The sequence below is a fragment of the Rousettus aegyptiacus genome, unplaced genomic scaffold, assembly GCF_014176215.1.
Source record: "Rousettus aegyptiacus isolate mRouAeg1 unplaced genomic scaffold, mRouAeg1.p scaffold_m13_p_11, whole genome shotgun sequence".
Taxonomy (NCBI): Eukaryota; Metazoa; Chordata; class Mammalia; order Chiroptera; family Pteropodidae; genus Rousettus; species Rousettus aegyptiacus.
Window position 1 is genome coordinate 952,397 of NW_023416286.1, and position 143,325 is coordinate 1,095,721.

A 143,325-nucleotide genomic window follows, 5' to 3' on the forward strand; every position below is an offset into this window, starting at 1 on the left:
CTGTGACCGTGTCCCCTAGGCTCAGGCCACTGCACCGCGGTCACTCCGCAGGGTCCAGCCCGGGCCCCGCCCTTCTGACCAGCGCTGGTCCTTCTAACAGCTGGAAAGAGGCTCAGAACCCCCTTCTGAGGGAGGGGTGCACTGGCCGCAGGAATGGGGCAAAGCTGGGGTCTCTGCTGATTTTCAGCCCCCCACCCCATCAGCTACCATGGGCCACCTGCCCTGGGCTGTCCTGATCAGCCCTCTGCCTGTCCTGGAGACCTCCCCTGTTCAGGTGACCCCAGGAGAAAGCAAGCTAAGCGTCCCCAGCCCCATCTGAGGTCCCCTCCCTGAGGGACTCCAGGCGAACGAGCAAAGCGGGTGGCAGTTTTGTGGACTCGGGTTTGTCAAGTGAGAAAGATGCTCGAGAAGGTCTTCGCACAGGTTTATTCTCCGAGAAGCAAGAGCGTGGTTTCCGTTTCTCTTTCCTTGATCAGCAAAGAGCTAAGGGTGCGCAAGGCTTGTAGTCTCCTCCCAGCGGTCACTGGGGTTCCAGGGGTAACAGTGTCGCAGTCATGTGCAACGATATGCCCTGAAAAGTAAATGCAGACGTGTAAAGCGAAGGGAGGGGTCCCCTCTGCCAGCCCTGCCCCCAGGGGACCCGGGTGCGGAGCCCCACCCCTCCGTACACCCCCAGCCCTCCTCCTCTGCGGGGGCAGGGCGGTGTCTCTCCTGGGTCCTGAACCATGGCAGGCGTCTGCCCGGAGCAGCCCGCAGACTCGTGCTTATTTGGCCTATCCCCCTTCTTGTGAGGACCCCACCTGCTAGTCGGTAATGTGACCGGGGGACAGGCTTCTCTGAGCCCGGGTCCAGCCCCGAACGTCGCGGGCCGTGGCTCGCTGCCGCCACCTGCTGTGCGCGGGGGTAACTGCAGGGCGCCGCGCCCTCCGGGTGCCCAGGGGGAGGGGGAGGGGAGGGGAGGGGGGGTGGCTCGGGGCGGGGACCCACCTGCGCAGGCTCCTTGGGACACTGCTGTCCCCGCACTGCCCCCGCCCCCTTAAGCCTCCCGCTCCCGAGCTCTGGAGTGTCTTTCCGGTCGGTGGCTCTCTGGCCACAGTGGCTTTGTTAGGGTCACGTGGCAATGAACACAAAAGCACAGGCGCGAGCGCTTTCCTCTCCTAGGTGGCTCGGGACGATGTCAGGGACCTGCCGAGGTCTCACGGTCACAGGCGGCGGCTCCCACGGGGTCTCCTGCCGCTTTTCCCTCGGCCTCTAAGTGTCATGTCCCTTGGGTTGGGTCTCACCGTGCAGCCTGCAGACGCCGGTCCCGGGACGTCCCAGTCCTCGCGCGTCCGCGGGGGGACCGCTTGTTCTAAGGGGCTTCGGCACTGGCACCGTCACCCAAGGTTAGCGCCGCAGCTCAGCGCCTTAGAGACGCGGTGTCGCCGATTCTGCTGCCCTCGTATCGTGGGGCGAATCACCTAGTACACCCCACTCGGACGCTTCAGGCCCCTTTTTCATCGTGAAGTCTACTTTTCCAGACCAGAAATACAGGTTTAGGGCAATTTCGAATCCCAATAACTCAGGAAAGCGTGGATTTCCCTCCTTGGTCCTGCTTTTCCCCAAAGAGAGAGATCTCGTTGGAACAGGAATTTGCGCGGCCGCGGTCACAGCGTCACTCACTGTCCGCACCGCGTGTGGTCTGGACCGTCACTCTGCCTCAAAAGGGAGGGTCATCCCGACACCTGCTCCGGCATGGGCCAACCCTGAGGACCCCGCGCTCAGTGATGTAAGCCGCCGAGAAAAGGACAAGTGCTGTGTGATTGCAGTTATATGGGGCCCCGGAGAGGCAGGATTCAGAGGGACGGGAAGTAGATGGTCAGGCTTGGGGGGGGGACACTAGGGTTCAGTGGGGAAGATGGAAAGTTCCGCAGATGGATAATTGCACAATAACATGAATGTACTTGAAAACGTACCCTTCAAATTAGTTAATATCCTATACACTTTACCATAATTTTTAAAGTGGAAAAAAACCCCCGAGAGATCTCTTTTCTCAACACGGGAGACAGCGGAAGGTCTCCACTGAAAGACGCTGACTGAGGACAACCTGATAAAAATGACTCTGGACTCGAGCAGCCACCAAACACCGCTAACGTCCCCTCCTGTCTTGTTAGGGCTGTGGTGCCCCCCCCCCAAGCCCATGTGCGCATTAACCACAAACATTAATAGGACAAGTCTGAGCACGTGGCTGAGTCCCTCCCTGCCCCGTGAAAAACAGCCATGTTCAAGTCTGGTCAAGCCTTTTAGGGAAGAACCACCAGAAAATCGCTCTGCCTCAAATGCTAGGGGCACGCTCTAAGTGACTGTCCCATCTCACACACATGTCGCGTGCTCTCTGTATCCCGTAATAGATCAAAGAAAAAAAGAAAAAGAAAAGAAAGGACAGCCCCTGCTCTGTGTGGCCCAAACCCCAATATTCTCCGTTGCATCTGAGCAGCCTCGGGCCACCCAGCCAGAGGCCCCAGCAGCAGACAGGGCCCCTGGGGCCAGGCCCGAGGCCGGGCCTTTCCCACGGCGCGCTCAAGGCCGGTCGGGGTCCCTCTTGAGGACGGGAAGCGGGGGGCGGCGGAGGCGCATGCGCATGGACGCCCCTCCCCGCGGGGCGAGGCCATGCTCCTGGCCGGGGCCGGCTTCTCCGCTCAGCAGCGCGGCCTCTCCCGGGCCCCTTCTCCCCGCCGGCCTCCGCCTCCCGTCAGCCTGTGAGGCTCCGTCCTGCGAGGCAGGACACCGCCCAGCGGCCAGCTCTGGGTCTGCTGAGACACTCGGGAGAGCCAGCCCCCGAGGACCGGAGAGTAAGCCAGGGGCCCTTCGGTCTCCTTCACGACATCGGGCCAATCAAGACACAAGCGCCCAAAGCTCGTCTTGTCTTAAAAGCGAGAGCGGACAGCCCGAGGAAGGGCGCAGGCCTGTCTCCGTGGAAGGGTCCCGCCCCTGGGGGTTGGGAGGCAGCCGGGGTCACTACGGGTCGCAGGCCGGCCTGGGTCTGCGCCCTCCAAAACGGCCGGCGGCGCGTCACCGGAGGGTGTGCGGGAGCCCGGTGGGGTGAAGGCACACGCGGCCTTCTGTCCGGACCGTGTCGTTCACGACCCCGCTGCCCGGACCGCCACCACGTGCGCTCTGGGGAGGCGTGGAGGTCACTCTCACGTGTGGGCAACACCAGCCGCTCTGGCCGAGCCGCGCTGGGCCGCGCACGCGCCCTCAGCTCCGAGAGCGCGGGGACCTCACACGACCTGGGGGGGCGGGGCGCGGAGCCGTCCAGGTTCACAGGCAGGGAACAGGCTCCCCGGCTTAACACCGCGGGGCGCGACAGCCAGCGTTTGTGCCACTTGTAGCTTCTCTGGCTGGTGCAGGAGACACGGGTTTGAGAAGGCGCTGGGCGAGGAGCTGGCGGAGCCGGCCTCAGCCCGCTCTGCTGTCCCTTCTCTGGGTGCGACCTGTCTTCTGTGCACGGCTAATAAAACAGGGGCGATGGTCCCACGTCACAGATGAGCAAACTGCGCTTCAGAGACCCAGACGGCTTCTGCCAAGTACCACAGCTGACGAGCGGCACCTCAGGACTGGAGACCCGCGGCCTTTCGTGACCTTGAAATGCATAAATCGCCGCGAACATGTGGCCAGGAGCCCCGCGGACCCGGCGAATTACCGCCAACTTCCCCGGGATTTCCACGCCGGCCACTCGTCGTGAGGACGTCCTCTGCCGTGACAAGGCTACAGGACCCGCGACTTCACCTAGCGCTCTTGTGAGAGGAGGTGCTGTCCAGAGCCCTCTGCGCTGCGGGCCAGGAGCGTGTGCGACCGGACGGACAAACGAGGGCGGTGTCCGCCTCCGGCCTCCGCGCGCACCGCCTGCTGCCCGAAGGGGCTCGCTGGGGACAGAGCAAGACGGCGGAGCGGCCCTGTGGTCCCAGCTCTGTGGAGAGGGCACGGGGCCAAGATCTCTGTAACGAGGGGACGGGACTGAGGTCCTGAGGTCCCCCGCCCCGCACCTGGCCACACCCTAATTTCCGATCTCACGCTGGTGATTCACCTCATGGGCAAGAGGCCTCAATTAATGGGGATGCTGGGGTGTCCTAGGAAGTGCCGGTGACTCAACAAGCGTCGTTCCTTTGTTCTGAGTCAGTCCAATCACCGCCACGACCGGGGTGAGGACAGGCGTGTCGGATGCACCAGCAACGGAGAAGCCGGAATCTTCGGGGAGGCAGGGGTGACCCCTCGAAGTGACTGGGGAAGCTGGGGGGCGGTGCTCGTGCCCGGATCACGCAGACCGGCCTCCAGGCCCCCAGCCTGCGGGCTCACCGGACAGCCAGGCTCCAGCCCAGGGGAGCTCGGTCAGGACAGCCTGGCCAGAGGCCACGAAGGAGTCTGGAAACCAGCCCCCCATGTCCACACGCGGCGGCCGCGTGAGGCCCCACCAGCAGGAGGACAAGTGAGAGCCAGGGGCTCCAGCCCCAAACTCGGGGAGGAGGCTCCGGCTGCCTCCCGTCTGCTTGGCACACCCCCAGGCAGCCAAGGCGCCAGTGTCCCCTAAGTGCGAGACCAAGGCGGGGTAGGCGGGGTGCTGCTAGGAGGGCCGGCGGCAGGCGGGAGGGGGGACAGGCTGTCCTGCAGTGACGACACTCCGGGCGGCTTCCCGGGGCACTCGCCTCCCAGAAGGGTGCCCCAGACCAAGCAGCGCCTCACCAGGCCTCCCCCACGCTCCTCATGCCCTCCCAGGAGTGAGGGACAGACCTCACTGTCCCTGAGTTGCGAGATGGAAGTGACGCATGAGGCTTAGCACCCACCCCCGACGCCCCCCCTCCCACCCCCAACCGAGCCCCAGGGACCAGGAGGAGGTGGCGCCCTGCAGTTACCCCTGCGCACAGCAGGTGGCGGCAGCGAGCAACGGCCCGCGCCGTTCGGTTCAGATCTGGCCCCGGGCTCAGAGAAACCTGTCGCCCGGTCACATTACCGACTGGCAGGTGGGGTCCTCGCAAGAAGGGGGAGAGGCCAAATAAGCACGAGTCTGCGGGCTGCTCCGGGCAGACGCCTGGCACGGTTCATGACCCAGCCGTGTGCTCTGAGGACCCCAGGAGAGACAACCCCCCCCCCCCCCCGCCCCCCGCAGAAGAGGAGGGCTGGGGGTACAGGGGTTGCTCCGCACCTGGGTCCCCTGGGGGCAGGGCTGGCAGAGGGGACCCCTCCCTTCGCTTTACACGTCTGCATTTACTTTTCAGGGCATATCGCTGCACATGACTGCGACAGTTACCCCTGGAACCCCAGTGACCGCTGGGAGGAGACTACAAGCCTTGCGCACCCTTAGTTCTTTGCTGATCAAGGAAAGAGAAACGGAAACCACGCTCTTGCTTCTCAGAGAATAAACCTGTGCGAAGACCTTCTCGAGCATCTTTCTCACTTGACAAACCCGAGTCCACAAAACTGCCACCCGCTTCGCTCGTTCGCCTGGAGTCCCTCAGGGAGGGGACTTCGGATGGGGCTGGGGACGCTTAGCTTGCTTTCTCCTGGGGTCACCTGAACAGGGGAGGTCTCCAGGACAGGCAGAGGGCTGATCAGGAGAGCCCAGGGCAGGTGGCCCATGGCAGCTGATGGGGTGGGGGAGCTAAAAATCAGCAGAGACCCCGGCTTTGCCCCATTCCTGTGGCCAGTGCACCCCTCCCTCAGAAGGGGGCTCAAAGTCCATTTCCGGCTTTTGTCAGAAGGGCCAGAGCAGGTCTGTCCCCTGACCCTGTGCAGGCCAGGCCCGGGCTGCGCCGTGGGGAGCAGGGGCAAAGCAGAGCTGCCCGAGCCCAGCAGGCAGCCACAGGCAGAACCGGTCCGTTTGTCTGTGTCACAGGTTCCTGTCAAGTGTGGTGATGTCAACCCTGAGGAGGAAAGACCTTAAATCGCCACCCGGAGGCCAGCGGGGAGGCGGCGCCCCGTCACGGTCACCAGAACGAGTGACCGCGGGGACCCGCGCTGTCTGCTCAGCTGGGCCAAGTCGCAAGCGCATCGGAACAAGTTCTTAATAAACACAAGAACCCCTCTGACTGCCGCCTCGCTGAGTGTACTTGACTGGAGCCAGGCTGGCGGCGCTATTTATAGTCCCCGGGCCGCGTCCCCAGCGCCCCGCCTGTGGCCGGGGGGCACTTGGTGCGCCCGCTGGCCCCGGGCCCCGGGGCGCAGGAAGGGGGCGCCCCGCAGGCGTCTGCACCCGCGTCCGGCCGGGAGCGCTGAGAGCCGCGGGCCGGGTGGTCAGGCGTCCCCCGAGGGGGCCGTCCCGCACCGCGCCTCTTCCCGGGTGTCAGGGGACAGCAGCCACCAGGGCAGGGCGTCCCGCCCCGCCCACGTGCCCCGAGTGGGGCTGGGGGTTGTCCCGAGGTGTGACGAGTGCAGGTGGCAGCGCAGGGCCGTGAGGATGGGGGCTGCGGCGGGGGCTCGTGCGGGGCGCGCGTGGGCGCGTGGCAGGCGGCGCCCGAGGCGGGGCGCGCGGCCGGGGTGTGGCCGGCAGTGGGACCGTCGGTGCCCTGGCGCCGCCCCGCGGGGCACCAGGGTGAATGCGTCGGGCGCTGGGGCGTGGCGCGGCGGGGCTGCGGCGGGGGCCCGCGCGGGGCGCTCGGGGGCCGCAGGGATGGCCGCCGGGGAGGGGAGGCCGGACCGGGGCGCGGGGCGCACGCGTGCAGCCGCAGGGCGCGGGTAGGAAGGGCTCGGGCCAGAGCGGCGGGCGCCGCACTCGCAGGCGCGCGGGCCGGCGGAGCGGGTAAGCTAGCGGAACGCGCGGGAGGGACGGCCACCCGGGACCCGAGCGCTCGCGGGGCCCCGGCGCCTGGGGACTCTGGGAATCCGTGGGAGCCGTGGGCGCAGCGGGGCTGGAGCGCTGCCCGGGGACGCTCGGGGACCCTTCGCGGGAACGGAGGCCCCCGGGCGCTGGAGGTCCCTGCGGAGCCGGGCTCTCAGCGGAGTGAAGGTTTTCCCGGGGGTGGCCAGAGGCTGGGGGATGCTTTCCTAGGGTGTCTCCGGGGGTCGGGGAGCAGGACCTGCGCTAGAACTTCAGGTCTGAGGGTCCCGGACTCCGCAGTCCCTGGAGCGCTCAGCGGACACGCGGCCGCGGGGAGGGGCGGGGGCGGGACCCCGCGCACAGCGGCGCCGGGCCCTCGGCACAGCTGGTGGGTGTCGCAGGAAGGCTGTCGCCTCCTTACATCCCGCAAAGAAAGCTTCCAGAGTTTATAAAGAAAGCCTCTAGCGGGAGCGCCAGGACCCGCCATACGGTGCGTTCAAGCGCAAGAGTGGAAAGCGCTTCTGTGACTCTAGAGCCACTGTCTTTAGGGGCTGTGGGGACAGCGGGTGACAAGGGCGGCGCGCACTTGCTTTGCCTTCTGCGCTGTAGTGGACACGCTCTTCCCAGGAGGCAGAGCTCTCTCGTGAACATTGTGACCCGGCCTTAGGGACAAGGGGAGTCCCCAGCTTTTATTTTATCACGATATCGCCAAAGTGTGCCATTTAAAAACGGTCACAGACAGACAGCGAGAGGTGAATGATGCGTTGGTGTCCGTGGCCCGAGAATTAAACGTGAGGGCGACTTCCGACCTGTGCGTCACTCCCCGGCAGTCCTCCCTGGGCGCTGAGCGGTACTGCAAAAGCTGACATTAAAAGATTAAAAGGGGGGATTCATCTCCCTAAGGTCAGCGTATTCAAAGCAAACAGCAGCTCGCCCGGCGCGCATTCCACTGGCGGGCGCTCGGCTCATGTTGAGATAAGCATCTAATGTCGCTGTGAGGCAGTTCACAGAAGTGTCACCGCTGGGGTGACAGTCGGAGGGTGCTGCCTGCTGTGGGTGACCCCGCGGAGGTTAACCGGCTCGCGCCGTCTTAACAGAATGGCGTAGGACAGAGCGTCACGCCCCGCCAGCGAGGGAGTTTTGGCGCAGCCTCCTTGAGTATTACTTAGTTTCAAGTGGTGTTCACTTGCTTAACTACAGTAACTTTACGCTATACTTTGAAACTTAAAATTAACTTGCTGTATTTATCACAGCCACGTCATCACGCCACATGCCTTTAAGGAGTTTGGACTGTCCTTAGTCCTTCACCTGTTACTATCACTTGAACGTGCACCTGATAGAATAAATAGGACATACTTATTTTTAGGATTTTACTTCCGTTTTGCACACAAACATATTAGTAAACGCGCAGCTTCCGTGATGCATCAAAATAGTATCAGAACATTCTAGACAGTGTAAAAGTCTTCGAGGGTTTCTGTTATCCTGCACAGAAGCCCCAATTCTGTCTTGATGAACACACAGTCCCCTCTCACACGCTGGGTCACGGCCCCCACCAGCTCTATGGAGCACTGGTCACGTATTTTGATCGGGCGTTTGTGAGTCTGCCTTTCCCGTAGATTGTGAATGAACCTCCTGAGGACAAGGACTGCATTCCCATTGCGTTGGTACCCTCCGTGCAAGGCACAGTGCCGTGCACACATGCGTGTTTGATAAATGTTTCCTAAATTGAAGAGGGAAAAAAAAATCCAATACATGTGACGGTACACAGCACACACGTGTCTCTAAATAGAGCACAGTTTTGCAATTTCAATATAATGCTTAATTGAGGCAATAAAATAGTGATAAAGTTTCATCTTGATTTTTCACTCGAACAGTGGTGGAAATTCTTCATCGTAATAACACGCTTGCTTTTTTAAATCTCTGCATCTTTAAAGGTATGGCTCATCATGGCGGATGTCAGCAGTTACGTCTCTCACATTTTCTTCAATTTGAAGAGTTAGTGGTTTGCTTTAAATTTACTGCTGAGAAACATGATGAGTTTTTTTGTTTTGTTTTGTTTTGTTTTGTTTTTTTAATAAAAGCCTTTTGAGCCACATCTCTTGCTCAGGCCCATGTCCATGTCTGGAAGTGTACTTTCCCTTCTAATAAAGCTTTTCTTTTCTGCTGTAAAAAAAAAAAAAGAAAGAAAAGAAAAGAAAAAGAAAAAAGAAACTGATGATGCAAAATATAAAACTCACTTCCTTTTTTTATTTTTTTTCCATTCCGTGTATTATTGTTCATTTATTCATGAGAACGTAGAAGCGGTTTCCGGTTCGATACTGATAGAAGTAACCTTGAATAAGAAAAATGAAACTATCTGTAGACTATAGAAATTATTATTGCTACGAAAATAAAAAACATTTTGACAGATGCGACTTGTGTCAGCGATATAAATGCAGCGATAAAATACCACGATCATACGGGTGTGAGGCTTTGTTCACTGAGCGAGAGGAAAGATAGCATCTGAATTGCCTCCACAATGGTAATTCCGATTTATACGATGAGGTTGCTAGAATGCTGTTAGCACAGCACTCACGTTTACAGCACTCACGTTTACCGAGTTCAAGCAGCCTGGACTGGAGGACTCTGAGCCGCTCCACGGCAGGGAAGGTGCGCTGGCCCATTGCGGTGCTGGCTTTGGCACTGCAGGCTGTGCAGCGTGAGCCAAGTCACCATCCCTCTCTGGGCATCACTGTCTGATGTGTAAAAACAAGGAGGGTAAACTGTCGCTGAGGTTCTTACATCTCTAAGCAGCCACGATTCCATGCTTCCTCCACGGACGATGAGTCAGATTCCAGAAGGACCAGAGTTGGATTTACAGAGGGAAACCCTCCCCCCCTTTGAAGGGACCCTGATGCGTTTGTGAGGTCGGGGACGGGGTACTCCCCCGACCGGCTGACCTTGTGTTGCCAGCATGACTGGTCCTGTTGTGAGCGGCACGCCAAAGCACCCCTGTAATTTTCTTTCTTGTGATTCACCCTTTAGAAAGCGGTGTGCAAGTAAATTTAGTTTCAGTTTAAGGGCAGTGACTTTTTAAAGTTATTACTAAACCTGTGAGGATTCATGGTAAAGCACGTTACGGTTAACCCACCGCAGAGATGTCTACATAGAACGTTCCGTAAGTGAAAAATTCCAATGGTATTTGGAGGTCTCTCAGAGAAGTTGTTTAAAAACCCGATTATTTTAACCACCATCAGGAGAAACTGGAAGAACCACAGGGTAGTGGAGCAGGGACCCCAGTGTGCAAGTTTCCAGCTGCACCCCACACTGTCAGCATCTTTCTGTCGCTTGAACTGAAGCTAGACGGGCTGTTAATTTTCTAGATCAATGTTAGAACACTAATTGTGGGAAGGATGCTTTGGGGCTGATTTCGGGAGGGAATGATTACTTCATTCAAGCGTTTGTGGATAAAAAATTACATGTATTTTTTAATTTTGCTGTTCTTGGAGGGCATTTGTTTTTAAACTAACACAGTTGTTTGAATTGCTTCCAACTTGAAATGAGCTCCTGCTAAGCTTTTAAGAAATGGAAGGTCCAAAAAGGCACAAAACAAAAAAAATTGGTGAGTTCTTTCCTTTGACTAAAGATGAAAAGTATTAGCCATGTTGGCCTTGGCCAAACTCTGACGTAAGAGCACACGATGACGTTTCAGGTACTCACAAATGATAATTCCCACACGAAAAAGAAAGCGTAAGATAATAGTAATAACACAGCAACGGCAGGCCCTGATATAACCGCTTTCTACACATTCCCATTTAATAAAATAAGTAGATTAAACAAACATAGACTTTAATAACAATTTTATGTTTTTGGACATTTGTTCTCCAACAATAGATCGATATATCCCCAGCGGCGCTTTAGAAGTTGGGAGATTAGAACATTGTAGTTTCACTGACTCAGTGGGTTCTGGATGAGAACGATGTTGTCTCCCAAATTATCAGATTATTCAAAAGTTAAGTAAATAAAACCCATGTATTTTTCCATTTAAAATTAGGGAAGGAAACCCTTGAAAGTATACAACTTTACACTAAGATAAAGAATACCCTTAAACTGTATATGTGTATTTTATTATAATAATAATACCAGCAATTACTAAAATCTGTATCTACATAAAAGATCCATAGAAATGTTTTTTGTAGAATTATTCTTTATACTATGACTATATCACAGGTGTAAAAAATAACAAAATAAACCCTCATTCTTTTCCAAGTATAGCAAAGTTGCTTCTTTAATAAAAGAAAAACTTCTAGAAAAACTAATATTTTAGAAGCCTAAAATAAATAATATTTGGAACCAAAGCAAGCTAACTACAAATACCATAGAGGTTCAAAATGACAACAAAAACCCATGAATAATTTTACCCTTATAAATTTAAACTTAGATGAAATTGAAAGTTTTCTAAAAGATATACGTGATGTCAAAATTCACTTAGGTCATAACAGTCATATGTGAATAACAGTTAATGAAATTGAATTTGCAATCAAGGTTTCCCCCCAAACCCCTTAGAAAAAAGATATTAGTCCCAAACTCTCTTATAGGAGATTCTTAAACAAGCTTATTTAGAGAATTTATCATTTTTCAGGCTAAAATACCGTGCACAGTAAAACTCAGTAATAGTACAAAATAATTGATCCAATTGTGCTGGAAGTCTTAACCAGTACAAGAAGACAAGATAAAGAAATAACGAGAGTTCGAATTAGAAGACACAATCCTGCCCTTAGTAGCCGGGGACGTGATCGTGTGCCTTCCACGGACGTCCAAAGGGCCGTCCTAACCGTGACGGCTGGCGAGAACTTCCCAGCTCATCGATGGGTCTCAGGCCACCATGAAAATACAACTTTCCTACATGCCAGGGATAACCAGTCGGAAATTACGATGAACAAAACCATTTCAAACAAAAAAATTAGAAGAACTCCAAAGCCTCTCGCAAATCTAACGGAAGGTGGGAGAGACCTTCGGGACAGCGCCCGAAGCCCCACCGACAGGCCGGGCAGACCCTGATCGGCGGGAAACCGGACCGAAGAAGGGAATTTGGTTCCTGCGGAAACCGAAGGCAATTCCAAGCAACGTCACGCCTCCGATGCCAGTGGAACTTGACGAGCTGTGTCTGCATTTCACATGGAAGAAACAGAAGGCCAGGACCTGTCACGGCAACTTCGAAGGCCGCAGTGGGGCCATGTGCCGTCCGGTGTCCTGCCGGCCGATGTAGTCATCGTGGGGATGGGAAAAAATGTCACCCGTGATTCAATCTGCCAGTTAAAGTTTCCGTGTTTTGCTTCGATGCTCATCTACGTGAGTGACGCTTTCCGCGTAGCTGTGACTCGGGGCCGGCTGCCGTCCCCCCGCCGCTCGCTGTCCCCCTCGCGCGCTAGACTCAGAAGCTGAGACCAAGCGGCGGCATAAGGGGCCGACTCCTCGCAGGAGGAGAAGAAGGGGGCCTTTGATAATCGCGACAGATTCGTTTCGAATTCTATTTGCTTCTTCAAGAGTCAGACCGGAATCATGGGAAAGGCGTGGTGAGTGCGCACCGCCACGCGCTCGGTCCCGCGGTGCCGGGAAATGACCGTCTCGGGGTCAGAGGAGAAGTAGGTAAGCTCCCCGTTTTTCTGTAGCATGTTTGTGACCACTTCGGCCTGCCACGTCCTAGTAGATTTGTGCCAAGTCAGGGATGGTGAGAAATGGCATTCGGCCACCACCGCGCCGTATCGAACCCCGGCGGGCGCCGGTAACGGACGCCGGTAACTCTTTCTGGCCGAGCCGCGGCGTGACCCTGGAACTCCCGCTCGAGGCGTTCCATGCCATCGCAAACGGCTGACACGAAATTTATCCGCCTGACTCAATAACGGTGTGTTGAGTGAACAAATGTGTCCGGGCATGAGCAAGCTGGTGTCCCCAAGGGGCGTGAGTAGTGGCACTTAGAAGCCAGCTGTCACAGACGAACCCTCCCGCTGCCGAGCTGGCCTGACGAAGCCAGCGCAGAGCAGGGCCCGGGCCGCCCCCCGACTCCCCGGCGAGCAGGTGCCCGCAGGGCTGTTTCAGCCTCTTCTCTAAGCAAGTGACCTGCGGTCCCAGACGGCAGCTCCGCCTCGGCCGCCCAGAACACACCCACGTTTCTGGTGTCTGAGGACTTCGCTCCGGCCACCCCACGGGCGGATGGACAGAAAGAGGGACAGAGTAATGGGGGGAAAAGGAAGAGGAGGGAAAAAAGTCAATTTTCCTGGCCCCACTCCACATTATGTGACCTCAAATGCATAAGCCAAGTCACGATGGTTTTGGTCCATGCATCGTTACGCAGGGAGCCCAGCGAGGCGCAAAGCTCACCTTGGCGCCGCCTTGGCCCGGAGCCTGAAGTCAAACCCGCGTTTCCCACTCGGCAGCTCTTCGTGCCCCTCCTCCCGGCCCCCGCCCGCAGACGCGGGGCCCCCCTCCAGCCCCCTCTCCCGCTCCCTGGCCCTTAGGGCATCGCGCTGCAGTCTCGGTGGCCACCATCCAGGCACCGGGCGCCGAGGCAGCCCCCTGCCCTCTTCCCTGCATTTCCCCGACAGCTGTCTGTAAAGTCTGTGCCCGGCACTGTCGTCCTCCCGGGGGGGACCAGCGGCCACCCTGCAGCCCTCCTTCCTACTGGACACACTCACTCCAGTCTCCCAGCACAGCCTCACCCCACAGCCACGAAAGCCAGGTCTCCACCTTCTCGTCCAGTCCCAAGGAGCCCCTCCCCCAATGTGCTGCCTTCACCTTGGCCATGACCTTCCCGCCACGGAGGAAGGTCGTTCATGCCTCCCTCCCTCTCTCTCCCTCCCTCTCTCTCTCTCTCCCTCTCCCCCCTCAACAGGCGGCTTTATTTCTGTCTCCCCGATGCGCCCCTCTGTGTCCCCCCTCTTCCATTTGCCCCCGTCACCCAGCAGCCATCCACACTCACTGCGAGGTCACCGCGCCCTCCCCGAGTCCGGCAGGGGTGGTGCCCTTCTGTTCACACAACACTTGGGCCTCTCCCTCCACCCCCGAGGGGGCCAGGGGCCCTCTGGTCCTTTCCTGTGCGCCACCAGTGCTTACTGAGTGCCTACTGTGCGCACACGGGCCACAGCCTCGCCCTGCGCACGAGCCGTCACCAAACTCTCTGCTTTCTCGCCCGGCACCTGGTTTCGGTCACCCCAGGGCATCGTATTCCCACCGCCATGGGACCGTCCTTGAAAGGCTCTTCCCTCCCTCTCCTCGAAGCCACCTCTCCCAGCCCAGCTCGAATTCACTGTCCCTGGCTGCACCTTTACATGTCACCCCCTTCCCCACAGTCCCTCCCGTTCACTGGTGACGTCCAAGAACAGACCTCGAGCTGGAGGCCGCGCCTCAGGGGGAGGAAGCGGCTCCTGCAGAGGCTTCAGCGAGTCTCAGGGACCACAGGAAGGTGGCCGCCCGGAGTGCTGGCCCAGGGCCTGCCGGGTGGGGCTCCCTGGGCAGGACCGAGGTCCTGGACCCAGACCCGGACCTCCCGCAGAGCGGAGGAGGGGCCGGGGCCAGGGGCAGAGTCGGGGGCCTCCCGACAGTCTAGGAGTGCTGGGGTCCGTCCCAGCCCCGCAGATGACTGTGGGGCCCGCGTGACAGTTAGACTCGACAGCTGGGGGGAGACGCAGGGTGGAGCCTAGACTGGTGCCCCGACATCCGACGCCGGTCCCAGGACGTGACCAGCACTCACGTTTCTGGCGAAAACACGTGACCTTCTAAGACGCCGGGAGGAGAGCAGATGCCAGTGACAGTGGGGGGCGCGGCGGTGGGCACGGGAGGACTCGGGGCCTTTCCAGGTCGCAAACGCCCGAGACGGAGAGCTGGACGCTTGTCGGAGGGAGGGTGAGCGCCGGCCCGTGTGCTTAGATCTCGGGGAGCAGTTTTGTTCTGGTTCTTTGCCATCAGACCGTGAACTTAGTGCTTCTCAGCCTCACGGTGAACACGATGAGAGCCCGTTAGCCCCCGGAGGGCCGTGCGTGCTCCGGCCGCTCCGCCGCCTCCCTCGCACACGGACTGGCCGTGCAGCAGCGGCTCGGTCTGGTCCCATCGGGAGCCCCTGGCCCGTCTGAGCAGAGGCGACACCGAGCGCACCCTGTAGTCCTGGTCCCCCACGTCAGGGGAGCACTGTCACCTTCACGAAGAGGCCCACGATCTCGCCACCCCCACCTGAGAGGCAGATCTCTGCGGATGACCGTTGTCCCCACCACGCAGAGGCAGACGTGGGATCCTGCCTGGGGACGTGCAGGCAGTGAACCGTTCATGTGACGGTTGCGAAGCTGCAGAGAGACTGTAGTAGACCAGGGAGCAGATAACACGGCGGAATGTCTGCCGGTGGCACAGGCGTGGTGGCAGCCGGGGCAGGAGCAGGAGGGGCAGGATGAGGACCTGGCCAGCTGCACACGGGGCCCCGGGGCTCCTGCAGAGACCAGGGTGAGGCTGGGGGGCCGGGAGAGGTCTGTGTCCCTTAGGCAGCCACGTTCCTTTCCTGGTCTCTGAAGTGAGTCGAGTGACCTGTGGTCGTCTCGTTTCTACCACACTGTGCAGGGTGACATCGCTCAGGGCCACGCTGGTGCTGTTGACCTTGGTTTACCCCTGGCTGGCATGGTAGTGGGCGCTATGTACGGACACACACAGATGGGAACTCACAACAGAAACGTGCACACATGCACATGTGCAACTCGTGTGTGTCTGTGCACGTGTGTACACACACACACACGCACATCTGCATAGATGCATACATGCACTTGCATGCACATCCATGTGTGCACGCACATTTGTACCCATGCACGTATGCACGTGTGTGCACAGAACATGCACGCACATACATGTGTGCATGCATGCACAAACGTGTGCAAGGAACCTGTGGGTGCATATGTCCACACATGCGATGCACATGTGTGCGTGCACAGTGAATATGTGCATGCACACGTGCATGAATTGCACACACAAATGGCTGTACACTCATACCCATGCATGCAAGTACATGTGGTACGTGTGTGTACACACAACATACATGCAATGTGCCCAATACATGTATGTATCTGTGCACACATGCACACATGTGTGTATACACATGCACGCACATCTGCAGAGAGCTCTGTAGCACAGCTCACAAGGGACACGGCAGGACAGCCACCGAGTGACACTATATTCCAAACCCCGTGCACAGTGACACCTGTGGGTGGGGGGCCTGCAGCTCACCTGTGCTACCTGCGAATTAACAGGCGCTGTTCCCTCACAGGCTGGCAGTCCGAAGCGATGGGCGACTGGAGCTTTCTGGGGAGACTATTGGAAAATGCGCAGGAGCACTCCACGGTCATTGGCAAGGTCTGGCTGACCGTGCTGTTCATCTTCCGAATCCTGGTGCTGGGAGCCGCGGCTGAGGAGGTGTGGGGCGACGAGCAGTCCGACTTCACCTGCAACACCCAGCAGCCCGGCTGTGAGAACGTGTGCTACGACAAGGCCTTCCCCATCTCCCACACCCGCTTCTGGGTGCTCCAGATCATCTTCGTGTCCACGCCCACCCTCATCTACCTGGGCCACGTGCTGCACATCGTGCGCATGGAACAGAAGAGGAAAGAGCGGGACGCGGAGCAGCCGAACGGGGACGGCGACCGCGGCCAGAGGGACAGGCCCCCGGTGCGGGACGACCGGGGCAAGGTCCGCATCGCCGGGGCGCTGCTCCGGACCTACGTCTTCAACATCATCTTTAAAACGCTGTTCGAGGTGGGCTTCATCGCCGGCCAGTACTTCCTGTACGGCTTCCAGCTGAACCCACTCTACCGCTGTGACCGGTGGCCCTGCCCCAACACCGTGGACTGCTTCATCTCCAGGCCCACGGAGAAGACCATCTTCATCATCTTCATGCTGGCCGTGGCCTGCCTGTCGCTCTTTCTCAACGTGCTGGAGATCTATCACCTGGGCTGGAAGAAGCTGAAACAGGGCATGAGCAACTACTATGGTGCAGAGACCCCTGACTCCAGGCTGGGGTCCGCGAAACCGGGGGGCGTGAGCCCACTGCCCGCCTCCCCCTCGGCGCCAGCCGCCAGCACGGGGGCGTGCCCGCCTTACTACGCCCACCCTGCCTCGTCCCTGGGACAGGCGCTGAGCGGGGCCTATCCTGGGGCTGCTTTACCAGCAGCAGACGTCACCATGGCAGGCCTGTCTGAGGCACCAGGGAAGGGCCACCCCGACAAATTCTACGACAGCAGCCAGCACCTGCTGACCTCGGAGCAGAACTGGGCCTCCCAGGAGGCCGAGCAGCAGCTCTCAGGGAGGAAGGCCACCCCGCCGGTGTCCCCGTCTTCCTCCTTGACCCCTCCGGGCAGCCCCCAGCCACCCCCCCAGGGGCCTGTTCCGGTGGAGTATGGGGAAGTGACTCCCGAGGAGGGGGTGCAGGCGGTGACCTCTCCAGTGGACATGCACGTGCCACCTTTGCTCCCCGCTGAGCCCAGACGGTCCAGCACGGCCAGCAAGGCCAGCGGCGGGCGGGCCAGACCCAGCGACTTGGCCATCTAGCAGCGCCGGCCCGGGCAGCTCCGAATGACCTCTTTTCCAGCGTCCCAAACCAAGTGCACTTGGGCGGAGCGGGCAGATAGGGCGAGTGACAGAGGCGGAGCGGGAGCGGGAGGAGGGGCTGGCGGAGGGGGGCGTCAGGCTCTGTGTCCTTGTGCCGTGCTTTGAGGTGCAGTGCAGTGGGGGGGGACCTGGCGCCTTCCGAGGCGGGCGGGGGCAGGCGGGCGCCGGGGCTGCTGGCCTCCGACGACCTTCGCAGCGACGCCGGCGCCCGGCCCGGCCCGTGGGCAGGAGCCGCCGTCCGTGCTGGGGACTGACTGGCCCGGTGTCCGCCATCACTGCAGCCCGGGACTGGAACTTTCCTGCCCCTGCGCCCTGCGCGTCCCGGGCGCGCAGAAGGCCCGCCCTGCCGCTGGCCCGCCCGCGTCCGGCCCTCTCCACGCAGAGCCGAGTGTGCGCGGGAGATGTGCCAACGGCACCAAAAAAAGATTGAGAGCAACCGAGCGCAAGGCTGTGCGGTGTCATTGAGATCCCGAAATTGCAGGTGAAGGCCCGGTCGCCAAGTGTCGCCGTGACAAGTGACAGTGAGCAGCGCCCCGAGAGGCCGAGATCCTGGGGCGAGGGCGCCAGGTGGCTGGGGACCGAGCAGGTGGGGACGCGGCCGCGCTGGGTCCCTTCCGACAGCGGCCCGCACCGGAGGGACAGCAAGGCGGGCGCGGCCCGCGCTGACGTCACAGCGGCGTCTGCGCTCTGCGCCGGGCCGGCGCGCAGGTGCGCAGGTGCGCAGGTGCGCAGGTGGGCAGGTGCGCAGGTGCGCAGGTGCGCCTCCTCCCCGCTCTCCGCCCTTCGCGAAAGGCGAGCGCAGCTGAGCCGCCCGGGGCGGACGGACAGAGACAGGGGTTCCTTGTCCCTGTCACTCCCAGGAAGGACCGAACCTCCCATTCAGGGGGAAGCGTCCCCGCCCCGCGCCGAAGCGAGGGTGCCTCCGGGACCCCTGCACGGAGGTGGGACGCCGCCTCCTGTCGCCCCAAACGCCAGCGGCACAGACGCGGCGGCGCCCGGGGCCCGGGGCGCGATGAATAAACCTCTGCGCGGCTCCCACGGCTGCCTCTCTCCACCGCGCGGGGCCTGGGTGCCTGGGGGTCCCCTTGGCGGTCCCCGGGGGGGGGGCTGCGTGCGCGTCCCGCTGTCTGCCCGCTGTCCCCGCGCCCACCGGCGTCAGTGGAGGAGGGGCGGCCGGAAGGCCGCAGAGCGTCCTGCGCCACCACACGCTGCCGCGTCTCGGTCACTGTCTGTGGACCCCAGATCCTGGTCCCCGTCTCGCTGTCCACCCCCAACAGCCCCCCCGGCGTGGTGCCCCTCGCTCCGCAGATCCCAGGCCCCTCAATCGCATCCGTCCCTTTTCATGACTCCCTTTACGTTCCGATGAGTCCTTTGTGCCCCAATGACAGGCTGGTGACAAGACGGTGACTTCCCGTTCTCAGATCGCTGAGAGCGCGCGGGGCCCCCTTGCGACCCGCGGGCGGTGGGACCGGCTGGGCCTGGACCCCAGCTGGACCGCGACCCCAGCCGGACCCGCTCCCGCCCGGGCACATCCACAGCCCTCCCGCAGGTGCTGTGAGCCCTTCTTGGGCATGGCGGAGTCTTGGGGAGGTGGGGGGTGGGGGTGGGAGGGGCTTCGTGCCCTTCAGTGGGGCGTCACCAGGAAGGGGTGCATCATCCCGTCTGCCACCAGAAAACACATTTCCATGTAAAATGAATTTTAAATACCGCGCATTTAACAAAATTCAGATTATTGATCCTATGATGAAGTGTTTCTCTTTGAATGGGTTCTGGGTTCCGGGAAGTGATTCTAACGTTACTGGGACAATTTTTCTTTTTTCAAATTAACTACAAAAGCAAGCTCGCTATAAAACGTTGGCCGCAAGACGAGGTTTTATCGCCACCTTTACAAAACAGGGGGCTGGTGTGGGCAAGGCACACACCAGCTGAGAGGAACGCTGACAATCTGGAAATCACCCGTTTGGCAAATCCAGCTAACGATGCGAATCGCTCTCACCCATCGGTTTGTACTGAAGGCCGCGTGAAATTTCAGTCTGTTGTTAAACGCTCTTTAGCATTCCCTGATGACACCTGCTTGGAGATTAATCTGCCCTTCTAGTTTTGCATGTGTGCAAACGGAGTTTGTGTTACATACGGAAACCAGACGTGCGGGCCGCTGTGTTTGAGTAAGTGTGACAGGGAGGGAGGAGACCCAGGCGCAAGCCCACGCTGTGTCCTGACCGCAGCCCAGCCTCTAGCCTGCCATGTCACCCACAGGGGGTGGGAGGGATTGGCCTTCCTGCCTTGCAGTGGACAGGGGACAGTGAGGACAGCCCCTCCGGGCCGGGGCCGAATCCGCCTGGACCGCGGCTCGGCCGTAGGAAGCACTTCCTTAATAGTGACCCAGTGAGTGAATGAATGACTGAATCGCTGAATGAATGAAACGTAGAGTTCTGCTTAGCCGCGTTAACTGCACTGGACGCAGATCGGAGCCTCAGAAAAAAATATAACAGAGAAGCCGATCCCCTTGCCAGGCCTGCCTACTTCTTTCTGTAAAATCAACTTTATAAAGATGTAATCTGTGTTTGCAACATGGACACGCCAAAAGTGTCTCGCCACAATCGAAAACATTCCCGTCCCTCCGAAAAGTTCCTTGCGCTCCTTCAAGTCCACTCTCCACCACCAGCTCCAGGCATCACCAATCTGCTACCTGACACTGTAGTCTTTTCTAGAGTTTCATACAAATGGAAACACACAGGACGAACTATCCCGCGTCTGTCTTTTTTCACTCGACACAATGTTTTCAAGCTTCGCCTCCATTGTGTTCTTTCATATGGCTGAAAATCCCACCATCTGTCCATCTGCCTGTTAATGAACTTTTGGGTGGTGTATTAGGGTTCTCTGGCGGGGAGGAGAGTTCATATATATCAATATACCTACACCCAGTTGACCCTGGAACAGCATGAGTTTGAACTGCACAGGTCCGCTGATTTTTGCAATAAATACTGTAAGTGTATCATCTCTGCCTTATGATTTTATTCATGACCTTTCCTTTCCTCTAGCTTACTTTATCGTAAGAATACGGTCTACAATACCTATAAACAGAGGAAATACGTCTGTTTCTCAGTAAGGCTTCTGGTCGACAGGAAGCTGTTGGTGGTTAACTTTGGGGGAGTCAGAAGTTAACATGGGGGTCTTCACCTGCTTACTGGGGGTCCTTGAGTGGCTCAAGGGTCAACTGCGTGTGTAGATAAAAAAGATAAGACATGTTCTCGTATGGTGACGTAGGCCAACAAGTCCCGAGGTCTGCATTTCACCACCGGGGTGGGAGGGCGGGACCCAGGAGAGTGAACTGTGTCAACTCGAGTCCGAAAGCAGGGAAAAGACTGTCCCATTTCAAAGGCCATCGGGCGGGAGAATTCTCTCTTAGTGAAAGGACGGTCAGCTTTTTTGTCCTCCTCAGGCCTTGGGCTGACTGGGTGGGGCCCAGGTTGGGGCAGGCCACCTGCTGGAAGCAGAATGCCAGTTCCAACGTTACTCTCATCCAGACACGCCCAGAATCTTATTGGAGGGGCGTCCAGGCTCCCCCGGGGCTGGGGAAGCTGACATGTAAATGTCACGGACCGTGCTGGTCAGGAGTGCGGTCACCCGCTCGCTGGCCCGTTGTCCGGGCAGGCTCTTTATCTTGGCCGAGTTCTCTGAGATGGTGGACAGTTGCTAGCCATTGGCTGACGTAGGACACATCCATCCTTGGGTGGCTCTGCTCTGTCCCCCAGGCCCCACCTCCAGCAGGCTGACCAAGCCGCGCTCTCAAGGCCGTGGGACGGGAGAGGGTGGTCCAGCCTCGGTATGTGACCTGTCTGCTCGCTTCCCACGGCCAAAGCACGGCCCGCTCAGGAGGGAGGCACAGGGACTCAGCTCCCTCTTTACCGAGCACAGGGGGCTCCCCCGGCAAAGGGCACAGCCACAGGCAGGGGCCCTCGACAAGGCCAACCTCGCCCGGCCAGCTCAGCGTCATCCACCGTGACCACGCTGAAAACATCGAAGTCCTTCCAGAAGCCAAAGTCGTCCAGAGGCTGAACATCATGAAAGCTTTCAAATTACGATTTTTAAGAAAATGTGTTAACATGGAGAAATGTTTATATGTTAAGTAAGAAGTGTTATAATAAACGTACGGTCTGATCTTAACTTTGTGTAAGTATACACTTAGAAAATGCCTCAGAATAGAAATTAAAATGTTAACAAAGGTTACCTCTGGGTGGTGAGATTTTAAACCTCCTTTATGTTTTTTTCATGCTTTGGTGTTTATACTCAGTATAATATGTCTGGGTGCAGAGCTTTTTTTTTTTTTTTTTTTTTTTTTCTGTCTTGAGATTTGTTGGGCTTTTGACTCTATGGGTAGGGTATTTCACGAATCCTGACAAGTCCCCAGCTGTAATATTTTGAAACAGTGTCTCTGTTTCTTCTCAGTTTCTTTTCCTTCTAGTACGTTATTAGATGCCCGAGAGTCAGCAAGAGTAAATTACAGTTGCAGGCTCCTGAGAACTGAGGATACTGGGCTCGCCACGTGGAAGCATCAAGCGAAGTCTTGAAGAAATAAAAGAGATTAACGTATGTCAATTGAACTGAACATTACAACGATCAGAGTTGCGAGCTCAGCGGGCAGATTAGACAGCAGGCCAGTCTCAGCTGGACGGGAACAGGGGGAGGGCGATGCAGAGACCCCGGACAGAGACCAAGAGATGCGATGAACACAAGGCGTTACGATGCAATGTAACTAGTAACCAGCTTTAGTTCCGGAACTAACTATATGTCCGATATATTTCCAGAGATGGCGAGGGACAGCTGTCTTCACATTCAGAAAGCAGAAATTCAAAGTCCATGTGTGGACTCCTTATAACAAAAATACTGAACACCAAAGGAAAGAGAATATAATTCTTAAAAGCAGTCATAAAGAAAAGAGATGTGAACTTCAAAGGAATAACAATTAGACTATGCTGAGCAAGTAACTTTATACCACCATAACCGATGAAGGCCAAAGACAAAGGACCATTAGCCTACACAGCTGCATGCATTGAAATTACCTTAAGATTATAACGACGAAATAAAGATGTTTCAGTTAAATAAAAACTGAGATTTAGTAGCATTAAGTCTCCACAAGAGAAATTTCTAATATATATTCTTTAGAAAGCAGGAAAAAGATCTGAGAGGCAAAGAAATGATAAATAAGATGAATCTAAAAAGATAAATCTGTATAGGATTAGAATGACCTGTTCCATGAACACTTGCTAGAATTCTCTTACGAAAGTGTCAGAGCATCATGTGTTCTTTGTGGCAAGATTTTTAACCACTGGTTCAAACCATTAATTGCTCCAGGAGCATTCAGCATTCAGGTTTTCTTTCTTCCTTTCTTTTTTTCCAGACTCAGTTTTAGTAACAATAGTTTTCTAGGATGTATTTATTTTACATAATTCGGCGTACAGCCATTCACAATATTCTGTTAGCTTTTTACCATTCATCACTCGCAGTGTGTGTTTGTGGCTTGTGATCGATCGTTCTGTAAACCAACTGGGCATCGCCTGGAGAAACTGCACCTGTCAGTGCCGAAGCTCAAGTGCCCTCGGGTGCGTGATCTCTATTCCGAGGCATTCTCTAAGTGTATACTTACACGAAGTTGGGATCAGACCGTATGTTTACTATAACGCTTCTTACTTAACATATGATAAACATTACTCCATGCGAACACATTTTTTTTCTTAAAAATCATAATTTGAAAGCTTTCGTGATGTTCCGCCTGATAACTGTAGAGCGATTTCTTTAAGAAGAACCCAATTGCTGGACATTTAAGTGTTTTTCCAATTTTCGGCTATTTTAAATAATGCTGTTGCACGTAGATCTTTTCCACACCCCCGACGACTTCTTTAGGACAAAGTCCTACAAGTGGGATTGCCGGGTTAAAGGATGTGAGCCCCCCATGCCCATGGTCAGCCGCTTTCCTGGTGGAGCCCCGCCCCTCGTGAGCAGCCCAAAGGCACCCGTCTCCCGCACCCCGCGGCACAGTGTGTCACCTCCCTCTGCGGAGTAAAGTCAGGACAGTTTGGTGGACAGCTCACTTTCATTTTTGTGCCTCTCCAAAAACAAGAGGCTCGAAAGGCAGCCAGCCCTTCGCCGCTCCCGTAAGAACTGAAGTCAGCAAAGCCCCTGTTCAGCGCTTTCAGGCGGGGCTCGCCCGCTCTCCCAGATGGCCCGGCTCCGTCTGCTTGGACCAACACTTTTAAATGCGTCGTCATCGGTTCCGTGCATCTCTTGGTCTCTGGGCAGCGCGCTTTAGAATACCGGGTGGTCCGAGGCCGGGGCATGTGACGGGCGGGCTCTCGGGCATGCCCGCGCCTCCGACGCGGCCCCTAAGCTCGTCTGCACATTCCCCGCCGCGTGCCCCGCTGGCCCTGCTGAGGGCAGCGCTTCCATTGTGCTGGTTCAAAGGGCGGGGGATTGAGCAGGGACAAAAGTCAGGGCTGAGAATTGTTTGCGCGCCATGCGCCCAGGCCGGCTCTGCCGCCGGATGAATAGGAACCGTCTGGAACGCCGCCAAAGCCACTTGATGGAAATCTCTGACTTCCAAAGAGTGTTCCTGGTGCTTTTTTAAAAGCTTCGCAGTTTGCCGATGAGAGAGAGACAGACAGACAAACACATTGAGAGAGAGAGAGAGGGAGAGGCACCTGTCTGCTCGCAACCAGAGCCCAGCTCGCTCGCTCGGGCCAGTCTGTAAAAAGCGTGACAGTCCGTAGTGAAGGAGCCACATGGTCTGGGCGGCAGCCACCCGATTCTGCCACCGTTTCGTGGACGCGGCCATGGGTAACACGTGAGCCAGTGAGTGTGGCTGTGTCCCAGGAACGTGCCACACCAAACACGCCGTGGCAGGGCCTCCCAGCGCGGCAGTGACCTAACGGTCACCTCCGAGGGCCCTTCCAGCTCTGCCCCTAGGCTTAGCCTCCGGGGCACGGGGCATCTTGGATTCAGGTCTTCCAACACTGGCTGAGGCTTGGGACCAGGGTGGACGGAAGGGGACCCCGGGAAGCCCCCGTGGCAGAGGCAGTGTGTGGGCCACCTCCGAAGGCCCGTCTCCCTCTCTCTTCCTGCTCAGCTGTTGACACCAAGTTTTGTTCAGTTTCTTCCACGGGGGTGTGGGGGGGGAACCTTCTGGGCTGCAGCCGTATGGACTCTGTCCCTGCACCATGTGGTGACCGGAGGGAGAGGCACAGAGGGGGCAGTGTGGGTGGAGGGACCAGCGGGTGGCAGCTGGCCCCTCTCTGTGGGTCCTTACGGGGAGCGAGTCACGGTGACAACTGAGACGTATGCCCCCAGCAGGGACGGGGCCTCGCCTCTCCCCCCTTCCCCAGCAACCTTCTCAGAAGGGGCGGCGCTACTTTCCCAAAGGAAACCGTTTGCCCCCTGCGCCTGCCACCCGGCAACGCCCCCGCCCCCCCAACCCCCCAGGGAGGGGGCTGCGGGCCGCCCGCCCCTGCCTCTGCCCTGTCTGCCCCTCCTTCCTCAGTGGGGTCCTCCGGATGTTTCTGTCCTTCGCCCTCCCCCGAGGTCCCGGCCACGTCCCGGCCACGTCCCGGTCCGCGCTCCTCTGACGACTCCGGTCTCCCCCTTATGGTCCCCCCCGGCTCCGCACTGCGCATGTCCACAGCTGGATTCGGGGTCTGCTAACGCGGGGTTCGCCCCCTGACCTCTTCCTTCAGTCTGCGGCACCTCTCATCTCCCCGACTCAAAAGCTTGCTGTGCCCAGCTCCTGGGCCCGGCGACTCTCACTTTCCCTGTCTGCCGGCCACTGCCCGGCGGCTGAACAGTGTCCCTACGTCCCCTGCCCGCGGACTGGGCCCCAGCCGGCTGGGCTTGAACAAAACCAGCCAGACGAAGGTTTCCGAGCTCCGCTGGGAAGTCGCGCACCTGCACCTGCGCGCGAACCACCTGTGCCATCCCGTGGAAACGGCTTCGCGGCCGCCGAGACCCGGCCGTGCGCGTCCCCCTGGGGACCCTGGGCCCCGGGGGCCTCGACACGCCGCCCGCGCGCCCCTCGACGTGCCCCGCGGCCCTTCCCCGGGGACTGAGCGTGTGCCGGCCCTGCGAGCGGAGTGCCGCCTGGCTTTCCCCGTCCACGCCTCGCCTGCAGCCCGACACCTCCCCCGCCACGCCACGTCCCCGCGCCGGGCGCCCAGAAAGGTCCCCGTGTCCCGGTGCGTCCCTCCCTCGGGCCGGCGCCCGCGGCTGGCGCGACGAGCTCGCGGGGGGCAGGAGGCGCCTGCTCCGCGGCCAGGCTCCCCCCTCGATGCCCGGCGAGAAGGCGCGCGTGAAAGGGGGGACCGGTTCGCGGTTCCTGGAGGAGGGTCCCGCGAGGCCTTTCTGTTGGGTTTTCTTATTGTTTTATTTATTTATTTATTTTTGACTCTCTTCATCCCTTTCCCACACTGGCCCAGACACGTGTGTGGCGGGCGGGCCTTCGCCACCCCGCCACGGCCAGTGGGACGGACCGCAGCCCGACTCCCCGACGCCCGGATGCCTCCGACGTTCTTAAGGTGTCGTAGTGAACTACAGAAATAGTTTATATAATCAAAGCTCCCCTGAGAAACGACATGAAAACACTTGGGACGTCTCCACGGGGGGCGGGGGGTACAGAGCGGACCGACGGCGCCCCGTGGCTGGGCACACGGCCGTCCTGGGACCCCCCCCCCCCCGCACCCCTCGGGTGGGGCCTCCGTCTCCCGGATCCGCACCTCGCTCCCTCTCTCCTCGTTTCTCGTCCCTTGTGGCGGCAGAGAGCGGCGTCTGGACCACGGGACCACCGAGGTCCGTGTCCCGGGAGTCCGCGTGTCCGGAACGCCCTCGGCCCGCCCGGCGGTCTGGGGGCACGCGGGGACCCACCTGGACAGCACCCCCCCACCTCCGCGGGGCCTGCGTCCTAACCTCGGTGCTGCCACTCGCAAGCCCGGGGACCAGCGACCCCCCCCCCCCCTGGGTGATCTGGTGTGGACGGGGTGGGGGGGCGGTTTCACCCTCTGGGAGACCCTTTAGGACCTTGTCTTCATGTCCTGCTCTTTGAAATGTCATGATGACCGTCTGGGTCGGAGCCTTTTTAAGCGACGGACTCTGAGCGCCTGCCCTTCAGGCTAGGGGCACCGTTCTGGGATTAGGGACTCCCCCCCCCAGGCTCTGCCTCCCCCTCCCCCGCACTCGCTTTCTCCACCCTCCCCGGAACTTCCAGCTGTTGGGGCCCCTCCGGGGGACCCCTGGTCTCTCTCCCGTGCGTACTTGGCCCTTGTCCACCCGCACGGACACTTTCCCGACCTCGCTCTCCAGGCCTCTCCGGACATCTCTCGTTCCCAGCGGCTCCCGCGTCTGACTCGCTCTGCGCGTCCTGCGCGGCTCCGTGTCGGGCTGTTTCCAGCGTCACGTGCAGCGTTTGTAAGTTTCTTCTCGCCGCCTGTATCAGCTTCGGCGTCCCCCCGAAAGGCTTCATCGTGCCTGAGCGAGGGCGGGGACGCCGGAGCGGCCGCCCGGAGCACGGGGCGGCCCCCTGACCGTCGGTCGGTGGGGCGCAGCTCAGCGCGCCATGCAGACGCCAATGCCGGCCACGGCGGGCATCTCCGCCGGGGCCTCCGTCCCCAGAGAGGGGGCGTGGGGCCTCCTCGGCCGGGCCGGGAGACGGGCCTGCAGCGCGCCCCCGGCTCTTATGCTCCATCCTGCCTCCCCGGGCCTGGTGTCCCTCTCAGGTCCCCTCGGCCTCCGGGCGGCTCCCGGCGCGGGCGAGGGCTCTGGACACGCGGAGAGGCTTCTTTTAGAGACTTGCAACAATCTGTTCACCCCACCTTCACAGCATCTGCTGCCTGCCTGTGACTTTGGGATGTTCTGGGCACAAATAGCCAGCTTTGTGTCAGCTTACCTTCCGGCAGACAGGTAGGTTTAAACTTCTAGACACTGCCGTGGAGGGACGAAGCCGCCTCTGGGGCCCTGGTCACGCGCCGGCTGTGCCGAGCCTCTCGGCCCCTCGGCTGCCCCATCTGTAAAATGCGGGTCGCGACACAACTCCCGACAGTGAGGGGCGTCACGCACGGCAGCCCACAGGCCAGACCCGCCCTGCCGCCTGTCGCCATCTGGCTCGTGGGCTGAGAGTGCTTTCTACGTTGTTCAAAGGTTTGCAAAAAAAACCCCAAAAAACCCAAACACACCCCAAAAAGAACACGCAGCGAAACCTCGAGCGGCCTGCGGGGCCCACGTGGCTCGGCTGCGGCCTGCCCTGCGCCCGGCTCAGGGGGCGTTGACTGAGTCGCCGGAGCCGACGCACGGGGACCACGGCCACCGTCCGCCTCTACGCGTATCTGTGTTTGGCAGCACTTGTGTTTGGAAAGATATTTCCAAAGACGAAATCCGTGAAATCCGATGGACGAACGTTTGCAATCAGTTCTGAGGGTGGCGAACTAACTCTGCACTCCAGGTTAGCACGGCACGCTCCCCCGAAGCCCCATCCTCTCGCTATGCTCAATTATTCTGTTTTGAATTCCGTCAATAAAAATTTGTGAAAATTTGCCATCTTGAAAGTATCTGCATAATATCCTCTGTGTCACCTAGAATCTTGACTGAGCTTCCGTAAGGAGTTTGCTGAGCCTTAGGGAGAAGGAGGCGTTCGAGGCCCACAGAGGTACGGTGTGGGGACCGGGGACCTGGGGCATGGGACAATGACCCAGAGAGCGCAGTGTGGGCCGGCCCGGCGTGTCTCGGGCGCCCAGGCGGGGGCCGGGCGGGGCGTGTGCCCCAGGCGGCTGCCATCGGCCCTGCCCGACCCATCTCCACGCAGGGGCTGCCGTCCCCTGCCAGGAGCTGGCTGCGTCCTCACGTTCTCTCTCGGCATGTGCTGCAGTGACTGAGAGCAGTTCACAACGCGGGGGTGGCCTCGAGGGAGTGGCCTCTTCACATGGGGACAGCGGATGGACAGCAAGGGGTTGGAGGCCCGGGAGACGCCCATCCCAAAGCCCGGACGAGGTCGGCGTTCCGCCACTGCCCCGCCGTGGGGCCCTCGGCCCTTGCCCACCGTGAGTCGGGGACAGTAGCACCACCACCTCGCGGCGGTCACACGGAACGCGCCGCTCTGTGGCTGGCCGGCCTGACCCCCAAGGAAAGTGGCGGAGAACTAGGTCTATCTCAAATCGCCCCTGTCGGCTCGGACCAGCCGCTCAGGCAAGTGCAAAGCCTGTGTCTCCACAGCACGCGACTCTCGGAGCGCGGTGTAGACGGGACCGAGAAAGGGGTGCAGAAGGCAGAACGGAGGCTCGGGTCCCGCAGTTTCTGTTTCCCAGAGGCTCTGGCGTCCTACCAAAAGGGTAAGAAACGCATTTTCTACCTGCCGCCCAACACACGAGCAGGAAACGCGATTCAGAGGCAAATAGCTTCATTGCGTTCCTAGTCCGTTCAACTCTGTCTCACTGAAAGAATGTCTGTGGCCCATTTTTTAACCCAGGAGTTAAAACGCAGCTCTCTGGGACCCCCCCCTCCCCACCCCCACCTACTAAAGCAGGAACAGAAGTCTGCGTCTGAACACTGCACGGGCGGCGAGCACCCCACGTCCGCACGCCGCACCCCTCAGGAACAGGAGGGCGCGGCGCCCGGCAGCGCGAGCGTGTGTTCAGGCAGGTCTGACACGCACAGGCAGAAACGCGGGGCGCGCGCTCAGGGGCACCCCAGAAACCAGGGGTACCATGGGTCGCAGGCCTCATTTCCCACGGTTGCTTTATTTTTAAAACCCTGGAGCTTGAAATTACTTGGAATCATTAATTTATTCAACAAGCATTTATTCCCACCTCATATGTGCCGGGACCTTTCCTAGGTGCCTGGCACACGACAGAACGAAGTGAGCCCCTCCCCCACTCCTGGCTCCCATTCCAGTGGCAATCGCTGTCCTTGCAGTGTGAGGCCTGGCTAATGGCCCAACAGCGACCACGCCTCGGAGGCGTCCGCACAGAGGTGTGCAGTGCTGTCGTCCATTTTGGCGCTCTGCATCCTCAGAGTGGCCGACACCGGTCCCTTTCCACGAGGGACTCCGATGGGCACAGCCGAGCGGTCACTCCCGTCCGCTGGGTCTCAGTGACTTACTTGACCCGAGTGCGGGTTCCTAATGCAAGCGACGTGCCTGGCAGGGCCTCCCCCCTTGCGGCTCGTGACTCCCCGGGGGGCCGTCTCTGTCCTGCGGCGCAGCCAGCGCCCGGCTTCCCCTGCCCCCCTGCCTCAGTCACCCACGTACTTGTTGAATGAATTAACGACTGGCCCATGGCATGCCTGCAGCTGCCCGTAAGGTGTATCCTACTTATGCGGAATATTAATCGCGCTGCAAACAGAAGCCAAATGGAAAGTAAAAGCAAGCAGTTATTTCTGGGCTTCAGAATTCAGCAATGGTTCTAGAACGGACCCTTCTGTCTATGCCTGTTCTAAGAATTCCTGTTTTAAACGAAATGTGCAGATTTCACAGAGAGCCCTCAGTTAACTCTACCAAAACTACGAGAGGAAAGCATGACATTTATTAGAAGGAAATTAGGAGACCTGACAGCAGCTTTCTTATGTCAGGTTCCTTATCAGCGATTCTGCGATCCAAAGAGTCTGGAAATCGAGTTTTTCCTCTTTGTAAGAGACCCGACCTGAACCACATGAATCTTGCCGTGGCCACTCGGACCCCTGACTCCGGCTGCACGGCGGTGGTGTGCGGGCCGCTGCCCCAGCCCGCAGAGGCCCGTGCGTGACTTACAGGCACGTGTGTCATGCTTTCAAGAAGAGGAAAACTGAATCCTAAAACGCCCAGCGGTCCGACGAGGGATTGTAGTAACTCACAGCAGAACAGAGCAGCGTAAGCCTTGTGCTGCACTCTGCTGCCATCTGCCGACACCGGCCAGAACTACAAACGTGCATCAAACCAGGACGTTTCAACCTTGTTTACAGGGTTAAGCGCAGCATGCCCGAAACTTAAAAAGGATTCGAGATTCTGCCTTTGAAAGCAACTGCAATGGAAAAGAAAACCGTTAGTGGATGAAGTTTTAAAAAAATGTAGCAACATATTGGACCTTGTATGTTTCATCTCCATAACCTAAAATTGCATTACTCACCTGAGTCAACGTAGTTTAATGCCTTTTAGAACCCTAATCCTTTCGGGTTTTAACTACTCTTGTAAAGTGACGGCCTGAAAGCCAGAGACGAGGACCGATGCCATCAAAACGGAACCCTTAAAATAATCAGGAATTGTCCCGACTGTTTCCAACAGAGCTGAATGCAGTAAGGTCACGGTCACAGGAATCTCCTGTTTTATGTAAATCACAGGTGGCGTTAATTCTATGCAACCTACTCCAGACCAGGAGGCCCTTCTGGGTGTGCCCGAGTGTCCAGTCACAGCCCCCCTGACGTGAATGATCATGAACTTTCTCTGCACGCCCCCTTGGGACTGAATGCACACGCGGCCACGGATCTCGTTTGCCGTGGAACACAATGTCGTCTCAACCTTTTACTCTCTCTTCCTCCCTGTCACGGTTGGCGGCTGGGGCACAGACGTGTGACACAGATTTGCTGTTCGACATTTCGTGATAATGAATTTCCACTTCTTGGGGGTCAGCTGAACTGCGCTTACAGAATTAGGTCTAATCTCTCCCTGTGTTAGGGCTGTTTTTGGGAGGCTCTCTCCTCTAAGAAAATGTGTTTCTAAGTAAATAATAATTCAAACATAAAGCTGTGAGATTTACTACCACGTCTCTTAAGTACGATACCGCCCGGGCTCACTTTGAAACTCCAGAACCAGAAGCCAGAGCGAGGCCTTCGCTTCCCAGACGGAGAAGAAATGAAGCCAGACAGCGAAGCTCCTGGTCCCCGGTCGCCATGAGCACCAAGGTCCCGCCCCCCACTCACTAGAGCAGGGGCTGCTGGGGCCCAGGCCACGTCACTCAGCGAGAGTGACACCCGAGTGCCATGGCGGCCTCCCAGGGCGGGGCCTCGTGCTTGCCCGCCTTCTCTTCCGTTCTATCCTTAGTCAAGATTAAATCTTTGTTTCTTTTTTTTTTTTTTTTCTGAAAAGGCCTAAATTTGTGAACTTGTTTAACCTGCCCAGCTTCAGTGACAACTTTCCAGTTCATTATAAGGCAGCAGCTGATTCAGGGTGCCCCTCTAATACCTGGTTTCTAAGTAAAGAAAAAAAGTATACAGCGAGGTTCCTCTTTAGGTGTTTCTACTCTTGGACCCAGACTAAGGCAGTTAACGGGTTCTGCACATTGGCGTCTGTAAGACTGTAGCAGTAGTATCGTTCTCGGGAATGATGTACTGAGGAACAACCAGAAAGCACTTAGCACTGGAAAACACATTAAAAATAGTCTGTTCCTAAGAACGCGGGAGAATGGAATAACTGAAATTCAAAGAACTTCTCTAAAAATGAGTAAGGGCTTATCAAGAGGGGGAAATCCAAAACTATGGTAATTTAGTGTAAGAAATTTATTCTTTAACAATATTTTCATGTACACTTACACGACTATTCCGTTGGAGGGAAACAAGATTATCCTAGTCAGTGACAACTTAGAGAACAAAATTACATGTATCAGAACACATTTTGGAAATAACTGGCAAAATAAATGTAAATTTTCATAGTGATTTTGAGACTATAAAATATTTAAGATCTCAGATTAAATGGACCCGCATCAGAGTAGTACAAACTAAAGATTTGCGACTTTGTGACCTCGCCGTCACGGTAACGCTTAACACTATGCGTAGTTACCCCCAAATCACAACTGGCCAGGACAAAGGCAAATCCCACGAGAAAAAGTGATGAAAATTCCAACGCAGGCACGATATGCACCTCCGCCTTCCTGACAGGTTTCGCAGCCTGTTAATCACTCTGCATTAAATAAACCACGAGCTGCTACTTAAACAGAAAGAATTCTCGTGGCCAAACAGAACAACTTCTCGTCTAAAAAGTCCCCTCACATCTTCTATTACCAGGTACAGCCGAAAGCCTAACAAGTGTGTGAATAGACTCGATTTGCCTGGGAAACGCATTTTTCTCAGGATGGGTAACAACTTTTGCACTGGTCCACTGTAAATGGCAAAATCTTCACAACAGGAACATACAGCACCTCCGGCAGCATCCAAAGACAGTAAGGCGTATTTACAGGATGCTGCCCCTGGGCATCGCTAAGACGTGAACGGAGGCCGCGGCCACTTCGCTGTCCTTGTTCTCAGCAGTCAGCTCTGACCACACAAACCAGGCAGGTCCGGACGCCGGTGAAACGGATCCCGGGTGAAACGGGCGTCACAGAACAAACAATCCTCACTACACAGTCTGGTTTTATTTTCTTTTCCCCTGAGTGTCAAGTAATCGATCCTTGGATTGCAATCAAGACAAAGACAAGAGCTCTAAATCCCCAGCCGTGTCAAGACCGAAACGGCAGGGGTGTTTCCGTGCAGAAGCGCTAACGTGTGCGGCGAAGGCGGTGCGGCGGGCGGCCCCGCGGCGGGCAGGTGCGGGGCCGGGTGGGACGCTCGCTCAGCGGCTGTGGGAGGCGTTCAGGGCTCCTGGGGGCCTGCGGCATCGCTTTCGCGAGTGAAAGACGGTCAGGATTCACCACCTTGTCACGAACAACATGCATTTATAGGGAAAGTGCTTAAATCAGTAGTTCTGGAAAAGGGTAAGTACGAGGAAATTTCTGTATACATTTTAAGTTACCCATTTTTCTTCATTAAACAGACAAGCGTTCTATTTTTAGTCAAGTGTTATCAGATTTGCTACTGTCAGTCTGATTATCAAATCAACAATATAAAATTAAGGGACAGAAACATTATTCAAACTTATAAAACAAGTTAGAAGTTTATAAAGTAATTTTTGTGCCAAAAATATTTCTGCTAATTATTGCTTAAATATACAGTGATTACACTTGTGAAATTTTCCATATCAAGACTGAGAACATTTCTCGCCTAAGGGGTGTGTGGATGGAGGCTAACCACTGTGGAAACCAGCCCGAGTTCCCCCGCCCCCCGACAATTTTAGAAAACTAATGTCGCCACGGTGACCGAGGAACTGGAAACAGGAAAACAAGGTGATCGCACACCCGCCAGCGGAAGCCAGCCACAGGGTTTCGTCACGACACCCCGCGGCAGGCACCCCACTACGGGGCAGGGGCTGGAGACATCCCCGTTCCGAAAGAAACAGTCTCAACGGCTCAACTGCTATGTAGAAGCACAAAGTTTTAATGCAATCTTCTATAAGAAGTAATTAAAATTTAAAAGCCAAACAATCTAACAGCAAATGTGACTTCCTGCGAGACGTACTGTCCGTCGGCTTCCTCCCGCCGGCCCGTCGCCGACACGGGCGCGCAGGGCGCTGGTGGCCTTCGTGGCGGCGTGCGGCACGGCCCCGTCGAAGCCGGCTGGACTTTCCGTAACAGCTATTTCAGGAGTGGCCTTCCTAAAAATAATTTTATCCAATGTATGCATCAGTCCTATTCGAGGGCAGGCACAGAATTCTAACAGAACTGGTGACGTTGCCGAGTACCGCAGAGGTATTCCCACGTGACCTGTGTCCGCTGGGGGGGATGGGACGTCCGTGAACGAAGGGGACTGTGGACACTGCGGGTGGCATAGAAAACAGAACTGTACACTTCCATCCGACGTCTTTACAAAGAAAATGTCCCAGTGACCGTGTTTCCGACGTCCTCCTCATATATATACATACATGTACACGCACATATATACATACATATATATATACTGTTTAAGTTACCGACGGGGCGATGCGGAAGGCGCGACGAGGCGGGGGCGCCGCGGCGCGGCCGGGGACGGGGCAGGGAGGCGTCCGCGGAGGCCACGGCGGCCGCCCCCCCTCCCCCGGTGGCGTCGCTCGGCTGTTTTTGGTACAGAAGGTGGGACCTCTCTACACAACCTCGTAAGGCTTCAGTCGCTAAAACGCAAAACAAAACAAACGCCCCCACCCCCCAAACAAAACAAAAGCCCCAGCCTAGTAGTTTACAGTTTATTTTAAACATCCTGAAAACACCGCAAGCCTGCCCTCCGCCCGGCCGGGACCCGCGCGGAGAGCCCCTCCGGGAAGCACGCTGACGGGGGGCTGGTTGTGCAATGTGGACGTTTCTTACTACAGGAAAAATTATGCATGGCACATTCTCATTCGTATTTTGTAATGTAAAAAGTTACAAACATACCTAATCAAATAAATAATAATAAAAAAAGAATTTGAATGTATTTTGTTAAGTATCCTAAAACCACTACATAGAATAATGGCAACTTTCACTCACAGATTATTTACATGGTAACACCCAGTGTGGGTTCACTGCTACAAAACTCAGAACAGAAGGAGTAAACTTGAAATGTTTGCCTTAACAAAGACCTAGCAGCTTGACTATCTAACGCTGTTCTGTCCCGACTGCTTCGGAAGGTTCCTTCTCAGTCTGTGTCTTCGTCCAGTTCGTAACAGTCCTTATCGTAAACGTCCTTCACTAACAGGACGCGCACGAGCATGTTTTCCAAGGTGCCGCGGTCCAGTGAGGCCGACGTGTACCAGACGGGGCTCTCGGCAGAGCTGGGGCACTCTGGTTGCAAATAAAAAACATCCATTCTCTGATTAAGATTCTGTGGACTTGGGGAGAAAGGAGAAAGTCAATTTTACGGTATATGTGCGAAATTCCCCACAACTTTCTCTTCTTTCAAGAATAATTCCACTACCACCGCCACGTTACGTGGTCAGACCACGCGCCCCGTTACCTACGCCCAGATATTCTGAAAGCTAATTTCAGCGATAAAAGACTACTTTCGCATCATAATCGAAACCCTGAATTTCACTGAATCCAAGACACCGTTAACAGAAACATTCTTTTACATCATTATTTTAATCTTGCCACTGAATGAGTAAAACACGGTCTGCTATAATTTTAAGATGCGTCAATTACAACGGGCGTCCCAGCTGCACCGAGGGTCAAATGTGCAGAAAGTGCCCCGGCGCTGACGGAGGGGGCAGCGCAGAGAATGAGGACGTTCCGCATCACAGGGCGGAGCCCTGAGTTTCAAACGCCAGCGAGGTGAGACAGGTCGGAGTGTGCGGCCAGCGGGCGCTCACCGCCCGGGAAGGCCCGGCGCCGCTGCGGGCAAACAGGGCCACCCCGACCCCACCGTCGGCAGCAGTGCTCTCGCCCCGCGAGTGACCCCGCTGTGTCTGTGAGTTCCTGAGAACGTGGGGAGCTAACTAGGATATATAAAACTATTTTCACTAAGAAAATATACTCTAAAAAAAAAAAAAGGAAATATATTCCAGGTTCACGTTAACTTTTGAATATCAGAGAGTGCATACTTAACGTACTCGGCATGCATAAAATAATTTATGGTCCCTAAACACTGTCGCCGGCTGAAACTCAGAAGTGTGAGCGGGCGCCAGGCTGTGGGGCGGGGGCGCCTCAGAATACGTTGCCGGCCCTGCCTGCAAGGCCGCCCCTCTCTCAAAGGCGAGCCCCCCGCCTCGTCTGCACCTCCCCAGCCCGCCTCTGACGCCGGGTCCCAGGAGGTGGCAAACCACGGCCGTGGGTGGTCTGGGCAGCTGTCCTCTGACTCGCGTGACCGTTTGCACATGTGTGAACGGCAGACTTGAGAAGCTGCACCAGACCCTACAGCCCACAAAGCCTAAAAGATTTACTATCTGACTCTTTACAGAAAAGGTGTGTGCCCCGGCTTCACGGTCATCAGGCGTGCCACTATTTAAAGCTGCGATTTCCTCAGCAGAGTGACTTTGTAACACAGGCTTGAGCCCTGGAGTCTGAAGTCTAAGCTGAGCGCTTTGTAACGACGGGACTGAAGTACAATGGGAAGGACTTGGGCACAAGCGGAGAGAGAGACCCGGCGAAGGGTCAGCGGGCACTGTCACCGCTCAGTGACGTTACACTCAGGGCAACTGCCTCTCGCCACCACTTTAATTAAACATCAAGTCGCATACACACTCACCTTCTAGACAGGTAGCATTCAAACATTTTCACAGGACATCTCGAAGGGTTGGCTGTATTTTCAATTTGTTCAAATACTGGCTCATCATCTTCATGTTTTCTCTTTCCAGTAGTAATTTTATCTTAAAAACAAAAATCACACGAACCTCCTAAGCCCAGCCTCGCAGACAGAGGCACGACCGGCTCCATCCGTCCCAGCCAGTGTCACGCCGAGCACAGGGCCGGGCGTCGTCCAGGGGCCCAGGCCGCGGCTCCTGGACCGCGACTTCTCCGACAGAAAGAACTGGGGCGTTTCAGGGACGCGAGGGCCCGCAGGGGCCGGGGGCGGGGCGGGGCTGCCACGCTACCTTCGCTATCCGCGCCGCACAAGGAGGACACCTGGTAGCGCAGGCACGCCCGGCTCTCCATCGTCAGGGGGTTCTTCTTCCAGTGCCTGCACACCGTGCCGAAGGACAGCCGCAGGTGCTGCTCCACGGTCTTCAGGCCGAAGTACTTGGTGTTGAAGTAGAACAGCGTGTTGAGGAGCGCCACGGGGGAGTGCGCGCCCAGCTGCCGGACACGCCACAGGTAGTCCTCCTCCACCCGCGAGAACACGGACCCTGCACGGAGCGCGGCGCTTGACGGCGGCTGGCGGCGGACAGCGGCCCCCGCCTGCCCCCAGCGCCGCCCGCGGGGCCGCCGCCGCTCCCCCGACGAGCGGGCGCCGGTCAGAGCGGAGCCCAGCCTGCTGAGCCCCGCCACGCTGGCGATGCCCACTCACAAACGCGTTCGCCTCCCGCATTTACACAGAGGGGGCGCAGGTGAACGTCCACCCGCATCTCCGCCGGACGCCACGCAGACAGACTCCCGGTTTCTGACTCCAGGGGGCGGAGCTGCCGTTTGCTACAGAGTCCCGCACAAACACCAGCCGCCACCCACACTCAGGCCTCGCTCGGCGAAAGAGCGGGTGAGCTCCTAACAGGTGCTCCGGAGAAAAGCTAATGTAAATCGTTTCCTCATTACTTTTAATATACTTTCTGTAAAACCAAAAATCCCAGGAGCCATTTAGCAATAGTTCTATTTAAAAGAGCATTACCGTCTGGAAGTATGCTTGGCTGCCAACTTCGGAGTATTTTATTTAATTCCTGCTCAAATGTCTGGTATCCTGGATCAATAAATATGTTGTCTTTTCGATTACTGCCACACAAGTACTACAAGACAAGAAAAATTACTTGAAGAAAAACCAGCTAATTGTAAATACTGAACACATTACTTATATTCTACATTGAGAAAAAAATAAACCTTATGTCTGAGGAAAAAAAGCATGGTAAGAAGGCACGAGAAATTACTGGCTTTATCTACATATCTAGAAATCATGAAGATTCAGACATTACCAATTACTCTGTTGCTTAAAAAACTCAAAGCTGAAATACACACCCAAGAATCCAGAATGTGAGAACAGGATGAGACTCTTCAGTGTGTCAAATAAAAAATAAAAAACAGATTAACTGGTCCCAGTGTTCATCACATAGTACGTGAAGAAAGCAAAATTGAATTCCAAAGTAAGAGTGATTAGATCAGCACTGGTCTAAGGAGCTCCGGGAGGTCGGGGAGGGGGGGTGGCGCCTGAAGTGGCCCCGACCACCTCCTCCCCACGCTTCTCTCCCCGGAGTCAGCGCAAACCCACAGATCTCACAAGGTGCCGTGACAGACCCCAGCGGCGAGGGCTGTTAAAGGCCGGTTCGCACACTAGCGTTCGCACAGTCCCTCTCCGACGGGGTTTAAACACGACCGCGTGGAAGGGACCTGCCGTGAGGCCTGACGCCCCGCACGGAGGGGCCGTGGCCGCCGAAGGCAGACAGCGCGTCACTGGGCACGCGCACTGTAAATCCTACGACCGCTGACGACAAATTTAAGAGGCATAAATGATCCCATATGGGAGATAAAATGGAATCAGAAAACAATAAATAATCCAAGTAGGTAAAAGAAAGCGGAAAAAGACAAAAAACAAAGGACCGACAGAACAAACACAGAGCCGCCAGGAGGACGGCAGATTCTACCGCAGCGACGGCGACTGCGGTGGGCCTAAGCCGGCACCCGTGGGGCGTCGGGAGCAGGGCGGGCAGCAGGGCAGGCGCAGAGGCACGGCCCGCTTCTGCGTCTGTTCACGAGGACACCGCGGCGCACTCAACGGGCCAACCGTGACGACCGCGGGGCAGACTGAGACAGGGTCCACAGCCCCCTGAGGGGACCCGTGGGGGAGACAGGTCACGACGACTGTGGGGTGACTGTGGGGTTGCGTGGCTCCCTTGTTCCCCAAACGTCTCCCTGCTGCAGGGACAGTCAACAACCACCATCATCCCTCACACAATCGGAGGGAAACCAGGCGTTTGTTCACCGGGGAGGACACGAGGCCGTGCCGCCCTTACCCACGCTGCCGGTTAAACGTCCGTGACGATGTTTAACTCCTCAGCGCACGAGACAGAACCGGTCCCCGCTGCTGGACACGTTCACGGGACTTGGCTTACAGTTGACGACACTATTCCTCTTACAGACACAGCTAAGAAAAACACTTCCTCGACGTTATCTTATTTTTGTCAGATGTGAACAATCAATAAATGTAACAGAAAAATACACAAGCTCTTCTAAAAACAGCTTCTGTTTCTGTACATGTCTCTGAAGTAATGTTAGCAATGATCTCTGGAAAGCTTATTTTAGATATCTGATCTTTATACTGAGTTTTAGGATTACTTTTAAAGCTGCTTATATGTACCATACAGTCTTTTGCTAAAATTAAATCCCACTGTATGTCCAAGGATGAGAACAAATCGCAAAATAATAGTTTTCGATGGTGGTAAACTTCCATAGAACATAAAACGCACCACCTCAACCATTTTTAAGTGTACCGTTTGGTAGTAAAAGTTTTTTGAGGAAACCTTTTTTGAAAGGGACCTGTTTTGAAAGGGAGCTCATTCTGACACAGACAGCAAGGATGAACCCTGGGAAGGCTGTGCCAAGTGCAGCAAAACTCCACAGAGAGAGAGGCCGCGTGACCCACTCCTGCCGGGTGACCCATTCCCGCGGGGCGCCCGGAGCGGCCAGGCTGAGGCAGACAGCAGGGGGCGCCGGCGAGAGCAGGAGTTACTGCCCTAGGGGCGCAGTCTCAGTTCATATGGCGGTGGTGATGTGGGCATAAGATACGAACCCACTTCATACCACTGAGCTGTACACTTAAAAACGGTTAGGATGGTAAATTTATATGCTACGTGGATTTTACCGCAATAAAAAAATTGAAAACAATGAAGCTACTTAAAGACATAACTTATAATCATTCACTATGCAATCCATTTAGCTCTCAAACCTTTAGTGATATTTAGAGATCTGATGTTTAAATAATCCATTAAATAAAAAGCACTCTGGAGAGAGACTCAACTTCCCATAAGAAGACCATGAGGTCATCCAACTGCCTTTACTGAAAGGAAAATGCAAATGCGACACGTAAAGATCTGTGGAATGCTGGTAAACCTGGAGCTAGGTCAGCGGTGACCACGGCCCCAGCCGCACTGGGCCCAACCCCCCAGACTGCAGACTAAACTGTTTCTTTACACTTAAAAATGGGTTACGTTTTAAGTTGCTATCTAAGTAACTACACGTTCTAGATTTTTGCCTCTTGGCCAGCAAAGTCTAACTTATTTATTATCCTTATCTTACTCTTTAAGAGAAAGTTTGCTGATTTCTGCGCCAGCCCGTTTGAGAAATAAAAAGAAGGCATAAAGGGCCAATACTAGAAGTAAGAGGAGGATGAGAACATCCACAGACGTTTACAGGATGAGTGAACATCATCGACTCACGCTAAAACCGCTGACAACTTTGATGAAATGCATATATTTCTTGAAAGAAAAAATTAGCAAAATGGACTCAAGAAAAACAGAAAACCTAAATAACCCTATGCCAACTAAAGGAATCGATTTAGTGATTTAAATCCATGTCCGACCCTGCCACACACGCGCACACGCGCACGCACACACACCATAGGGCTTCTCTGGAGAATTCTATCAAACATCTCAGGAAGAAATAACACCGAGTCTCACAAATTCTTTCAGAAAACAGAAGGAACATTCCCCGATTCATTTCATGAGGCCAACATCATTCCCTGACTGAGGCCAGCGTGACACCGCCAGCGAGCCGCGGACGGACGTCTGGACGGACGTCTGGCGTGAACACGCATCCGCAGACGCGCACAGACGTCTGCAGCGACCAGCAGCAGCGACTCGCCGCCTCCAGCCAGCAGCCCACAGGGAGGGCAGAGCGTCACGGAACGGATCCGTCCTGGGAGCTCGAGGCTGGTCCACCATCTGACAATCAACTGCTGTGCCAGTATTCACAGGACAAGGGAGGAAATCATACGACTGTCTCGACAGATGCAGAAAAGCAGTTAACAAAATTCAGGAGTCATTGACGATACCAACTCTCAATGACAAAATAAACAGCTAAGAACAATCCTCTACTGACTAGGAACAGAAGAGAAGCCTCCCTGACCTGGCACCAGGGAGCGAGAACAGCCCACGGCAACAGCTCGCCGCGGGCGAGGGCCTTCCCACAGCGCCCGCAGCGGGCCACGGTCTCGGCCCCACCCGTCCCACCCACCGTGTGTGACGGGACGGGCTCCCCCAACCAGCGCGGGAAGGCGAGGAAAAGAAATAAGACACGCAGACTGGAAAGAAAGGGGCAAACCGTCATAAGCATCGATGACGTGATTGCGTAGGTAGAAAATTCTAGGCAGATAAACCACCTACGAGAGCTAACAGTGAATTGGTCCGTACAGAACATAAGACGAATATACAAAAGTCAATTTGTTTCTACATGCAAATGACGGCGGAGCAAACAGCCAGCAGAGCAGCGAGCACTTGCCCCGTTCGGGGGGGGGGGGGGTCCGGCAGACGGGCGGGGCGTGGGGCGGGGACCCACTCTGATCTACACTCACGTTATCTAGAGACTGGTTAAGCTTCGCTGCCAGTAGGAGCCATTTTCAAATAAAACTTTATGCGGGATCCCGAAGCACATCAAGAAGCAGAACTGGCTTAAACGGTGCCTGCAACTCAGCCTCGCCCCTTCCCGCCTGGTTACCGTGGCAACCCTCTGGCTTTCTCTCTAGTACTTTTAAAAATGGTTGAGCTATTTCTAAGAAGACTACATAGACTACCTTTAATCAGTACACACAGGAAAAAGCAGAAGACAACTGGTCACGCGGGCCTGTCGTGTGACGGTCAGGCGCTCGTCGGCTGGGGCGGGGGGTGCCTGTTGGCTCCTGGGGTCCGTGTGTCACGAGTGACCTGCTCCAGAACCCGAGCACCAAGAGGCTTCCAGAGACTCCCGGGACCGTGTGTGTGGGCGCTGCCCTGCCTCGGGCCGCGGGCGCTGTCAGAGGGGAAGGCAGCGCTGCGGGCCGCACAGCTTGGCTGCAGCCATGAGGCCGGGGCGGGTCGGAGGGCCTCGTGTGGGGTTCTCTGGAGGCAGCGGGGCATGTGCGAGACCCTGCCATGCCCCTAGGGTGGGTGGGGGCTCCCCACTGTTCAGAGTCACCGCGGTGCACTCTGCAGGCACTGCCCTTGCGAGGCACACAAATGACAGGTGCACCTGCTCTTCGGCTCGGGTCTCGCTGCCGAGGGCTTTGCACGAAAGTCCCAGCTCTCACGCGTCTGGGGGCGTGGAGTGGTGCCCGGGCCTCACCACCTCCACACGCGGCTCAAAGGGAACAGACCGAAGCCCCGCCGCCTCCCGGGTCACTATGGCCGTCGGGGATGGCGCAGGGCACGACCGCGCCTCCTACCGCCTCTGCTTACGTGATCCCCGCAAATGTCTACCCCGAAGAGAACGGGCGTAAAGTACACACCAAGGCAATCCCAGGTTTTCCCCAGCCACTGATTTCAGGATCTATACTGCCTGTCAGCAGCATGACATGACACTAAATTTATGCCCACAGACATGAAAACGGGTATGAAAAGGTCTCCTTCCCGTTCTTCCCATGTTTAGAAACACAGGGCGAGGAGCTCGGATCCTTTCTAACCTCTGGGCTCAGAGCTACACAACTTGTTCAGAACCGGAAGCCATTACTGAAGCCGACCTTCACATTCCTTGTGGAAAATGGACTCGCTGAAGATTCAGATGCGTGGCGACCTTCGTCTAAAACCCCAAACAACGATCTCCTGTTACGAGCTGAGCCCAAAGAGCCACTGAGCAGTTACACTATCTGACACGTGAGAAATGTGAGAAGTGCATGATGAAACAGACCTACTGTGTGCAGAAGGAAGACACTTTCTGCTTGCACGTGTCAGCACGGATCTGCACGTGCACCTCACGCCTCACAACATTCACTCATTTCCTTGCAACTGTGAGGGGGCAAAGCCGTCGCCATGATGGTCATGCGTGTGGTAACGAACAGACGACTCTGTCAGGCGTGTTACAGAAGATGTGTGAGTTTCCAGTGGCCTGTCCCTAACCAGTTTTTACATAAACACTTTTTGGTTTTGGTACACAGTTTTGGAGAACTTAAAAATTTTTAGGAACATATCGCATTATAGCAGAAACCTCCATATACGAAATAACTAAGACAATTCTTATAATAGCCCAGTATTTTTAAATAGATTAAATCCTTTTTTGTCTTTCTTGTGAGGCAATAGATCGTGACGTCCCATAAAACTATCCTTAATGCTCTTGAAGCATAACATTCTTCCCTCCAAGAACTAACGACACCACAACTTGGTGGTGTCACGCTCGGGAGCGGCCGCGGGGTGACGCACCTCCTGAATGCCCAGGCAGAGATAGTAGATGCTGTCGGGGGCGTAGGTCTCCCCGTTGGGCCGGCGGACCTCGCTCACGAAGTGCGCTAACCCGTAGTTGAGCTCGGCCGTGGTGTGAGACAGCAGATCCTCTTTTAACTTCACTGATTTAGCTAAAAATAAATAAAACGTGAATCAGTAATTGTTACGATTAACTGCCTGAAGAGTAAGAAACTCCCTGAAAGTCATTTATTCTGCGAGAGCTGCAAAGTAACATAAAAGCCACACTTGTTTCCCAACGTCAACGCTGGTTAGAGACGCGGCCGGGGGGCGGGACGGGGCGCAGGGAGCGGAGAGGGGCCCTTACGAGATCGGCGCGCGTCCGGCGGCGGCGGCAGGTCCCCGTCCGGCCGCCTGGCGCGGACCCAGTGCTTCCAGGCGTTCACGCCGTACGCGTACTTGAAGGGGGAGCTGCACTCGGAGTTGTCGGAGCTGTCGTCGTGAGACTGGTACCCCGACACCGCCTTTCTCTTGGCTCCCTGCCAGGGAAACGCCATGTAACATCCTCTCGCTAAGGGGCCGTGCTGTTCCAAGCCCTGAGGCGAGCCCCCTAGGTAAGCCACCCTTAAAATGGTCTCAATTCTTGTCAAATAACTGACTCCCTTTTTAGCAACTATGTCCACCTTGTGTCAAGATAACATTGAAAAGAAACACTAAGTGGCCGTAACATTCACTCTTCCCCTGTGACGTCACAGGGAAATCGGACACATTTTTATGTCTCGGAAACAAAGCAGACACTTTACCTCTGTCTGTCCAAACCTCGACGGCGAGGCCCGCCCCACGCCCGCCAGCATGCGGACGCTCGCCCCCAGAGGCGGCACTCGGGTGACAGGCAAGCGTGAGGACACTGTTAACTGCTCACCTTTTTTTTAGATCGAGGTCTAGGCTGCTCCTCATATTCTTCTCCAAAAACAGGTGGTAACAAGAACTCATTTTCCATGTCAAGCTCCTCGGCAGCTGACGATTGAATCAGAAGGACTTGTAGTGCAGACGCACGGGCTCGGGTCTCACAAGCACGGAGTGCCGGCGGGCGCCCACACGGGGCCAGTGCGCGGCGTCACGCACCCAGCACGCCCGGGCGTCTGTCTGACAGCCCCGAGCCAACTCTCGAAAACATATGTGCCGAGTATTGGCACCAAACGTGCATGGAAATGACGGCCAAGAGAGGAGCACAGACCGAAATCCCGCGGTAAGATCTAAATGGTCTCGGTATGAATCTGTTTCGATCTATTAAATCGTTTCCAAAATAAAATGCTTCATACTCTATTCGGTGTACTCGTTATCAATAGAATGCATTTCTGTTACAACCAAAAAACCTGAAAGTATTTTTTTCCCTCTGATGGTCAACTTAATTTTCAAAATGGTCTTAAAAAAAATACTATCAACGTTTCACTAAGTTTTTTAAAAGACACAAATACAAAAATCTTCAAAGTTTTCTATAATGAACTGCTTTAGAAAGCAATTTTTTTCAGGCTCTAAGAAAGTCCTGGTAAGTCCCTACAATTCATCGCTGTGCCTCACTTCAGAAGTTAGCTGCTGAGGGTTCTACTTGGGTAAAGAAGACAACGGGGAAGGCCAGGGCGGTGACAAGGACATGAAGTGGCTGCGGCCCACGATCGGGAGTCACGGCCGCGAGAGAGATCGCCGCAGCCATGGGCATGGCGGGGGGCGGGGCGCGCGGGTACCTCTGGGGAAGTCGATCTCGATGTCCAGCTCCGGCTCGTAGGGCACGTCGGGCACGCTGGGCTGTGTCGCCGTGAGGTCGGCGCTCTTCTTCGGCCGCGCGGAGCCCGTCACGCCCGTGTCGATGACCACGCCTGTGACCAAACTGTCATTAGAAAGCGGATGGAAAACCTCGGCAGCACCCGAATAAATGTTTCTACTAACGTGTCACGAAAGGGACAGGGACGCGGCAGCCCCGAGGCGTGACCCACCGCAATGTTCGCCATTGCCAGGTACCCCTGAGAACGCAGACCCGCCACCCTGCGGCTTCTGCCTCTTCCGCAGCCACCAGGCGCGCGTGGATGGTGAGCAGCTCTGACACGCAGCGCCCGAGCGCCCCTGGCCGGGAGAGGCGACCCAGCGCAACTGCGGCTTCGACAGCTGTTTTACCACCACTGTCTAATGCTTTGGTCAGTCGCTCTCAAACATTTTTGCATCACAGCCCTCATGAGAAACGAACGTGTCCCAGCCAGGGTGGTGGGAGGGAGACAGACAGACACAGAGGCGCACACACTGGGGACGGAAGCTTCACAAAACGACACTCTCTGTGAGGGATTTCTGCTGACATTGTTTTCCGTTCTACTTCAAGAAAACAAAAACAAAAACACCAGTTTCAACCCACTAAATTAACTTCGCAGCTCCCTAAGCAAGTGCTTCGCCAACACGGTCACACTACGAGTCACATGGAATCTGCAGTATTTGTCCTGTGCTCTGGGGTGACGCGGCTTGAGCAGCTCGCGGCTGAAACAGAACTGGGGGTGCCACCTGAGTACTACGGGTAGGGACAAACACTCCGCGAGACGGGGCCACCCTGATGCCCTCGGCAAGCGCCGCCCCAACGGGAGTCAGGGGAAGCCCTGGTGCAGACCATGCGAATGACACTGTTAGCCTCATCGATGAAACAAAGTCACAAAACAAGAGTCTGGGGTATCACTAAAGCCTACAAGTTAGTTTTGTATCCGAGCTGGTCCATTAAGACCAGAACAGTTAGAGCTGACTTTACAAGTCGAATCCTGTAACCATTAAAATAGGGTCTATACCAATTTCTGCTTGAAGCCGAGGGCACCTGGCCAGGCACAGTGGGACCCACTTGTCCCATGTGGCCCCCACGCCCGTCGAACTGGGACACAGTCACGGGCCTGGAGCGTGCCCTGCCGCACACGCACGCTAAACCACACGCACACACACTCGCACGGGGCCCGTGGGGCGGCTCACTGTTGACGCTGGTGGCCTCCGTCTTGCCCTCATCCTCAGTCACCAGGTCGGTCATCGCAAGCAAGTCGGCATCAAGAGGGTCCGAGGGGCTCTTGCTCTTCTGCTCCGCGGCCGCGCTCGGCTGGCTGCTGTCCAGCGGGGCCGGCAGAAAGACGGGGACGGGCACCTGGGTAAGGGGAGCGTGCACGGTCAGCTCCGGCGACAACGGAAGGTTGTTTTCCCAAAGTAAAAAATTACGCTGACACACACAATTCGCGACTGGATGAAAGGTCAGAAAGGACACGTCATAATTATGACGTCGACAGCGGCCAAGAAAGCCCAGAATGCAAGTAGCTGCTTTCCGAAATAAAAGTTAAACTAATTTTTGAGGTATTTCTGGCCCCCAAGGGACTGCAATGCCCAAGCCCTGAGACAGAGTCCTAAGAAAGCGACTTGGCATGAAACAATTCTGTACGAACTTCCACTCCGCTTCAGTTCTAAGCCCTACGGCCTCATGAAGCTTCCCGGCTAATCTGAGCTCCGGCATGCAAGGGGAGTGTGTGAAAAGAGGCGATGTCTGCCCCCCCACCACGGGATCCCCCAGACTCCGCCCTCCGCCTCGCCCACCCGAGTCTCCGAGGCAACAGTGGCGGAGCGGCCCCAACCGCGTGCGTGACCCGGCCCCGCGGAGCCGACGCGACTTACAGGCACGGGAAGGGTGGCGGGGACGGGGACGCTCTGGCTGTACATGTGCATGGGCACTGGGACGTACACGGGCACGGGGATGGGCACCGGCACGCGCTCCGCCTTCCAGGGGTCGTCTGCAAACGCAAAGCGGGTCACTCGGCGCGTCCAGCGCTGGCGGCAGTGAGCTGAGCGCCGCGGGGCCCCGGGGCAGGCGTGGGAGCAGCCGGCGCGCTGAGCGCTTCTCCACGCGGCGCCCTCGGCGCCATGCAGGGCTGGACCCGCCCAGCCCCGCAAAGCTTCGCTCCACCCAGCAAGTCAAACGCAGCGGAAACTTCCATCAGTGGGAATGCGAATTTGAATGATCTCATCCCATTCTGAGGGGGAAGCAGGCCTGCCCGTGTCACAGATCAGAGGCACAGGTGACGTGCCCGGGGGACACAAGCGTCAGCAGGCCCCGGCCCCGCTCACTGTGGCCGCGACTCACTCCCACCCTAGGCCGGTATCAGAGACGACTTTCGTTCCCCACTCTGACTGCCGTTCTCAGTGCGACGTCTACAACCATCTGTGGCCTGCTGGCCACCCAGTGAGGGGTGCGGGCCGGGAAGCGCGAGGCCAGGCCCCCAGTTACCTGTCTGGCAGGATTTGGTCTGCATGTGAGGTTTACAGTAGGTGGCTTTCGTCATCGTCAGCGGTTTGCAGAGGACCGCTTTGTTCTTCATCTCTTTGTTCGGCGTTGGAGAAGGCGGTGGCGCTGAGCCCTACAGAGGCAGAGAGACACGGTTCACGCTCACGCCAGCTGGAACACGGGGCTCCCCGGGCCTGCACAGGGAACCCCGCAAGCAGAGGACTGTGTGTGTCTAGCGCAGTCTAAGCCTGGAGGGACCAGGACCAGGACGGGACGCCGCCTGGCTCAGCCGGTGAGCGGCAAAGCAGCAGCGACAGGCCGTCCGACAGAGAGGTCCCCGTCACGGCGTGCCGTCAGCGTCAAGAAACGCAGGAAGTCGATTCTCACTTTTAAGTACAGAAGCAAGGTTGTGAACCCGAAGTCTGAATGTAATTAGGCTCTTTTAAATTATCTGAGAAAAAAATAAAGCTCTTGCAGTTACTGTGGCTGACACTCCAGCTCCTTCTACTGGGCACACGGCTTCCCAACAGCACTAAATTTGACAAAAACGACGACAAGTCGCCAATGTGACCGAGCACACGAGGCTGTGCACATCCTGTGCCCCGGCCGCCACTGCTCCAGACGCATCACAGGGACGGCCTCAGACGTGCCCGCCACGCTCACTGTGCACCGTCTGCACGCGTGCACACGCACACACGCACGCACTGAGTCTGCGAGCTGGAGACCGTCCACGGGCGGCAGAGGAGGCTGCCCCGCCACCCACGAGAGACGAGAGGACCACGGGGCGTGGCCCGCTGGCCGCACCGGCGCCAGCGCACGGCCCTGTCTCTGCAGAAGCACACACACCTCGACCGACGTGCGTTTCCTCGAAACGACGGAGCCACCACAGTGCCTGCGGACGCACGCGACAGCACTCGCCGACTCCCGCACCGCACCGCTCCACACGCCAGGGCCGACTGCGCGGACACGCAGGCAGCCCCCCGAGGACACGCGCCTGGCCATTGGCCGCGCTGCAGGGCGGGCGGTGCCTGCTGCGTGGCTTAGAGCCCCCCGGGGCCAGGGAGAGGGCGGCGGCGCGGGGACGTCCGGCCGCCCTGCCTCAGGCATTGGGCCCCTGCCACCTGCCGACAGGGTCAGCGGGCGCCCCTTCCTCGCTGGCTGGCTTTTCACCTCGTCTTGGAGGCACCTTGGTGGACGGTGCCGACCGCGACGCCTTCGCGTGAGGCTCTGTCCAGACGCAGGGCCCCCTCCTTCTGGGTCACCCCCGGCCCTGCCCGAGGCGGCACTCCATCCCATGCTCAGGCTGCTGGCGGAGGGCTCATCCCGGGGACCTCGGGCCGCCCCTCGTCAGAGAACCATGCGCCCCGCCCTGTGTCCTGTCTGGGTCTTCGGGGTCCCCCTTGCCGTCCCGCTTCGTGCCCCCCGGGCCGTGCCAGGGCGTCACCGACATCAGGCCACCCGGCACGCTGTCCTCCTGGGTGGGTCCCGGACACTTTCGTCATGCCTGGACCAAGCGCTGGACGCAAGCTCCGGTGTTTGGGGACATTTCCAAGATCTTCACGGGGACAGAAATTCAGGTTTTGTCCTGGAGGCGTCTTGACGCCCAGACAGCTGACAGCGACTCAGACACGTCACGCTCCGTCCGACCTCCAGGAAGGCCACGGTCCCGCTGCCCCCCGCGGTGTCTGTAGTTCGTGGGCTCTGCCCGGCAGCGGTGGGACCGTGAACCACCCTCTCGGCACGGGTACACGGGGCACAGCTGCACGGTTGGAGGTCAAGGCCAGGGCTGTTGCAGCCACTCGCGTCCGGCATGCCTGGTGGCTAATCGCCCTGTAAGAACGGCCAGGGCGACTGGTGTCGCAGACCACGTGACCGCTTCCGGCTCGACGCTGCGGGCCTGGCCCCGCACCATGCAGGGCCCCACCTCACCCGCTTCCACACCGAAGGGCCCTCAGACGGCGAGCCGGACAGCACCAAGCGTGGCCACGTGACGCCTTCCTGCCCTGGGCGGCGAGCCGAGCCTCCAAAGTCGGGCGGGAGGGCACGAACGCACAGCCCCACCCCACGGTCCGCCGTGCTGCACGCGGAGCTGCCCCCTGACTGCTGGGCGCCTCGCTCCTCCTCCCGGACGTGCCCCGCCGCGGGGTCACGGGCGCCTCGCCCCGGCCGGCCAGGGCAGCTCGGCTCACCCCTCGCCCATCTCCCCCGCTGTGCACATCGCAGCCTCCCGTGCACGGGGTGGACACACGGCACTGCAGTGCCACGCTCGGGGGCCACTGGAAACAGCAGCATCACCAATGAGGCACGCAAAAACGCGAAAGCGTGGTGCTAGCTGGGCTGTGAAAAGGGCGGCGGCTCAGAGGCCGGCGCGCCTGACCCCGGCCTGGGAAGTGGGGGTGGGGGAAGGGGCGGACGCGCCCACCGCAGGACGCTCCCAGCTTCCCGCACTCTGCGGTCTGCAAGGACCTCCACAGCGCCACGCGCCTGGACGAAGGTCACGGAAGGTTCAGAGCAGATGCATTCACAAGTGCGAATGATAAGGATCAACCGCACTTAAAGCGCTGACCGCTTAGAGGTTCATTTGTGCGTGTCTGCGGGACTGGGAGGTCGTAAACGGAAGGCTGGTGGCGATCTCCCACGTCTCAATGACACATGGGGACGAGGGGCTGGCACTAGTGTGAGCCATTCTAGGCCCACGAGGACCCCAGACCCCAGCACCGATCAGCCGCAGACAGCTGGGAATGGGGGTTAAATCGGACCGATTATTTTTTATCCGCACATTATAAAATTCAGTACACAGCATTCACTTCAGCAATACTTACGGTCATTTTGGTTCGGGACGTCTGACAACCCTGATCTAGAAACACAAACAAATTTAAAATGAGACATATCACTTTGTTCAGCATTTTCTAAACCTATATTTCTTATTAACTTTATTAATTATTAAAAATAACTACTAAAGAAAATTTAAAAGCAATTTTCAGTAAAGATCATCACACCGGAGAGCTGAAATACAGAGCTAGACAAGTGGCACCCGCTCCATTCGTGCCGCGTCCCCCCGGGAGAGCACAGGCTGCTCGGGCGGCTCGGCCCTTAGACGGCGCCTGCGATGAAGCCCCGTCTCCCAAGGGCTCCGCGGTCCCTCCCCAGACGGCACACACCAGGCGGGTGGATTTCTCAGAAACTTTGTTATCATTTTGTTCAGCTTCTTGCCACCCCCTACTGGACTCTACTTCTTCAACCGGCGTTAGCTTTTTGAAGGAGAGCAGGGTGCGCAGCGGGACGCCCCTGGGGCCGCGCGCGGGGCGGGCGGCGGACGCACCGTACTGCAGGTTCTCGGGCCCCTTCTGCGTGGCCATGTTGGGCTCGTTCTGCTGGCAGTAGAAGCGCAGCAGGCAGTGCTGGTCGCAGAAGTGCTTCATCTCGCCGCGCCACTGCACGCGCTCCCGCAGCACGCCCTGGGACCGGCAGCAGTCGCAGCGAGCGGCCTGCGGGGAGGGGAACACACGTCAGACGCGGGGCTCCGCCCCGGCTCCGGGCTCCCCACGCGCCCATCAGCGGTCGCTGCCCGATGCGGCGGCTCGATGTTTGACACAGATAAACTTGTAACACAGGCCGTAAACACACAGTAAAACCCGCAGAAGTGGGGAAAAAGGCAGCCATTTCCTGCTTGTCAAGCTCCCTTTCTAGTGCTTACCGGAAGTCAGAGAGCAGCACCACGAAGAGCTCGTGAGCAGAAAGGGTGAACACCGGTCACCTAAACGATCTATTTCAACATTGAAAATTACGCCGAGAGCCGCGGGAGCGCCTGGGGCCGTCTCTGCAGCCGTGGGCGCTGAAAGCCCTGACTGGTGGCCAGATTTCCCAGGCTCAGCCGACGGCTCCTCACACATCATTTGAAAAATTTATACAAGGCCCGAATAATTGTGAAGGTCTTACATGAGAAAACCAGATGTTAACTCGAAGTACTTCTGTTTCTCAACATTTCATATAATAAATATGAAGAGCTTTAATAAGTACACTGATTTAATTTTAGTAAGAATTTTATGTTTTAGAATTGTTTCAATTAATTAAAAACCATTATATTTTAATACAAAACTTTGACCTACATCTAGGAAAACCATCGGCCCTAATTGGTCTATATATAATTTAATAGGCAAAGTAAAACTCACTAAAATTCATATGAAAAAGTTATACTTTATGATGGTGAATCAATAATCTAGCGACAGATATTTATTTTTTAGAGTCCCCATTTTCCCTAGATTTTGCCCTTCACTTTTTCTGAACATCTTGATCATTAAGTGGACCAAAAGACAAAAACAACTCATTCCAAACTGTTCTTTTCATAATTAAGGAATTTCATAATTTATGATCGAGTTAGACTAGAAATAAGTTACTAAAACTGCTGAAGTTACCCTTTGGTTTAACTCAGAAGTCCTGACGGGCAACAGTCAGTCAGTCTCTCACAGCTCATCTCGACCGCGACTGCAGCCCTCCTGCTCATTCTACCTTCCCCGGAGGTCCGCGCGGCGCACTGACTCCCACTGCACGTCTCAGCGGGTGTCCTGCGGATGACGACTACGTCAGGATCCCTAGTCGGGACCCCACACACGACTGTGTTGGTGAACGGGTCTCACATGACAGCGGAGCCCGAGGTGAGAACACGGGCTCTTTTTGTGGCTGGGTGTTTCTCCTGCTGGGTAGATGTTAAACCCACGAAGACCCGCAGTATGAGTGACTGTTAAGTGACACCAGCATCGTGTCTGTTGTCCGGACACTCGTGAGCTCGACTGCCATGCTGCTGGGGGCATCGCGTGGTGCGCGAGCGTGAGCACGTGCCATCGGCCAGGCCACGTTTACCCAGTGATGAAAGGTCCCCACGCAAAGCCCTCACCAGCCAAGGATCGCTCTTTCGAGTCACCGTTAAAGGCCCAGAGGAGACACAGGAAGGAACTGGAAGCTTAACATTCTGCTTGCTGAGCCCGAACAGTGCGAGAACAGGGCGAAGCGCGGCCACAGTCAACCGCCTCGCCTCCCGGCAGCCCGGTGACCTGAGACGTCAGAGTCGGCACCTCACTCCGACTCCCCACTGTCCTCACAAACTAGGGTCCGAATCGGAGCGCTGGCCTGTCCGGCGCCGACCGCCCGGCCGAAGCCTGGGCCTCGCACGCCGTGGAGAGCAGGGCGGAGGGGCCCTCGCCCGGGGAGGCGCCTGCGACGCGGCGTCGCGTCGTGCCCTTCGAATATGTCACTATTTTATTTGTCAACCGTACCTCAGCAGAGCTGGGGAAAGGTGCTCAGACACGCGTCCTCTGAGTTCGTGCATTTTACTACAAATTATAAAATACGACACTTGGGTCATAAAAAAAACACAGCAGTACGCTGAGCTATAAAGACGAGAGAAAGGCCAGACGAGTGACCACGGACAAACAGAACCCCAACGGAGGCAAACGCGCCCCACGCAGCTCCTGAACCGAGTCGAGCTGCGTGACACTTAGCGGAACCGCTCCGTGCGCGCCGGACCCTCAGCCCGCGGTGACGCTGCCGTCCTCACGATGACGGAGGAGGCCGGGGACACGGGACTCGGGCCGTTCCACCCGAGGAACCGAACAACGAAGCCACCTCAGCGCGTTGCTGGTTACGGGCGTTTGGGTCTCATAGCAACGACTGCTCCTTTCTTCCAGAAGGTTCAAAATGAATGGAGATGATGTCTCTCTATCAGGACGACAAGGCGCAAGACCGATGCCGATTTGCAGACGGCAACAAACGCGTGTATTGTCGGGGGATGAAAGAATCGTCTCCGAACTCGACACTGACGCCTCGTCTGACGCCGTAGGCAGCTCGTCCGACGCGCACCTGTCTCCCGGCCGGCCGCTGTCCTTTCGCGGCCACGCACCCAGCCGGGGGTGTTTGGAATCGAGCTACAAGCAGTACGGCCGACTCGGGGGCTTCGCCGTTGCCCGCCCGCCACGCCTCGCCAGCACCCCCTGACCGCAGAGGCCCCGGAAGCCTACGGCCACCCCGGCGCCAAACTGCTCAGCTCGAGAGCCACAGGCCTCTGGCCAAAAACACAATGCTGGTACCCACTGAGTGGTTTTCCTCTGACTGTGGAAAATCGGGGATTAGAAGATGTTTTTTGGGGGGAAAAAACAGTCACTGATTCAAACCATCCAAATTCAAACACCGTAATCCGACCTCTCCATTAACACAGGACTCTCTTCTCCAGTCACCGACCAGAGGTCATCCAGCCCATACTGACGCCCACGCCTCATGCTGCTTGGACGACTTCAGCTTCTCGTTTCGGGCAGATGCACACACGTCCTTGTCCCTCTCCCTTCCACCTGCTCCCATCACACCAAGCACACCGAACTCCGAACATAAACGAAACGGGATTTTACAGTCACTTTAAAAAGCAGTGCTTTATGACTCCCCAATGTAACGTTTCTGAGTACAAAAGAGTGACTCATTTTTTTCTTTAATGCAGTGATAAAAGAGTAGGTGACTGGGTACTATGCAAAGCGTTAAGTGACAGGAATTATTCATTTATGCAAAAGCACATTTTTAAAGCAAGAATATTAGATATTCCTTTTCTAAATTAATTTCAAAAACAAAGAATGTTTCTGAAAAAAATCAATTATTTCTAACAGTTAAGACAAAAAAATGTAAAAATCCACTAACATTTTTCATTCTGCCCACCATTATACAAAAGCTAAGACCGACTAAGACGTTAAGTGTTCACCTGATTAAGGCCCATCAGACCCCACAGGACCTCTAGGCTAAAGAGCTTAATCTTGTCACCCGCCCACTGCTAGTTTGTAAAACAAAGCAAAACCTATGTAAAAAAGCTATAATCTGAAGTAAAGTTTAAGAAAGGCTTACTGGTTCTCTTAAAAAGTACTGTGTAGTATTCTTGGCAGTGGGCCTTCTGTGTTATTGTCACTGTGTGTCAAACACCTCGCTATTACTTGATTATAATACTAAGTCCTTTTTTTCTCTAAAACTTTAAACCTACACAGGTCAAAAGAACTATCCTCCCACCTGGGTTCATATTATGCCTGGAAACATTTATTTTGAGGAAAAGTAAAATCTACTTTCTTCTAAAGAGTAATCTGGGTGAAGAAAACACATCGACTTTATTGCCAGCATATTTTGGTTGCATGATTCAACAGGTTTTGTATTCCGACTTAGAAGAGACAGTATTTAATAAATCACTATTTAAAAACCAAAAAAGCAAAACACATCATTTAAAATGTCACGCTAGTAAAAAAAAAAAAAAAAAAAAAAAAAAAAAAAAAGCGGAACTTTTAAAAGTGTAATAGTAAATGGTTAAAGTAAATGAAAACGTCCAGGGACGGGGGGAGGGGGGGATGCCCTGGGTGCCCCCAGGGGGAGGCCGCAGGCGCTCGAGAGGAAGGCGCGCTGACAGCTGGACTGGCCACTCACTTTCAGAGATTCCTTGAGGCACTTTCCTGGGGGGATCGTTTTTCTCATCAAAGTTGGATTGACTAGGAATGGTCATGTTTTTAATAGACTAAAATCTAAGTTTCTGAGTTCTTAAAAGTAAAAAAAGTGGAAGGGGGCAAAGGGTCAAAAACATCACAGCTCGGTAGGTGCTCGGGAGGGACTCCAGGTGGCGTGAGCAGGAGGCACAGGGGTCACAGGGGTCACAGGCATCCCCGTTCCCGTTCTCTGTTCCCGTTCTCCGGGGACCCGACAGCCGCAGGGGGAGTCGGACCTCCCGCTGGCTTCACAGACCGCCACCAGGTGACCACACGCTCTTCCCCCTCGCGCCTCAGATCAGGACGGCACGTGGTCAGCTGTCGTGCGTGTTACAGAAAAACATGCTGGGTATGTAACAGAATCAGGAAGAATAAGGGAAATGCATTTACTGTGCAGAACGGTGACGGGGAAGCATAACTGCTTATTTCAGTAACGTTCTTCCACATTCCAAAGTACACCACCTCACGAAGCTCCACCACTGAACACTGTACATAAAAAAAACACTAGATACAATTATCCTTTAAAATAAACAGCAAAATGGAACAAATCCAACATCTAAAATAGTGTGGTCTTTAGCTAAAGAATACTTCTTTGCTTCTTGGAAAAAAAAAAAGAAATCAAAAGATTTCTCTGTTTTAATATTAAAAAAAAAAAAAAAATAAAAACAAAAACAAAAAACAGGAGGAATTCATTCAAAGAAGCCAGAGGAATAAATTCAATGTGCGAGAACAAAAACAAAATCCTCCAAGAAAGATTTTAAAAAATTAAAAGTTTTGGACTCAGAATTACAAAATTAAACAGAATTTTACATAATAATATAATGATGAGAAAATCGTTATCACATGGCAACAATTCTGTCTCAATAAAATATGAAAAAGGTAATGGATAGTATGAATAAAATGGAATTTCCATATCTGTAACCACTAAATACTTTGACTATGTGACATTTTCAAAAATAAAACCTCCACAACAATGGAGAAAAAGATGTATTTGTGTGTGCCAAACTAAAATTGAGCATTTAAAGCCATTAAAGTAACACTCTCTGAGTGACTTCTCAAAGTTGCTACTGTCTATAATAAGACACTGATTTAGACGAAAAAGAATGCATGTCAGAGGACGGCAGTATGTTTGTCTCATGCATTTTTAAAATTTGAACCTGAATGCTAATTAAGTCAGCCACGAACAACAGTAAAATGATGATGTGACTTAAAAAGTGCACCCAAACTCAGCCTCAACAACCTCCGACAACTTGGAAAGTATCTTCCTCTCCTTATTTAAAAAAGTTAGTTCATTTTCAGCTATAGATACTCAAGAATTTCCCCAGGAATTCTTGCAAGTCTCTTCAGCAGTGTCATTTCAACACAAGTCACTCTCACTAAGTGAACACAATGCCGCCCTGCGCATCTCGACCACTTTGCTAGCGTGGCGTTAGCAGTGGTTCACAGTGCGAGGTCAGGCCGGCGTCCGCCCTCACGCCCTGCGGGATCGCCCGCACAGGCACCCCGCACGGACACCCTCGCACGGACGCCCCGCACGGGCACCCGCACACGCTCGGCTGCACGCCACGGACCAGGCTGGTGTCTTATCCTGGGTGACATCTATCTGCCTGACCGAAGCCCAAACTCCCACACATGCTCTTATCCAGAGAGAAACCAACCCAATGGACAAAACAGGCTTATCTTAACTTTCTTAGACGTAGATTTTAATCTCACACACATTCCAGTTATTTATAGTTTCAAATGAGGTGCTTTTGGTCTCAATCGATCTATATTGTGTCTTTTCAATTTGAAACTCTCCCAGGATCACAATTAAAAAGGCAAAAAAGAACAAAGTGTTTTATAACACATCCTAAGCATCCAAAACCATTACCTGCTGAAGTTCAGCTCTGATTGGTCATCAGAAACATTTCCATTTAGGGACATGAAGACACGGTAAGTTTCAGAGACAGCACCCACTCTGCTAAGCGGCACCGCTGAACGCACAGGTGCGGCCTCGCTCTGGGGAGCACCCGAGCCAGGAGCGCACTTGCCTTGTAGTACCAGTCCTGGAACTTGCGGCAGCAGTCCTCGCCGCAGAAGTCCCGCACCACGCCGTCCAGCTCCTTGGTCGCCCCCTTCTTGCACAGCTGCGAGCAGTAGTTGCAGGTGACGCACCTCAGCCCCAGACGCCTGGCGAAGTCCTGTTTGTACAAGAGTTTGCAGCCTGGAAAAGACGAGGTTTTAAGAGTGAAACAAACAACATGTCAAAAAACTCGCTGCTTCTGCCGGAAGAGCTGACGGCTGGCAGAGCGCTAGCTTCGGAACGTGCCCGTGACCGCACACACCACGCCCTCCGCGCTCCGATCAGACCTGCCCATCGAAGCCGACCCGTAAAACCAAACGGGACGTGCGGCGCTGCATTAGGTATCACGTGGGTTCCGACGCCTCCTGTCCCCAGACATCCACACCCAGTAGCGTCTCAGAGCTACCTTGCTTTACTTCAACAGAACCTTGCTCGAGTATCACAAACACACCCAGCAGGCGTTTTGCTACTGGCGCAGTGCTGAGGGGCACTACATTCAGCCACACGGGCACTCCGCTGGGCTCTCGCTTTGTCCCGGTCAGCCCCCACGGGCCTGCACAGAAGGGAAGCCGGTTTCACACCTTGTGCAGAGAACACACTCTGTTATCCTCCTCCTTCAGTGAACTGCTTCCTTCACCCACGGTGCACACGCACGACTGAGCTCACACGCTGCCCACACTCCACCCGTGCTGGCCGTGGCGGGACGAGCTTCCTGCCCGTCCGCTGACCCCGCCCGTCCGGGGACGCAGGGCTGGGCGCCATGCCATCCCCACACTCTGCCTCGTCAAGCCGGTTTCCAGCGGTCCCGCCCACTGGTGAACTTGAACTGCAATTGTGACCATATAATTCACTTGACAAATAGTTATGTTTATATAATTTATTTGGCAATTAATCCATGACTGTGAACCATATTTTAAAACATTTTTAATATTTTACCTTTATTAGCTTTCCTTTTCTAACTAGATTTTGATGGTAGTACCAGGTGTTATATGTTTTTTAGTTCTGACAGTTTCCAGCAGAGAACTAGGTGCATTTAGAGAAAGTACAAAATACACTATTAAACAGGAAAAAGACACACATCCTTTTTAACCTTCTACTGCTCATCTAAAGTTATAAATAAATACCTCTGACTTAAATTACGTTCTTAAACATTAATTACCTATTTGCTGCTACTTGTCTGTTCGTTTTAGTAAAATCCACGTGGTGCCAGGTCACGACATGGATGTTAGCTCAGCGGTCCCCAGCCTTGGTGGCCCCAGGGACCGGGGCTCCTACAAGACTCAAACACCTGAGGACCTGAGGCGGAGCTGAGGCAGTGATGCTGGCGCCGGGCGCGGCGGCAAACACAGACGGAGCTCCGCTCCCCCGCCCGCCACTCACGTCCTGTGCGGCCTGGTTCCGAACAGGCCATGGACCAGTACTGTCTACAGCCCGGGGATCGAGGACCCCTGTTTAGCCAGCAACACCCACACATTCAGACCTAGGAATCACTACAAACGTCACTGCACGAAACTGCAGGTGTAAGAAAAGATAAACTCAAACAATCTTTCCAATGAAACACGGGTCACTTTCCATTATGACTGACATCTTAACGGGAAACGTGGTTACCTTTCGCCCCAGGTAAAACATGCCGGCCACACCCACGAGGAGGAGGGCCCTGGTTTAGACGCGGCGCCCCCTGCACGAGGGCTCCGCGTGGAGTGTGCGGGGCACCCCCAGGCCCTGGGGCGCGGGCCTGTCACCCAGGGCCACTGCCACTCCCTCCTGCTGGCATCTAACGCCCTTTTACCTGCCAGTGACTAACAGCAGAAACCCACAGAGAAAGCGGATCCAGGACAAAAACACTGACTAGACGAGGCCGGCAGACTGGACGGCGGGAGTCCTGGGCGCGGGACGCGGAGAGTGCAGGCGGAGGGAGCCGGCTCGGGGCAAGCGCGGGGCTCTGGGGGCGGGGGGGACGCAGCCGCAGCCGCGCTCCGGGCCCCGCCGCCGGGTGAGGGCCGGGCCCGGAGCCCACTGCCAGTCTGCCGCCCGGCGCCAACACGAGGAAAACGGCGTGGACGGGAACGGAGTGCGCTCCCCGGAATCCCAGCTGGAAACCGGAGCGCGCTCTGCGCTACGCGACGCCGCGTGCGGCTGCTTTGGGCCCGCGGGACCCGCGGGGCAGCCAAGGGCGCCCGGGGAGCGCTTCGGCCCACACCCAGCGTCGGGGCCCGTGTGCTCGCTGACCCAATGACATGGGCCCACTTTGCGGGGTGGGGGGGTGAGGGGTTGGGGGGGCTCTGCCGGCTGAGCGAGCGGGTGGGCACGAAGGCGCCTTCACCTTCCCTGCCCGGCCACGCCTGGGCGGGGCGCGCGCACTTGCCTTCGCTGCAGAACGGCCTCTTGGCGCCGGACACGCTCACGGCCTCGTGCAGGGTCTTCTCCTCCTGGCAGTACTCGCAGTAGGCCACGATGCAGTGCAGCTTCTTGTAGTCGTCGGCGCACGCCCGGCTGCAGAACTGGTGCACCTTGCTCTGAAGGCAAAGGGAGCGCGTGAGCGGCGGGAGCCAGCCCCGACGGCACGCCGCCGCCTTCGCCTCCCCCACGTCACCATCCCTGCGGCTACGTGTCCCACAGACGAGACGCCGAGCCTGCGAACTCACGGCCCCACCGAGCTCCGGGGCACTCCGTCCACGGGGCCCCAGCGACAGGGGTGGCGGGCCAGGGAGGGAGCCGCGACGTTTGGGGATCGTGACAGTTTCCCTTCTTCGCAGGGTACGGTCAGGTAGGCGGGGACTCCACGCCCGCCACCCGCGCCCCGGGGAGCACCACCTGGAGCCGGCAGGGGCCCTGCACAGCTGTGGACGGCGGGGTCCCCTGAAGAGAGGCCAGGCAATCGCTCGGTCCTCCCGGCCCCAGAAGGAGCAGGGACACCCGTCACACATGCAGCCGGGCAGCACGGGTCTAAGCCAGCCTGACAGGAGCCCAGACAGCCAGGGACCACGGTAAGGAAGGTGGGGGGCCGCGAAGCAGCTCGCGGGGCGGCGCAGTCCCGGTGCAAAGGGGCCCCACGGACACACGGCCCTGGGCGGGAAAGCCACAGTGAAGCTGCCACCGTGACCCCGAGTGAGACACACGGGGCGCCCGCTCGGTCCCGGGGACAGGCTTGGCTCCCGCTCCGTCCCAGCACCCGCCCCCACGTGGCTGGCGTGCAGGTGGCGGAGGGCCCGCCCCGCCCACCATGTCGCCAGCGCGCAGTCCGTGCGGGCCTCCGTCTCTGAGGGGACGCCGCTCGGCATGCTGCTCGGGGTGTCTGCCCCCCACCCCGCTCCTCTACTGCTCACATCCGGGCCTGCAACCATTTTCCTACTATGACTCACCAGAGGGTCTCAGTCACCACTGGGCGCTGGTGACCAAGGACGACCAGCCCGAAGGTTCTCGAAACCGCACCAAAAGCAACTACAGAGCTTTCTAGGGACTCGAGTGCAAACACAATGAAATTCCCGACTTCTAACGTCCTTCAGAGACCGTACCGGCCACCTTCCGCCCAACACCTGCCGGACCCTCGGGTGCGGGCGGGCCACGGCCGCCTGGGCCCTCACGGCAGGTGCGAGGGCGGCCGCGGACGAACGCTGCTCAAGACGGCACCGCGCGGCTGCGGCCACCGTGGCACCTGCTCGCCCACCTCGCACTGCCCGGCAAAAAGCAAATTAGTGAACTGGTGAGGGCAGGAGTCGTGAGGAAGGGAGCCCAAATTCGTATTAGAATCCCGTAAGGGACAGCACAGGACATACAGTCACTAGCATCGTTATAACCGCGTACGGTGTCAGGTGGGGACCAGACTGGGCAGAGGGATCGCTCTGTAAGGTACAGAAACGTGTAAGCACCGTGCTGTGCACCTGAAACTATTTTTAAATAGCACGGAATGTTAACTGTAATTGAAGAAATTTTAAATGAGGATTTTTAAAGTTAAAACACAATTATAAAACGTTACATGACGACACAGTAACTGACTCCCAGATTCTGCCTCACAGGCAGCAGGCAACACAGCACACTGGAGTTCACAGAAAGCATTCGTAAGGACAGCGGGGAACGGGGAAACTCTGCGGACGGGGCTCCAGGTACACGCTACAGAGTGACGCTGCGCACACTGTCGTGAGCGTAACGTACGGCGACTGTGACTTCGGTGACTCTACTCTACCCAGAAAGGAACGGATCCTCTGTTAGCGCCGCTGCCGCACAGGTAAACGGCCGTCACGAAGCCTGAGCAGCGGCCCCTCGTCCGCTCAGAGAGCGAGTCCCGGCTGGACACGCCACGGTCACCCCACCAGACGCCGCTCGCCGCGCCCCACAACACGACCAAGCGGCACTTGCCTCCCACTCCAGGATTTCCGGCTTCGAGCAGAAGGAGTTTTTGCAGTAGCTGCACTTCAGCTGGACGTCGCTGGGAGGCGCGCACGGGCCGTTGGGAGCCGACTGCACGCTCAGCGCCTGGGACAGAGCGAAGGGCAGAGCTGAAGCCCGGCGGGGCTCAGGGTCGTTATTTGCGACCAATGTCAAGTAGCAACTACATCCAGAAAGAGAGTACGCATTTTGCTTCGATATTTATTCACATAAAACTGCATTTCTGAATTTTGTCTTAAGAAAGTATGCTAGTATACTGTGAAGCTGAAATTCATTTTTTACTATAAGACTACTACTAGTCTTAAAATTTATGAAAAAGAAAAAAAAAACCATACCAATTGTGATTTTTTTCTTTAAGAAAATGTCAGCAAAACTAGTGAGGCTGTTTGCCCTGGTCTTGAACTAGCAAATGAGCGTGGTCAGCGCCCAGCGCGCAGCCTCTCCAAGTCCGTCAGGGAAAATGCCTGTGTGACTTTTTAAAACTGACCGTTTCTTACACAAAGTTGGGGGGAAAGATTTATAAACTAGTGCTGACACCAGGAATTTACTTTAATTTTATTACATTTTTAGAAGTTAAAACAATTTACAGAATATAAAAAGATAGAAGCATATACGAGCTTTAAAAGTTTTGCTCTAATCTGAGTAGGTGAGTACATTACTGATATTTAATTTTCATTCTTTAATCCACATCACACAACATTCTGAATGTATTAATTTTTTCACCGTGGCCGTGGAAGGAGGAAAAACACCTTTTATCATTGTTTAAAGCTCTGCACAGGTTGTTCAACACACAAAAAAATAAAACCTGCAGATTTAGGGCAGTGCCTATTGAGTAAATGTTTTTTAAATAAAAACCACCAACACGACCTTTAGTATTTCCCCCCCAAAATTAAAGTCCATTATATTTCAAAACAAATGAAAGCCATCCTATCTATTATCTTACTCCGAAACGGAGAAACATCTCATGAAGACATAGTTTTAAATCTATAGTTTGCTTTAAGATAAAGAAAGAGTAAGGGAAAATGCTGCTTTTCTGTCCGTCAGCCCTGCGTGACTTCCCAGAGTCGTAAAGTGACGAGGTGCGGACAGACTGAAGGGGGCGCACGCCGCAGGGCCAAGACTCTACCTTCAGCGTTTCTTTAAAACACACAAATGGCCTCATCAAAACCATGGACGATGCATGTTGCAATCATAAGAGAAAAGAAGTTAATATTTTCTCAATTAACATTTCATCTACCCAACATCGAAAAGGAGTGGAGGTATAACCTGACCGGCAGCGTGCCCAAGACGCCGCCCTCCGCGCATCTGATCAATCCTCGTTCATCTCTAGTCCGAAGCGACGTCTACCACTCCGAGGACAGAGCAATGGCCACGATCCCAGCTCCCAAAGCAAAAGGCTTGTCCTCACTGTGGTCTGTCACCTAAGCTCAGCCGAGGATGTAACTACTAACGAAAATGATTCAGCCGATTTCAAGACCACCTAAGCTTAAATGCTAATGACTGTCGGAGTCACAATTACATACCTGAGACGACTTTTCAGTCTAAATAAACTCGCACAGGGGGCGGTGCCTGCAGCACAGAGCTGCTGGGCAGGTGAGCTCGCGAGCGCGGCCCGCACGCGCGTCGGAGCTTTTGCGCAGTACCCTGAAACGCTCACCCACGCACCGCGTCACCACGCCAAGTCCCCTCTAACTGTCCCCCCTAGCGGTCAACGGGCTTAAGTCTGAACATGTCCAGTACTGCTATCTTCTGAGACTATCCATGTGCCAGCTTTGAAGACCTACGTCACCTACCAAGTGAAAAATGTCTCCCTGGAACTGATCCTGTATTAAATTAGGGCGTACTACAGCCCCGTCCCCGTCAGTGGGCTTGTTTCTGTTACACGAAGACAGCACTTCTGCCTCCCACCTCCAGGCTGAACACACCTGCACCCTCCGCAAAACAATTCCTTTAAGAGGCACACAATGTCATTCACACCATCTATTAAGAAAGTGCTGCACATCAGGCACTGAACTCAGCTGTATTTATTTTCCTTCTGCGTCTAGATCACAAACACAGCAGAAGGCCAATGAGAGCGTCCGAGCTGAGGAGAGCCGCTGCAGCTGCGTCTCCTGCGACCCTACACCTCTGCCCCAATCTGACCCTTGACAAACTACACACAAGCACCGAAGTAAAGATAAAGCATAGAACGCTGTGCATTTTCTGTGTACATTTTATTACTGGAGGTGGGGGTTAAACAAAATAAGTAACCAACCTGAAATTTAGCCACGCAACTGGAATTGCAAAAGTTATACAGTTTTCCATCGGGCATTGTGGCTTGATACTGAGGTAAAGAGTTTCGCTTACAAAAATGGCAAATAATTCCCAAACCTAGGAGAGAAGAGATACAGATCTGATTTGTCTATGAAGTGATGAGTCTTTTAAAAGTATTTTAATTGATCTAAGAAAAGTTTCTTAATAGAACCTTCTGTAAACTACCCTTTTATCAATTTCCAAGATTATTTACACCTTAAAAAATACTGTCACAAGAGTCTGATATTATGTCTCTAAAACGCACACAGATACATGAGACGATCTCTATTTAATCACGTGTAGATGAAAACCCATGTTAGCTAAGAAGACAGATGTGGATAGAACTCTAAAAGAAATATGAAACGATCCAAACCATTAAAAGTGTTCGGTGAGGGAGTCTGCCATGCAGCTAAAACAAGCATTGCGACCCAGGCAGAGGGGAGGGTGGCGGGCACCGGGGCCCTGGGCCCCGCCGCCCACCCCGCCTGCCCCGGACTCACTCTGCGAGCGTGCGCACTTGGTCTTGTGGCTGTTCATGCAGGCCGTGGAGCAGTATGGCTCCATGTACCCGTTGGGGCCGATGCACTGAGTCATGTCGAAAAACCTGCACTGCGTTCGGCAGCCGGTACAGGTGGTCAGTTTTCCGTATTTCTAAAATTCGAAACAGAAAAAGATAATTAAGAGAACCACAGTTTAACTGGAAAAAAAATACCGTATTTTTCATGACGCCTTTTCTCTCTGCAAAACAATTCTGTTAATCTGGACTCGGGCTTAGGGAGCCAGGTCCCCACGGGGTCGCAGGCTGTTCTGAGCGATGCGGCTAGATGAGGTTAGAACAAGAGAGACGATCTCGGCTAGGTCGCCTTCAAAAACTGTTCCCTCTGCTAATTTAGTTTGTTTGACCAAATCCCTACACATAGGTAAGTAAAAACTGAAAACTGCAACTCCCCCAAAGTCACAGGGACAGGAGAGAACATGTTCTCCTGAGGCCTGTGTAACGATTTCAATTTTATACTGGGGAAAAGATCAAAGTAAACACATCGATGAAATAATGGAAGATAAAAGAATGTTGACAATCCGACACCACCACACAAGTCACGAACCCTCGCCCCGCCCCGCGTCACAGGATCGCGGACACGAACAGCCGCCCACGGGCCGTGCGTGCACGAGACCTGCACGCAGCAGCCTCCGCAGAACTGCTCCACCAACGGCCCAGCGAGTGGAGTCTCCCTGTCCAATCCGATCTTGCATTAGATTTTTAAAAATTTATGAGAAACATCCTTCAGGTTGAAATGATTTTATGGGCAGAATGGTTAATATCAAGTTTTAAAACGTGCCAACAAAAAGCAGACCAGTTGAATTGGGTCAAGAAAACAAGGAGCTAAGCAACTGGTCACACGGACAAATACTTTTATCTAAAGAGAATGAGGAAGCGCTATCAGAAAAACAGAATCGTTAATACCAAAAATATTTTAACACAGCTGCTTTTATTGCGACCACAACTTCAAAAAACAAAAGGATTCACTTAATGGAAGAATATTAATTAGCCAAAAAAAAAAAAAGGCCGTGCCACATTCTCTGCCTCACAGGTGAATAATGGGGACAACCACATTCAAATTTAATGCGCCCTGTGAACATGCACTATGTGACTTAAAGAAATAAAATTAAATGGAACAAATTCATGACTAAGGCAGCCCCCATTCAGGCACGGAAAAAAACAGACCCACTTACGAATTTGGTGCAAAAGAATGAGGCAGACCTGATGGACACGAGGTGCTGGTAGGGTTAAACGTCAATGTAATGGGAGTTTATGAAAAACTGGCTCATTTTCAGTCTACTCATCAGAAAACGGTGCCTTACATTCTAATTCTAACCCATTCCAGAGGAATATCAAAACTGACCATCACATGATTTTACACGTTGCTATTACTTTTCCTTTTATGTGGAAGTAACACGTTTATTTCATTCAGTACATCTGACTACGCAGCGGACAAGCTGAGCAGGTGCTCGAGGCAGACAGGTTCAGTGGTCTCGCTGCTGCACAGCTAACCTAGGACAGGGGCAGCAGGACTTGGCCAGCACCGAGGCTGCTTGCCTGTCACATTCAAGCACGACTTTAACTTGACTGGTCCGCGGCACTGCAAAGGAAAAAATCACCTTTACATTCATTCGCATCGAACTGAAATGTGGCATTCTCTTCCATTCTGATTGTAAGCAACAAACCATGTGAGCTTTAGCAGAACCTGTGACTTCGTTCAAAAAAAAAAAGCAAAAAAAAAAAAAAAACCCCAGCTGCTTACACCGTACTGGGTGCAGCGCGCCGCATCATCGTGCTTCACATGACTTCAGAAAACACTGCCGTCTCTAACCGTGCTACCTCATTACCCAGCGCACTCGCAAAGCGCGTACATGACGCCTGAAAATCTTTAAACGGCCTGATGATATTAACCGACTGTGCCGTAGGCACGGACGCCACGTCTCATGCATTCAGTGCCTTTGAGAGCGGGCGCGGCTGAGGCTGTGGACACTGGAGACGGTGAAGGCCCTGGTCAGGCAGAGGTGAGGAGCGTCCACAACATGGTGCAGGCTAATGCTTACGGTGAGCGAAGATTAAGAGATACATTCAAGTGAAACTTGCACTTCGTTTATTCAATAAAACCCTAAAAGTAGCTCTTTATGGCGCAGAGAAAAAGTCTAAAAAATGTACACACCACCTAATGTTTCTTTTCTTCATTATTGCATAGTTTATCATTTTTCTTTCAACACACATCTACTATTTCTAATTACAAATTTTTTCTAACTGACCGTGGATGCCAAAAATAGTGCGTAAGAAGTCTGCTGAGCACCAGGATGTTTACTTAGTATAATATATACCCCCAAAACATAATAAATACAGAAGGAAATGTAGCAAGGGTCCCTGGGGCGCCCTGACAGCCACCTCTGTAACAAGCAACCGGGTGAACACGCGGTCCTGGGGCTGACGCAGAGGGAGGCACTGCGCGGGCAGCGGTCCTTGCGAGGGCGTCAGAGCCGACAGGTGCCGCTCGGCCCGAGGCTGGGAGAGCAGCCTAAGCCCAGCAGCGTCCCTGGGGACTCAGACGGGTCAGGCCTGGGAGATAAGGAGGGCAGGGGCTCCCGATTAGAGGATTAGAGCGGCCAGGAGCCAGCCCCGCCCGATGGAGACGAGACTGGCTTCCACCCCAGTCTTTAGCAATGACAAAGGGCAGGAAACAAAGACTGTTCAACAGTGCACAAGACAACCTGTCATATAAAAATAAAAGAATTGAGCTGTAGAAACAGATCTGGAAGTGACAGATACGAAAACAGCAGGTAAAGATACTGGAAGAGCCACGACAACACGGTCCAGAAGTCAGCAGAAGAGGTCGGGACACAACGGGACAAGGAACGGACAACAGGTGACTCGGGTCAGACTCCAGAGAAGACACAGACAAGATCCGAGGCGAAAACACGCTGCATCTAATCTCATTAGGTTTACTTGACTAGAAAAGGTTAGTAAAATTAAAGATAGAACAACAGAAACTCTCGAAATGAAACAGAGGAAAAAGAGACTAAGGAAAGACCAAAGTAAGTAATAGAGCCACAGCGATCACAGGACCCCGGCCGGAAGTCTAAGGTGCCTGGACCTGGGGTCTCCAAAGAAGAGAGGGAAGAAGAAAAAGTCGTCGGTGGCACGATGGCCTGCGACCCCGGGTGCCACGGCGTGTCCCCTCTGCGAGGGACGTCGGCAGGCGGATCGAGCAGGCTGCGGCTCGCTCGGCCCGCAGCACCGCGTCATACGTGGACACCTGCGGGGGTCGCAGGCCACGGCCACACCGCCCCGGCGGGCGCGCTCACTACGCACGCGCCGCTTCATTCACCTGCATTAACGGGAATGTAGATCTGGAAACGCTTTTGAAGAAAGGGGTTTTGTTTTGTTTATCTTTCAAGTAAGCACCAAAGAAAGGGACTCTTATTTTTAAATTGAATTTATTGGGGTGACACTGGTTAATAAGGAGACTTTTATAACCTATAATTAATTGAGTGCCCACTGTGGACAAGGCAGTGTGTACTAAAAAATTATATCTGCAAACAACTTTTTAACACTATAAAAAATTTAGTAAAATTTACTGAAAGAGAAAGTTTGTGTATATCTTAGGCATAAAGTAAGAAAACAATCATCTGATATATTTTAAGTTCATAAATTTCAGTAAGACAGGCATGCCTCACTTTATTATGATTCATAGATATTGAGCTTTTTACAAACTGAAGACCCTCTACCAACAAAAAGATCACTGAAGGCTGCAGTGACTAGCATGTTCGGCAAGAGAGTGTTTTTTAATTAGGGGAGGCACACTGTTTTTAGACACAACGCTATTGCGCACTCAACAGACCACAGCCAGTGTACCGTGAGTGACTGGTTTCTGCACTGGGGAGCCAAAGGACTCCTGAGACGCAGTGCGCCACAACCCCCGCTTCCCGGCAGCGGCGTGGACCTGCGTCCGAGGTACTCAGGCGGGACCCAGCGCACCAGCAGCGGCCCGCGAAACGGGGGGCCTGGGCCCCAGCTGCGCTCCTGCTTACCTCGGGCTGCATTAAGAAAGAGTCCTGCGTGTGATCGCGAACCTCCTTCCGGGAGCTTGGGTGGCTACCTACCTAAAAAAGATTTTCAGATGCTTTACAAAACATATCAAGAAAGGCTGCGAGATCGAAAGGCAAATACGCAATTTGTAAAAGTTGACTCTTAATTACAAACTCATTCTGACTTTTAAAAAAGTCTATCTGTCCTGTCCCCAGTGCCACTGTTGGAGTTAGAGAATTATCAAATAACTTTAATTATCCTACAGAAAACCTCATTTAAAAATAAAACAATACAGATAGGGCAAGGAATTAAAAATACACCCTTAGATTTAACTCACCTATACCTAGAACTTATAAAACATCACATATCTCTTAGATGACAATTTAGATGACAATGTATCCTAATATCTTATCAAAGTCTATTCGTACTTATAATGATGTCTCAAAGCATTCTAAATTAAGTGACTTGAGGTTACACAGTACAATTTCAGCATCTGCGAAGGGGCCGTTTTGGGAGCTCGTCTTAAAGGACATATGACAGCACCCAGCACACATACGTTCACACACTTGCTCCTTGCAGAAAGCACCCTGCTTCCCCTGAAAGACGAAACGCTATGCCAGAAAACGAGAAGTGACCGAAAGACAAGTGTTAAGGACTGTGGAATCCACGGGCAGGATCTAGGTTATTAATTTCTTATATCGGTATACTCCAGAAACTGAGCAATGGGGACACAGTTCAATGTCAGAGACAAAGGTCGAAAAGGCATGGGGGGGGGGGTGGGGGACAGGGACAAGAACAGGTCACCTCACAATTTGAGTTCCCAGGCCCCAGAGAAAGGGGACGGTGACCAGAGCGGCCATGTGGCATCTCAGGTGTGCCCCAGGGACGACCCACACACGGCTTCTCGCTTCCCCACTGACAACTCAGGACCACCCAGTATGTGAATTATAAAACGTGAAAATACTGTAAAAACGGAAGATGAAACTTTTAAAATAATTTTTATTTTATGAAAGAGCGAGGACTGTGTCTGATCCCCACCAGAGTGGAAGCCTTTGGCGTCAGTGGGGGACATGGCGAGCAGTGAGGAGGGCCCCCCAAAGCCTCGGAGAACCAGACCTCCTATGCCCCCCACGCAATAACGAGGGCTCCTCCCTCCCCCCCCGCCCCGCCCAGTGCCACCGGAGGCCAGAGAGGGCCTGGACTCTACTGCCACTTGGCAGCGGGGAGGTGGCACCTCTCTTTTCCTGCGGAGCAGTGTCACGTAAAGCCAGCTGAAGCCCGAGGTTTAAATAGGGTCCAGAGTATCATGACCCCCAAAATGTCCAGGCCGCCATAAAAAATCACTTATCTTACCAAAACCCAGGAAAACACAGATTTAAATGGCGAGAGAATCGACAGATGCTAACCCTGAAAGTACAGACACGTGAGAATTGAGAGATTTTTTTAAACGGCCATGACAAAAATGCTCCCACAAGCAACGACAACCACCTAACAATAAAACAGATTCTTATCAAAGAAACGGAAGACATAAGCACCAAATGGAAATTCTATAAGTGAAAAAAACCCATAACCCCGAAAAAACTCAGTGACTGAGGCATGTCAAAAAGAACACAGGAGCCAAGTGAAAATCCTTCCAGTGGCCAAAGCTAGGAAATGATGAGCGATAAATCAAAGCGGGCTGACTTATAACCCAGAGTGTAAAGAGCCACGAGTCCCTACCGATATTAATAAATGACTGAGTAAGCTAAAAAATGCAGAAGAGACAAATCTACACAGAAAAGTCCCAGGTCATCTACATACTCCGCGTTAAGGGGCGGGGCTGCGGCAAGGCCATCGGCATCACCCACACCCATCGTAAATCATGCTGACAGATGCCCCCTTGTTATGTGATGAAAATGGCAGATGGGCAAAAGGCAAACATCTCTGTGACCTCCCCCCAGTCTGTCTAATGATGACCAATTCTAATACAGGGACATCTTACAACATACCTGACTCCTCAACACCAGCACGGTCAAACACGGTCAGAGAACAAAGGAGGCAGGTGTGAGGAACAGGTTAAAAGTTAAAAATGTCACAACCGAGAGGAGCCTAAGGTGACGTGGTTACAGAATACAGTGCGGTATCCTGGATGGGGTCACAAAACAGGAAAAAGACATCGAATAAGCATAAAGGGAATCCAAATGAACTATGCACTTTACAAAGGATAACGTACCAGTATTGCTTCATTAATTTTAACAAATGTATTGCAGTAATTCAAGGTGTCGATAAAGGGGAAAACGGGGGGCAGGGGGCTGTAACGTGAGAACGCTGTACTATCTGCTCAATTTTTATATAACATTAAAACTGTCTGAAATAAATTAAGCATTGGTATAAAAAAAGAACAACAAACAAACAAAAACAAAACAAAACAAAACAAAAAAACCAAAATAACCACAACAACCAGAACAAAAAAACCCAACAGATGGGATGGGACCAACAGCAGGATGGAGGAGAGAGGAGGAGTCTGTGAGGGGAAAACAGAAATTATCCAATTTGAACAACAGAAAGAAAACAGATTTGGAGGGAAAAACTTTACAGAGCCTCAGGGATTTGCTTGACTAGAAAAAAAAATGGCATCTCTCTCATGTTGTTAGGGTCCCGGGGGCAGAGGAAGAAGGACAGGGCTGAAAATGCACTCAAAGGTCTGAAAACACTGCAAAGTAGGCAAAAGACAGAAACCTGCAGAGAGAAGCGGCCGAGCAAACCCTCGAAAGGATCAATGGAAAGAACCGCTATAATACATCACAGTCAAATTTCTAAAAAAAACTGGAGTAAAACTGGAAAATTAAAATTCAAATAAAGACAAAAAGATTTTGAAACAAGCAAAAGAAATACAGAAATACAATCGAATGACAGTCTAGGAAGACAGCAAACTTTTAGAGAACAGGCCCCGGGTGCTACTCATCCAGACACCGCAGGAGGAAAACACGGCACTGACCCCACCCACACCGGCAAAGGCCACGTGGAGGGCCCAGACCTGCACCTGACCGGGTTTCAAGGTGATGCCCTGCTCCGTGCCCAGCCAGGGAGAGGTCGGCTAGGGCTAACTGGGGAGCCTGACCTCTGCCCCTTCAGCAAGGAGCGAGGAACTCTACCAATGACCTCCTCCAGATGAGAAGCAGCTAAGAGAGTCGGGACTCTCACCAACGACCAGCAGTAACGAGCTAACAACTACGGCGTCTGAAGAGCAGAAAGGAAAAAAACGAATGAAAGTGAACAAAGCGTGAGAGACCCGTGGGACAGATCAAGGGGACTGGGACGTGCACTGTGAGAGGCCGCGAAGAAAAACTGAGAGGAACGGGCAGAACGATTATTTGACGAAAGAGAGACTAAAAACCTCAAAAATCTGATAATGGACACAAATCGACAAAGCTAGGAAGCCCAAGACGTGACGAGCAGGATAAACTCAGAGCAATACACAACAGGACACACGATGATCAAACTGCTGGAGAGAAAGACTCCGGAGCAGCAAGGACAAGGAGCCCTCGCGACGGTCTGCCGCCAGTTTCGCAGCAGAAACCATGGAAGCTGAAAACACCGGGGAAAAACCCAAAACCCTTCAATCAGGAATACAAATGTAGCAAAACTACTCCAAACATGAAGGAGAAACCAAGACGACCCCAAATAAATGGGGAAGGAACCCGCTGCCACCAAACGTGTCCTGTAAGAAGCGCTGAAGAGAGTCAAACTGATGCTGAAATGAAAGGACACTGGTCGGTAACTTGACAACACAGCTTTAGAGACAAATACACTAAAAACAGTTGTCTCTTATTGGGCACGCGATGTTTAGGTGTAAGTTATTACGATAAAAACGGGGTGGGCATACACAGGAACAGAGTTTTTAACTGTTAAGTTTTTACTGAATCACACTGAACAGATAGAAACTCAGGATGTTAAGTATAATCCTCGTGGTAACCACAGAGACAGTATCTAAAAATTACGCACAAAGGAAACGAGAAGAGAATCAAAACAGCTCACTACAAAAGCCAACACGAAAGGCGGCAGTGGACGGAATGAGTCACAGGGGAGGTGTCAGACATACAGGGGGAAAAAGCAGGAAAGAAACCCTTCCTCATCTGAGATAACTAAATGTGAATAGGTTAAATTCCCCAATCGAAAGGCAGACATGGGGAGAAGGGAAATAAAACTGATCCAACTACAGGCAGTCTCGCTTTACGACCAAATTCACGCACAAGTCAAAAGTGAAATAAAGGAAAAAGATATTCCACGCAAATAATAACGAGAAGGAAGCAGGAGCTGCTGTACTAATATCAAACAAAACGAAGTTATAAAAACGTCATCAAACACTGACGTCAGAGGAGAAACAACATGCACCGGCAAGAGGACAACGCGTCAAGACGTGACAATCACAAACACAAAGGCACCAAGTACCAGAATCCCAAACATCGCAGACCTGACAAAGCAGACCACTCCCCGGGGACAGCTGGAGACCTTACCAAGGCGCCGCCTCCATGGGCACGGGCACAGTGGGCACGGGCACAGCCGGCCCGGGAGGCAAGTGCTGGGAGACCGGCCACGGCGCAGGGGCCATGCAGTGGGGTGGGGATGCCTTGACTTTGCCGCGCCCGCCCCCAGGGTCCCTGGCCAGGGAGCCGCGTCCCGGCCGCAGCCTTGACCACCCCGGAGAGACACCCACGGCGCCGCAGGCGGCGACTCGCCCCGTCGGGACCCCTCCGGACCCGTGCGGCGCCGGCAGGGCGTGCGCTGATGGGGTCGGAGGCGCAAAGGACAAGAATCTCAACGCCAAGGGGCCGGGGCACCAGGGGCCAGCCAAGCTTGGGGTAGCGATGCCCACCACTCCTGGTCCCCCGGAGACTCGAGCAGACCACTCCCATCAGCACCGAGCTTGGGGCCGGGCCGAAGTCAGCCTTTTTAATAAACTATCAGTTGTTGAAAAGAAAAACTCTGTGCCTTTTCGATCATAATAGAATGAAACTAGAAATAAATAGTGGAAGGCAAACTAGACACTCACAGATACAGAGAGAGTATGCTACACACTTTTAACCAGTTCATCAAAGAACTCACATGGGAAATTTGAAAATACTTAACAAATGAAAGCAAAACCTCAAAACAACAAAAGTGATGGGATGCGGAGCAATCAGTGATCAGAGCGAAATTTATAATCTAAGTATCTATTTTTAAAAAGATCTCACCTTGAAGAAGTAGGGGGGAAAAAAACTAACCCCAAAACCAGACTGAAATCATAGATTAAAGTACAGATTAAAAAACAGAGAAAACCAGAATCAATGAAACCAAAAGTTGATCACTTCAAAGAGGCTGACAAACCTTTAGACTAAGAAAAACAAAAGATAAAAGAACAGAGAAACAAAAGGGATAAAACTATACACATTCCCCACAAACACACACACATACCCCCCAAAATTGTGATTAAATGCTCTGAACAATTATACTCTAACAACTTGAATAACAGATGAAACAAATTCCCCAAAACACACAAACCACCAAAACCGACTCAAGAAATGCAAACTTTCGACAGACCTGTAAGACTCGGGGAGAAATCAGACCGAATGACTTCTGGTGAAATATGCCAAACACGTGAAGAACTAACACAAACTACCGAAAATCAAAGACAATGGAACATGTCCCAACCCTGTTCTCCTAGTGAGCATCACCCTGATTCGAAAGACCAAGACATGATGACAAAGAAAATTACAGACCAACATCCCTTGTGAATATACACATAAAAACCCAGAACAAAATATCAGTAAACCAAATTCCGAGCACATGAAAGTATTATGCACCATGCAAGTGGGACCTATCCGAGTAATACGAGAGTGATTCAGTGTAAGATAATCGATGAAGTACACACACAAATAGAATGAAGGTAAAAACCATATGATAATCTCAAATGATGTGATAAAAGTCTGACAAAATCCAACATCCTTTTATGATAAAAAAAAAATTCAACAAACCACCTCAACATAATAAATGGCGTATGTGAACACGGTGAATGACACAAAGCTCTAAAATCAGGAACAAAACAAGGATGCCCACCTTTGCCACTTCTATTCTGCACAACAGTGAAAGTTCTAGCCAGGGCAATTAGAGAAAAATAACAAAAGGCATGCAGACTGGAAAGAAGTTTTGCGGTTTGCAGATGACATGACTCCATATACAGAGAGAGAATCCCAAGGGATCCATAATAAAGCTACTAAAGCTAATAAATGATTTCAACAAAGTTGTAGGGTACAAGATAAACACTCAAATATCAGCTATGTTTCTAAAAAATAGCAATGTACACTCTGAAAAGGAAATTAATGAAGCAATGCCACTAACGACAGCAACTGAAAAATAAACTACCCAGGTATAAATGTAACCAAGGATTAAAAACTTGTTCACTGAGAACTACAGAAGACTGCAGAAAGAAACTAAGAAAACCCGAATAAATAGGAGACAGCCCATGTTCATAGATAGGAAGATTTAACACTGCTGAAAAGTCAACAGTATCCAAAGCAATCTACAGACCAACGCAATCACTATCAAAATTCTAATAGCCTTTTCTGCAGAAATGGGAAAGCTGGTCCTCAAATTCATATGAAACTGCAACAGATCTAAAATATCTCAACAATCTTGAAAAAGAACAAAATTGGAGGACTCATTTCCTGATTTCCAAACTTACTACTAAGATAGTTATCATAACATACCTGCATTAAGAATCAACATGCAGATCAACAGAATACAGAACCGAGAGTCCAAAAATAAACCCACCCATCTACGGCCAATTAATGTTTGACAAGTATGACCAGTCCATCCACTGAGAAATCACAGTCTCTTCAACATACGGTGCTGGGACTACTGGACTTTCACAAGCAAAAGAATGGTAAGTTGGATGCCTGCCTTATACATAAACAAAAATCAATTCAAAATGGACCAAGGACCTAAGAGTAAACACCATAAAACTCTTAAAAGAAAACACGGGGAATAAAACATCTTGACCTTTGATTGGGCAACAAGTTCTTAGTTATGGTGCCAAAAACATATCGACAAAAGAAAAAAGGAGGTAAATTTGACTTCATTAATATTAAAAACTTTTCTGTATGAAATGACATTATTCAGAAAGTAAAAAGACAGTCCACATATGGCAGGCAGTATCTGCAACCATGTTATCAGACAAAGAATTAACATTCACGATATGCGAAGAATTCCTATGACGCAAGAACAAAAGAAAAAAACAATGAAATTCAAACATGGGCAAAGGACTTCCATAAATACTTCTCCAAAGATATACAAAAGGTCAATAAGCACATGAAAACATGCTCAACATCATTAGTCATCAAGAAATGCAAATCACAACCACAAAGAGATACCATTTCACACCTACCAAGATGACTATAACAAAAAAAATTTTTTTTAATGAAAAATCAGAGTTGGCAAAGATGTACAGTAGATGAACCCTCACGTATTGCTGGCAGAAATGTAAATGAATGATGCAGTTGTGGAAAACAGTCTATCGTTCCTCATAAAGCAAACTGTACAACTTCGCTATGACCCAGCAACGCCACTCCTAAGTGTGTACCCTCAGAACTGAAAACAGACCCGAGCTGACACCCGCGTCCCAGGGTTCACTGTACTGCCACTCGCCACAGCCAAAAGGTGAAAACAAACCAAATTACATCAACACACAAGCGGACACATAAAATGTGGTTCCGCTGGGAGCAGGCATTTAGAACCAGCTAAAAATACGCCTGCACGTTATGTGTACACGCACGCAAAGAATCATGGGAGAAAAAACCTCCTTTAAATAACAAAAACATAAAATATTTATGAACGAAGTTAACAAGAAAACTGGTGTCACAAGCAGAACGAAACCCTTCGTTCTGTGACAGGCATTCCGACACCATAAAGACTCTGGCTCTCGAGATCGGTCCCCTGGAAGCGGAGGACACGTGCCCTGTAACTCAGCTGTGCGCCAGGGTACACCGGGCGGGTTAAAGATTTACATACGAGACGAAGCCTCGGCAAGCATGAGGGGAACACGGAACACGGCCCATGTCTTACGGCCTGGGACTGAGAAAAGCATATGAAGCGCAATCCAGAAGCAATAGAACCGTTAAATACAACTTAAAACTAGAAACTTTCCATGACAAAAATGTCTATAAGCACCAACCACAGTCACACTGCACGAGGATGGATCTCGACACAGAGCGATGTCATTTACATGAGGTGTATGACCCAAGCCGCGACACTGACGGTCGGATCGGTGGCTGCGTCTGAGGCGGCGGCGGCGGCGCAGATCGGGCGGCAGAGCAGGGGCCGCGGGGGGGCGGCTGGCGTTGCGCGTCCCGACCAGGGTCCTGCCGATCAGGACACAGCGCTGGGGGCCGGGGGTTGCCGGCCGGACGCGGCGGTCGGCCCCGGGGGCCACCGGGAGGGCCGCGCGCGCCCTGAGCCTTCCAGGCGGCGTGGACACGCGCGCGGCGGCCGCGGCTTCCGGTCGCCGGAGGCGGAAGTGCGCCGCGGTGGCTGCAGCTTCCGGTCGCCCGAGGCGGAAGTGCGCCGCCCACGACGCGCGCCCCCGGCCTCTGTCGCCAGCCTCTCCGCCGCGCGGCAGGCGCTCGGGCTGCTTCCGGAACCGGCGACCGGGGGCGTTTGCTCGTTACAGTAAATGCTCGATGTCACGGGAAAAATTTCGAGACCGAAGCCCGAACAACAACAAAAACGGGTAAAAGATGTAAACGAATAATCCACAGAAAAGACGGTCCCTCAGCTCTGAGAGACGGAAAGCTGCTCAGCACCGTCCCGACGGGAGGACACCCGCGCCAACACCCCCGCCGTGCCGCCAGGGCCCCCGACGCAGAGCGCGGCCCGGGCATCCGCCCCCGCTGTCTGCGACAGCGACACTGGCAACGACCCAAACGCCGCCGCCGCCCGCCAAGCGGCCAAACCGACGCCGTGTGGCCTCGGACGTGGTCCGGCGGGGAGGGACCCCCGGGGCTGCGCGGGGAGGGTCCCCCGGGGCTGCACGCGCGCCACAAGGCAGGCGGCCGTAGGGTCGCGACCACCTCGGGAAGCTACACGCTTTGAGTTTTCGTTTTCTTCGTCTTCAACACTGTCACAGTCTGAGCTGTGTCACCCCCAGAATTGTGTTTTGAAGCCCTAACCTCCGCTGAGGCCGCGTGCGGGACAGGGCCTCAGGGAGGCAGGCGAGGGCAGACGAAGTCCTACGGGTGGGGCCTCGGCCAGACAGGAAGGGGCTCTTCACGGAAGAGGAAGATCGACCTCTCCCCGTCGCCTCCCTTTGCATGGAGAAGAGACCACGGGACAACACAGCACGGCGGCCACCTGCAAGCCCGGAAGAGCAGCCGTGCCCGAAACCAACGGGGAGAAACATGTGACCTGTGACCTCTGGCCTCCAGACTCCCCACTGCCTGAGCCCGGGGTCTAACGAACACAATGTATCCCTAAGTTCCTATAATTTAAGTCTGAATGCTGGGTGTTTAAAACAACCAGAGCACACCTCGTGCAGCCGCACCGGGAGAGGAGGAAGCTCTGTGCATGACGAGGGGCTGATTTCCAAGAAACTCAGTGAAGCAAAGCCGGAAGGCACAGTGAAGTGTGTGTGATGTGCTGCCTTTTGTACAGGAAAACAGAAAAACTAAGAATGATTTATGCATTTCCTTAATTTTTCAGAAGGAACATAAAACATAAAATAGTAAGAACTGAACACTAATCCCTATAAAGGATGAGTAGGAATCAAGAGAAAAAGACGGAAACAGGAGCTGGACTTCTCGGGGTATATCTTTTTTTATGTATAAACTAAATTAAAAAGACCTTAAAAACAAAATTGACCTTGAAACTGAAAAATGAGATAATCAGTCCTAAGCTAAGCTTTAACAATTTGAAAAAATCATTCTTTGCAACCCCTCCACCACCCGCAACAGAAAATTCAAAAGAAGACTCATTCTGGTAGCATTTGCCCTTATGTTTAAAAATCGTAAGTTTCTTTCTAATCATCTACGTGTATTTCAGTGTTCCTCTGAGACAGGTCATTTCCAAGACGCGAAGATGATAAATGGAACGGGAATGGTTAACAAATGCCGGCGCAGGGACCCGTCCGCGGCCGTCCGCAGCTGGCGAGGCCGCCGCTCACCTGCTTGTACTCGCTGGCGCAGCCCTGGCAGCAGAAGCGCTTCTGCTGCCCGTCGAGCACCAGGATGTTGTGCGCGGCGCCTCTGCTGGGCAGGTACTCCCCGCACTGCTCGCAGCAGTTCATGGTCAGACCGTTGGCCATTCTGTATCTATTAAAGCAGTGGTCACTGCACAGCTTATGAGTCATATTTTTAAAGCTAACTTCGTGGCGAATCTAAAAGAGAAAGAACACACAAAGTTAAAAAAAAGAGTGTGACAAGTAGTCAAAAAATGAGGCACTCCAGTAAAAAGATGCCTCGATATCTCTGTGAAAAGCTTAAGAGAAGACAAAAGGCGAAGTACATTTCATTATCCTTTAAGCCAAATTCACACACACAAGGAGCACATGTATGGTGGGGGAGCCAGCAGTGACTTCACTGCAAATTTCTCTAGAGGTCTCTGAAGATGAAACAAGCCAGCTTCAGTGTTGATATAAAGCTTCTGAAACAAACAGACCTGAACTCTTCAGAAGAATCCAAAAGGAACTATAAATAGGTGCAGTGCTCTGGAAAAGGGTGTAGAGACCCAAGCTCATAAATAATTCCAGTGGGGCATGTGCACACAGGTTACTTCAATCAAATGCAAACACTCAATACCATGTTGACAACGTGAAGTCGTAAAAACATTCCCTCCGCTGGTTCTACCTCTCAAGCAAGACTGTCTTTCTTACGTAGTCAGCCTCTCTCTTGAAACACTACAGTTGTGTCTGTGAGTTCACCTCACCTCAGGTAAAAGTGATCAATTGCATTTTATATTGCATTATATTTTAACTTTTCCTAGATCATTCTCCCATGGGGTACTCAGATCAACTTCACACACCTCCTCAGGTTTAAGGAAATACACACTCGTGAAAGAGCATGTCACAGCTGTCGAGACACGCCCGTCGGAACTAAGTGACAAAGCACGAAGCACAGACCTCCGTCAGTTTGCCGCAGATCGTACACCGCGACTTATTCAGTGCCCCCTTGGCGGGGCTCTGTTTGTCCTCGTAGAGGGACAGGCAGGACGTGCTGCAGAACTCCTGGAAGGACTCGCTCGAGTCCACCTGCGCAACGATGGTCCCCTTCATGGCGGTTATGTCTCTGAAAGTGAGAGCAGCGACTCAGAGTGAAATTCTGTTTTCAAAACGTCAAACATAAGAGCAATAACTGACATTTTCAATTTCCTCGAAAGCAAAGCTTTATACTGTTAAGCCCTTGCCGTAACCTAGGTTATCCTCGAACTCCTTAACGAGGCTCGCAGACACTGGAAACACAGAAACAAAAAGGCTGCGGTTGTTTACATAGCGTTTAATGTCAAGGCCCACTTTACTGAGGTACAAATTTACAGTACCGGTTCACCTTCCCTGCCGCGGGTAAGCAGAAAGCAGGAGCTATCGAGGTCACGGGACCATGACACACATCCTAGAGAGGACATCTGAGCTGAAACACACCTACAACCCTAAACGCTCCCACCCACCGTCCCGCACAGCTGTCACTACGATCAGAAACGCCAGGAAGCGACAATACCGGTGACCTCTGCCGCTTTCCTTTAATTCTGACTTTCGGGATCCCACACTACAGGGTCCAAGTCCACTACTGTAAAGCAATCTAAAAAAGCACACGACCACCGCTCCAACATTTGAATCTGTTGGGCTTGTACAGAGCATGAAGCCCTTTCCAAAGTCCTAGGACCAAAACTGTCCTCGCTGACTCGGGCCGCTCGGGGCAGCGCAAGAAAACCCACCCGCTCCGCACGTGAGGTGCCAGGCTCCGCTTATTTCTAACCAGCGAAGCCAAACCTAAAAGCTGGCAGGAGCGAACACCCTGTCTCTCCAAGGCTGTCGGAGCTGGCATCTGTCTTGCAATCGTGAGTACGCTAATGACTTAATGTTCACGACACACGTAAGCACACATAAATCCAAAGACTTGCCAATTTTAAATAACCTGAATAGGAAGACAGTGTGAAATCTGATCTAGTTTCATATAGAACTAGTCATATATACACTGCTTAACAATTTTATCTGTTTAGAACTAAAGTCTTATAATTAATAGTGTAAACGTGCGTGTATTTTTACAAATTCAGGGAGTCCACTAGAGCTTACAGACAAAACTAGTTACACGGCCGGGCACCTGCGTTGACCCCAAAGCTCCTCTGTGTCGGACGCCCTTGTGGTCGGAAGCCGCTGGCCACGCGGAGGACTCCCCGAAGCCACCTCTGAGACTCTAGGAAGCTCCCTGAAACCCCATGCCACCAACATGCGGCTCCGCGGGCCCCGCGGAGAGGGATGGCTTACTTTTTACACATGACACAGAGTTTCTTTGGAGCAGGCTTGTGCGAGAAGGAGGAGAGGCAGGTGGTGGAACAGAAGAGGTGCGCGGAGCCTTTCCGCTGGTAAGCCGTCTGCCCCTTCTGTAACGGTTTCTTGCAGTTTGCACAAGTGACTTTAACTGGCTTAGTGGGTTGCTGCTGGGCGGAAGGCTGGAAAATCTGTTTGGGGAGCGAGGCCACCGGCGATAAGGAGTCCACCCCGGGCTGCTTCTGATTACGGGGGAACGATGCCGACTGCGAGATCCACGAGTCTAAGGAACAAAACACAGGAAGAGGCATGGAACAGGTATTCACGCTCGGAGACTCGTGTCAAACGGCGGCACCGCGGAGGGGAGGGACACACGTCCTGGGGTCAGGATGGCTGGTGACGTCCAGGCTCCGCCACTCGCCAGGCCTGGAGGTTGCTTAAACCCTGCGCCCAACTCCTGTCTGAACGGTGCCAACATCGCACGACCGGTGGCACTGAGCGAGCAACCCGGGTGACACGCCACGGCGACCAGCACGCAGTGGGCTCTGCACACGGGCGCCACGCATACCGGCGGGTGGTTTGTGAACGGGAATCGATTTGCAGAATATTACTGTAAGCAAGACACACGCACTTCAACATACAAGTATAATAAACCCTGACCAGCCACCGCCATCGACAGGTTCACACATGACTGCAGGCGACACTCCTTCCCAGAACCGATTTTCCAGACAACACTCCCTCTCCGCCTCCGCGGCCACGCTGGCTCCCGGAAGCCGAGCTCCGCCTCCGGGCGCGCCTCGCTGGGGTCCGGGCCGCTGCCCGCCCGCGGCTTCTCCCATTCTGAAACCTGCCGCCACTGCTTCGCATCTGCACCACTTCGACCTCCTGTACGTTGTTCCTGTCTAGGCTCTTCCGAATGCTGGGCTCCCACGCTACACACGCCCTTCCGTCCCCAGGACGTGCACATCGCGAGCGCAGGGAACCGTCTCGCTACAGAGCCGCGAGGACCGCGACGTCCGAGGGCCGAGAGCCCACCATGCCTCAGGGTCCCCGCAGGCCGCGCACCGGTGCACGGAGCCCAGCCCTGCGGCCAGCGCCAAGGCATGAAGGGACAACGCAACCGGGTGGGGACGCGCAGGCCACCCAGGGGGACGCGCAGGCCACCCAGGGGTACAAGTTGACCACCGGGCGGCACACACAGACCACCCACGCGGCAACCCCGCCGAAGCCGCCTCAAAAGGCGCCGGAACATGCTCCAGGAGGAGCGGCCGCTCGGGCTCAGTTCCGTGGCTTGCCATCTCACGCGCACCTACAGGGACCTCTTCACACTCAGCGGCGTCCATCGACCTGACTTTCTCGCAGCTCCTTCTCCGTGTTCCACATCTCACACTTCCCTCCTTTCGGATGTTCACCTCCTCCAAAACCAAAAGGGACCTGAGTGCTGTACCTCAACCCTCTGTTTTACACAAGGGACATCAAAAGGTGGCAGGTGAATCAGTCCAAGGGCCGGCACGAGGAGCCGAGATCTTATTACAAATGAGAGCAGCACGTGAACACAGAGCTAAGTGACAAGCGCAGGAGCAGCAGGCACTCTTGGCTGCTCTGAGGACTGCTTTGCGTTCCCTTGTGTCTGAGTAAATAGGAGCACGGTTCTTGTCATGTCCCTTAGACCCAGCAACAGTCCTCAAGAAGTAAGTATCCCCAAATACGTGCTTAAGAGTTATTTAAGCAGTAAAGACTGGGACCGAGCTGGAGAATTAACAAAATCAAACATATGCTTGATGTCGTGGAAAGTTCGAGACCCCCTGCCGGCCGGGGGCGAGCGTGAGAAACCAGCAGAACCACAGCCCTCCCCTGAGCCGTCCTCAGCGGTGACACTTTCTCAGTGGTGACACTGAACGTTAGTTCCTTTTTCACATTCTAATGTTTTTAATGTACTTTTTGTGAAAAAGACAAAATTGCCATTTTAAAAATAATTTGATCATCGTTTCCTAAACTTTTATGTGAGCTGGAAGGTTACAATGAAAGACATTCCAGAATACGACTGGTGGTAGTATAAATTGGAAAGAACTTTCTGGAAGGCAATACGACAATATTATTTCCAGAACTAAAAAAAGCTCAAATTCACACATACTCCACACACACAGGTACCACCCATATGTACACAACACTGTTGTACCTACAAAAAAAATGTGTATATAAACACACACACAGTGTATATGGAAAATGAAAAATTTTCAAAACTGAGTAACAAGAAACACATTTCTTTCAACATCACTATAAACCAGATATAGTTTTTAAATCAAAAACCTTTAGGGAAACAGGGGTAGTGATAGTCTTTGGTCTAGTAACTTCACTTCTAGGTATACATGCTAAAGAAATAATCAGAAATCTGAACAAAGGTGTTCACCTTAGACCTACAACAGCAAAACACGGGAAAGGCAAACATGGGAGTGGTCATCCAACCCACCGCGCAGCCCTCAAAACTTCTGTGCATAAATGTCACTGGCATGAGAAAATACAGTGTAACGATAAATGGGGAAAAAGTAGAAGCAAAATTACAGTTGCATTTCAATCAAGTTAAAAAACAAAGGAAAAAGAGTGAACGAAAACCACTCAGAGCATTAATCTTCAATTAGTGAAACTGCAGGGGTCTTTCCCACTCATTTTTCAATTACGGATTCTGCAAACATACTTGAATATTAGATATTACCCTCGTAACCAAAGAAAGAATAAGTAAAAAAGAAAAATGACTGGCATTTCACAGAGCATTCTTCACTGCCTAGGTCTCAGTCATTTCTTCATATTCTCCACAACTCTCGGGCTGAGGAAGTCACTAATGAGCCTAAATGCTGAGAGGAGGAGCCGGGACCGCACAGCAGGAGAGGAAGGGAGGGGCAGGGGCAGACGCCCACCCCGGCTGGGGGCCAGTGTGACAGAAGGCCCGGCCCTGGCCAAGCCGGCCTGCTGTGTTTCTGCCAGGGCGAAGCTGCCCGCAGGAAAACTTTACCAACTTCGAATATAAAAAATCCAATGCTGGTAAGTAAAAATTAGACTCGGAAGTCAAAATTAAACACAAAGCAAGTAAAAACCAATCTAAGTACAATTATTATACAATATCACATTGCTCCGTAAGTGTGCTGTTTATTTTTTTGTTCTCTACACATTGAAACGATACGACTGAAAGTACATTAGCAAAAAGCTAGTACATGACGAATAAGATCCTAAATTGTGAGAGTTCAGTGGCAGGAGATGTAAAGAGTATTTTTTTAATCCTTTAGACATAAATTCTTGTGATGAGTTTTCTAATACTTACGGAGAAATGCTACACATGGTTTTACAGCGCTCATTAGCTAAGATCTCAAACTTACACAGCGACAGAATTAACATCTTCCGTGAATAAACTAAGCAAGGTGGCACCACTTACTATGATGACAAGGCGGCACAGAGGCCCAGACGCATTTACTCGGGGGAGGAGACCACCCACGCTTACCAGGGCTGTGATGAGCGGCGGAGTCTCCATTCTGAAATTCATCTCCTGCAACATTCACTCTACCAGGATTAAAAGGTCCTACTCCAGTCTTGGTCTGTGAAGTCAAAGATGGGGTGTATGTTTGCATATTAACACCAAAATTACTTGACTGCAGGCCGTTAGAGACATCTCCCAAGCTGGTATTCTGCAGTGACGTTACATGTGTAATCATTAAGTTCATATCTCGCCCGTCAGTATTTTCTAATTGGCCATCATTCACAGAGCTCACACCTGTTTCTAAGGTTGTAACATTAGCAATCTGAATTTCGGAGTCTGGTTCTGTGGTGATACCACTATTACCCATTCCTGCATTTACCTTACTTCTTGAAAAACTGGAAGTGGAGAAATCCACATCATTGGTTCTGTTTTTAGTCTCAGGAGGTCTCCGAGGTTCAATAAAATTGGAGGAATTTTTTTCTTGCCCTTGACTTGTTTCTATGTCCTCTTCGTCATCAATGACAATTGTCTCACTCACACTTCCCTTTTGAGAAGCCAATTCTTTTGAGGAAGGAAGAATTTTGGAATCATTTCCTTGCAGTTCTTCGTTTTTCGATGATGCAAATACGATGGCTCTTTGGTCGGTGACCACAGGTGCGGAAGGCGGGGGCGGATGGACAGGTTCGATAAAAACGACGTCGTCGTCATCTTCCACCGAAGAGTTTTGAAACTTATTGGATCTAGAAACCAAAGGATTAGGCGGACCGCTGAATGAGTTTCCGACATTGGTGAGACCAGTTGCCATGGCCGTACTCCCTAATAAAACAGGAGTCTGATCGGTCAAGTCTAACCCGCCCACGGAGCCCGGGTCCATGCCAAGGGACCTGGAAGAGACAGGGAGAGGAAAGCAGGGACGTCAGTCATGACACTTCACGTTACGCTCGCTGTTGTCAAATCCCCCACGCTTTCTTTTTCATTCTAAGTGACAACGACTCCTGTCTAACATCCAGGAGAATTTTCGCATCCACTCTGTGACCTCTCTCTCATCCACTAGTTAGTTCACGTGTGAACTTCCTGTGCTATAAGAAGGGAATCGACCACCCACCTTCCAGCCGTAACACGCAGCCCACCCCAACCCCCGCTGCCTCCTTCACCTCTGTCCACCCTGTAAACGTAAACACCGAAAACAGGTAAGTCGTCCTACACACGTGTGAACAAGAAAATAACCAAAATCTGACACAGAAAATCCCTCCGTACACACCTATCCCATTTATCCACTGTACTAAGTAAAATAACACGGTCCGACCCCCAATTTCCTTTACTTCGTCTTGCTTAAAAACCCCTTCTCACACTCCCCGGCCCCCAGGCGGCCCAGGAAAGCGGATGGTTGAATCCTTCTGAGAGGCTGAAGCCCTTCCTGGCCGCCCCTCCCGCAGAAGGTATAAACCCTGCCTGCCGGGCACCGAGTGTGCTGTGTGCGCATCTACGCACCAGTGTGAGCAAGGCCCCCCGAGATGCGGTCCTGCTCCCCAGAACTGTGTCACCTTACATGGGGAAAGGGTCTTTGCAGGTGTGATTAAGGCTGAGGATTTAAAAATGAAATTACCTGGGTTACCTGGGTGGACGCGAACGCAACCCTAAGTGCCTGAGGCGGGGGGCGGGGGGCACAGGCACGAGAGGAGACGGCAGCCACAGAGGGGGACTGGGGGAGACTGGGCGATGCAGCCGGGGGACGCTGGCGGTCCCCGGCGGTGCCCCGAACGCAGAAGGGGCACGGAGCCTTCCTGCCACAGAGCCTCCGGGGCAAGCCCGGCCCTGCTGGCACCTCGACTTGAGGCCAAGGTCACCGACTTCTGACTTCTGACCTCCAGAACTAAGAAACCAAATTTCTGCTGCTTTAAGACAACTTGTTTGCCACCGAGTTTGTGGTAGTTTGCTACAACGGCCACAGGAAATAAACGCAATCCACTTTTTAGTTGTATCTTCAAAACGACCCTTGATAGAGCTATAGCATGCGTCCCACTTTAAGGTCTGAAAACTCGTGCCCAAGGCACGCGGCCAGGACGCACACTCAGGTCCCCCAGCTCCGCGGTCCCGACGTGTCACCGCCCTCCCGCGTGGGGCTCACGCCTCTGAGCGCCGCCCTCACGGGCAGGGCCGTGCTGAAGCCGAGGAGACACTTAGCAGCGAGGAGCCAGAGGAGGAAGGAAGCTGTTCCCGAGCCACGGAGGGGAGGTCATGGGCGGACGGGGCTCGCCTTCGCCTCGGCGACCGGCAGGGGCCGGCTGAAGGGAGAACGAAGGCCGAGGGGGCGGCTGGCCGAGTGCAGAGGTTCACTCTCGGGGCCTCATTTCCAGGGGGCTGTCTGAGGCCAGGGGGTGGGGGTGCGGGCCGTAGAGACGGTTTACGGGCCCCGGTGCCAGCTCGTGAGCCCCCTGAAATCCACTTGCTCTAGTAAAGGGGCCGAGCCCGGTCGAAAACGAGACCAGCCGAGGAACACTGACGCCGTCACAGACGCTGCCGCCTGCCTGTCCCGCGACCAGGGGCCTCTGGGAGGCGAGGACGCGCGCGTGACAGGTGCCGCTGTGGCTGATGGCAACGCGGATGGGGAAACCGTTCACTGCACACCTTGTTGCGCTCTCTTACATTTTAGAACACGATTTCGCACTTATTTTTAAGGTTAAAATCTAAACCGTTTAAAAAGAGTGATGACACAGTGATAGAGAGATAACCACACTGGTCGCCACAGAGGACCCCTCTGGGAGCAGGTGACATTTACAGCGGAATCGGAAACGCCGAGACCCAGCTGTGGTACGACTGGAAGGAGAGCTTTCCAGCTCCTGCAAAAAGAAAAAAAAAAAAAAAAGCCTACAGGAAACGAGGCGGGTCGCTGCCAGCAGGGGAGTGACGGCCCACGGCCCCGTGGGGAACAGGCAGGCGGGGACGGCGTCAGGCGAGACAGAAAACTCAGGCGAGACAGAAAACGGGCACAGCGCAGGCCGCCGAGGCCCCCCGGTTCATTCGCTGGTGCCGCGGAACAAAGGCGAAGCGCCTCGAGTGCGCGCGACACGCCTCCGGCCCCTGAGGAAAGTCAGCAACCGAAGAGGGCGCGTCCTCGCCTGGGGACCGCGGCTCTGGCAGTGAGCGCGGGTTTCCCCGCAACAGGAAACGCAGCGTTGTCCCCGAAGGCCGCTGGCCCGTCTCTCCCGTTCTGAACAGATCGCTCCGGCTGCTGTGCGGCGACGGGGTGTGAGAGGCGGGACTGGCGCTCGCCCGCGGGAGGGCCACACGGGAGGGCCACGGTGTGGCGAGCGCTGACGAGGGCGCGGCCAGGAGGGACAGGCCACAGACCGGGGTCGGGGCGTTTTTGCCGGCGTGGAAAGCCCTGCAGACAGACACACTGCTGACTGCAAACGCGTGTGGCACGCGGGGCCCGCGTGTGGCGCCGTGGACTCCCCGATCCACGCGGGTCCGTGGAGGCGGCAGGCGCAGCCCGCGAGCTACGGCCCTGCAGGTTCCGCGACCGTCCACGCAGACGCCCGGCTGAGCGACGGGCACAGCAGGTGGCGTGAAGCTGCCGCGGCCCCCGCGACGAAGCGAGGCCCGAGGTCCGCACGCCTGAGGGACGCGGAGGGAGCGCGGACTCCGACGGGGCTGCGCCGCCTTTCTAGCGAACGCTGTGACAGAGCGCAGGCGGCCCCCCTCCTCACGGACCGGGGGGACCCGCGACAGCCCGGGCTCCGAGGGCACCCTCGGCGGTCGCGAGTGCGCACGGAGAGGCCCGACGGCAGCGACCGGCCGCTGCCAACCACCGCGCCCCCAACTGTCCCCATCATAGGCCCTGCGAGCTCCTCCCGCACGGGCGCCCGGCCGGCCGAGGGCACCGCTCCGTGACGTGCGGCCGCGCGCCGGGCCCGCGACTCGCAGGGACGGTTTGATTCTGCTTTCACTTGCCAGTGACGGGACCCCTGAGTTACACAGAATGGGCGTAACTGTTCTCTACAACCAACGGCAGCTCAGACACGTCACTCAGGAGCGCCGGGGCCTGCGATGTCCCCAGGAAGCCGCACTCCTGGGCGACCAGGGCCACCTGTCGCTCTCCTCGGCGCCGGCCACACCCGCACCAGGACCCAGGGCCAGGACCCAGGGCCGGTGCCGGAACACGGCAAGATACGCTTATACCTGCCCTAACGGAAACGGGTGATTCTACTTAAAAACTTCAGAGACGACCACTTGCTTTCCCAAAGAGCTACCAGTTACCGTTTAATTTTCAAAAATTAAAACGTACACGCATTCCTCTCAACCGGCTCCTCAGCAAGGCAGCCTTCTGCATGGTAAAACCGGCACGTGCTGTGTGGCCTTCGCTTAATTTTAAGCAGACATGAGAAGATCTTTAACATTATAGCTACAGAAGTTTCAAAAGTGGAAATACGCTGAATAACATTTGATTCAAAATTTTCATGGCTCAATTAAATTTTGTTAAAAATCCAAGTACATTCATCCAGTAATAGTTAACATTTATTTAATGCTTATCATACGCCGAAGAGTCACATCAGTTGAACATTAAACCACCTCATAAAGTCAAGTCGTCATCTTCCTTACACAGATTTTTAAAAACCAACCCTCAAAAGCCAGCAGCCCAGGACCACGGCCGGGAGGCGGCTGAGTGCATGTCGCCGAGCCGGCTCCGACTTCTGGCGACCCTACGGATGAGCGACGTCCACAGGGTCCTGGGCTCAGTCGCGCTCAGCCCCTGGAGACTCAGCGTCCGGCTTCTCTTGCGGACTCGGCCCCTCCCGTGCTTGGGCCCCCTCTTCTCCTCTGCCGCCCGTCCGCGCCATGGCTGTCCTTGCCAGAGCACCCCGCGTCCTCCAGATCTGCCCGAGGCGGCACGGCCTCGGGTCTGTCGCTCTCGCTCCAGCTGCACGCCGGGCTCACGCTGCTCCGGGGCCGCTGGTTCCTCTCTCCGGCGGTCCAGGGTGTCCGTGTGCTCCCCTCCACACCACACTCAAAGCGGATGAAGGTACAGGGGTCGGGATTTGAACATTCATAACTACTACATAATATATAAGTACTGAACGATAAAATAGAGAAAAGCTTTTATTAATTGAAAAAAAAAGCCATAGCCATTCAATAAAACAATAACCAAATCAGTATTCGAAATACACGTGTACCAAAAGGAAGAAGTAACACGCCCAAAGTGCCAGGCTAAAAGGAAATTTAAAACACAACAAATGAAACTGAACTTGTGTCAATGTTCATTTGCCGCACAAGGTAGAAACGATCCTCAGCGACTGAACAATCTTCAGAGGAACGAGGTGTAAGTCTGCTGATGTTAGAAACGCACGGGCTTTCAATGCAGTCGTTCTCTGGTGCGGTCCACGTTGTAGCTCATCCCAAACCCAAGACAACAACGTCCTGAACAGAAAATCTACAACTAAGTGCACGGCACCCTCTGGTGGCTGCCGGGGAGCAAGCCATCCTCCTCAGCACAAAACCGTGGGGCTGTTCTCACCACTCAGGTCTCCACAGTAACCCGCCTCTCAAAACAGTAACTACTCAATGAGAACAGCTATTTCCAAATCTGGACTAAAGATAAATTTGGTCTCTTCTACATATCACTGAGAGTATGTTTCAACCAGCAAACACTTTAGTCCTATAAAGAAAAGACAATCCAATTCAAAGATGACCGCTTCTACATAATCCAAATAAAATCTACTCCATTTAGCCAGGTCTAATTAGCTATTTAACACTGAGCAAATAACTTCACTGCCCTTAGCTTCAATTTTCCCTAGAGTAAACAGTATAAAAAAGTTCCCCAGGGTTTGCTTACAATTTAGAGATAACTGAAACCAATTAGCACACCTGTTAACTCCTCGACTAGTACCAAGCGATTTTTACCTGCACCCCAAGCATTCAGTACGTTTCTAATTTTTAAATTTCCTCGTGCAGCTCCCATTGTTATGGGCCAAATGTGTGTCTCCTCCCAGGATTCCTGCGGGGAAATGCTGCCTGCAGGGAGCCGGGATGGGAGGCGGCGCCCCCTGAATGAGTGCCTGAGTGAATGAGATCGCTGCCCTTTCCAAAAGGGACAGCCCAGGACGCAGCCTCCCCCTTCCGCCACGCAGGATGCAGCCGGAAGACGACAAGCAGAAGAACCTCGCCAGACACCAAATCTAACCGAGCCCTGATCTTGGACATCCCTACACCCAGAACTGCGAGAGGCGGATGGTTGTTCCCCATGGTCGTCTTCTTATAGCGGCCCAAAAGGATGAAGACCATCATCATAGACTACAAACGCTTCGCTTTATTTGGGCTTATTTTGATTCGATGAGAATCAATTAACAAATTACTTGTTCTCACACACAAAAATAGGTGTTAAACTATAAATGTTGGAATTTATAACAAGAAAGTATCAATACGTGATGAGATGAGCTTAAGAACTTTCAAAGAAAAGCACGAGGAAACCATTCGAAGTGAGTCGAGAAAAGCAGTCGCGTCGTCTCCTCATGGACAAGCCTGAGAGCGCGCTAGGTGCCGTGAGAGTTGCAAAGACAGCTAAGGTGACTCCTCTACGGCAAAGGGCATCAGTCAACATCTGTTCACGGCGTTTATAGTAAGTCTGACTCAGTACGACAAATTTAAATTCTTAAGAATAAAAATTCTCGATAAAACAGGACTAGGTTTTTAAATATATATAAAATGTCAAACCAAAAGATATCACCAAACTTAATGGGAAATAGTAAAAACATTATCACTAAAGACAAAATAGGATAAGGAAAATTCTTTACAATTACAATTTAACATTGTTCTGTTGAGTACCAGCCAATGAAATTATATGGAAGATAAAGACATAAAAATGTGATAGAAACAAAATTGCAATTACATGTAAATTATGAGTCTTTACCGCAAAGACCCAAACTTTGTTTAAAACACTACTACAGTGAGATAATTTAGTCAGATGCTGAAAACAAAGTATGTAGAAATTAATACTAATTAATTGAATAGCCAATTGTAGACAGATACACAACATGAGTTATCCAAAGGTCAACTAAATTAGGAGGTTAAAAAAAAGAAGCAAGCCCACACGGACAGGCGCAACAGGGCAAGTTCAACGGCGCCAGGACACTGGGCGGGGAGGACAGGGCGCGGGGCCGCCACGGCTGTCGCAGCGAGCTTCGAACGGCGCCCGGTGGACCCACGGAGAAGAACGACTGGAAATGACTGGTCACGAACGAACTTAAACCCGGTTAACATCCGCTTGTCGTAAGGTAGAGAGTATCCTGACCAACGTAATTTTCAGCAGGTCCTCACAAGTCAGGACGTAAAACACAGATGAAGACAGATGTCACGCAAACTGGCGGAGTGGAAAGGTATGAGTCCCACCCACGCAAGCCCGGAGCTGGACAGAGTGCAGGAAATAACTACTCGGGACCTCTGATTTCCTGGAGGCATCTATCAGATTTAATAAGACACAACCCTGTGTTTTATGCCTTTTTTTCCTCATCCAGACATTTAAAGAAAGTTTTGTCAGGCTCACCACAGGGATAATGGAACAGAAACTTCAATGGTCACAAACAACGAGAAATAGAATTTGCAAAAAAACTGTTCAGAAACATAAAAAATGAACGGCTCCATCCATTAACAAGTAAAAATCAGCAATTTGTTAAAACTGGGCATATCATACATCCAGAGTTACACATAACATACTCAGGATAAAACACACAAAGAAGCAGAAGAGCGTGCCCTAGTCATGGGAATAAAAGTATTTGACAGAAACAATCCCTGAGGAACCCCAAATATTGAAATAACTAGTCAAAAATATTAAATCAACTATCCTAACTATGGTCAGTGAGCTCAAGGACAACATGCGCAAAGAACTAAAGAGAATCACAAAACAATGAAGTAAACACAATGAGGGCATGAATAAATAGATTCAAATTATAAAAAGTAATCAAATTCTGCAGATGAAAAATACAATGACAGAAATGAAAAATTCACTAGCGGGATCGACAGTGGATGCGAGCATGCAGAAGAAAGAATCAATAAACTGAAAGACAGAATAATTGAAATTATCCAATCCAAGGTGCAGGAAAAAAAAAAGAATGAAAAAAAAATGAACAGAGCTCGAAGGATGTGTGAAATACCAAGAGTACCAATATGTACATCATAAAAAGAGAAAAGGATAGGAAAAAATATTTTAAGAAACACTAGATGAAAACTTCCCCAATATGAAGATAAATATATATCATCCAAGAAGCTTAACAAATTCCAACTCAGATAAACTCGAAAATACCCACAGCGAGACACAGAATGATCAGACTGCGTGCCCAGAGACAACGTGAATCCCGAGGGTGAGGGAGCAGTGACTCACCGTGTGTGAAGGATGCTCAACACGACTGTTGAGAGGCTCGGTTTATTTCTCATCGGAAAGCTCGGAAGCCAGAAGCTAGTGGGATGACATATTGAAAGTGGAGAACAACAACAACAAAATCTGTCAACCGAGAAATCTATATCCAGCAAAAATTCCTCCACACTTAAGCAGAAACCAAGTCATTTCTAGATAAACAAAAGCAAAGTGAGTTCATCGCCTGCAGACCCACCCGACATGAAATGCTGGGGAGTCCTTCAGCGTTGAGGCCAAAATAAAAACACTGGAGAATGAAGTGGAGCCGTAAGAAGTGAAGAACACAAAGGAAGTTAACGCGATGAACTGAAAGCCAGTACGAACGTCCCTGTGGTTCACAACTACTCTTTGCCCTATGACCTAAAAGGCGAAGCACAGAGCGGTAATCGTCAGCACACAACAACGAGCGTGCGGGGGGCGGACAGAGATCCGTCCCGCAGCAGAGTGCGCGCTGGGAAGACCAAGTCGGAATCGCTACCGACAAGCATCTGTGCGTTTCGGATGCTGATTGTAATGCTCAGGTGCCATCAAGAAAACACCTGGAAACCGCGGAAGACAGGGAAGGGGGGAAGGTACCCCAGAGGGAAAAATCAAACGCGAGAGAAGGCGGGAACAGGACAGAGCGGGGAAACAGAGGCATCGAGAAAACAAAGAGCAAACTGGCAAAAGTCAGTCCTTCCTCATTAGTTACTTTAAGTGTGAATAGATTAAATTACATTAAAAGACAGAAACTGGCAGGTTGGATTAAGAAAACATGGTCCATCTACACGCTGTATTGAAGAGACTCACTTGCAATACAAAGACACGAAAAAACGAAAAGAAATATGGAAAAGGTATTTCATGCAAATAGTAACTAAAAGAGAATTGGCTCAGGCATAGTAATAGTAGACAAAATAAACTTTAAGTCAAAAAGGTTATAAGAGAAAAAAAGGACACTATACGCTGACAAGAGAGTCATTCCAGCAAGTAGGTATTGCAACCACACACACAATGAACAGAGCCTCCAAAACAAAGTGAAGCAAAAATTGCCAGAATTTAAAAAGAAACAGTTCTATAATAGCTGGATACTTCAATATCCTCCTTTTAATAGCAGATAGAACAAAAAAATAGCAGAGCCACCACACGAAGGTCAGTCGGGGAATGGCACTCAGATGGCCGAGGCCTACCAGACATTCAGACCACCCCACCCGCCAGCGGCAGAATGCCTGCTCTTCCCAAGTGCACACGGGACATTTACCAGAGGCCATGTTGTAGCCACAAAACAGGCCTTCATAAATTTAAAAGAATCAAAACGATAGTCTTTTCTGATCACGATGGAATGAAACCAGAAATAAACAACGGAATCAAAAATGGAAACTCACAAATAAGCAGAAGTTAAACAAGACACAAATAACCAATGGGTCAAAGAGAAATGACAAGGGAAATAAGGAAACACTTTGAGCAAAAGAAAACAAAGACACACATGTCAAAACTCACAGGACACCGTGAGCAGGGCTCCGCGGGAACCCAAGAGCTGTTCACACCTACATTACAAAATATCTCAAGTCAGTAAACACACTGTATGCCTTAAGAAATCGGACAGTAAACAAAATAAACCCAAAGCTAGCAGAAAGAATGAAATAAAGATTAGTAAACAGACAGAAAAACATAGAGAAAACTCAACAAAATGAAAAGGTGGTTCTTCGAAAAAATTAAATCTTTAAACTAAGAAAAAAATCTCAAATTATTAAAATCAGAAATGAAAATAGGACATCACCAGCAATTTTACAGAAATAAACAGAATAAGAGAATACGACAAGCAACTGCATGCCAACAAATTAGATGGCCAAGATAAAAATGGAAACTCCTAGACATACACAAACTACCAAAACTGACTCAAGAAGAAATACAAAATCTGAATAAAATTATAATGAGCAAGGACATTAAATTGGTCATCAAACATCTCCCAACAAAGAAAGGTCCAGGAACAGATGGCTTCCCTGGTAAATGCTACCACACATCTACAGAAGAATGAACACTGCTCCTCCTCAAACACTTCCAAAGGGAAACCGAGGAGGAGGGCGGCCTTCCTACCTCCTCTGCGCCGCCCCTGTGCGCGACGCCACGGCAGACGGCGCCACGCGCAGAGCCAGGGCCCGCGGTCCCTGGGCACGTCTACGGGGACGTCCCCAGCAAGACAGCGACTAGTGAGGAGAGTACAGAACCCAGCAAGGTGCACCCCCAAACGCAGAGGCGGTCCAACAGAAGAAAATCAAATATACCACATTAATAGATTGAAGAGGAAAAAAACTACACATGATCATCTCAACTGAGGGGAAAAATTTTTTATTTGACTTGCATGACGAAAACGATCAACTAGACAGAGGAGGAAACTTCTGCACTAGGAGAAAGGCCACGTAGAGAAACATCCCCGGCTAACGGCACACGCAGCGGTGAAAACCGAACGCTTTTCCTCAGACCAGGAACAGGGCACAGGTGCCGCTCGCCGGTCCTACTCGACACAGCTCTGGAAGCCCTGGCTGAGGCCACCGCGCGAGAAAAACACCAAATGGCATCCAGAGAGCGAAAGGAAAAAGTGAAGTTGTCCCTGCAGATGACATGACCTCATACAGAGGAAACACACAAGCAAAGTTTCAGAATACAAAAACGTCATGCAAAAACCAGTTGCTTTTCTACACACTAATGAACAATCCTGCCAAACGTTAAGAAAACAATCCATTCACAGTAACATTAAAAAGAATAAAGTACATAGAAATAAATTTAACCGGAGATGAAAGACTTGGACGCTGAAAATTATAAAACACGCTGACAGAAACTGAGGACGCAAACAAAGGGCAAGACACCCGCTCGGGGGCTGGAGGGCACTGCTGTCAAGACGACACCCTCGCCCTGGAGCAAGCCGCAGGGCCAATGTGGGCCTGCCCAAGGCTCGAAGGATGTCGGCCAAGGAGAAAAACTCACCCTACGGCCCACACGGAATCTCAGGGGACAGCAGTCTTGGAAAACATGACCAGAGCCGGCAGGGCCTCACACCGCCTGATTTCAAAACCACTACGAAGCTAGACAACTGGACGGCATGGCACTGGCGTAAAGACAGTGCAGGACACAGAGCCCAGGACACCCTCGGACACCTGCTGAGTGACCGACAAGGGTGTGGGTGTCAAGACCACCGAGGAAAGGACCGTCGTTTCAACGAAAGAATTCGACAGGTCTCTTACCTTATGCCATACACAAAATTAACTCAAGGTGAACCAAAGACCTGTATTTAAGAACTTAAACTATAAACGTTCTAGGAGAAAACAGAAAGGTGTCATGGCACTGGGCTTGGCAATGACATCTCGGATATGACGTCGAAAGCGCAAGCCACGAAAGAAAAAATGAACTGGACTTCACCCAAGTTAAAAACTTTTGTGCTGAAAGGAAAATATTGTCAACTAAGAATACTCTACCCAGCAAAGTTTTCCTTTAGAGTTGAAGGCGATAAAGAGTTTTCCAGAAAAACAAAAAAAGTTGAGTTCCATCACCACTAGTTCAGCCTTACAAAAAATGACAAAGGGAACTGTTCGGCCTGAAACCAAGAACACTACTTAGTAACAGGAAAGCGTACGGAAGTATAAAACTCGCCAGCAGAGCTGAAAAAATTGAACTTTTGTGCAAAGAACAATATACTGAAAGAATAAAAAGACAACCAACAGATCGGGACAAAATACTTGCAAATCGTCTACCTGATAAGAGATTAATATCCAGGATCCATAAAGAATTCTTATACCTCAAGAACAAGAACAAACGGACAAAGGGCGAAGGACTTAGATACTCCCCCAGCCGCAAAGAAGATACCCGAATGGCCACAGGCACATAAAGAGAGGCATCGTTTTTCTGTCATTTGTTATTAGAGAAATGAAATTAAAGCCAGGACACATCGTCTCACGTCCATCAGGATGGCTCCGTCACGGCAACGAACAGCAGCACCGAGTGCTGGCGAGGAGCTGGCTGCCTGGCCGAAAACCCCTGGTCCCCGCTCGCTGCCGCGACGGGCGCGAACGGGGCAGCCGCGACAGAAAACGGCGTGGCGGTCGCTCGGGGACGCGAAGCCTGAAGCGCCGCGCGGTGCGGTGCGGCGGCCCCGCGTCTGGGCCTCCGTCCGGGGCGGGAGGCGGGAGCAGACGAGACAGCTGCACCCACGCTCACAGCAGCACCGCTCACAAAGCCAGGAGGCGGACGCGAGCAAAACGTCCACGGGCCGAGGAAGGACAAAGCGTGGCACGTACGAGGGCCGACGGATGACTGGCCATCCAAAGGGGGGGCTCCCACGACGCGCTACGCGGCTAAACCCCGAGGACACGGCGCTGCGGGAAAACGACAAAGCTGCAGAGCCCGATCGCGAGGGGGCGGGGGGCGCGGCCGCGGCCGTGCTGACTGGGGGCACGGCGCCGGTTTGTCAGGGTGAGAGGCAAAGACTCGAGCAGGTACTTGTGACCGATGTTCACGGCAGCACTGTTCACGATGGCCAAAGGGCGGACACGGCCAGCGCGGGCAGGTGGAGGGGGCGGGGCGGGGGCGGGGGCGGAAGGCAGGTGCACACGCCCGAGGGGCGCTGTTCACCCCGAAATGGAAGGGAGGCTGACACCTGCCGTGACGCCGACGGACCGTGAAACGCCGTGCCGGTGACATTCCGGAGGCGCGCGGACTCGCTCGCATGTCCGCCCGGCCGCGTCCAGACAGCCAGCCAGGGACGCGAGTTGGTGGCGGCTCCCCGGGAGGAGCTGCGGGCCAGGAGTAGCGGGGAGGGGGCTCCCCCGCACCTTCTCCCCTGCTGCCACGTGCGCGGGACCCGTCTGGAGGCCACGCGGTCACAGCGCTGGGGGCCCCGCCTGGGTGCCCCGCGCGCCCCAGGGTGCTGCTCGCCTCCGCTCCCACGGAGGTCTCCGCGTGTCTGTTCCTGGCGCCTCTTTCATGCAGTAGGGAAACAGGTTTCCCAGCACACCATCGCGTTATAAAATGTTTCCACAGGAAAGAAACACCATAAATAGGGCGTAAAAATATGTAAAACGAAGAAGTATACATCCATGCAGTTTTAACAGATACAGGAATCGATATTTGGACTTTAGAAAGAACAGAAACTGAACTGTTTGATAATACCCGGCGCTGGCGAGCACGCGAGGGAACGATGCCAAAGTGGGCGGCACCCGGGGCACACGATGGACACGCGGCGGGCACACGGCGGGCACACGGCGGCACACAGTGGCCCGGGCACGTGGTGGGCTCGCAGCGCACTCTGCTCCCACGCAGTGGGTCCGCGCTCGGAATCTCACCTAGAGGACACACACCCGGACCCAGCAAGCCGCTACACCGGGTGTGGCCTGCAGTGTTATCTGTAACAACAATTCAAAATAGACTAAATGCCCCTCAACAGGACGTCTTAACTGTTAAATCCACGCATGAAATATCGCGACAGGAAAAGAATCTGAGACACACAGCTCAGTGAGCAGAACAAGCTGCAGAAAGGTGCGTACAGCACACGTGTTTAAAATGCACACGCAAACATGCCAGGCCGTTCTCGTGGGCGCGCGTCAGCACACGCCGCACTGGGGAAACTCCTCGTCTCTGGCAGGGGTCGGTGACAGATGACACCACAGCTAAAGTCATGTCTACAGTCTTTCCTTAACATGTTTTTATCAGGTATCTAAAACAATGTTACTCTGCTTTGGCGGTCGATAGGAATCATTTAACAGACCAAAAACCCATTTAAGGGTTACGATGAAGTCTAAACAAAAATCCCTTCTGATCTAATAAATAAATGAATAAATCAATTAATTCCTTAGGGTATCCCTAGGGCACAGGATTTCTAGGGGTAAGGAATAACCTCTTCTTTCCCAGGGGACCAAAACTGAACTGTAGCTACTTTCAGGTAATTTCGACTTTCTCTGGGGCCTCACCCACTCCCAAGATTGCAGGGAACCCCCTACTCCCTGGACTCCGTGGCTGACCTCAGTGCAGAGTGTGGGAGCCCCAGGCGCCTCCTGGGGTCCGACTCGCCCTCTCTGCACCTGCGCGTCCTCGGCGCTCACCGTGGGGAGGTGATGCGTCCCAGCCGCTGCGCTCCTTCTCAAGCTCCCCTCCTTCACCCACGGCCTCGCCACCTCCAGGTCCCACCCACTTCCCAAATAACCCTGAACGCGCCCCTACCACCCAGCTCTTCTGAGCCCTCCGGCTCCAGACGCCAGCCGCCCGGCCCACTCCCCAGGGCATCCGAAGAGCCGTTCTGACATCTGGGTCGCCTTGGCCTTCCAGGGTACGTGGGGGAAACGGAGCACTGTCCCCTGCCCGCCCGGCCTGCACGTGGCCGGCTTCAGCAGCTGCCCCCTTACCGCCCCCCAGGGGCCACCTCTAGCAGGAGCCTTCTACAAAGACCCCCCCAACCCCCCACCCAGGGCTGTGCTCAAGGACAATCACTACACAGCTCAGCCTCAGTTTCCCCATTGTAAAACGGGAAATTAAGATAATTCGCTCAAATACAAAACGAGAAAAATAAAAATATCTCTACCCTATGTCTTTGGTCACGATTTTTCACCACCTCTACATTCCGTCTATATGATTAGCAGCACGGCCTGATCTTAGCCCCCAACAAAACGGTTTTGTGCCCTCTCCCCTTAACCTGCGATCAGAGAAGCTAAATGAACCCACACTTCCTTCTCCCCGAGCGCAAGTCAACTTCAACCACATATGTTAACTTGGAAACAAACGCTAGTTTATCCTTATACTTCTGGCTCTATGGCCTCGTTTAATGACTGCTTCTGACACCACCTTCGCGTGGCACAAGGATGACGGAGCGGGTGTGAACTCGCTCGGGTGTGAACTCTCCCTTTGGTGAGGTCCAAGGCTCCGCGGCTGGACCCCGCCACGTCTAAAGAAACAACATCCGCGTCACAGCCAATGAGATGCCGGTTCGAAAAGGCCAAACTTCAAGTACGAAGAACCTACTTGTCCGACACGGGTTATTACTAAATAAAAACCTGCCGCCTCTGCTTCCCGCCACTGGAAACGCTGGCAACTGTTACCGGAGTCCCTTCCCAGGGACACGTTCTTCAGGTGTTCGCTGACTGCTCTTAACAATCGAAGGAATACAAAACATGCGGAACATACCAAGACAAAAACGAAAACAAAACAAACCACTATTTTTCCTCCCTTAATCAGGAAATTTCAGAAAGTAAACAGACGACTCTGCCTACCGTGGACAACTCAGTGTCGCTTCCGAGCCGCGCCGCGCCGCCGTGGCTGCAGCTCGTCAGGAATCTAATACGATGGCAACGACGACGACCATTTACAAGAGACACGCCCTGCTCATCGAAACCGCCCCGACGCGTCTCCTCTGACAGATAACTTGCGTGAGTTATCGCTTCGGTTTGGAGATGGATAAACAAGTCTACTACTGGATCAGCCACACAGGTGGCAACCCCGGAAGGGCACCTGTCATCGCGCCACACTGTCCCTCAGGTACGCGAGTGACACCACTGGAATTCAGACGTCAACCAGCTAAGGACGTTTACATGTGAGGACGAGGAAGGGATTACGAGAACGTCAGACTGTGTGGAAAATGTCAATTGCAGGTAACGGCCTTTCGCAGATTATCGGTAAGACAGTCTTCGGGCCCGAGCGCCCACCACTGCCCGGTCGCATGCCCTACATGCCCTAAACCCTTACCTCACGGCCCTCTCGGGAAAGGAGGCGTGACTATACTCATTTCTCAAATGAGTAAACTGAGGTTAAATGAGTAAGTCGGAGGTTAAATGACTTACCAGAGATCACAAACTGGTAAATAGTGGGGGCAAAATTGGGTTTTAACAGTTTTATTGGGGCACGATTTGCATATAACAAAGTTTGCTTATTTTAAGTGAAAACTGATAAACTTATCAAGTTTATACACCACAAAGTAGAATACGTTCATCACCCCAAAAGTTCCTTCGTGAGCATGGCAGATTTGAACACGAACCTGACTCAAACTCATGTCATGCTGCAAATCCCCTAGCAACACTGAAGTGACAAAAACACATTTTGAGGGGGCAGAAAAGCTGCGAAATTAAGTCCCATTAGCTCCCTTTCCAGGCGAGGTCCCAACATACCACCAGGGCCACGCCCACGTGCCATCTCACCCGATTCGAGTTTCCTAAACATTGGACAGGCCACGTCTGAGTAAAGCAAAATTAGACTTAAAATACAGGATGCTTTTGCAGACGCTGTGTGACAGTTTTTAACTTCAAAAGGAGTTAGGAGAGAGAAAGACACACGAACACTTAAATCCAGGAGGAAGCCAGGGTGAAGACCGCTGGGCAAGGCCATCGAGGACAGAAATGCGATACACAAAGGAAGAGAACAGGAACCACGGCGGTCCAGGGTTTGTCTCACGGGGGACAGAGACAAACGGGGACAGAAGCTTCTCTTGGATGAGTGACATATAACTTGGAGATCCAGAATGGAATGACTTTCCTAGGCAGGAGTCAACACCTACTTGATGAAGAAACAGGACTATACCATATTAAAACTGACAAAAATAGAAAGTGAGACAATATTCAAAGTAATGATAGTTTTAAAGCTAAAGTCAGTTTAATTTTATATAATTAAAACAGGGCCAGATCTCCATTACTTCAAAACAAACATAGAACCATGAACGTGAATTCTGATACCATGTTAGAGCCAGAAATAATTAAAGTAATTAAAATATGACAAGCTTCAAACAATACAAATATAAATCTAAGACAAAAGGATAAAATGAAATTTTCTTTTGACCTAAATATTCACTCCCACTCTAACATTTTCTTAGTTCGAAAGAACTGACAGCACAGTGCTCTACTCTATAATCGCTGCGCCTGACCGAAAACTTACAAACTCCAAATCAGGGTCCTGGGGCGTAGCATTAAGAGCCTATAAGAAACGCCCACCCGAACAGAGCCAAAGAGACTGCAGGCCAACTGTGAGCAGAGCACATCTCTTAGGACTCCCCGATACGCAGAGGGGCCCCGACCCAGCAGGCCAACCATTCTGTCTGGTCCCAGAAACATCACTCTCCGTAGGCGACACAGGCCTCCGGAATGAATGACGATGACGCTGTTCCGCCGTTACAAGAAATGTTTCTTTAAGCAGTTTTAAGTTAGAAAACCATAATTTCAGTTCCAAATTCTTACAAAAATAAACCCAGACAAGGTATGTAGGTAGCTACAGCAAAAGTAATACACACATGGCATTGCCATACAGTAAAAAAATTGAATAATTTGCCTTGCAGAATTAGTCACATTTTACAAACTCTCTTCTGTCTGAAATTTCTAACCACGCATGATTTTACTTAAAATAACCATTTAAGCATTTTTCCTATCCAATCTAAATGGCTAGAAATAAATTTACTTCAAGAATTAAACAGATCTTTCACAAAATTTTTTAATATGAGACTGCGATACTATTTCTAGTGAATTTATCTTAAAATTACAATTTAACATTAACTTTTCATATCAGAATCATTTAATAATTTAAGGACAAAATATTTTTAAACTTTTTAAAATTGAAATATAAGTGACATATAACATTGTAATAGTTTTAAGTATTTTTTTTAACCTTTAAACTTTAAATTCACAAAATAAATCTGACTTCAAATTCACAAGGAACACTATAGAGAAAAAGAAATCTAGAATCGCTAGAGAAATAAGATAAACTTAATCCTTGGCAACCTATTAATATCAAAGAAAATTGGTGAAATTTTCTAACAATAATTTGATAACTCCTTGATAAAAACAAGGTAACATGCAACAATTAAACAAATACACAAATTTTTAAAAATCAGATCTATTTAATATTCAGTACCGATTTACCCTAATAGCAAAGTTTACTCTCAAGTCATTTCTTGAAATAATAAACATTAATACTTGCAGCACATTGATCAAAACAGAAAAAATAAAATCCCCAACCATCATTCCCTCTTTCAAAGACTATGAATTTCCCCTAAATTTTATCACTTCCAATTTTCAATGGACTGCTGGAAGTTAGAACTAGAACAAATCCCAAATAGTCATGTGAGCAAGTGATTTTGCAAACTCCTCTACACATTTTTTAATCTCTAAAATAGATTTTTCACTGGTTTACAAACTCAGTTCCTGATTCGTACAAAAATAAACCCAGAAAAGGTATGTTAACTACAACAAAAGTAATACACACATGGCGTTGCTATAAAGTAAAACTACTGAATAATTTACCTCATTCAATTAATCACATTCCAAAGTGCTTCAAGTGTTGTGTAAAACTTGATCCAAAACATGTTTTAAAAAATGCAATAAAATAACAAATGTTATAATCCAAATTTTAACACTTTAAAATGACCAACTCGTTAGCAAGTATTTGGTGCCAGCCTTCATAATTTTCTTCCCAGCTCTATTTTAATAAAAGAACTCTAAGATAACAAAGTGACTTGTTTAAAAAACATGTTGCAGATATATAAATTTGCAGGTCCAACTATGTAAAACGTTTTTGTGGCTGGTATACAACTGAAATAGAAAATACAAACTACAATTGTTACCCGGAGCCCCCATAGCTCAAAATTATGCATTTATCCAACTGCGATTTTCTCACTAACAACTTTATAGATCTTTACATATGGCAGTTGTGCATAAGAACTTTTAGATTTGAATAGTTCAAAGTCCTGTTGAATTCTAAAATCCCAATTCTATGCTCTGATAGAAACAGAAGAAAATTAACCAACTGATTTAAAAAAAATGGGAAATGTATGAAGGCAAAGCAGTCTGTCTACTCGTTTCCTGACTTAAAATGCACTAAATGAAATACTGTTAGAGAACTGGACGGGAGAACAAGCTTTCGCTTGGGCTCACTTGCAGTGCCGAAAAAACCATCTGCAAGCGGAACATGCCAGTCCTCTTGCAGTAAATGCTATTCTGCACAATAACGTGCACGTTCACGACGTCGTTAACTGAGGCAGAGACAGATGTTAATGCCCAGAAAGACAAAAAATCTGACGTTTCTAATTATTCCACACCTTTCGACGACAGAGCTCTAAATTTCATACATGTTCTTTCATTACACTAACACCACAGCAACTGGTTAACGATTCACTTTATCTCAAACAAGGGCAAAATATAATAAAACTTTAAGAATATGAACATTGGGGTACAAAGGTGGTATGTCAAGCTCCATATCCACGCAAAAATATGAAACATTCACGTAGCAGCATCTGTGTGATGCCTGAGTGATTCAGAGTTGTCTCACCAGAAGTCCCGCCCACGAGACTGTACAACAGTAGAACGTGGAAAAGTAAGGACCACCCTGTATCTCTTCCCCAAGTGTTTACAAGGACAGGTAGGGGGGCGATGCATGCTATTCGCAATGCACTAAGGAAAGATGCCATATATATGCAAAGTAATTTTAACTGTCAAAACAGTTCCTAAATACATCTAACAGAGCCTAACTCATATTAACAAGTGTAATAAAGTATACTTACGATAGATGTAAGTATGATAAAGAACTTCTTTACGTAGGTGTAAGGTCAATTAAAAATTGTCAAGTTACCATCATCTTACTGTCTCGCACATTGAAACACCAATAACTGGTATTTTTAAGTAACGGGATTTTTAATTCTGAGTTAAATTATTAAGCACAACGAGAACCGCATTTCGGCTCTGTTTGAAAGAACCGTGCTCTCATCAGTTTACACGTGCTGACACTACAGAAAGGTCCTGATTATACATTCTGTGTGTCCTCATCTCTCGATTCCTACTACACATAACCAATTAAAAACCTTCCCCCTACCAGCATCACAACTAAGAACCAAGGGAAAAAATCTGATAAAGGTCAATCTTTTCCAAAAATACCTGGTGCTAAAATAAAAACAGCCCATCTATTTGAAAGATCTGATCCATTATATACGAACGATCTAATGTGTGAAAAGAGCTTTGAACCTAGGAGAGAAGTCGCATTCGTTCAAGGTGCGGCACGTGGGAAACAAGTGTAGACTCTAAATTACACAGACACATTGAAAAAGAGAATGTATTATTTCTAATTCGAACAGAGCCTGTTAGTTTTGAAATAAGGCAGTAAAATAATCTAATTGATACCTATGGTTCTATTATTTTTTTTAAAAAAGGTACTCAGTAAGCTTCAAGCATTTTACATTTGTTTACACGCTGTTCTCTAGGAAAAGAACATATAGGCTGAAAAGATGCTAACCTTGGATTTTTTCACTGTTTCAATTTCTAAATTTGTAAAACGACCATGTTACGCACTTTAAAACAGGGCAGCACAGTCGCTGAACTTGGGCACTATAATCAAACCGCTTAAGTGTAAATCATTTGCTCCGCCAAACCTATGCCTGTTTCTTCCTCTACAAGTCAAGAATAAAAAAAGTACCTGTATCACTGGGTTTTCATGAGGATTAAATTACTTAACACACGTTCAAAATTAGTTTGGACACGTGATGATGATTCTCACTCAGAAATTTCAAAGTTTCTAAATAAACTTTTTCTTTAAAACCCAGCTTAGAATTGTGCTGGCATACAACGGGGGCTCGATACACGCTATTTTTATTACCCTGCAGGCTACTGGCTAAGGTTAAAGGAAATAACACATGCTGAGTGTCCTGCGCTGTGTCAGAGTGGTACCCTCTCACACAAGCTGCCATCCTCATGTCACCCTTCACAAGCAGGATTCAGCAAATATTCATTAGCAGTTCAATGTCTTTTGACCCATTTGGGACTTAAATACCTAAGTATAAACTACTATACTAATGACATGACTCTGGTAGAGATCCACAAGTTACAGTAGCAACTGTCAATGGACTCAAGGGATACATTGTGTCTAGTGTTTGTAACTAATAGCAACTGAGAGAATTTTCACTGGTTATGTTCATCTTCCTGTCTAGTACATTACCAGGCTGGCTTTAAACCAACAAATTACAAGCATTAAATGATAACTCTCAGATAACACACTTAAGAATGACTCCAGTGAAGAGCAAGCAATCAGCACAGAAGATGGGGACCCAGAGTCACTAACCAGAGCGGCGGACAGGTGTGAGCAGCGCGCTGATGGGCGCGCTAAAGGACCACCGGAGTGGACTTCTGCCCTCTCCTAAGCGAAGACATGGGAGAGATCGACCCTCTCGTCGGCCCTAAGACTCAGATGTGTGCTTTCAATCAGACACGAACAAAAAGTGAATTGGTTCTTTTCTATCTCTCTGATCCCTTCCATCAATTATCCATTGCGAAGGCAGAAAAAAATGTTAAAGATGGTTGCTCGCATCGCATTTAAAAGGAAACAACTTCAATTCCCACTGTGGAACTCTAGAGGGCACCAGAAATATGCCCTGCTCCCCGCACCCTCCTCCCGGGTAACGTGAGCAGCTGCAGGAGCCCGTCGTCTGGTCGCTGGGGCTGGCATTGCAGCAGCAGGAGCGACGTCTGCAGCGGTGCTCACGGCGGCGCCCACTCCCAGCTGCCTCCCCAGCCGTCACCCAGGCCTGGCCCCAGGGGGCAGCTGCCACCCCAGAGAAAGCTCCTCCCCCTGCAAACAACGGGGACAGACCAGTCCCCTGGCTGAACCCCTACAACCTGACAACGTCCTCTAAGAGCGACCAATTAGGGGCAAAGGACTCACAATGGGGGTGTTTTCCTCCTCACTTTCTGTCAAAGATGCACCACGCAGGGTTGAAGGCGACTCCCGGCCCTGGGGGAAGAGGAAAAACGAGAAACGGATCAGGAACAATCCACCCAGGTGGGAGGGCCGGGCCCTCCCCGCCGGGAGGGGGCACGGAAGGGACCCGGAGGTCAAGGAGGTTCGGCTCTTCTATTATCTCTGCCCAGCCCGAGGCCAACCACCTCTCGTACGTAAAGCGGAGCGGAACGGCGTAAAACATGTCTTTGGGACCAAAACCCACGTGAAAGGCAGAATCCGGAGGGAGGAGGCGGAGGGCACCGAGCCTGCTCCCGGGAAGCGAGCGGGGGCAGGGCGAACGCTGCCTCGACGCCAGCGAGGGGACGGTGTTCCCCCAAAGCGGCCCGCCCGGCGCCACCGCCGTCGCTCCCGGCACCGACTCCGAGGTGCGGGCGGCTCCCGTGCCCGCCGGGCCGAAATCTCCCACGTTTGCCCCAAGCATTTGCCCTGGGCCCGAGACTTGCCCCCCCCCCTGCAGTCGGCGACCGGCAGCGCTGCCTCCCCGTCCGCCATTAGAGACCCAGCCAAACAATACGTGAGGAGCCAGGGCCGCGCAGCGCGACCGGGCGGGGAGCGCGCGGGGGGCCCGGCGGAGCGCACCCTCGGCCCCGGCGCCGCGGGCCGCGCGCCCCGGCCGCCCCGGCAGCGCGGGGACCCCGCGCGCCCCTCCCCCACCGCCCGCCGGAGAAAGGGACCCCCGCGCCCCCCGCCCGCGTCCTCACCCGGCCTCCCGGCCTCGCCCGCGCGCCCGCAGCCCTCGGGCCGCCCGCGACGGCGCCCGCGACATGAGCGGAGCCCGCGGCAGCCCCGGAGGCCCGACGCGCAGCGGCGACGGCGGCCGCGCCGCGGGGGTCAGTCCCGGGCCGGTGGGAGGCCCCGGAGGCCGCCCTCGCCCATCTCCGCCTCCCGGCGCCCCCGCCTCCGCCCCCGCCTCCCGAGGCTGCGCCCGGCCACCCCCGCCGTCGGCGGCCCCGGCCTGCGAAGACAGCGGGGACGAGCCTCACCCGGTTCTGGCTGCGGCTCCGCGGAACGAACCTCCCCTCCCCCGGCCCACCCCCTTCGGCGACGCGCACAACTCCGCTCGGTCCAGTCCCGGCTTTAGCGCTGGGGAGCAGGCGGAGGCGGAGGCGGCGGCGGCGCGGCCGGGCCCGGGCAGGCCCCGCCCTCCGCGCCCCCATTGGCTGGCGGGGAGGGCGGGCCGGGGCGCCCGGGGCACGTCCATTGGCTCCGACCGCCTTCCTTCAGGACCCCCTCGAGGGGGTGGTCCGGAGGGCTGTCCGTCAGGCGCGGGCCACGCCCCGGCGCTGCCCTTCGCCTCGCCCCTGCGCCAGCCCGGGCCCTGGGGCCGCGTCCCCTCCCTCCGTGCCCCCGCCCCCCGCCCCGCCCCCACCCGCTCCGTCAGGTCAGGCGGCCCGACTTTCGTTGCCGCCGCACCGGCCGCGGGCTCGCTCCCCGGGGGGCCGGGCGCGCCCCGGGGCCGGGACAGCCCGGGACGCGGAGGTCGGGCCGCCGGGCCTCGCTCGGGCCGGGGCGCCCAGGCCGCCGAGGCCGCCGCCGCGGCTCCCAACGGCCCTGCCCGGGGAGGGACGCGGCCTCGATGTCCCCAACGCCCTCCCTGTCCAGCTCCTTGAGGCCCCGTGCGGGCTGCCGGGCAGGGGCCGCCGCGGGGCCGAGCGGAGGCCGGGCGGCGGGCGACGGCGTCCCCGAGTGACCAGGGGGCGCACGCACGTCCACCCGCGCCTCGCCCCGTGGGGAGCGGTCGCCCCGCCGCCCGTCATGGCTGCGGGAGGAGGCGACGTCCTCCATCTTGTCGGGGCTGCGGGGGGGACCTGGGGACCCACTCGGCGCCGGGCCCGTGGGGCTGGGCGACGGGCCGCGGGGAGCCCGCGCGGGGCTGCGCCATTCGGCCGCGGGGCCCGGGGACCAGCGACGGCGGGGCGGGCCAGACGCCGCTCCGCGCCCCGCCGGCCAAGATGGAGGCGCTGCGGGCGCCCCGGGAGCCGGGCCCCCGCGGGCGGACGGGCCGGGGCCGCCCGCGCGTCCCTGGGCGTCGCCGCGGTCCGCGCGCAGCCCCCCGCCGCCCTCCACCGTCTGGCTCTCCGCGGCCGATGGACCGCGGTCCGCCCCGCCGCCGCGCGGAGCAGCCCACCGGCCGCGGGCTCCTCTTTTGTTTCCCGTCCACCCCGACGTCTCGGGCGCACGCACTGCGGGTGCGATTCCCGGACTCCGAGGAAGGAGGAGCCGGCCCGCCTGTCCCGCCCTAGCGGCCGCTGGCGGGATGACAACGACGGAGCTGGGAAATGGATGGATAAATGAGCCTTCTCGATTCCACCATTACCCACCGCTGCCTGCACGTAAATAGACGTGTGATGTTACCCTTGAACGTTCAACAAGGTGATGATGAACGTGACGTTTGTGAGGAAGGTGATCATCAAGGTCTCGGTAAAGGCTGACGTTGCACACTGCAGATGCCACACACAACAAGGAGAAACTGACATCAATTAATGATGCATTTTTAAAAATCGAGTAATCCTTCCACCTGCGGCGAAATGCAATAAAGATACTCTAAGTTGAAGACTATCCAACAAGTATTTCAACCAGCATTCTCGAAATAGTATCACTTTTTAAAGCAAATATTGCATGATAATTCTAAATATTTTCAGTTCTCAATACAATGAAATATCCTTGTAGGACTTTATTATACACAGTTCTTTTTTAGATCGACATTTTATTGGGACCTTTTTCACAACAGAAACGCTGGCTATTACCACATGCAACAACGTAATAGTCCGTGAAAACTTACACCATCCCTTTTCTGTCGCTTCATGCCATTGGAATAGCTTCCGCTCATTGTATAAAAAGACGTGAGTAGAGATACTCCCAAGTAAGCTTGGTCATTCATTGACTTAGATAATAGGCTGGATTGCCACATGCTGTTCAATGTGAAGAAGCTCTATACTGCTACTAACTCCCTAACATTGCTATTTTATTAATTAATAAAAATAATAATTACAGTAGTATATATGTTATTCACATTTCGTGCTCCTTCGTTAACATCCATTTGTCTATGAAAATGTTCACTGGGTTGCCTGCATATCACAGGGAACTGTAGTTGAAAGTTTAGAACTAGGGAAAAAACACGTGTCATAATTTTTTTTAACTACACTTAATTTATATTAAAGTCTTTTTTAAAATAAATATTTGAATGTCCATAACAGCATTATTTATAACTTCCAAAAGGTAGACCCAACCCAGATATCCATTCACTGATGATTGCACAAACAAAATGTGGTATATCCATACGATGGAATATTATTCAGCCATAACACGTCCTGATACATGGTGTAACATAGAAGAACCTTGGAGACATAATGCTCCATGAAATAAGCCAGACACAAAAGACCACACGGGTATGATTCCATTTACGTCAGTTGTCCAGGCTACACAAATCTGCAGAGACAGAAAGTAGATTACCGGTTGGGCGGTTGGACAACTTTGAATACACTAAAATCCATGGAATCGTTCACTTGAAGTGGGTACATTGTAAGAGATGGAATTACAACTCGATAAGGCTGTTGCTAACAGGATGTGTGTGTGTGTGTGTATACACACGGAGTTATTCAGTGCTAATAAAAGCGTACCAAGCGTGGTAGGAAGACAACATGAAGACTTGAGCAGAAGACTTGATTTTCACACCTTTGGCCACTCAAAACCTTGAGCGAGTTACCTTCTTTCTGAGCCTCAGTTTAGTCATTTATAAAATAAAGTAATGCACCATTGTTTTAAGAAACAACTTCTGTGAAAGTTATATAAAAATGTTAGAAGTTGCTAAAAGAGATCTTAAACATTCTCAGCACACAAAAAAATTTGTAACCTTGTGGTGATGGATATTAACTAGACTTATCGTGGTGATTGCTTCCCAATTTACACATGTATCAAATATGTTGTAGACCTAAAAATAATAATATAATGTTACATATCAATTATACCTCATTTTTTAAAATGCTAGGTATACTTTTACTTTTAGAAACCAAGACCTCGACAGTAATCGAGATGCAATGTAGCAGTTATTGTGAAAATAGCTTAGGAGCTGGACTGCCCAAATTTGAATTCCAGCTTCACTGCAACAAGCAAGGTGAATTTAGACATGTGTTAACTTTCTAAGCCTCAGTTTCAACTTCTGTAAAATGTGGATAATGGTTTCACTCTTAGATTTTTAGGGCAGATTAAATGATCATATATATATAAAACTTGCACTTCATACTTGGGAAGACCTTGAAAAATGTTAGCTGCTTTTATTATTAATAATTGACAGTGGAATATTAGAACAATTCTTTATAATGTTTTGTAAGGAAAAGAAGCATATTAATTTCTCTACTATAAATACCGAACTAGTGTATAATCCAAAAACAATAGTAATGATAATTGCAATATACGAGTCACATCTTGGAAGAAATGTACTTCAAATCAGTCTATTTTTTTCCTTAGAAAGGAGCTTAGTATAATCTACCTCATCCTCTCAGTATGAATGCTAGGAGACACGGAGTTCAGGCAAAACAATTATTTGGAGCTGAGGATTGGAGAGGCAATGCAGACTAGTGTTTTAACTTTTGCCATTGAAAAGAAAAAAAAATGTGATATTTTAACCATTTGACGCACTGAGGAAAATTTTCTGTAGGAGAAGGCATTTGTTCTGTGTTCGTTGTGAATAATAACTCATTATCCTCTTAACGACCTTATGAAGTAATTAATATTACTGCCCCACTTTTACAGATGAGGAAACCGAGGCCAAGAAAGGTTAAGGAATTTACCCGAGGTCACATAGTTAGCCAGCGATGGAGAGGGGCTCATGGCCCTAGGATTCTTCCTGCTTCCTCACCGTGCTTCCTCTCCAGGATACTCTGCTCCTAAATCCTAAAATTTAACTCTTAAACATATCATCTTAGGTCATTTAAAACCACACAAAATTATACATTCTAGAGCAGCAGCTTATAAACTTTTTCTGACCATGACAATCGCTAAGAGATACCGTATACGTGGACACGCAGGACAAACCAGCCTCAATGCACAACTCCATAGCTCAAAAACGATTACGTTGCAGAATTATTTCTTTTACTACCTTAGGCGGATTTTAACATGTTCGATTCTAGTCTGCCTAAATCCAGTCTATACTGTTTCCTTCTATTTCCTTTTTGTTGTTGTCTTTCATAAACTGGTTCCAAGCCACCAAACTGATTTCGTGGCTTACAAACTGTGGTTTGAAAAACGTGCGTCTATGAGAAAATGAATCACAGATAAATTCAAGTTCTAAAACAAGTAAAAACGCATGATGATATCAGAAACAGAGTAATCCAGAATTAATTATAGGTCGGAAAAATTTTTTTTAAAAAAACACAAAAACAGGGATTTACGTTGCCATTCTTCGTAAATACATGAAATACTGGTTCCTTCCCAGCAGCATGCTGTACGCTTTCTGAATCTGGATCGTCTCCGGAAAAGCATTGTGGTGATTTAGAAAATGAGTACAGAGTTGACATTGATACCGATTCCGCCATTCGCTAGCTTGGCGACCTGGCACCTTTCTGAGCCTCAGTTTCCTCTAAGTGAAACGAGAGGATCGTCCATCATGTGCCCCTTGTCTCCCCGTAGAGTCTTCTCATCCCTTGGGCTCCCAGTGCCTTCCAGAGAACACTGGCTCACCTTTCCCGCCCACTGTGAACCTTGCCTTTCTCTCAGTTGCCGTGGCTTGTTTATGAAACGACAAAATACATTCGCCACTGTGTTCTCAACAAAGATTGCTCTCCACGCTTTGTCCCCGTCCATGCTGGAGTCTGGGGACCCACCGAGTTCCTCGTTTTCTCTCCCAGGCAGCTGCGGCCGCCCACGCGCCTTCCAAGCTTCAGAGGTGCTCAGTGGAAAGCAGAGGCAAATTTTAAAAGAAAGAGTTACATGAGTTGATTTTGGAAGGTCCCTTCTGGCAATTACATTATATGGGCTTTAAAAAAAAACATAAGCCGAAAATAATGATTTAAGGTTTAATTTTTGCCTATTTAAACATTCCTTATACCGTCAACTATTTTTTTTTTTTTGAGTTTTTGTACTAGGTACTACTCTCTAAGAGAGTAAAACCTAAAATAAAGCAGGTTTAATGGTTTCGAATTCAGCATACTTATCTTTCTCAATATTTTTCTACTCTCATAGGTAATAAATACACTCAGTGACCCCTCCACGCGCCCCCCCCCCAAAAAAAAAAACCTCGGAAAACCTAGAAAGTGCAAAGGAAAAAAAATACCAATAATCCTTTCATCCAAGGATGGCTACTGTCAACATTCTTTCCAATAGATCTTATTTTTTTAGAGCACTTTTAGGTCTACAGCAAAATCGAACAGGAAGTACGAAGCGTCCCCACGGGCAGCCTGACCCCCCCAACCCCATGCGCGGCCTGCTGCAGCCCGCGGCCGAGCGGCGCCGTCCTGACCACGGACAAACCTATGTCGGCCCAGCGGACTCACGCCCGTGCGCGGCTCACCTGCCGCTCACTCTTGGTGCCACACGTTCTCTGGGTTTTGACACACGTGTGGCGACGTGGACCCTCCATCTTGGTGACACTCCGGACAGTCTCGCTGCCCGAGAAATCCTCTGCGTCCCCCCTGCTCAGCCCTGCCTGCTCCCCGCCCCCCCCCGACTCGCGGCAACCGCTGACCTTCCTACCACGTCCGTAGTTTTGTGTGTTTTAGAAAGTCGCATAGCCGGGACCATACGTCAGGCAGGCTTTTCACGGTGGCCTTTTCCACTTCGCAGTAAAAGCATTTAAGCTCGTTCCACGTCTTCTCTGACTCGACGGCCCATTTATTTCTACCGCTCAATGATGTCCCCCCCCACCCCCCACCCCGACGTACCCCAGTTTATCGGCTCACCTGCCGAAGGACGTCTTGGTCGTTCCAAGTTTTAGCAAGTGTGGATACCACTGCTGTAAACATCCGTGTGCAGGGTTTTGTGTGGACATAAGTTTTCAGTTCATTCGGTAAATACCAAGGAGCACGATTGCTGGATCCTGGTAGTACTTTAGTTTTGTAAGAAACTGCCGAACTGTCTCCCGAAGAGAGAGTCTGCATCTCCCCCCTGGGAGATGACCCTATTCCCAGGGGCACGTCTGTTCTCTTAGATGTCACCCGTTGTTCAGAATCTCATCTTCGCTTCTATGCCGCATTATAAAAAAATTAGCAAGGCATAGCTCTTGTGGATGATATAAACTTTTTTTTAAATTTTCATTTATTTATTATTATTTATGCCTACAGCACCTTGTCTTCCTAGGTGGTCTCCCATCCAAGTACTGACTAGGCCTGACCCTGCTTAACTTCTGCAATAATTTTAAAACATTTATGTCATCTATGGCCACGCCGCCCTGAACAAGCCCGATCTCGGCTGATCTCAAAACAGACGTGCCCCTGGGAATAGGGTCATCGTCTTCGGTCGTCAGATAGATAAAGAAAGATTTTAAGAGGCGGTGCCTATGGCAGGGACTACTATGCAGCCATGTAAAGAATTGCACTTTGTCTCGCTTCTACCCCTAACACCTGGGTGAGAAACCAAAGTCCAAGGAGTTATCAAGCTCAGTAAGTAGGAAAAGTTTTATCAACTAACGCTTAGTGGTGGGAACAAAAATTAATCATCGTTATTAGCAGAGCGTGGAACTTTTACGAAGCTCCGTGTTGCTCATTCACTCCGCAAACATTAACGGAGCGTCTCAGTCATGCCACGTGCTAAGGTAAATGCCAGGGATGGGACAGAGGCGGCCCCTGCCTTCACGGGACGTAGGGCCTGCACTGGACCAGGAACAGCCACCAAACGGGGTGAGCGCAGCGCATGCAGCAATCACAGTTGGGTGCTACGGAGAAGGCGAAGGGGCGTCCCCACCAAGGATTACCATGGGGACCGAGGCCAGCAACCCAGGACCTCTCTGTGGGAGTGACGTTTCGTGTGAGCTGTGCGTAAGGGGACCGTTGTCTTTGAGCTTATCCTAGGGACCCCAGGAGAGTGGCTGGGAGGTAGCAGGTGTGACCTGAAACAAAAAGTCAGCCAGGTATTCCTCCAGCAAAAAAATAATAGTAATAAAATAATAATAATAATAATAATAATAATAAAGGATTTGGGAGGAAAGAAAGGATTATAGTCTGATTAGTGCTGCCACGTGGAGCCTCATGCAAGTCGGGGCGAAGCAAAGGGGAAGAGGTTCTTTAATGGGGGGTTGAGAGGGAGAGTGAGGGTGGAGGTCAAACCAGGAGCGTTTTGCTGGGGCGCGAGAGCTCCCCTCACAGGCCGTCCGGACTGCTGTCCCGGTTGAATCCTCTGCAATTAATTCCGCCACCAGAATAGAACCCTGGAGCCTGTTGAGCCCTCTGGGCAAGGGAGAAGTAGAGATGGAGTGAACGCTGAAGGAATGAGGGTCCCAAAACGCACGAGGCGAGTCGCCCCTAAGTTTTAGAGGCTAGCCTAAAATCGAGACGAAAGACTTTCTGATGTTAACTCGTTAGCGAACCTGATCGGTTTTATTCAAGAAAAGATGAGAAGACGCCCAAAAAAGGGACTGTCTGTCAAGAAAGGAGGCCTGTAGGGGGCGTCCTAAATAGAAGAAGCAATTAATCCCACTGCAAATGTACTGGGTTACTGAAAGACACACAGCCTAAAAACGTATAAGTAAAATATTCCTGAGCATTTTACTTAGGAATTCTTTCGACTTCCTTTTTCCACAGACTTGGAAAAACAGCCGGTCGGAATACGTTAATGTTCTCAGTGCAAATAGCTGTTGGTGATTCGTAACTAATTTCAGAGCCGCCTAAGTTCTGCTTTTCCGATTTAATTATTTTCATATCATACGATAGCAGCTCTCTATGGCGTTGGCGCCTACCCTCTGAGAGAGCGACTCTTTTATTTCGCTCTTGTTTTCCGTGTTTTTTTTTTTTTTCAGTTGTTTTCTGATTGCAGAATAGGGAGGGAGATGCGATGACCTCGAAGGAGAGAAGGAAAACGGGCCGTGAGAGCGCCCGGGCCCCAGCCCACCCCGCGCCGCCCCGGCGGCCTCAGAGGAGCCACTGTTAACGTTCCTCGCACCTCTTTCCAGAACGTTCTCTCATGGAAAAGCGTCTTTTTCCGCAACTGGATTTTTTTTTTTGCTTTCAACAATATATCTCAACGCTGATCCCATTCCTTTTTCCAGACCATAGCATATCAATGGTGCTGCGGAGAAACAAGGGGCCATAGGCGAGACCGGACAAGCCCAGGGGAGGCCAGCACGCAGGCCCTACAAACCTGGACGCCGAAGTAACCACGTAGGGTGGACCGAAGGCAAAAATTCCTGACTCGAAGCAAGTCCTGGCAGGTAGGCGCGTCCCAGGCCTGTAGTTTCCTTGACGAAGTCCGGTCTCTAATGTTGAAATCGTCTGTTGTCTTTGGGCATCTGAGATAACACACCTTTGAAATGTCAGGGCGGTTTTCTTTCCCAGAACCCTCGAAGGCACAAGCCCGGGCTCCGGAGCGCGAGACCACGTCATCATGGGCCCCGCATGGCATCTCCGTGTGCCGCACCTGTGAACTCTCCTGCACCCACCCCTGGGAAAGAAGGCTGTGTCTCTGCTTGTTATCCAGTCCCAGAGAGCCTCCCGCCTTGCCTTCTCCCTTCCCAACAGGTGTCGCGTGACCTTCCTTACGCCTCCTCCCCCACTCGCATGAGGAACTTCGTCTGAGGCTGGATGCTCTTTCGTCAACAGTACTGCAGTTTATCTAAATGATGGCGGTCATGGGCTGCATCACATTACAGTCGCCATTAACATCATTTCGTTGACTTGTCCTTAATATCCGGTTCTGATACTTACCAGGAAGTCATTTGCATGTTAAGTGTTACTTTTTTCATCGAAGTACCCAAAACACGTTTTAAAAAATATTTTATCCCAAGGAAGGGGTAATGTTTTAACTGCTAAGTTACTGTCTCTGCGGCTGGAGTACTTGTTCCTTGAGTGCAGTCACGGGTCACATAGTGATGTTTGGGTCAACAAGGGACCGTGAGATTATAATGGAGTTGGGAACTTCCTGTCATTGAGTGATGCCCAGAGGCTGTGGGGTCACGCATGGTGTGTGGCAGGCTGGACCGCCCGGGTTTGTGTGAGTGCACTCTGCTACGTGCGCACGCCGACGAAGTCACGTAATGTCGCGTTTCTAGAACGTGGCCCGTGGAGCGTGACTCGGTTTCCAGGTTGTGCTCTTTCCGGAAACCGACTGTAAAGTCCTCAGGGTGACGCTGCCCATTCACAGCCACCCCCCTCCCACTGTAAAGCAGAAGGCTGGCCTGTGCCCGGGAGAAGGACGATTTGAAATACTGGCGTCAGTTGTCACGTAAACAAATGACTCTCGTGACTGGCTAGTGCCAACTTAAAAATAAAAAGGCCCTTCGAGGTGAGAGGCAACGGCATTTATTTGAGATCAGTAAGAATAGCTATTCGGGAAGCTCTGACTCACTCAGGCAGAAGCCCACACAGTGTTCAGATGAGGACAGGAAGGCCATGCTCGGTGTTTACCAGAAGGGAAGGGGACAAGACAGCCATGGAAGGGCGATGCTAACTCCGAATGATGGTTTCGGTTTTCAGGCCTGTCCTCGGCTGTCTAGTAGTCCTAATATCAGCTTTCTTGTTGTCTTTGCAAATGGTGTCTTGGGACTTGACAATGCCTCGGGCTCCGTCCAAAGGTCGCCTTGCCCGGTTTTAACGCTGCAGGGACTCGAGGCCTAAGACGTGCAAGGCAGTTCCTCTGGCGTGGTGGCCCTGGCTCCGTTTTAAAGTGGCTTCCTTTATATGATCATTTGCAATACGAACTTTTTTCAGTTCTTCGTTTTCCACAAAATGGAAGGGATACCCAATTAGGCCGTCAGCTGATAGGACCTTAACATGATTTTTTATAAGAGATGATGTTATGAGTTGAATTGTCTTTCCACCCAAACATCTATTTTGAGATCTTAACCCCAGTACCTTAAATGCGACCTTATGTTGAAATCAGGTCTTCACAGAGATCATCAAGCTAAGAAGAGGTCGTTTGGGCGAGCCCCGATCCAGCAAGGCTGCTCTCCTTGTCGAAGGGGGAAGTTGGGTCACAGACACGGCCGCGCACGCGGAGAAATCAGCGACACACAGGGAAAAGTCGTGTGACCATGAAGCCAGGCGCACCAGAGGCGCTGGCAAACCACGAAAGCCAAGGAGGCCGGGAAGAGGCCCCTGGAGCCCTCCGAGGGGCCTGGCTCCGCCCACACCCTGATTTCAAACATCAGGACCGTGGGATGAAGAATTTGTGTTGAGGTAAGGCCTGCGGAGCGCGTGCTGGGAAACAAATGCAGACCTCTATGCGACCTCTAGCAGGGAATTCCCAGAGTTCAAAACGATGGCGACACAGCATTAAACAAAACCCCCTCTGCTTCCGTCCGCTTATGTCTGTAAACCAGTGTTTCTCAGCATCCGCACCCATGAAGCCGGACCAGGGAGCGCTGGGAAATCTGCCCGTCCTAGCAAAAAACAATATTCATCTGAAGATGCATTCATGAGCTGGTCTTACAGTTACTTTCTACACTGTTAAGTGAGTGTTCTAGAAAATTCTACTTCTCGTAAATTATTAATTGAAATGGGTAATTCTGCTTTTCATAAATTATTAATTAAAACGCGCGGTAAATACATCGTATTGGTTTAATCAAAGAGTTAATAATTTAATCTATGTTCATTGATAAGAAATGTTTAACACTTAAAATTTTCAATTTAAAATTTTTGTTTATTTACAGACTTTTGTTGCGTGGCAATATCATAGGATGATCATTAAAATGATTTTAAGATGAATATCTATCACGCTACGATAAAATTATATGGCGGAAGTAGAATGGAAAAGATGTTCAAATGAGAACAAGGAACCATGTAAAATTTCCTGCTGCTAAAGAATGTTTTATTCCTGTACTTTTCCAAAGAATGATGGTAAATGCCAAATCAACATAGGATTTAGATGCCAGGGATTCCATTAAATAAAAATGATTCACGATTTTTGTTTTTAAAGGTATGCATTTGCCTTAAACAGAAATTATATTAGATGTCACTTCACGTTGCGTAAATGGGTTTCTAGTTCATCGGAATCTTTCTGGAGGGTGCGTGAGCCAGAGGCATGTGAAGAGCACTGTCTAAGGCCCACCTGGGAAACCTGCTTGGCCTTCCTCTCTCCTCTTCTTCAGGACTCTTTTCGGCCTGCTACGGCATGTTAAGCACCATAACACAGGTTCCAAGGTTAATTGTTTACAACTCTTCCTCCTTTTCTCTTAGAGGGCAGGAATAATATGTTATTCATCTTTTTAGCCCCATGCCCGGCGTGAATATGGGTGCAGAATACATACGTACTTACTTATCTCTACTATGTAGTTAAGAATTTTCCCAATATAGGGCGTGTCCTAGAGTTTACAGTGGGAATAGGTTTATAGTATTTCTCTAGAAAAAAAATATATGCATTTTAATCCCCAAATGCACTGGGAAAACGTCTGGTTCTACCTAGAGAAATGGATTGAAGCCAAGTAAATGGGTACAGGCCATCCGAAATACAGTCTAGGGGGTCTCTCTTACAGAAACACCAGCAAAGCCAAGTGAGGCTGTTAGAGAGTTATTTGGGACTAACTGACTTAGGAAACAAAATCTTTTGCTGTCGTTTTCATAAAAACGGAAAACGTAACGGAGGCTGGCGATGCAAGCAGGGGCTGGGGGAGACGGCAGAGCGGTGCCCCCCGAGGGAACACGACCTGGCCGGGGCACCTGGACGTGGCGAAAACGGGAAGCTTTGCGTGATGCGCACCTCGCCACAACACAACGAAACGAAACGAACGATAGAAATAAAAAAAATCCTGCCTTCGGGGTATCTACGTTCCACCGAAGAAACGTGGGGTTTGATTCTAACAGCAGCGAAAAGCCATTCCTGTGAGTGGAGAGGTTACAAACTCTGATTTCAATATACGCACGTCTTTCATTCCGGCTGTTTTGCAGAGAACTGTTTGTCAGGGAGCGGGAGTCGGAGCAGGGGAGACAGAAGGGGGGCTTCACCTGGAAGGGCGGCAGTGGCGATGCCTGCAGGTGGGGACGCAGGGCCCGCAGGTGCATGGGGCCGACCCACATCACGCTCGGGGAGGGGGAAAAACTCCAAGACGTGCTGTTGAAGGGAAAACACAAGTTGCGGAGCAAGACAAAGAGTTGGATACCGATTACATCCAAAAGAAGCAGCGTCCTAAACATTTCTCGCAGGTACCAGAAGCGATGGGCTGTTGTTATAGGAGGAAATGCACAAACCAGACGTGTAAGTCCACGGTCAAGGTCAGGAAGCTGTTCCAAAGCACTGTGCCTTTTTTCATAAAAGCTTTTTTTTTTTTTAAACAAAGAAAATAATTAACATATTTAATGTCTAAGTAAAAAGTAACTTACAATTTTGGAAAGTGTGTTGAGAAACTGGTACTAATGGTGGCAGGCTTTTAAAAATTCCATCTACGTCCCCCTTAAAACCACACACAGCGTTCGAGAGACTTGGAGAAATGCTTTCAAAAAGACATACCTGCTGCAGAACTGTTTTCCAATTATTTAAAAAAATAAACTTTTAAAACTCAATTTAAAAAAATGAGCAAACCAGTCTCACCGAAATAAAAATACAGGCGGCAATTAAGCGTTCGAAAAGGTGCTCCACATCTTAGGTCATCGGGGAATTACAAATCAAAACAACAGTGAGATAACGCTGCACCCCGTGAAAGGGCCCGAAATCCAGAACAAAACCCGAAAGCCAGCGGGGGCGCGAGGCCACGGGCGCCCTCGTCCACGGCTTGGAGGAATGCGCAGTGATATAGCCACTTTGGGCGACAGTTTGGCGGTGGCCTCAGCCTTCTGGGGCTCCTGCCAAAGCTAAACAGAGTAGCCACGTGGCCCGGTCGTTCCTCATCGAGAGTTAACTAGACCGGTGGCTTGTAAAGAACAGGAATGTTTCCCTCCCAGTTCTTTAGGCTAAGGAATCAAGGCCCTGGCAGATGCAGTGCCTGGCAAGGACCCTCCGTGATCCACTGTGTCCTCAAAGGGCTGAGGGCTGAGGGTCTCTGAGTCTCATTAACGAGGGCACCAATCCCATTCGGGGCGCTGCATCTTCATGATGTTTACGGCAGCTTCACTCATAACTGCCGAACGTGGAGTCCTGTCCTTTCGTAGGTGACCGGTAAACGGTGCTGCATCCGTACCATGGGATGTTATTCAGCTCTAATAAGAACCAGCTACAGAGCCACGAAAAGACGCAGAGGAAGCTTAAACGTGCACTGCTCAGTGAAAGAGGCCAATGTGCACACCACACGCTGTACGACTCCAGCCACGTGGCCTTCCGGAACGGACAGTAAGAAGGCCCATGACTCACACGATCCCTCTTCCTGGTGGGCGTTCACATTTTAGCAAATGCATCCTGAAAGTGACATGGCTTCGCAGAGGGGTGGTCCCGACGGCAGAAGATGCTGCTCAGCCCGGGGGCGTTTCTCCCGGAACCCCTCCCAGTCAGGTCGTTTGCCTGGGGGCTCGTGGCCCTCCGTAAGGGGCTCACCTGCCCACATCACACCGTTTTGTAGTCTGTGGATAATTTTACACTGGCAGGAGGAACGGAATCTGAATTGTGTTTTTCCTCTTTTCCAAAAGTACTTAGACTGACTGTTAGTTTGAATAGAAGTCATTTTAGAAAAATCTAAATTTCCAAGTGATAATTTTAAGTATGTAAAATTTAGAAATTGATGCATGTAGATACTACTAAAAACTACACTAAAATAATTCGTCAAGTTGGCGAGAATCAGGTAACTTATTAACTTTTCGACATTAGGACTGGAGAATCTTTAAGACTAAAAATATTGTTTTCAATTACCAAAATTAGGGTGGAGATGTCAGTGTAGCACTTATTATTGCTTGATTTGCATGGTTTTTAGGTCTTTTATTTTCTGGGAGTAACCCATAGTGCGGTTATTAATGCAAATAAAAAATAACCATTTTAGGTGACTTTATTTCCAAATAACCATTTGTGTGTGTGTGTGTGTGTGTGTGTGTGTGTGTGTGTTTTGGGGCAGGGGCATGTAGGAAGTGTTTGTGCTTTCTGTTCAGTTTTGCTGTGAGCCTAAAACGGCTCTAAAAAAATAAATAAAATAAAGAATCTATTTAAAAATACACAGTAGTTCCTCAAAAAGGCCAAAAAGAACGGCCACAGGCCCAGTCATTCCCCACCTAGGCACACATCCAAAGGAATGGGAAACAGGATTTCAGACACCTGCACACTGGTGTTTATAGCCATGTTATTCACAAGAGCCAAAACATAGCAACCACCCTAATGCCCAACACCCATGAATGGATACACAGAACACGGTATCGTACCTATGGCGGAATACTATTCAGCCATGAAAAGGGATGAAGTTCTGTACAGGCTGCTGCATGGACGAACCTTGGGGACATGCTGAGTGAAATAAGCCCACCGAGGCGGCAGGGAGCGCAGAGGTCCCCAGGGACCGAGTCGCTGCTAAACAGACACAGGTTTCCGTTCGGAATGGTGAGAGTCTTGGAAATGGGTCGTGCTGAGGGTTATACAATGCTGCGAACACAAGCATTGCCATTGAGCTGTATACTTTAAAATGATTAAAATGGCAAATTCTAAGTTAAGTGCATCTCACCACAATTTTTAAAGGAGCAAAAATCACCTAGTGCTCCAATTAGTGAAAGCAAAACTCTCAGGCAGATAGTACTGAGCATGTCATGGCAAGTACTTAACGACAGAGACTGCTCAAGCTCTGAATATTTAAAAAACAAACAAATCATATCTTCGTTGGTCCAGAGAACATGTTAGTGTTTTTCTGTTTAAAAGAAAACGCACGCAGAACAGCTCGGTGGAATCCCCAGGAGTGTGAGAGGTTTCAGCAGTTCATGGACAAAGGACTCGAAGGGAAAAGAGGGTTCAGATAAAACAGGGTCCAGTGCGGAGACGGGTCAGAAGGTCTCTGGAAGGAAGGAAGCGTTCGTAGATTTTAACTTTTCATAAATACGACAGAAGGTGGCACTAGAGAGCTGTGAAATCGGTAAAACGCGGCAGTGTTGACAACTCCGTTCTTGGGAAACTAACGTAAGGTAAAAACAAATAACAGAAACGATCCACGTTAAATCTTAAACAGAGTTAATAACTTTTAAAAAATAGAGAATAAGCAACAAGGTAAGTTTACTGAAGAGAATAAAAGGACAGCAGAAAGACATGCTTATAAAACAGATGGCAACAACAGCCTAATACTTTAAAATTAATTAAAAAATTATCAAGAATTGGTAAAACGACATAAACAAGAGCCAGAGAAAGTAAGAAACGAGGTACCAGAATTCAGAAAATAACCACTTCAGAAATGAAGAAAAAACTAGAAGGAATTCAAAAGCGAATAAGCACTGTAAAATCGTCCTAAAAGGAAAAAGAGGAAAATCAAACAAAGGGAAAAAATGACAAAAAAATATTCAAGAGGAAGAGCAAATAGAGAAGACAGGCAAAGAAGATTCGACATGTAACTATAGTAAGCGTCACCAAAGAAGAAATCAAAGCAAAGAAAAAGGATAAATATTCAAAAATATTATTCAAGAAAATTTTGTAGTAAAGTTAGAAGGCTACAAGGACAGGCTGAGCATCTGGGTGAGCTGGCCATGAATGACAAACACTGTCACATGTTTTTAAAAACATTGCTGCCATGAAGCCTTGCTTCCGAATCTACTAGACAATTACCTTGGGCAAACCATGACGGCTGGAGCGACATTGCTTGACGTGAAGACAAAGGGTGAGCACTGAGTTTACGTGTAGAAATGAGAATATATTTGGGCTGTAAGAAAGAGAGCGCAGTACTTAAAGAACACACAGCCCGACAAATCAGGAACAACAAAACCGCAGAAACAATGGTTAAAGGGTGACGTAGGCAAACATTTTTTTTAAAAAACTGCTTTCGGTAATCTTGGTATCAGTGTTGTGATTGTTATTCTGAGTCTGTCTTTATGCATAATAATAGATGTGGCATATCAAAAATTATATACTATTTATATCACTCCTGATGTCCTTGAGAATAAATACTTATAATGTGAGGAAAAGACACAGCTCTAAGATAGAACAGGTTAAGTAAACATTGTTAGTACTGAATTTGAATTGATCCTACCTGTATGAACTCGTAACATTTTTTGGGGGGGGGGATTAATTTTTTTTATTTAAAAAAATTTTTATTTTTTCAGTTACAGTTGACATCCGATAATATCAAACTCATGGAGTATTTCAGGGGAAGGCGTTCAGATAGAGGTACGGACGTCCTAGCTCCGTTGAAGAAAGAGGACGAGATGACCGATTTCAGGTCTAGGGCAAGAAATGTACAACATGAGCCTGGAACACCTGTCACCCTACACAGTGAGGGCACTGTCTGACACTATTGGGGTTATGAATAGAGGACTCGAAAGCCAAATCGAGCGGGCTCCCGCTTGACAGAGATAAGGCAATTAGAGCAATAAATTAAATAATTCCAATAGACCGAAACACATCGGATATGTTTAAAACCGTGAGCTCACTGCGATATTTCTTGTAAAAAGAATTGCTCACCTTGGGTAGATACCAGGGCTTTTTAGCCATCGAACCGTTACAAGTTCTTATATTCTGGATACAAGGCCTTATCGGATGTATGATTTGCAAATATTTCCTCCCATTCTGTAGGTTGTCTTTACACTTTTTGGACACATGACTGTTTTTCATTTTAATGAAGTTCGAATTATTCTTTTATTGCTCAGGTTTTGACATTGTATCGAAGAAACTATTGACAAGTCCAAGGACATGAAGATTTACCCTACGTTTTCACGTAAGAGTTTTAGTTTTCATTTAGGTCATGAAGGCATTTTTAGTTAATTTTTGTACATAAACTATTTGTAAAAAGTTTACAAATTTCTTTTTTTTTTCATATCAATATCCAGTTGTCCCAGAATTACTGTTCTTTCCCCAATTTGCCGGAGAAAGTAGGCAAGAAAAAATTTTTTTAAAGAGGCATGGACGAACCTCGAAAACTTTATACAAGGTGAAATAAGCCACTCACAAAAGACAAATAACTCCACTTATATGTCAAAATCATAAGGGCAGAGCATAGTGTGGAGGGTTCCAGGGGCAAATGGGAAGCTGGGGAGTTATCGTTTAATGGGGACCGAGTTTCAGTTTCACAAGACGAAATATGGGGGCCATGGAGGTGATGGGCGCATGACGATGACAATATATTTAATACCACTGAGCTGGACCCTAAGAAATGGAAAATTTTATGTAACATGTATTTTACTTCAAAAAAGAAAAACAAAAGAAAAACTTAAAGACGTGTCCATTAGAAGTTCCAGAAAGAAAAATTAGAGAGAATCGGGGGAGGCAATATTTTTTAAAGTAACAGTTGAGATTTCCAGTATTAGAGTAATTTTCCAGAATGAAAAAGGTGCACGTAGTTATGAATACAACAATTAAAAACAAACCTTCGCCTAGGCAAACACAGTAACATGGCAGAATACCTAAGACAAAAAAAATTAAGTGAGAAGTTAAAGTGTTTTTGTAAAAAGTCAAATTAGGATAATTACGAACTTCTCATCAGGTACAATCCATACCTGAGTATGATACGATGGTATCTTTAACTGAAGGAAAATAGTGGTCAACTTAGAGTTCTCTGCCTCCTTAAAACAATCCTCCGAGAGTGAGAGCGAATAAACACTTTCTATGACAGACTGAGGGAGGTAACTGCCTGGGAAAGAAGTAATAAATGACATATTTCGATAAGCAGGGACTTCAAACGGGAACCAAAGAGTGGCATGCAGGAAGCAGTGATAAACGCACACCATGTGTGTGTATAATTGGAAAATACAAGTAATCATGAACTAGTGAAAGAAAAATACGAATCATGAGTAATTCCGGGAGAGTTGAAATTAAGGCCATGCCTGCTGAGGCGGAGGCTCTAGGCGATGACCTGGCGATGTCGCAGGGACGGATGACAAGGCACGGGGTGGAGGTGACCCGAAACGTTTGCAGTGGACGGCGGGCCAGGCGGCTCTGGCCTGCGGCCCCCCGGCTCCGGCTCCCTTTCCGCCGGGTCTGGGAAATGGGTTCGGGGGCTTTAACGTGTTTCTTTTTCCAGCGGCCGCAATATTAGTGGGGTCAGTCAAGGCTCTGGAGCGCACACGGGGCGGGGGGGGGGGGGGGGGAGGGGGTGGCGGAAGATTCTGGAGAGCACACGGGGAAGGGGGGAGGGGACCGGGACGGGGCGGGGAGGAGGGGGGTGGGGAGAGGGGGGTGGGGGGAGGGGGGCGGGGTGGGGTGTCAGGATCTGGAGCGCAGGCCGGGGGGAGCGGGAGGTTCTGGAGCGCACACCGGGGGAGGGGGAGGTTCTGGAGCGCAAGATGCGGGGAGAAGGTTCTGGAGCGCACAGTCGGGGAGAAGGATCTGGCTCGCAGGCCATGGGAAGAGAAGGTTCTGGAGCGCGCGGGGGGGGGGGCGGGAAGGAGGAGGAGGTTCTAGAGCGCGCACCGGGCGACCAGAAGGTTCTGGAGTGCACAGTGGGGGAGGGGAAGGTTCTGGAGCGCGCGCTGGGGGAGGAGGAGGGTCCAGCGAGCCCGCAGAAGGTTTCGGGGCGCGCACTGAGGGCCGCCCTGGACCCTGGCCGTGCGCCCCCGGCTCCTCCCGCAGCGGCGCCCTCGGCGCTCGGTGGCCCGGCCCGGCAGCCCGCGGCGTCCCTGGGCGCCCCTCCCCTCGGGGACTGGTCCTGGGGGGTCCTGGGGGGTCCTGGGGGGCCCTGGCGAGCCAGCCGCCCGCTGATGACTGTCCCCAGCACCCCGGAGGGTGAGCCTCAGACGGCCCCAGGTGGGTTTCGGTCGGTGGCGCGGGCACGCCCCCGGGAAGCCAGGTCCGGCAGGCAGGTTTCCAGAAGGTTCCGCCGGGGCAGCCGCGCTGCGCGCCTCCCGGCGCGGCCGGAATCGCCCCCTTGGCGGGTGAGGGCTGCGCCTCCCGTCTGTTCCCGGGGCGCCCGGCGCCTCCGCCTGTCCTTTGCGTGGTCTCGGCGGCCTGGTCGCCTCCCACGAGCCGGTCCCCGTGCCCCGTCTCCGTTGCGGGGGGTCGAGGCCAAGGCGGAGGTCCGGGGAGCTGTCCCCGCGGGGACGTCCTCACCTCCGACACCAACGGCCAGCTCAGGGGTTCCCTGAACGCCCCTCGGCTTCGGGGGGCTCCCCGCGGGACGCGCACTTGGGGTGTCCACCGTTTTTACTAGCGATCGGCCACGTGCCGCCCACGTGGCTGACTCCGAGTCTCCGGCTCCTCCGTGTCATTAGCGGCCACGTGCCCTCGAGGTTGGAGCCGACCCCGCAGAGCCGAGGCCCCCGCCGCAAGTCACTTAGTCGGTCAGCCCCATGCAGGAGGCCCGAGGGCAAAGGCCAGGCCTCCCCTTGCACCATGACAGCTTAAAAGCTTTATACTCCTCTAGTTGGAATATTTATACTTTTGTATTAGTAATTTTCTTATTCTGAGGTAGCTTCTAAAGCAAAGTGAAATTTGATAATTTCTCTTATTTACTGGTTTTCAAAATAACGAGTTCTTTTACAATTATCCTTCAAAGGGATCAACGATTTCATTATAGAATGAGCCCAATGATTGGCTCAGAGATGGAGACATAATAACAGCTTTAATCCATGCACTTGTCATTTATGGACGGTCACAGTGTGCCGTCCTGGGTCATTCCAACGTTGTTCCTGAGTCCTCTGATCCAAGTTGAGTCATCTTCACATTTCCTTGCTTTCTGTTAGGCCAGGGAGCTCCAGGATCACCTTAAACATTTCCTGCCCCACACCCGATGGGGTCATTGCTCCAAAGAGCCTTGGGCTGTTTAGTGGAAAAGAATAGTTAGCATAATCCCGGGCCTGGGAAAGCTTGTTGCTACTAGGGTGGTCGTTGTTATATTCTTTTCAGGGGCCAGAGCTAAGAATGAATGTTGGTTAGGTTAAGTTAGGTTACACTAGCAATATGAGCGCGTACTCGGCAAGATAGCATGAGTCCATACGCAACTACAAGGTTTTTACTTAAACTCATTGATCTTACATTTGTATTTCCTTTGTCTTGTGCCAAAATCTCAGTACAAACGTAATTTTTATTTGCTTCATCCTACATGCAGACACAATTATCACAGAAATACCACCCATGATACAATTACGGAAAATAGTTTAAAATTGCTGTAAAGCTACTTTTTCCTGAGGAAAAGCTCATCTTAGCATGCATGGTAAACTAATGTGTGTAAGGTCACTTGGTGTTTCTTGCTAAATGATGATGCTGCCAACTGAATATACAAGTTTCACTTGTTTCATTTAACTTTCAATTTTTAGGGATTGCTTTTTAAATTTTAATTACATTTTGTGATATGTGAAATATTAATGCGGAATATAGGAAAAAAAGAAATCAGAGTTAAAATATTCTGAAGTTCTTATATTTTTTTAAGTGGAGAACAACCATATAATTTAACTGGGTATTTCTAAATCAAATATGTGTGTTTAAAAATGTAATAAAAAAAGGTAAAAAATAAAAGAATACAAAAAGTAGTGAGGAGAATAAGGAAAGCCTGAACGACCACGCAAAAGGCCGCGTCTCTGTTGCTGTTACTCCGTAACAAATCACCCCAAAGCGGGGCGGCTAAAAACAGCAAATGCCCATCTCGCCGTCTCTCTCCGTGGGCAGTTCAGAAGCCCAGCGGCACGGGCCACACTCAGGGCCTCTGATGAGGTCGCAGGCCATGCGGAGGCCGGAGGCACGGTCATTAGAAGGCGCGGTGGGGGCTGGCGGATCTGCTCTGAGGCCCGGCAATGCGCTGAGCACGAGGCCGCAGGGCTCCACTAGCCGTCCGCAGGGTCCCTGCCGCTTCGTTGGGTCCATCAGCGGCGAGAAGCTAAGTGCAGTCCGTGCGCCCGGAGAGGAGTCGGCCCACGGATTCAGCGGCGGAGTGCCGAGAATTTATGGACGTGCGTTAAAACCACCTCAGAGAGAAAGGAGGAAAATACATAAGCAAAGAAAAAACGCAGTAAACAGGAGACACAGAATTAAATCCAAAACATGAATACCAAGGTATGAATCATTTTGGTGACTATAGATTTATTACGCCTGCCTATTAAGAGAGAAATATGTAAGAACTGGGTTTTTTTAGAAAGGCAGCGTATGATACGCTCCAAATTGTAATAATATGGAAGGTAAAGAGGTAAAAACATGAACTCCTGACAAATACTAAGCAAAAGAAAGTGAAGCAACAATATCAAATGAAATGGACATTACTGCAAAATGCATTAATAGAGAAAAGAAAAATAATCTATTGATAAAGGAACGACTAATGAGAAAAGCCTAACAGTTCTGATATTGTACGCACTTCATATACACAACAATTACCATGTGGAGATATTTTTCAATCCACAGTTATTCCACATTTTCATGAAGTCAAGCAGAAAAAAATTTGTCTAGCCCATAGATGGTTTTAATTTACAATAAATTTAAAAGGTTGAACTTCATTCGATAAGTAGAGAATGAATAGTCTTTTCATAGATGAAACATTTGCAAAAACCGACCACCAAGTAGGTCCTAAGAGATTTCTCAGCAAATATGAAAGAATAGATCTTTTACAGACTGCAGTGCACAAAACGAGAAGTTAATAAAAATCAGAATAACGCTTCAAGAAATTTAGAAATGCATATGTATGTTATAAATGCACCCACAGGTGTATAAATTTTAAAATGCCCTTCAGAATAATTCATGGTCAAAGGATAAATAATAATTAAAATTATAAAAATTGAGACTAAAAATGGAAGTATTGTATTTTTTAAAATGTAATATGAAGCCAAAGTGGTCCATGTCAAGAAATGTGAACATTACTGCTCTTTCTGGACAAAAACAATAAAATTAATGAATTACATATCGGACTCAGAAAAAAAAACAACATAATCTTAAAAAAAGGAAGAGGAAAATATAAAGACCAGAGAAATAATGATATATTCAAAAACAAACAAATATAGAGAGGATAAAAGTTACCAAAAACTTCATTTGAAATGGTTAATAAAGTAGACAGTTCACTGGCAATATTAGTCACGACACCATGGCTAGTACGTGTATAAACAGTAGTAAAAATACTAAATAGGATGTAACTGTAACACAGTTTTTATAAAGAAAACTCCGAACAATTTTACGTCGACAAATTTGAAATCTTAGGTAAAATGGACTTTCGCGAAGAAAAATTAAAATTACCAAAAAGAACCCAAGAAGAAATAGGAACATTTTTAAACTATTAAAGAAATTAAAGCAATAATTAAAATTCCCCAAATGGTAACAAATCCAGCTGCTTTTTTGGAGAATGTTTTTTATTTTGAAATGAATTTGAAACCTGGAAAACTGCGTTCAACACCGCGCAGGAAGTGCCTGTGTTCGCCTTCACACAGATGCCCACCCAGGTCACCAGCATTTTGCGACATCTGCTTTGTCCCCCTCTTCCCCTCCCTGCACATCTGGTTCTTTCCAGAATGATTTGGGTGAGTTGCAAACATCGTGCCGCTCTGCCCTTAAATTCTTCCTCACAAAGGTATTCTCTTTCATAAGAACAGAAAGAAGTATGGAATTCTATTGATGCGATACCGTGATCCCGAATTCGCATTTTGTCAACTGTCCTAGTATTTCCCACTATGGCAATTCCCCCCTCCCCTGCCCACCTCCAGGACTTGCTCCGGGAACTCCGGTGGCACTTAGTTCCACGCCTCTGTAGTGTCCTTCAGTCTGTCTTGGCCCCGTGGCCTTCTTTCTTTCGTGACCCTGACCGTCTTGAAAAGCCCAGGGCAGACGTTTTGCGGACAGAGCCCGGATGTTTAATACATTATTACCCTGGTGATTCTGGCCAGTACCTTAATTGCAGCCTCGTGAGGCCCCGAAGCAGAGAGCCAGCGAAGCCGTCCCTGGATTCCTACCCCGCAGAAACTGGGAGACGTTAACTGGGCAACTGCGTTAAACAGAAAGGGATGTGTTTTTTCACAGAAGTACGAAATCGGTGTAACTCAGCCAAGAGCAAGGTGTTGGCAGGTCCTGGGTCCCTCGAGGCCCTGGCAAAAAAAATCCATTCGTTACCACTTTGGGCTTTGTAACCATGAGGGGGAGGCACACTTCGAAGCGCTGGGGGTACAGCCTCAACGCTGGGGGTACAGCCTCGAACAAAAGCGACGAAGGCCCCTCCCTGCCCCAGCGGAGTTTACGTTGCATCGAGGGCGCAGGGCGGTGGGGGAGGGGGAGCGTTTAGAAAACACAAGTAGAAAGAGTAAGATGTGGAGGATGGTGAGCAGCGCTGCGTGCGGGAGGAGTGAGCGGGGAGGAGGACTTAGGCGATGCGGTCGGATGAGAAAGATGCAGGCGAGGAAGCCGCGCGGAGATCGGGCCGGAACGTCCCAGGTTATTTATTATCCAGTCAACAATCGCGAAATCCAGTGTCATGGAGATTTTCCCCTATGTTTTCTTCTAGGAGTGTTACAGTTTGGACTGTGAGCAAATCTGGATGCGGTCGCGAGGTTCCGAGGTTCCGAGCAGAGCTCGGCTGATCTGCACCTTCCGCCACCACCCTGGCCTCCCCCTGAGGGACAGGCTGGAGGGTGCGGGGCAGAAGCAAGGAGACCAGCTGGGAAGCTCGTGCTGTTATCCATCCAGGTGACAGGTGACAGGGGCTCGGGCTCGGGCCGCGGTGACAAACTCCGGGGGTGGTGACCAATGGTCAGATTCTGCGTTTATATTTTCCCTACTGTCTTGTTTTGAAAATTTTCAAATCTACAGAAAAGATGAACGAGGACAGCAAACACCCATCTTCTACGCACGCAGATCCACCAGCTGTTAAATATTTGCCCAACTTGCTGTATCTGTATCTATAGACGGAGAGGAGGTGACCTCTAAACCATGTGACAGACGTAAACGCCTCACGCAATATTTCAGCACGTGTCTTTGGAGAACAGCGACATTCTCTAACGCGAGCGCAGTACTGTGAGGACTGCCAAGATACTTAGCATGATAAAACATTATCTGATAGCGTTCACATCCAAATTTCCAAAGTGTCTCAATAATGTCTTTTGTAGCTTTTTTTTTTCCTGACCTAGGATCTAATCAAAGACCAAGCACTATAGTTTCCTTTACTCTATAGCAGTTCCTCTACCTTAAAAAAAAAAAAAAAATCTTCATGACCTGACACTTTGTAAAGTTTAGAACCATTGGTTTGTTTCCTCAAATTAGATTCAGATTAAACATTTTTGGGGAAAATACGTAGAGAAGATGGATTATGTCTTCCTCAATGCATCGCATCAGAGGCATAAAATATCAGTGTATCCTATTGTTGACAATGACAAATTGATTATCTAATTAAAATAGTTTCCTCCAGATAGCTCAACTGTAAGGGCACCTTTTTCCTTTTGTAACAAATAAGTAATGTTATTTTCAGAAACTCTGATTGCCATAGGCAACTTGGTATCCCATAGAACCGAAGTACAGATCAAAAAAGAATTCCCCTGATGACCTTGAATAGGAAAAGGGATTAGAGTGCGGGATTCCATGCAGGAATTCTGGAAGGTTCGTCCCCTTTGGATCCTGTGGTTGAGTTGGGTGCTGCCCACGTGATATTCCTGCCTGACATTTGTCATTGAAAATGAAGTAGAGAAATAGCACAAGTTGTGAAGGAAGCATCGTCCCATGTAAGGAGCTCAGAATCAGCGGTACATCCAAAACGGTTCCACTCTGCCCTTCTCCGCCCTTTTCCCCACCCTGCCCAGGCATTTGGGGGCGTTCGTCCATGTTTGCTGGTGAGTGTGTTCTTTGGGACACATAGTGAGTGACTGGGCTCTTACTTGCTTATGATCATTTGTCTCTTTGCCTGTATCCCTAACAGAAATGCAGCCTGAAGACAGATCCTAAATACAACACATCCGTTTTTGCAGAAGTAGAACTGAGAAAGTCAAATTGAGTACGTGGGTCAAGTAGTAAAAACAATAGCTTCGGAATAATAAGTAATAGTAATTGGATTACTTATCTGCACAACTGGCAATTGTAAACAACGTGTAAATAGTTTTACTGTTAACTTTATTCTGTGCTACATGTCTCACTAATTTCCCACAGAAGGTGCAGCTGAATTTTTTGGACACTTTTACATATATATCTGGGCTTAGATTATGATCAATCTCCCCCACTTCACCTCCTCCCGCATAGGGGCATTTCAAAATTTGTTCAAACACTAAACTCTTTAAGTCAAAAAGACATGATGTTTTATACAAATATGTAATGCTTTTGTGCTAAAATAGATAAGCTTAAAATAGATAAGGCTTAAAATGGATAAGCCTTTATTTATATTATAAAGGCTTAAAATAGATAAGCCTTTATTTATATTATAAATACATATTTATAAACTAAAATATAAACATGCTATTAATATATGTAATGTAAAAGTCAGCAGGGAATATCCCACTATCATAATTACAATAATAGAATTCGGTTGTCTTCACAAGGGAAATGTTTGTAAGACTCGAAACATGAGAACAGATTATTTTCCATTTATGGAGTTCTGATCGTGATATTACAAAGATGGGCACTCAGTTTTGAGACACTTATACATACAGATGTTTCAGTGTTTCCGGATCCATTATGACGGCAGGAAGTGAGTATCTCTGCCTTTTAAGGACATGCTGACTTGCGTTTTTCATGAATGAAAATAATGTAGACTTTTGAATTCTAAGAGCCCATAGCCACATAGGCCACAAAAAGGTAAACCTGTGGAATTCTCCAGAATGCAGGCGATCCAAAGCAAGTGTCTTAGCTCCCCCCGGCCAGGAGAGGGCAATCGTCTTCTCTATACAGCAGGCTCCAAAATGCAGTGCACGCACACATACAAAAATGGTAGAACTTTTATTTATAGTTATTACTTTTATCTTAGCTATGTAAAGCTTCTGTTTGGTGTGTGCTTTTACCATTATAAACATATGAGCATGAATTTCACTTTTATAATTTGTAAAGAAGTAAATACACAGCTATTTGGATGCCCGCACACACACGCACCAGTTGTTACTGAAAATAATGTTGAGAGGCCATGATCCTACACTTGTCTTCTCTATGGCACACTGTGAACCTAGGACCTTCCCAAAAAACAAAGGTCTGTGATCATATCTTTGGAAAGTTCCTTCCTACATTCAATACATACTTAGGGATATGTCCCAGCTCATACTCCCTAAATACGGTAATAGGCAGGAGAGACATGGCCTTGCCCTCATGAAATGCAGTCTAGGAAATACAAGGATTAGAACAAATTAGCAAAAATCTAAAGGGTGAGAATGAGGTAGGCAGAGAGAGGAGCAGGAGAAAACAGTGCGGAAGTCCCAGGTGAGGCAGGAAAAGCTTGTCGCCTTGAAAAGACTGTACGAAGTGCATATGACTGGAACACGTGGGGAAGGAATGAGGCGAGGGGCAGGTAGGCTGGGCCGCTGCGGACAGGGCACGCGCAGAGGCTGGAGGCCACGCACAGGTTTTAGAGTGTCTCCTAAAACGCAGTGCGGCGGCAGAGTGTCTCCTAAAACGCAGTGGGGCGGCCAGTCGCAGGCTTCATTCAAGGGTAAAAATTCAAGTCATTTACCAAAGTTCCCATTTCAATTCTCCATTGCCCTGGGTTGCCTAACACGTGTCTGAGAGTCATGACTGACACGCTGCAGTGGAAGGTTTCAAAGCGGAGTGGAAACCCCGAAAGAGCGATGCGGACCGGTCTGGACGCTGACACGTGGAGCCGAGTTCCGAACGCAGCGCGGCTCCGGCTCCGGGCGATGGCGAGCGGAGCGCGCGCGGCCGCGCGTCTCTGCGTCTCTGCGGGGCGGTCGCAACGGCCGCGCGGCGCTGGTGGTGACGCAGAGCGGGAGAGCTCGGCGTGCGCAGGGATGGTACGGGCCACCGGGCCCCGCAGCCTGCGTCACACCGCACTGCGGCCCCCGGGCTCTGCGCGCACCCGCCGCGCAGGCTCGGGTCCGACTCCGACCTCGCCCGGCGCGCCGCCAACGCGACAGCTCTGCTGCCTCTCGGCCAGGGCTGCGGGGCGCGCGGGGCACACAGAGACACGGGGGTGCACGGGGGTAACAGAGACACGCGAGCACACGCGGGGGCACACACGGGGCGCGCGCGGGCACACACGGAGATGCGCGGGGGCAGACACACGCGTGCACACAGAAGCACACGGGGACACACACAGACTCACGGGGACAAACGGAGACGCGCGGGGACGCACAGGGGCAGACACACGCATGCACACGGAGGAGCACAGGGACACACACAGACGCGCGGGACACACGGAGACGCGCGGGGGCAGACACACGCGTGCACACGGAGACGCACGGGGACACACAGACTCACGGGGCACAGGGAGACGCACGGGGACACACGGAGACTCACGGGGCACACGGAGACGCACGGGGACACACACAGACTCACGGGGCACACGGAGACGCGCGGGGGCAGACACACGCGTGCACACGGAGACGCACAGAGGCGAACGGGGACACACAGAGACGCACGGGGACGCACGGGGAAAACAGACTCACGGAGCACACGGAGACGCGCGGGGGCGCGCGCCCGGCCGCGCAGGCGCCGATCCGGCCGAGCCTCGAGGCTGCTGCTCAGCCGTGGTCGCCGCCGCGGTCGCCGGCTCCGCGGTCCCGTGTGCGGTGGCGCCTGGCTCCCCAGCCCCCGGCGGCGAGCGCTGTGCTGACGGTCGACACCGCGTGGCTGCGGCGCCGACCACTGCCGCGGAGGGCAGCGTCGCGTTTCCGCGCCCCGCGCCCTCGCCACCGCCCCCCACGCGCGGCCAGGCAGCCTCGGCGCTGCGACCTCTCGAGAGCCTGGTCCGCGGTTCGGGGCCGGGCGGTCCCGGGCCCTCTGTCTCTGCCGTCTGCGGGGCCGAGGGCCCGAGGACAGCTTACCCCGCCACCGCGGGCAGCTCAGGCCGGGGCCGCAGCGGCGGGGGAGGGAGGGTCCCCGCCTTCGGACTGGGAACCTGGCAGGAGACGAATAGGAAGGGACAAGGCCTAGAAACTTAAGGGGTGAATTGTGGTGCTCAGGGAAGCCTTGGGGATCGCGGAGTCCGAGGGTTCTCGGGGTGGCGGGTGAGAATCTCTGGCCACGAACTCTTGCGTGCAAGAAATGCCACGCCTCTTAATGGTCTGCGTCTCCGCCGGTTTCTGACTCCTGAGCCACATCCAACCCACGCGTCCCTGCCCCCATCCGACGGGCTGGTTGAAACTAAAACTCGCCCCGGTGCTTCTTGGGGTTCTCTTCAAGTCAGGGATTAGGCTCACTTCTGGAAATGTATTCAGCGCCTCGCTGGGTAAATCCGCGGTTGCGTAACTCATCCAAGGTCCAGTAGGTGGCAGTCGGGATTTAAACCCAGATCTCTGGGACTCCAGAGGCGGCGCCCTGAGCCGGCATGCCGACTCCCTCTCTCAAACGCTCAGCCTCAGCCCTAACCGAAGCGGGCCTGGACCACTGCACCCTGAAGTACAAATCACAGTGAACAAGTAGGACCATCAGTCAGGGGGCGCGAGACTCTCCAAGTCTGAACTTCAATTTACTCTGCACGAAATGGGGTTGATGGCCAAGGTCTAGGAGTTCTCGGGAGGGTAACTGGTCGTTGGCGCGCAGGCCCCCACCCACGCCCAACCTGATGCTGTCTCCAGCCTGACAGACTTGCAAGCACAGAGGCTTCAAGGCCAAGTGGCCTCACCCTGGCTGACGTGGAACTAGATTCTCCGGGGGTGACTGGTTGGCGCGCAAGGACAGATGGGATGCTGATGGCGTGCGGGGGGCCCCGATGGCATCGGTTCCCCTCGACCATTTCCTCTCCACCCCGCTCCAGACAGACGCAGATGCGAACCCAACTGCACCACACAGGAAGGGAAACTGACTCGCGAGGCGTGTGATTCTGTAATCAGATGCTCCTGACCGCGTTCAGAGAGAGCCCTCAGGTCACACGTGGCTAACCATCGGCAGGCCCACCGAATTTGCATTTCTCTTTGCAAAACAAATGTAACCAAAAAAAAAAAAAAAAAAAAAGAGCAGGACCTTCCTTCAAGTCACTGCTTAAGGCATCTTTGCTGACTTCCTCGTAACCAGAGGCAGGTGACACAGATGTGCAGACTGGGGGGGGTGGTTGTTAAGTGAAATCTGTGGTTATTCCCTCCCTCTTCATGGGGGGCTGTAGTTACGATAGGCAAAACGATTCCTGAAGAGGGTTGTGTGAAAATTGATTTGCCTACAAAAGTAAGAGGGAGTTTTCTTAAATTTAAGACATAATCAAAATGGTTTCTGTCGTCGCATCAGACCCTTGGATAGAAATGCGCAGCCTGCTCAGTCACTCGGAATCAAATGACAGGCTCGGTTTGGGCACATCCTCGGTGGCTGCGTGGTTTGCGCATGCGTCCTGTGAAACCTCACATCTCATGCCAAGTAGGAAAGTGAGGTTTTCAATGGCTTCAGTTTGGACATTCTCACCTAAAGCCCCAAAGCATTCAAGAGGAAAATTGTTTCCGTTTAAAGGCAATTTGAATGAATAAATAAATAGTAGATAAATGCAGAAGGAAAATTGTTTTCATTTAATGGCAATTCGAATGAATAAATAAAAATTAAGCAAGAAATGCAGTTAGCCCCGATCTCACAGAAACCCTGCCCCTTGAAAGACTCCCGAGTAGGAATTCACTGCAACAGGTCACACCCATCTGCTCCCAGCTCTGAGCTCGTTGGAGCCGGGGATTTCACAATCTGCCTGGTAAACCACCTCCACGTTCAATAACCTTCACCTTTGGAATTGTTTTCCTGGGTCTAATCCAACCCCTTCCCCCAACGATGAGGCATTATGAAAACTCGGGCCTGGCAAATAACCTTAAAGGTCATTGTATTCATCTTCCAACAAGCTCGATGAATTAAAACACGTGAACGTATCATCCTCACAGTGCTGTACACTGGAATGCCAACACGCGTCAAACACTTAGCGCACACACACACACCCCAAAGCGATGGGCCGACCGCGTTCCTTTCCGGAGGCCATGGGCGGCGGGGCCGGGGCTGTCCTTTCTTGCCTTTTCCGCCTTTCAGAGGCTGTGGCCTCTTTCGTCTGCGGCCCCCTCCTCTTCAAAGCCAGCACTGTTGCCCCTCTCCCGAGCTCCGCATCCTCATCGGGGGAAGGTTCTCTGACCTTGTGGACGCGTGTGATTAGGCCACCTACCCACCCGCCCCCACCCCCATTAGTCCGGGATCATCTCCCCATTTTAAGGTTCTTAATCACACTACACAGTCCCTTTTGCTGTGCAAGGTAATATTCCCCGGGTCTAGGGATCAGGGCAGAAAAGTCTCATGTTTAGTCCCAGTAATCCCCACACACGGGCCCATGTCTTAAGCACAGGAGAAAACCCAACCCGTGTCCCCACCTACACACCCGCCACATGAAATTCTTAAAATACACGAAGATAGCTAGACTTCCCTTTTATGCAATAGTTGAACAAATTGAGAACCTATTATATGTAGGTGCTATTCCAGGCTTCAGAGATACAGCGATTAATCAGCCAGACAATCCCTAATCTTGTAATGCAGTCCCAGTGAAGGACGCAGGTGGAGAATCCAACAGACAGCCTTGGCATCTTCTTGAGCACCTTCACGTCTGGGGCACCAAAATACAGACATCGGTGTCACGCCAGCGGCTGCTTACTGAGGACAGATAATGAGCAGAAACGTACCTCGGTGGTGCTCAGCCGGACGGGTCACAAACTGGACATGGGTTAGCGATCAAGTCGTCGAAGTCGTCTTGTTCTTGCAGCTTGGGGCTGGAGACGATGTCGACGCAACTTCGCGCTGATGTTTGTGGAGCACTGGCGAGGCAAAGCTCCCTCTGGTAGGGAAGGATGCTGGGATGCCGTGGTGGTTTGGGAGGTGTGCCACTCGAGGGGCCTGCGGCGGGGAGCAGAACTGAGTGACAGCCTCCACTCCCGGATCCAGGCTGTGCTCCCCCTCCCCCACCCCCGCCCTCTGCTGCTCAGAGCCCAACTGACTGACATTATATTGAGTGCGTAGTGAAAGGGAAATAACACACCTTTTGTCTTTAAAAGCGGCAACTGACTGAGTGGGAAGTGTTGAGGGCAGGTTCTTGAGGGCCTGGACAATGTACTTGGCAGACGGTCCATCTTCTCCTGGGCCTGAAATCCTATGAGTTGGTATTTGGTGCTTAAATAGGACAGGTTAGACACTCCCGGTTTGTGTTTTAAGGTATTCATTCTAATATGGGAATAAGAAATGTACCCGTAAGGTGTCTGTTTGTCTGGAAGATAAGGAGGAATGCCTCCAATCTGAAACCTGCACCCCCCTCTTACAGAAGCTGTTAAAATTACTGCGGAAGAGAATAGAGATCAATACTCATTCATAACAGAGAGCTGCACGCGGCTCTGGGGCCTGAGCCCTCCCAGACCAGCTCTGCAACTGTACTGAGTCCCTGGAGCAGGGGGACATGTCAGCTCAGCATTCCCCAGAGCCCTACGGAGGCAAGTAGCTGTGGCTCGGGACGTTTGCCCTAAGTGTATAGGTACAAAGACGTCTTTCCCTGTATTGGGCTTGAGCCAACAGCTTTATAAGACCCACAGCTAATGTCTCTGCCAATGAACACATAGGGTCAGAGGAATTGGTGTCATTGATGACCCTTCCTCTGCCCCCTTCTAGCTCGGTCTTTACTCCACTTCACTCCCCCAGGTGAATGGAAGTTACATTTATTATTTATCCCGGAAGCTGGACGGGGAGGCGTTGCAATGAAAGACGATCAAGTCCAAGCTCATGGAGTGATGGACGTCCTCCAGGGAACCCGAACTCGAGTGGCGAAATTGTGTCACTTCACGGTACGGAAACTGTAAGTGAATTTGGATCGTCTCCCGTTGGGGAGAATGTGAAAGCATTTGGAATTGCACAGACACATTATGGTTAAGTAGGAGCATTTTACAAGGAAATGTGTGAGGAGAGGTCGCATACGTACGTGCTGGGATGTAATTCTGTCTTCAAGTGAGACATGCTTCAGTAGACGAAAAATACATCTGAAAGTGTTTTTTTTTTTTTAGAAGAAATGTGATTGTCACTCCCCCCCCAAAAAAAATATAAGAAGAAAAATAAAAGTATAGGGGCCAACTCGGTCTTTAGAGATTTAATGTTCAAAATGAAGTGGGGAAAAAAAAAAACTTGCAGAAAGCAATTATGGATCCCCAGATACGGTCTGGACCCAATATGCTCATCATTGCTGAGAAGCAGCTCACCTTCTTCCTCTAGGGACTGAGGAGGTGATGGCCGCTGATGCTCGTGATCACGCCCTGGAACACAGAGCAGGTGGCCGCCTCGGTGGTTAGGAGCATCTGGCCCCCGGGGGGCGTCATCACCTGCGAATGTGTCAGCGCAGCCCAACCACCAAGGCCGAGGGGATGCTGACTGCCCGCTTCACCTGGGGTGCTCCTTCTCCGGGACCCCCTGCTCTGCTCTGGCCAGAGATGATTCAAGCAGAGAGATACGGGAAGATCAGGGGTTCGTAAGCTCTTGTCTGGGAATAATATTCATGAAAATGCTCAAGTCAGCTTATTAACTCTGGTCCTTAACACAGCTGCTTCCAGGGGTCTGGTTCGTCTCTTTTCTGGAATCTTCCGTACAATACAGACTCTGCTTTGTATCTCTCGAGAGCAGAACTCCTCTTCATCCGTGAGACGGGAAGGATGTGTTTGCGTATGGAAATAAGGATAATCGCAAAGACATTCGAGGTCAAGAAATGAGAGAAAACTATCTTTAGGAAGGAGTGAATCAGACCAAGGCAGTTCCGTTTCTCCAGAACGCAGTGAAGTGGGAAGAACCCAAGCTTTGGAGGCAAACGGCGCTGTGACTGTCTAAACTGCCACTTACTATGATAAGTAGCAATGGCACTTCAAGGAGGTCTTGGGAGGTTTAAATTATGCATTCATGTTAAATACTGAAAGAAAATAACCTCCTAAGAGCGAGTGAAAGATGGTCAAGCACGGGTCGTGATGGTGCTAGCTGAAACTATAAAAATCTGGAAAACGAGAAACTGGGAAAGGACAGAATGCACGGGAAGGCAGCTGGGAAGAGTTTACGCAGGGAAGTCTGCGAGATGGCCACGCTGTAAAGAACGAGTTCCAAGGACTCGACACGGAGCGTAATATTCAAACGAAGGATGTTTAACTACTTGTTCCTTTCCGTACCGGAATCGCGAAGGGGACGATCATTGCCAAACAGGAGCTGCACATAGACGATGAGCCTCTGCGTTGGTCATGGGCCTTGTTTACTGGGAAATGAACGAAAATAGTAAAGAAGATACTTCTTTGCTCCTAACTTGGACACCGATTTCCAGAACCCATTAAGCTTCCCTGCTGCTTTCAGGGATCTTCCCCATCAGCACACAATCTACTTGTATTTCCAATGTCTACCTGGGGTCTCTTCACGCACTGGTCCTGTCGTGTTTTGGAAGGACTAAGTCAAAGAATCCATGTGCTTTTTTTTTGTTTTTTTTTTTGTTTTTTTTTTTAATCCCTACATTTCTCATTTCCCCCTTGCTTTTCCTATCTGGTCAGGCCAGGGGGAGGTAGGACTTCCTGGAGAACATGCCACAGGAACGATGAATGCTCACGGGAGTTCGTCTCATGCCACCCCGGGGACAAAGGGTCACACTGAGATGAGTGTGAGCGAGGGACGGATAAGGTGGTTTAAAATACACATCTGAAGTGGCGTACCAGTGCCCCCTCCAGCAGGCAGGTGGTTCTCCATGCGAACAGGACTCTCCCGCTCAACTACAACTGGACACCAAATGCCTTTTTCTCTTTTTCTAGTTTCGTGACCATCCCTTCAGGTTATGTAAGAACTGATGTGATGCTAATGATGCCTGACAATAAAAATGGGCGCGGTCGTCCCTTTGTGGCTCCCCATCTCCGAGGCGCTTGTCTGCCGTGTTCCGAACAGAACACGCCCATTTTCCTGAAATACGGAAATTGATCTTACCGTTCGCCACTGAAATTCATCGAGACAGCCAGATTCTGTAAGGCACGTGAAAATTCCTTAGTGTGCTATTCGAAGTTCTCAAATCGAACCTCTCAGTGCTACGTCCGTCCCACGACCGGCCTACAGAAGCCATTGACCCCGAAGTCACGACTTTACTAAAGCCTGTCGCCCCGGGTGGGAACGCGCGCCCTGTGCGAGCATCTCACCGACTGCACTGAGTATAATCGCCAACGATCAAGGAAAACGCAATCTTCGCCCTCGCTCTCCCGGCGACCGGCCTGTGCCTCTGTCCAGCATCGCCGCGGAGAAGCTGTGTCACGTGTCCATAAACGCGCATCTGAGTCAGGGCAGCGGTTTGCTTCATCGGGAGATTTTCAATTTCTAAGAATAAATACCTCTTTCCCGCGAGGACTCTGCAGCTGCATTCTCAACACCTGTAACACTGCCAGGCCCCCAGCAGGTGTGAACTGGATTTTTTTTTTGACTAAACCACAGTGGAATAACAGAAAAGAATAGTTCACATAAAGCTTTGTTTTAATATTTATTGGTAGAAATAGATCTTCAATGCATATTTCGTGTTTATATAAATTCTACATTCTTTTAGGTGTATTTTGTTTCATTTTATTTGGAGATTTTGGCCTCCCAGTGCACTTAACATACTATCTATGCATTCGATTCTTTATAGACATTTTTGTACTTTAAAATTAAATCTGAGAATCCATGCATATCGTGTACTTTACTTAATATAATCCAAAGAATTGTTTGCACTTTCAAAAAAGTCACAAAAAAAGTTGAACTCAAGTTAAGTAACCTGTATGTTCTAAAATGTCCACGTTCCATTTCTGAATAAAGAAATACTTGTTCAGTATTATATATTGCTTATTGTCTAGTAAGTCAGATTGTCAGAGACGCTTCAGTAAATTACCTCTATTTTTAAATTATCTTAATGCACTTCCTCCCAGAGATGATCCTGTAAATATTAAACATTGTGCCTTATGCAGTATTAGCCTAAAAGCTTAAATAAGAACCCAACTGGTAGTTTTTAGACTGAATATTTTAACCCTAAAACTATATATCTATATATCTATATATCTCTATATATGGTATGTTGCATATCAAATTTAACATTTCAAGTAACTTAAATACATTTCACAGTCAGCCAAACACTCTTTCGTGAGAAGACACTGTCCTCAGAACAGAAAGTCAGTGAAAGACTGGACATAGTACTAAGTCTCTGGAATTTGAAATTCCAAGTCAAGTCAGGTGTACTATTAAGAAAAGAAAGATTGATTGTTAACCTACTGAGCTGTGCAGTGTATACAAAAGTGCTTAGCATGACAAATTACCAAAATAAAAACATTTTAAAGGTTATTTGGTTCTAGCAATATTAACTATTCTGTACTTCTGGATAATCTAACACTTGCATTTTAAATTTCATATAAATTTTCCTCTTTTTAACAAGTTAAAAATAGCACACAAAAAATAGTTCAAGCTATAATCGTCTGTTCCTTTTGCATTCCGCTTAGCTCATCACAGATAACTCCCCGAATGACCGCCTGAGCGCGCGGCGCGCCCGGGACCCGTCGCCTCACGCGTCGCGCGCGCCACCGGCGCCGAGCACGGGCCGCCGGCACACGGGGCACGTGCGGTTCTCCGAGAGCCAGCGGTCGATGCAGTGGACGTGGAACTCGTGCGCGCACGGCAGGCGCCGCAGCTTGCTCCCGGCCACGTAGTCGCTGATGCAGACGCTGCACGTCTTCCCCGGGCCACCGTCGCCCGAGTCGTGCTCGTAGTTGCGCGTGGCCAGATTGTCGATCTGCTCTTTGGTT

General features: G+C 51.6%; 3 protein-coding genes and 1 long non-coding RNA gene across 10 annotated transcripts in view; 1 reads left to right on the forward strand and 3 right to left on the reverse strand.

Annotated features, from left to right (window-relative positions):
• The first annotated feature begins 16,022 nt into the window (after nt 1–16,022).
• On the forward strand, nt 16,023–17,347 carry LOC107498590 (gap junction alpha-3 protein-like). The gene has a single exon (XM_016121908.2). The coding sequence runs from the start codon at nt 16,088–16,090 to the stop codon at nt 17,345–17,347; it is 1,260 nt and encodes a 419-aa protein (XP_015977394.2). The 5' UTR covers nt 16,023–16,087.
• Nucleotides 17,348–31,888: 14,541 nt separating this feature from the next.
• On the reverse strand, nt 31,889–107,446 carry ZMYM2 (zinc finger MYM-type containing 2). Of its 5 annotated transcripts, XM_036228365.1 has the most exons (26): nt 107,335–107,446; nt 106,274–106,342; nt 84,605–85,109; nt 84,250–84,343; nt 80,754–81,039; nt 79,395–79,560; nt 78,441–78,653; nt 68,272–68,343; nt 64,191–64,341; nt 63,653–63,768; nt 61,369–61,485; nt 59,378–59,528; nt 56,981–57,153; nt 50,774–50,939; nt 50,274–50,308; nt 47,455–47,584; nt 46,845–46,960; nt 46,161–46,326; nt 44,909–45,040; nt 44,086–44,180; nt 43,531–43,702; nt 43,185–43,336; nt 37,481–37,595; nt 36,753–37,004; nt 36,407–36,527; nt 31,889–35,054 (listed from the first exon to the last, which is right to left on the reverse strand). In XM_036228365.1, exons 3-26 carry the CDS (start codon nt 85,097–85,099, stop codon nt 34,862–34,864), a joined length of 3,879 nt encoding a protein of 1,292 aa, XP_036084258.1. In that variant the 5' UTR covers nt 85,100–85,109; nt 106,274–106,342; nt 107,335–107,446; the 3' UTR covers nt 31,889–34,861. The 5 variants fall into 5 exon arrangements, with proteins under 5 accessions (XP_036084258.1, XP_036084257.1, XP_015977395.2 ...); XM_036228364.1 differs by having other exon boundaries at nt 31,889–35,007; nt 84,250–85,109; XM_016121909.2 differs by having other exon boundaries at nt 84,250–85,109.
• A 20,418-nt stretch (nt 107,447–127,864) lies between these two features.
• LOC107498597 lies at nt 127,865–130,513 on the reverse strand. Its single transcript, XR_004953263.1, has 2 exons — nt 130,324–130,513; nt 127,865–128,424 (listed from the first exon to the last, which is right to left on the reverse strand). It is a non-coding gene; the product is annotated as an uncharacterized LOC107498597 (long non-coding RNA).
• An 11,511-nt stretch (nt 130,514–142,024) lies between these two features.
• RNF6 (ring finger protein 6) overlaps nt 142,025–143,325 on the reverse strand; it is a 10,057-nt gene continuing 8,756 nt past the window's right edge. For all 3 annotated transcript variants that reach the window (XM_036228368.1, XM_036228366.1, XM_036228367.1), the window contains exon 5: nt 142,025–143,325. This exon is cut by the window's right edge and continues 1,399 nt beyond it. In XM_036228368.1, coding sequence (XP_036084261.1) covers nt 143,085–143,325 — 241 coding nt within the window. In that variant the 3' untranslated portion in view covers nt 142,025–143,084.

What these genes read in the sequence shown, in the direction of transcription:
- LOC107498590 (XM_016121908.2), top strand. Translation starts at nt 16,088, where the DNA reads ATGGGCGACTGGAGCTTTCTGGGGAGACTATTGGAAAATGCGCAGGAG.
- ZMYM2 (XM_016121909.2), bottom strand. Translation starts at nt 85,099, where the DNA reads ATGGACCCGGGCTCCGTGGGCGGGTTAGACTTGACCGATCAGACTCCT. An exon ending in GCGCCAGCGAGTACAAGCAG is followed by an intron (nt 68,344 to 78,440) that starts GTGAGCGGCGGC and finishes AATCTTTTTTAG; the next exon opens with GTAGGTAGCCACCCAAGCTC. An exon ending in GTGCGGCGCGGATAGCGAAG is followed by an intron (nt 36,528 to 36,752) that starts GTAGCGTGGCAG and finishes TTTGTTTTTAAG; the next exon opens with ATAAAATTACTACTGGAAAG.